Genomic DNA, 120569 nt, shown 5'->3' with positions numbered 1-120569 from the left:
AGGAGATCGAAAGAACGTAGAGATGACAGGGAAAGACAGACACAATAAAACGGACAGAGGCAGAGCTGTTGAGAACCAGCAGAAAAGGAAGGCCTTCAGAATCATCTCTCATAGTTTAGTGTCTATCCTGATTTGTTATTTACCACAGGTAGTAGCTTATTTCATGTGCATAGTTGAAGTCAGCACACGCATATTTGTATGTGAAGTTGTTCCAATAATTCTGTCCATCACTATAATTGCTGTATTCACTTCACCACTAATCAGGATGTATAATGAAGGCCAGTTGAAGCACATACTGTGGTTTTCAAAGCTTAGAGTACAAATAAGAGGAAAGTGAAAATCAATTTATTATATTTTAGATCTCTTATGTTACATTATGGAATGTAATATCAATGTATGTGCTCTCAACATTTAAATACAATCTATCAACATTATACATTATTGGTATGTTGTGTCTTCTGTGCATTTTAATATAATAACTAATTTTGTTAAAAGATGTTTCCCTTGTTCATTGCAAATGTACGTTTTATCATTATGCAGTTGATTAATTTAAAGTGATCAACAAAGACAACTGTGAATAGTAATTTAAAGGGGTCATGAACTGCGTTTTTATTTATTTATTTTTTATTTCCTCAAAAATATCTTAATTTGTGTTCTGAAGATGAACGAAGGTCTTACGGGTGTAGAACAACAGGAGGTTGAGTAATAAATGACAGAATTTTCATTTTTTGGTGAACTAACCCTTTAACTTAAAATTGCAACAGCACCTACTGAACATTTTTCAAATCATTATATGGACATCTGTTATGGAAAATGTCTAATATACTATTGAAAAGTATCCAATATACTGTATATGGCGTATATGATATGAGCAATTGAAAATAAAAACAGCTTGAATTTGTGATTTAGAACAAAGACTGCCTTAAAGAAAGGACCCATCAAATACATTCTAAAAGTCAATAGCTGAAATTAATAACAAATTTTACTATCTATGCTGTTTTGCTTAAAAGGCCAAAAAAATATATCTATTTTTTCCATTAAATTATTGAGGCTGCTTTGCAAATCTTAGCATTTTCTTTTATGGAGACCATAGAAATGATGACGTTACTTTTATATGTTCATAAAAACATTTGTTGAAAACATGCAAAACTCTGAAGCTGCATTAAGATATGTCTGTCTACAATAACATTCAACAAGGTCAGCATTTTATATTCAAATACTACACAAAGATTGGTGTTTAGACAAGTTCATATACTGCTGAATACTCGAACACTCATTAACACCCAGCTAAAACAACAGACTCAGTCCTACGCAAACACAGTATGAGTGGGAGCATTTATAGTTTAAATCAAGCATATGAAACATGGAGGATGAGGTGCTTTCTGTTGCTTCAGTAACCTGATTTTTATTTTATGAGGGAAACAATAAATTCATAGCATTTGTCACAGAGAGATTAACTTCCAATTTAACATAATTTTTTATGTAACTAAATGAAAATAACATTAAATGCAACAGCATTTACTTAATTTGTTAAATTGGAATTCAAGTCTTAAAGTCAACACAAGGGGACATGTAAGAGTTTGATGGGTTTAGATAGGGTCTGGTGCTCAGGTAGTCAGGGAAAACATAAAAGCAAATGTGTTCAATTTTGGGCAAATGGTCAACCCATAGGGCAGACTTAAAAATATACTTTCACTTCAATTGAAAAGTCCCATAATGTACGCAAAATGCTTTGTGCCATTTTGATAAGATCTCAAAAGTGATGATAATTTAACCATTTCAAGGATATTGCCCTTATAGAGATTATTATCTGTAAAGCACATGCCTCCATTATAGTCTTAATAAACTTACAGTAACTATAAAATTGTGTCAAATTGTAAAAATTGTTCTTTTCCATGTTAAATATGCAAAACCTTGGAGCTGTATGAAAATTCTGCTTAGAATCACCATCAACAAAGTCAAAATACAGATTAGAATGACAGCAATTCAAGATTGGAATATTCCACAATATGCATATCTTTTGATATTTATAAGCACATGGCAGTGACGGAAGTTAAAAAACTGTGACAATATGCAAATAAAATTTGAGTGGGCAGGTACATTTATAGATGCCTAAATGGATAAAACATGAAGAGATGAGGCACTTTGGTACATTTTCACTACTGGAAACATTTCTTGAAACATTTCTGTATATTTTGCATCCATCAATCTAGGTATGAAATTTCTTTCAATCATTTCTTAATTCAATAAGTCATTCAGTTTGACTTTTACATGCTTTCTGTAGAGTTGTTCAGACTAATTTGTTCCTTTTCTTTCCCTAGATCTGTACAACCATGTGCACTTCATCCTTCCAAATCAATGATTCAATCTCTGTATTCGACCAGTCTGTATTATGGGTCTGCATTTGTAAGGGGCATTTTGGCTACACTGTCCTTTTTGTCACATTAGCACTGTTCTTCATTGTGGGAACGCCGACTCATTGCTGGTCCCTCTGGGTGTCTCTTCATGGGAACATCAAACCCAACTTGGTCATTCCATTGAATATCACTATAGGGGAGCTGGTTATTTGCATCCATTGTATTATAGACTTAATTATTACCAGCTATCCCACTGTGACAGGTGACCGTTTGCTTGTCTTTTTCATTGGTCTCTGCTGGACTGTCAGACCTCTTCTCCAGATCTGCATGTGCATTGACCATTACCTGGCAGTGATTCATCCAGTAACATTCCTGAGATATAAGGGCATCCAGTACAGGATTGCATCGGCAGCAGCAGCTTGGTTAATTGCAGTGGGAAACAGCGTGAGGCTCATGTTCATCGGACTAGAATATTTCCCAGATCATGTATTCTTTCTGTTTTTTTACATTGCAGTTATGATAATCTCATTTTGCTGTGCTTCTGTCCTTTATGCCCTGAAGCGTCCAGGACCAGGTGAAAAAACGAATGTAGAAATGACAAGGAAAGAGAGACACAATAAAACTGACAGAGGCAGAGCTGTTGAGAACCAGCAGAAAAGGAAGGCCTTCAGAATCATCTCTCATAGTTTAGCATTTATCATGATTTGTTATTTACCTCAATTAGTAGCTTATGTTATACGCATAGCTAAAATCAGTAAACATGTATATATTTGCAATGCTTTCCCGCTGATTCTGTCGTTTAGTATGATTGCTGTACTAATTTCACCACTGGTCAAGATGTATAATGAAGGTCAGATAAAACAAATAATGTGCTTTTCAAAGCTTAGAGAACAACTAAAAGGAAAATAAAAAAAACTGAAATAATATTTATTGAAGTTTTAATGTTTATTCCATTTTAGATTTCTTAAAATCAAGAGGCATGACATCGAGATAGACTATTTGAGTGTAAATCTTTACAATGAATATCTGCTTGCTGTTAGACATAAACAAAATGTAAATTGATCAATCACTACCTGACTAATGTGTATTTGTAAATCAAGATCAAGAACAAAGTGTTGTCCTTAATGAATTTTCATGTACAGTATAAGGATCAAATGAATATATTCAATGCATAGCATTTTTTTTGCCACATAATTTTGTCAGCATAATATTTGGCACAAAAATCTTTTCTGTGTGAAACAACACAAACAATGGATTTACTTCTGAGCATTATTAGATTTTAAATGGTATATATTAATAACATCTGGCAAAGGGACTACCAATGAAAACTAGCCTTTGGGCTAATTTGGGTGCATTCCCTTTTTGAAATAAATAAATAAATATACTGAAAACAATGATAAATAAAAAGAAAAAGGGACAAAAAGCTCTCAGATTTAAAAAATATATTAATTTGTGCTCCGAAGATGAACGAAAGTCTTACAGGTTTGGAACGACATGAGGGTGAGTAATTAATGACAGAATTTTCATTTTTGGGTGAACTAACCCTTTAACTTATACGCTTGGCCTTGGAAGACTTGACTCAGATTTATGACAAATAAGTGGCAACTTGAACACGTCTGCTAGTATATAATGTAAAGTGCTAGCATATAAGCACTAATATCTAATAAAAATGTACTAATATCTATTGCATTGGTTACTAGTAATGAAGTCGCTTTTGAAATACTTTTGAAATCTAAAAATACTGACTGCTAACAAACTAGATAGGGATAAATGTTTAAACAGCTTGCTGTTTACATTGCAGCCTACTCAGCAACAGTTTCTAATTTGGTAATCTGGTATCTATGTATTAATGGATACAGTCGATAAAACATTTTATAATGTTGTAGTGAGAGAAAACAAAATCCAGTTACCACAGTTGCTAATTTATTCCAATGAAAAGGAAGTGAAATTTCCAGAAGGATTTGGGTATGTTATAAAGACAAGTTGTGTGTCCGTCATAGATTATAGCTACACCTGCCTGACTATCACACAGTGAGTATAACTGATTTGTCTACAAGGCTTCAGTCAATTATTATATTTTGTTCTAGTAGTATACTAAAAACATGTAGTGAGATTGTTACACTCTTTTTTAATATGAAATCAAGGTGGACCAGCCAAGACTATAGACAAGAAATTTTAAATCATGATTATTTATAATGCAAATATTTCTGCCATTTTACACATTATCACATAATCTAAAATTTTGCTTTACCAAGCCATAAAAGTGTGAAACTGTGGGCTGTTTATCAGCTATGAAGATACTGAAATGAACAGAGCAAATCCAGTCCACTGTAGTAGCACATCTGTGGGTACACACAATCAAGCATTCACCGCCAGGATTCCAAAGTCTCGCATCAACCAGACTGAGTCTCAGGAATCAGGTAGGCTGCAAATACAGTAAATTAAAGGTGCAATGTGTAAATTGTAGTAGGGTCTATTGACAGAAATGCAATATAATATACATAACTAGTTTTCAGTGGTGTATAAATACCTTACATAATGAACTGTTATGTTTTTATTACCTTAGAATGAGCCATTTCTATCTACATACACCACGGGTCCTCTTATGTTAAGTGGCCATTTTGCGCCGGCATGTTTCTACAGTGGCCCTAAACGGACAAACTGCTGTACAGAACGCGTTTGCTTGACTAGCTTCTTTCTTCTGGCTGCATCCGAAATCCTAGGCAGCTGACTTGCTGCCTCGCTGCCTTATCAGGCAATGACTTGTAAGGCAGCATTTGTGCATGAAGGCACCTCACGAAACTGATTTCGGACAGACTCCTGAGGCAGTGTAACGGTTTAATGATCTACAACAAAATAGCATGAGCTTTGGTGAGAACTAAACAAATATTTAATTACTACAGTAGTAACTTCTCGCTAGAAATGACATCAAAAGTGGAAAATGTTGGTCAAAAACGTACATTTACACACAAACTGACCAGCAAACGCAACTTTCGGACGCCATCTTTATTTTTCTAGCTGAACTGTTACAGAATGGAAAGCACAGGATTAAGGGATATCAAAGGCAGCAAAGGATTCATCTATGCTGCCTTCAAAAATCGATCAGTTGAAGGTATCTCAGGAAACAGGAAGTGAAGCTAACATTGGATTTGGACGTGCCTTGATGCCTTTCTACCTTAAAATGAAGAGTATAGAACCCAGAGGCGAAACTCTGATGATTTTTGGGTATCAGCCACAAGGAGGCGCTTCGGTAGCGCGGCAGCCATTTTGGGGTGAAAATGCCAACTGGACAATAGAATCCATCACATCTTACGCACCCAAAATCGGCGAATCTCACAGCCAAATCAGGAATGCAATAGAACATTTCTCAAATTCAGTAAATTTTATGACACCTACAGTAAATGTTGTATTGTCTTAACCTATATATGTTTTTTGTGGAAACCAACCATTACACATCTGAGGTAATATAGTTAGCCTACTATTTCCATTTTATGCAACTTTACATATTTACTATAGTAAAATAGTAAATTAATAAATTAATAATTAATAAAGTTAAGATCATCATGTTTGTAGCGCGATCCAGGGGATTCAATCGTATATAGCCAGACCTAGTGGAATAATATAGTAATAGTAAATTACTCCACTAGGTCTGAAATACGTTTTAATCCCCTGGATCATGCTACAAACATAATGATCTTATAGTATAGAACATGATGCACTGTGTCTGTTATCCCATAATTGGCACTTTTGGACACAGTGGCTGTGTTTTTCTGTTTACATAGTCTTGCCTTAATGGACATTAATATAAGACAACACTGCAAAAACAGTTTCTGTCAAGCTGTTATATTCTGATATTCATTGTCCAACATTCCCAATTTTTCTGATGCATGTCCTTAATTTAATTTTAAATGTTGGTATTAATTCTGTGTTTATAATGCTAATACTTGAACTTCAAAGAATTTTAACCCAAACTGACTGGGTTTCTAGAGAGCAAAGGTTTTGTGAAAAAAGTGGAAGACTTAAACACAAAGTCTGTAAAATAAACTGTTAAAAGGAGTTGATGATCACTAGCGATAGTATTTTATTCTGTGTTGTCATCGTTCATATTGGATTTTAGCTTTAATGTACGTTTTTTTTTTTTTTTTTTTAACAAAGCAGCTGATATTGCCATAGAAACTAGTGGACTGCCAACTCGCTTTCACCCCAATATGGCGGAAACGCAGGGCTGCTGCTGGGCGGCGGTGTTGCAATGAACGTTCTATTGAGTTTCGCTTCTTGTTAGTGTATATTCTTTGCTTAAAATGTGTCCTTCGAAGAAGGCAACATTTTCCAGTTTTCGGACGCAGCCTGTGTCTCAGACGACGACATACTTGTCCTGTGTTGGCCACCGCAGCTTCTCTATATTGCAATTCGCAAACTCACCGCTAGATGCTGCTAAAATTTACACACAGCACCTTTAACTAAATAGGGTAGGCTACTATAAATGTAGAGTACTGTATATCCTATTATGATTCCTTTTTTTATTTAGGGTCACCAAAGTTCTACAAAGTGGTCATTGTGTGTCTGGTGTTGCTGTTTGGCATTCTGCTGGCTGGTCTTATAGCTCTAACTTCAAATATAGAACAGACACTGTCTATTTAAAGACCGACTATGACCAGTGTATTGATGACCAGGACTATCTGAACAGACGTTACTACAATCTGACTATAGAGAGAGACCAGCTGCAGGCTAGTGAAAAAGTCCAAATTATAAAAGTACAGACTTTAGAAAAGCTTCTTCTAACTGGTAGATATTAATTTAATACATTTATCCTCATTTAAGATTAATATTGCAGATTTTCCAGATCAGTTTTTTCTGTGATTTTGTCATGTATATATGCTCTGTGACACAGTACTTCAATTTAACACAGATATACTCTTTTAAGGTTGTATCACAGGGTATAGCAACTTTTCCTCTCATCTTTATTGTGCCTCTGCTGTGATGCTGACGTGGAATGAGAGCAGACATAGTTGTGCTGAGAGAGGAGCTTATCTTGTGATCATAAATAGTTCAGAGGAGCAGGTGAGTGATCTCAGATACCGTATCTGCTGTAACACTTTACAATAAGGTCTCATTTGTTAACATCATTTAATGAACTAACATTGAGCAATACATATGTTACAGTATTTATTATTCTTTGTTAATATAAACACAGTCATTCATAGTTTGTTCATGTTAGTTCACACTGCATTAATGCTATCAAATACAACTTTTGATTTTAATACCAATTTTAATAAAACATTGTTCATTCTTAGTTCATGTTAACTGTTAACTAATGAAACCTTATTGTAAAGTGTTACTGTATCTGCAAACATGTATACATCATTTTGGCACTAACCTTTTTTTTCTTCTTTTTTTTTTACATCTGGGTTGACTGCTGTTTTTGCAACAGGAATTTGTGTCTAATTTCCAAATTAATGTATGGATTGGCCTTAGTGAAAATGCTGAGGGAGTGTGGAAATGGGTGGACAACACTGAACTCATCCAAGGGTGATATTTGACTTAAATTTTATTTTTATTTTTTTTAAAAGTGCAAATATTTGGCACATAAAAATGTAAAGGAAAAAAAAAAGAAAATCAAATCTGAATATTAAAATTGTTAGAAATGTATTGAAATGTCTCCTAATTAAAAACTGTTATGTTCAGGTACTGGACATAACATAATTTCTATTGAAATGTCTCCTAATTAAAAACTGTTATGTTCAGGTACTGGATCACAGGAGAACCTAATCATTTGATGGATGAAGATTGTGTGGAGATTCGACCTGACTGGTCATGTCAAGGAAACTGGAATGATTTTCCATGTGAAGAAAAAAAACATTACATATGTGAATATGAATATGAAATGCTTAATTTTTAAGTTATGGAAGCATTATACAGTATGATTATTCTGATGTCTTATTCTCTTATGATATGCTTCATTAGGCTACTTATGCCTCATTTTAATCTGATAATTAACTGAGACAACATGAATCATTTATTTAAAATTATATGAACATTTTTGTATGTGATATTGTTTTATATATGAATACAAATTATTCACATGAAATCATACCATCTTACCTGCTATAATGTAATTACATTAAAGATTAACACTATTAGATTTAAAGGTGCGGTGTGTAAATTTTAGCGGCATCTAGCGGTGAGGTTGCAAATTGCAATATAGAGAAGCTACGGTGGCCAACACAGGACAAACATGTCATCTGAGACAGCAGAGAGTAGCCAGTCAAACAAATGCGCTTTGTGGAACAGTTTGTCCATTTAGAGCTACTGTAGAAACATGCCGGCGCAAAATGGTGACTTAACTTGTAAGGGGACCCGCGGTGTATGTAGATAGAAATGGCTCATTCTAAGGTAATAAAAACATAACAGTTCATTATGTAATCTCTTTATACACCACTGAAAACATAGTTATGTATATTATAATGAATTTCTGTCAGTAGATCCTCCTAAAATTTACACATTGCATCTTTAAGTCAGACTCATTAGTCTGCATTAGTCTAGCTTCTCCTATGGACCTTTTGCAAATCTGTGTTCTACACTGTTTTGATTCACATTCAAACAATAAAAATTCTTTGATTTTGCTTTTGAAACTTTTTAGTAAGAAAATAAAGAAAAAAACTCATATAAAGTAAGTTCATTTTACAGTTTTTTTTTACACACTTTTAGAAGTTATTTATTAACATTATGCACCACTATAAAGCGTGCAGCAGTAATAGAAGGCAATGACATGTAGGCTAGTTTTTGCAGAAAAACAGATCACAGTCACAAGTTAAAATACATTAATTTATTGATCTGGCTTAAGTAAAATGCATGTCACTCAAACTCCTTATAGATATACAACATCACAGATTTTATTATGAAGAAGAGGACTTTAATTTTGAAAGGAGTTTTATTACCCGGAAATACAGCAGAACCGTTGCTCCCATAACACTGCTTTAAGATGGCTTTCAGAATTGGACATGTTATCAACTACCTTCTGAACATTTTGTTTGAATACAGGTCATAATCGGATGGTGTGTGGAAATTAAACCGAATTCAAGGGGGTTTTGGCCACTGGAAACAGTGTCCGATCTCGACGACACCTTCAGTTTCCCTTCGGTGTTCTGCACAGCGCTCGCTATCAGTGCTGCTACACTGGCTGTGGTGTTGAGTTTGTAAATACTATCAGCTCTCCAATTAGACTCCATTTAGATCAGTGCTTTTGTTAAAATGGCCACCATGGAGAAGCTAATGAAAGCGTTTGAGTCGCTTAAATCATTCCAGCAGCAGCAAGGCCCGCTGTCGGCCGAGGAGCTCGTCCAGAAACAGTGAGTGCTGAACTGATGTTAATGCAGTTTAACGCTTTGATGTTGTTGTAGCCCTCAGCTTCATCATCATCATCAGGGTGCTGACATCACCTGACACGGTCGCCATACTAATGTTATTATCACATGCATGAGGGCTGTGTGTTTTCTCTTGGAAGACTGATTGTTGTTGTTGTCTTGGGTTTGAAAATCACATGATGCTCAACACGTAGAAGTGTCACACAGCCTTTTAATAGATTCTGCACCGATTTCGAGATAAACAGTGCGCCCTCCTTTTAAAAAACGCAGGAAAAATGCTTTTGTATATAAAGAAACCGTGAAATAGCTCCATAATTCTTGAATACTGGAAAATGTTAATAAATGAATTATCTTGTATGAAGCTGTCAATCTGTGATTGAATGCAGCCTCTTGATTTTTCCATCTTCTTGTCTGTCACTCATTATGAGTCAGCTCCCCAAAAACGACACATATTTATTATACACATTGACAAATCTAACATTTACATCAGTTTTCATCAAATTACAATATTTTGTGCATAACGCGTGTATTAAATGCAAGAGCCATTTTAATTTTCTGGTGTTGTTAGCGCTTAAGTTGAATATACAGTCAAACCAAAAATTATTCAGACATTTTTGATATGTTTTTACTAGTGGGTGCAGGACACTATAGTTCATTTTTGTAAGTGAGGATAGCACAATAAAGTAAACTGTGAAATATTATACCCAAAAATTCTTCATACAGTGGACTACCAGTAAAACTGATAAAAATTTGGAACCAAAAATTATTCAGACACTTTGACCTGACCATGTTTTGCTTAACTGTTATCTGACATAATTAAGATGAATTTTTTCTGACAAAGTTTAACTCTGAGATCTTGTCATATTTTATTACCATTTTTTTAAACTATAGTGAATAAACTGTAATAATGAATTGAAATGTTCAAGGTGTCTGGATAAATTTTGGTTTGACTGTATATATTTTAATTCTTGTGAAGTGTTGAATTATATGGTGTTAGTACAGTTGATTTTGAAGTATTGAGTATTAATATGATGTTGTAATTCTGATAAAGAGAAAATCAAATGAAGAACATTTTAGTGATCATCTCTGGTTCATTTCAAAGTGGAAATGCAATTTTAATTTTTTATACTATATTTCAAAGCATATTAAACACACTGTAAATAACTAACTTTGAAAATTCATTGGATGGCAATTATTTCTAAATAAATGGAGTGATTTCCTCATTTAGGACACCTGCAGCCTTTGGATGGTTCACTTTGCTTTGCCCTGAGCATTTGTTAATTAATGAGAATTTAAATTATTGTTCTATTAATGAGACAGATTTACATTATTCTGGATAAAACATCTCAAGATAAACTGTTACTATTTTGGATGTTAAGAGCAGCCAAGTGATCACACGTCAACCACTATAATAGATGACCTATTATATCATTTTTCAAGGTTGAACGCTCATCTAGTTGAACGTGAGTCATTTGTTTGTGTTTAAATAAATTCAGATTTGTTGTAGATCACCACCAGTGAACAGTGATGTTATATGTGCTGCTATGTTAGCAAGAATACATTAACCTAATGGATTAAGAAAAAAAAACAAAAAACTATTTGGCTGACTACTGTGGCCCAACATAATATACTTGCTTACAGATTAATGTCCCATTTTCAGGCCAATTGACTCTGTTTATGTTGAGTTGCATATTATATCTGTGTTGAAGACGTTGTGTTTACATTGAAATTTCACAGATATTTAATGAATAATACTAAATTACTTACTGTTCTTCTATCCAAAATGAGACAAATTGTAGACAAATAGTGTGATCACATTATTCGTGAAATGCTCTTATTCGTTTTATTTTGTTTTTATGACTTCCACAGTAACACTGTTTTTTCTTACAGAAAAAAAGACCTTGCTACAACCAAAAAGGACAGAGTGACTCATTGCCTGACGATATGTGAAAACATCGTGGCGCAGTCGCTGAGGTATGCAACAGTCAATGGACGGGCACGTCAGATTAAGGATAATCAGATTTGGTCACATCTTATGAGTCATTTGCAAAAGCCTATTGATGCTGAGGCTAGGTCAGCATTTTTCACCTTTAGAATGCAAATTCAGGGAAGGTATTCAAGATGAATTATCCTCATTTATTACAGGTCACCTAGCAAAGTTTGATGTGAATGCCAGCAGTTTTCAAAGTCCAGTTCTTTCAGCTTGAATACACTTAAAGAATAAATCTTATTGGTAAAAACAGCAAAAAGTATTAGATTATTTTATACTTTTAAAAAGCCAAAACAGAAATCTTAAACAACGAATACATCTCTTTTACATGGCACTTTAGATGTTATGCATTAGATCTTCTCAGAAAGCTTGATCACAATTTTATTTATTCTTTGAAAATTAGACTTCCATTAACTTTTTTGGCTTTACTGGCCGTGCTACGCTCTGTACTCAAAACAAGAGCTTGATCTGGAGCATCCTCAACAGTACGTCATATGTGCAGAATGCAGGGAGCCGTATAAAGTCCATTATTCACGTTGCTGCATCAGACTCAAGGGGTTTCTATCTTTGCTTAACTCTTCAGACACATTCTATCCTTGTTTTTCATCTAGCGTTTCCCTTTTTTTGCCTGGCAGTATTGCACAACCGCTTTTCTCTTGGTGCTTTCAGTTTATTTGAGGGTAATTGGGGTGATAGTAACAGCTGTTGTGGATATACAGAGGAATAGATCACACTCAGATGTGTATTCTCTTCCTCCTCTCTCCTGTTATGAACTCAATAAAATGGCCAAGACAAATAGCCTTTGTCAGGAACTAATGTACATTATGGCCATATTTTATCCAGGCCATTGCTAATTTCAGAGCTTTAGCCTATAATTCTTATCACACTAGTATTTGTTAGCTGTTTGTGTAATGTATGTTATTGCTCTGACTTTGTTATTAGGACATCTCCAGAGTTCCAGAAACTGCTTGGAATTGCTATGGAAATGTTCTTGCTGTGCAGCGACGACAAAGAGTCTGACGTCAGGATGGTGGCAGATGAGTGCCTAAACAAAATCATCAAAGTATGTCATGTATAGTTTGTATGTCATATGTATTCATTTGGATGATGATTATAGTGAAGTTTGTGTTTAATTATAATGTATTTATGTATTTATTATGTATTTATTTTTCTTTACAGGCATTGATGGATTCCAACTTGCCTAGACTGCAGCTTGAACTGTACAAAGAGATTAAGAAGGTGAATCAGATTGCATTCTCTTTATGGGATTTGGATGTATTTTCACCAGGAACAAAAGTTTGTCTGGCTTTTTTTAGGGATGCACCGAAATGTTGGCCGCAAAAAATCATTGGTGGAAAATGGCATTTTCGTTTTTTCATGGCTGAAAATATGAGCGGAAAATATATGCCACCCAATTTCTGTCCAATTTTATTGTGTTACTTTCAATAAAAGTGTGTTTTTTAAAATTCAGTATCATTAAAATGATTAAATTTAATTTCAAGTCTAATATAAAATAAAATTATACAAAAAAGGCTAATTTAAAATAAGAAATATAATATTTTTAAAAAGCATTTTTGGTTTCGGCCCAGATTTTTTTTATTTTGGTACATCCCTACTTTTTTTTTTCTTTTCTTTTTTTTTCTTCTTTTTTTTTTTTTTTTTTAAACATTTTTTATGTATATATTTTATTTAGATTTTATTTTTTTTATTTTTTATTTTTTTTAATATATATGTTAGCCAAAAAAATTATTTTTGACCAATGGAATAAGACCTTGTGGGATTGTTTGTATGAAACTGGCATTCCAGGACATTTTCCCGATACTCGATTGTCTGAGCACAAGGAATACATTGTATGATTGATTATATTTTCTGTAGCAGTTATATGAGTTCAGTTTTTGTTGTGCTCTTGGTGTGAACAGAAAATTTGTCTGTGATTTATTGTGCTGTTTTGTTTTGCTCTTGGTACAGATTGCTGTTTTATTGCTGTTTTTGGGAAGTGTTTTTGGAAATGTTACAAACTGGCGGTCTAAAGTTTGGAATGTTTTTGAAAGAAGTCTCATGCTCACTAGGGCTGCATTTATTTTATGAAAAAACAATGAAAACAGTAATATTTTTAAATATTACAATTAAAAATATCTGATTTCTATTTGAATATATTTGGAAGTATAATTTATTCATGTGATGGCACAACTGAATTTTCTGCATCAACAGTAAAGACATTTATAATGATTTTCTATTTCTTTTGACCTTTCTATTCATCAAATAATCCTGAAAAAACTGTTTTCAACATTGACAATAATAAGAGCCAATGAACCATTATTAATAATTGAGCACTAAATCAGCATATGAAAATTATTTATGAAGCATCATGTGACACTGGAGTAATGATGCTGAAAATTCAGCTTTGCCATCACAGGAATAAATTACATTTTTAAATATATCCAAATAGAAAACATTTCTTTTAAATTGTAATCTTTTTCACAACATTCCTGTTTTTACTGTGTTTTTGATCAAATAAATTCAGCCTTGTTGAGCAGAAGAGACTTCATTCAAAAACATTAAAATCTTAATATTCCAAACTTTTGATTATCAGAGTAGACTTCATAGACACAGGGGTCTTTTTCTCCATAATGACATGTAGAGATCACTAACAGAGCATTACTCTGTCTGTCTGCTGTCACAGAATGCTGCCTCTCGGAGTCTGCGGGCAGCCCTGTGGAGGTTTGCTGAGCTTGCTCACCTGGTGCGTCCACAAAAATGCAGGTATGCTTATTGACTCAGTTAATTACTTCCATTGGTCTTTTCAGAAACTGATCCTGGGTCAGTGATTACAAAGTGAAATTCAGACTTAGAATACGCTGTGACATGCTTCTAATTGTATCGATCAACAAACATACAGGAATGAATCCTCAGCCTCTCTTATCTTTCTCTTCTTTTCTCAGGCCGTACCTTGTGAATCTCCTACCATGTCTGACACGGATCACAAAACGTCAGGAGGAGACTGTGCAGGAAACTCTTTCTTCTTCAATTCCTAAAATCATGTCTGCCCTCGGACACTTCGCCAATGATGGAGAGATCAAGGTATTTACTGCAGTCCATGAGTTCAGTGCTAAAGAAATATTGTGCTAGATTTTAAACCCCCCGCAAGGAAACCACTGTAACCTAAGCCAATAATGTGTTTTTGGTTTATTTGAAAGTTTGTCAAAGTAAAAAGTTTCCAAAGAACACATCACCTGATTTTTCAGGTGGAAATGTACCTTGACTTAAAAGTCACGCCACAGCAATATAAACCATTCAGGATGCCCTCATAAATTTGACATGTCAGTTAGATTCCCCTGGCCTGAATTCTGTGATTTGGCACTTCAGTGCGGGATTTCTCTCACCGTTATCTTCTCTCGCTGTCTGAAGCCGTGAATGCGCAGTGGTGACATCATCCTCTCAATATGGAATGTGACTCAGACTGGATTTAATTATCCATGAGCCTTCTCTCCCTCACATCAGTAGGAGACGGAAAGAGTCTGTTCCCTTGCCAAGAACACATTCACATTTAAAGACTAGACATTTGTCATTTTAGTGCTGTTTTCTGATGTTTAATTCCACCTACAGTCATAAATACAGTCATTTCACATACAAGGACAAGTGAAGGTCCTTGGGAAGACCGGAAACAAAGACAAATCAATTTGTGTAGCTATGCAAACACTTTAAGAGTGCTTAAACGGTTAACTACAGTTTAAAAATGATACAGAATACACAACCATTCAAAAGTTTGGGGTCAGTAAGATTTTTAAATGTTTTTGAAAAAGTTGATCAAATATACAGTAAAACAGTAATATTGTTAAGTATTATTTAAATGTATTATTATTGTTCATTATAATAAATAAATAAACAAACAATGTTTTCTATTTTTTTTTTTTTTTTTTTTTAAATGTAATTTATTTCTTTGATGCAATTCTGGATTTTCAGCATCATTACTCCAGTCTTCAGTGTCACATGATCCTTTAGAAATAATTCTAATATGCTGATTTGTATTATAATTAATAAAGCAACTTAATATGATTTCAGAAATGTAAAATCTCACTTTCTGTTTAAAATACTCTTATTCATATGAGGTAATTTTTAATGTGTCTCTCATGATTTCCCCCTGTGAATGTGTATTTAGATGCTGCTGAAGGCCTTTGTTGCCAATCTGAAGTCTAGTTCTCCTACTATTCGCCGAACAGCGGCCAGCTCGGCTGTCAGCGTGTGTCAGCACTCACGCAGAACACACTACTTCTACACCTGGCTCCTCAACGTGCTGCTCGGTAGGACTCCCACACACTGGACAAACAGACTTTGGCAAAACGGTGTGCTTCAAATGTCTTTATTTAGCTGCCTTTCTCTCTCTCAGGTTTGGTGGTGCCGGTGGATGAGGAGCATTCCAGTCACCTGATTCTGGGTGTATTACTGACGTTGCGCTACCTGATGCCTCTTCTTCAGCAGCAGGCTCCTAACACTAGCCTGAAGGGCAGCTTTGGGCTTGTTCGTAAAGAGGCCGATGTCACCCCTGCACCTGAGCAACTCATTCAGGTACCGGAGCTGATAAAGTTCATTGTATCTTTGCGATTTAACATACTGATATCATGGAAAACATAATTTTCCTGTTTAAAGGTTTGGGGCCTGTGAGATTTTTTTAAAAATGTTTCTGGAAGAAGTCTTTTATGCTCACCAAGCCTGTATTTATTTGATCTAAAAATACAGTAGAAATGGTAGCACTTTACAATAATGTTTCATTTTAGTTAACTACTTCAGATAACATGAACAAAGAATTAACAATACTTCTAAGTAAGTTTTATTTGAATATTTTTAAAAAAGTAATTTATTCCTGTGATGACAAAGCTAAATTTTCATCAGCTATTACTCCAGTCTTCAGTGTCACATGATCCTTCAGAAATCAATCTAGTATGCTGATTTGTTGCTCAAGAAACATTTCCTATTATTATCAATTTATAAAACCTATTATTATATAAAAACAGTTGCGCTGCTTATATTTTTTTTGAAAGCATGATACATATTTTTTTCAGGATTCTTTGCTGAATAGAAATAGAAATCTTTTGTAACAGCGTAAAAGTCTTACTTTTGGATCAATTTAATGCATGCTTGCTGAATAAAAGTATAAATAATAAAAAAAAAAATCTTACTGACCCCAAACTTTTGGTAGTGTATTTAAAAACGTGTTCTTCAGAAATTATTGTAATAATGTCATAACTGTTAACACATGACCACCCATATTTATATATCATGCCCGTTTAGTAACTTAGCAGTGGTGCTGTTACTTTTTTCACATGCAAAATGGTTAGTCAATCATGACATTTACATATAGAAATCATTTACATTTTAACATTTTTAATGGTACAATAGCCAAAGCACACAAAGAGGGTGAAAATGATTATGTAACTATTTTCCAACTGTTTTTGATGCACAAAACCTAACATTATAAATGGAAAAATGTTATGATCTCAGATCATTTTGGAGTTTAGATTTTGTTGTTTTATTATGTTGGTCTATGTGTGTTGGAGTGATTCATTGTGTGTGGCTCGTGCTCGTGTATTTGTGCACATCTAAAGCCTGTTCTTGGGTTCTTAGGTCTATGAACTGACCCTGCACTACACGCAGCACTGGGATCATAATGTGGTGACGGCATCTCTGGAGCTTCTTCAGCAGATGTTTCGCACTCCTCCCCCTGAGCTCCTGAATGCGCTCATCACATGTGGCAAAATCACACACACCAGTGTCTTCAGAGAAGAGACAGAGTGCCGCGCACGCAGTGGCAGCATCCTCGAGCTTATTGGTAAATATTGCTATCATTTAGCCCTTTAGTTGATCCTATTAGTGGTCATGCCACAATAGTTTGGTCAGTCGTCTTTGTTACACTGTTAGTGGAAAAGCATCTTGTGAGAAAATAAGGTTTGTGTTGGGTATATAAGGGACTTTAATAAGTAGACGTCAACCAATATGAAATTTTGTTTATACTGATAACTAAAATTGGAAAACATGGCCGATAACCAATTAATCGGCCAGTAGCCTTTAAAATCAGTAATATGAAAGAAATCATTCCCCTTCATGTAAAATGTTACTTAATTTTATTATAAAATAAACAATGATGACTTAACCATGAGAATTTTTGTAATTATTATAATAAAATAGCTCAGCTGACTACTGACACATTGACAATTGTTTTGTTTTTATTTTGTTGTCATATGATTTCTATAAATAATGTACAAGAAAGAGAGAGAAGAAAAAAGGGATAGAAAAATAAAATCAACTCAGTGTCTTTTTAAATGTTTTCATATGAAATTTTACATATTGTATATCCTTGTGACCTCACATGAATGTTATACCGTGTTCACATTTTATATGTATATGTTTTACCTTGCTCGCATAACCACTACAAAGAGGACGCGGAGCAATTAAAAACTATTACTGTTGCATCAATTTTTACTGATAACCGATAGTTCAGTGCAGATTAATTGGTAAAAACCATATAAACGATTTATCTGAAGTTGTTGAATTGTTAAAGTATTCTTTTTTTCAGTTGAATTGATATTTTAGCTGGTCAAGTTATTTGTCACTCACTGATAACAACTCTTAAAATCCAGCTCTTAACATTTCCCACAATGCTTATTAATATTTTCTATTCTGTTTGATAACTAATCATTAATCTGTATCTTTCAAATCTGTATTTTTCACCATGCATGTGCTTTTCATTCTCTGCTTATTCCTTCCTCTAACCCTCAAATTGAATTTTTGGGCTTTTTCTGCTCTCTTCGCTTCCTGTTTCCTGCATACAGCCGGTGGGTCAACATGCAGTCCTCTCCTCCTCAGGAAGCAGAAAGGTGACTTCTTGTCTGCCCTTCTTTTGCGTCTAACCTACTGACATATTTCTGGGCTGTCTGTGGCACGTTAGTAGAACTTCAGTAGTTTTAATAATAAATGTGTGGTTAGAGTTTTAGGATGTTTAAGAAAATTAGAATAATGTTTGGAATAGAAAAATGTTTATTGTATTGTAATGATATGCCTTGTATGTTGTGCTTGTCTTAGGTAAGCTGTTGTTGGGTGAAGAAGAGGGTTTGGAGGATGACCCTGAGAGGGCAGAGGTCACCACTGGATCCTTCACTGGTACGTTGAGGAGAGGTGTGCTGTTATGTTTCAGGCTTTCTCCTGTCGGATGAAAAAGTCGTTGTTAAAATCCCATAAACTAACCTAAAGGATGGACCAGAACCATATTTAGGAACCTGAATATCATATATACTAAGTTTGGGGTCAGTAAGATTACCTTTTTTTTTATTATATATTTCTTTTAGCAAGGATGCATTAAACGGATCAAAAGTGACAGTAAAAGCATTCATAATGTTACAAAAGATATAGTTTCAAATAAATGATGTTGTTTTGAATGTTCTATTCATCAAAGAATACAGAATAAATGTATGCTGAAAATTCAGCTTTGCCATCAAAAGAATACAATATATTTTAAAATGTAATAAAACAGAAAGCAGTTATTTTATATTGTGATAATATAATATTGTGATAATAATGCATTGTTTCACTTTTTCACATTTCTCTAAGCCTCGGTCGGTGGCGATAGCTCCAGTGAAGCTCCCTCCTCATCAGGCGTTTCTTCTCTTGGCACATCTGACATCATCACAGAGCAGCCACGGTCCTCCCAGCATGCCTTGCAGCCGGGGGACTCAGTGGACCTGAGTGCATCAGAGCAGGGTGTAGGGCCTGATACTCCAGATGAGGAAGATGAGGAGGACATGCTAAGCCGCAGCTCAAGCGGGGGCGCTGGGGTCGTCAGTACGTCTGGCGACTTAATAACCGATGGTAACCAGATGTCAGTGGGAGCTGCGTCATCGTCGCCCCCTAGTGACAGTTCCCAGACGACTACGGAGGGGCCGGACTCCGCCGTGACGCCTTCAGACTGCGCCGAGCTCGTAAGTGTCACCAGCACCAGCAGGCGCTATCGGAACTATTCACCACCTTCCCCAACTCCCACAGAAGGGCCGGACACACACTCCGAAAGCGAGTCGTCTATCTACAGGCCATCCTCTTCCTCCTCCTCTACCTCGTCTTCTTCCTCCACCTTTTCTGCCATCTCTTCCTCTAGCAGTAGTGACCAGGTCAGCAGAGGACAGGGGGTGAGGTTATTGTTGCACTTCCCGGCCCCTGATAGAACCCCGCCCCTTATTTGCCCTGCCACCACATGCACGACCTCTCCTGAGGTGTTCAAATGCATTTTATTTACCTCATTCTGGACCAATGATTAAAAACCAAGTCCCAACAACAGTGATACTGATGTCAGATCAGTTTTAAGGGCTTAATTTTTAGTTATTGTTAACTAAAATGGTAATTAAAATAAAGCTGAAATAGAATAAAATATGAATATTAGATTAATAAAGAAACTTAAATGGAAATTAGATATGTTGCTTTGGCTACTTACTGAAGTAAATTAGTTTAAGTTGAAGTATTACAATTAACTACAACTGATATAGAAATAAATTAAATAGAAATATTTAAAGAAAACAACTAATAAAAATAACAAAAACACGTTAAATTACTAAAGCTTTATCTAAAGTGAAGATAAAAATGCAAAATATAAAAATAAAAGGTTAATTAAAATATTAATAAATACTAAAATAGTTTAGAAATGATTCCCTGCCACAGGCCACAAGCTCCTTTCAGCCAAATTAGAAGACTGAAACTTTAAAACCACTTTATAAATAAATAACTAATGAGTCAGTCATTAAATCCACAATATTTTCTGGTATTGCAACTGACAGTAGAGTAACACAGTATTTTTGGTTTTTGTGAGACCCAAAATTGTCTTGACATGCATATGATTATGCTTTGATCAACGATGTTTTTTTCTAAAAGTTCCTCAAAGTGATACCGCATGTTCGACTGTTTATTTGTGTACCTTTGCATGAATTAGTTGCTGTGAATGTTTATGCTTTTTTGTGAGTTTATATATATATATATATATATATATATATATATATATATATTATATGAGTTTAGTTTATATATATATATATATATATATATATATAAAGTATACCTGTACTGTATATTTGTGTGATATGTAGGTGCTGGACGGCAGTGAGAGTCAGTACTCAGGGATGCAGATCGGCACACTGCAGGATGAAGAAGAGGAGGGAGCAGCTCCACAACCTGACAAACCTCCAGAGCTTTTCTCTCAGTCGGCACTGGGTACATATACTCACTTGTACACTTGTTCAGCAACACACCCTGCTCTGATAGTCTTAACTTGGGTGGGAAGTGCACATGTTTATTAGTCATCCTTTTGGCTCACGGTTCTGTTTCCTTTTGTCGCCAGCTTTAAGTAAGCCCCATCTTCTGGAGGGAAAAGGTCACAACAGGCAATCATCTGACAGCAGTGTGGATCGATTCATACCAAAGGAAGAGGTTCTGGAACCTGCAGAACTTGACAACAAGGTGAACACGCACATAGTTTTTATAAAGGCCAAAAAAAAATAATGTTGTCCTCACAAGTTCTTACAGAGATCTAATTGTACAATCTGAGAATATTTTGTATATGTTCTGTGTGTTTAGCCATCTAGGATTAAAGGAGATATTGGTCACTATACTCACCCAAAGGAAGAGCCTCTGGTGCACTGTGTCCGGCTGTTGGCTGCCTCCTTCCTGCTCACCGGCCAAAGAAATGGTGAGAAACAAGACTACAGCTGCTTCACATGAGTTCTCATGTGTTGTTTGACTCTGTATTGTCACAATAGCACACAGGGCTCTTGGGTGTTGGTGTTTGCTACTTGAACATTAAAGTGTGTTTCTTGATTAAATATTAAATATGTATATATGTCATAGGGCTGGTTCCTGATAATGAGGTGCGTGTGAGCGTTAAGGCGTTAGCCGTTAGCTGTGTGGGGGCAGCAGCAGCTCTTCTACCTGAAGCCTTCTTCAACCAACTCTACCTGCAGCCACTAGATGGACAACAACCAGATGGTGAGAAATACACTGACCATGATCCTGTTCATTCATCACTCTCCTGCTCTCTTGTTTTTTGTTTTGTATTGACATCTATTTATTCTAATTTTTGTTTTTGTTTGACATCTGTGTTTTGTTTTCTTTTGTTTTGACATCTATTTATTTTTTTGGTCTGTTTTGTTTTGACATCTCTCTTTTGTTGTTTTGACATATTTCTTTTGTTTTGTCTTGTCATCTGTTTTGTTTTTCCTTTGTTTTGACATCTATTTTGTTTTGTTTTGATATGTATTTTTTGTTTTGTTTAATTAAACATTTTTGTTGTGTTTTGACATCTATTTTTTGTTTCTTTGTTTTGACATCCATTTAGTTTTTTGGCATCTACAGGTATCTTTTGTTTTGTCTTGACATCTCTTTAGTTTTTTTGACATCTATTTTCTTTTGTTTTGTCTTGACATCTGTGTTTTGTTTTCTACATCTATTTTTTGTTGTTTTGTTTTGACATCTATTTAGTTTGTTTGACATCTCTTTTGTTTTGACATCTGTATTTTGTTTTCTTTTGTTTTGACATCTATTTTTTGCTTTTGTTTTATTTTTGTTTTCTTGTCTTTTTTTTTTTTTAAATATATTAAAAGTTAAATAAACCAAGCTATGTGCATAAGTTGCTGTGTTTGTGTTAACAGAGCAACAGTACATCAGTGATATACTGCAATACATTGAACATGGGGATCCTCAGATCAGAGGAGCCACCGCCATCCTGTGTGGGGCTTTAATCCAAGCTATCCAGCTCAAGACACGCTACAACACGGAGACGTGGCTGTCCCAAATCCACTGCGTCACAGGTGAGAACTACAGCTACAGCTCGATCATATGACTCGCACAGTCTAAGGCCTGTCTTCACATTCTCTGCCTTTGTGTTTTCTCAGGTAACTCTGTGACAATCGAAAATTTTGTTCCTCTGCTGCAGCGAAGTCTAAAAGATGAATCTTCAGTCACGTGTAAAATGGCCTGTGCTGCTGTTAGGGTGAGAATGTACATTTACCATGTCGCTCGGATCATTTTTAAATGTAAAGAATGCTAGTTTATGCTTGTCTGTTAGTTTTGGAAGATTATAGTAATATTGAGTGTGTTTACTCAACCACAGCACTGTATCATGGCGTTGTGCAATGGCAGTCTCAGTGAACTTGGCCTGCAGCTGCTCATTGATCTGATGACCCTGAAGGACTGCTCTTATTGGCTGGTTCGCACTGAGCTCTTGGAGACGCTTGCTGAGATAGATTTCCGGTGAGAGGAAACAAACTTTACTTTTATTTGAATGGATATCAAAGCACATTTTGATAAAATCTTTTATTAGGCTCATGCGTAATGATTGTATAACTGCTGAACTTTGTGAAAAATCACGGACATCTAAATGTTAAGTTTCTGTGTTTGTCAGGTTAATAAGTTTTTTGGAGAGAAAAACTGAGAAGTTGCACAAAGGAGAGCATCACTACACTGGGGTATATCATTTTCTCAATTTAAGATGAAGGATTCATTTGTCATGTTTTATTAATCTAGTACTAAATAATGATAATAATAATTGTCATCATTTACTCACTTTATGCTATTCTCATATGACTTTCTTTTGTGGAGCACACAAGGATTCATTTTTGAAGAATATACTGGTCAAAACACACTTTACCACCATATAAAAATGCTAAATTCATAGCACTTCTTTTTCTAACAATTTACATGATAATATATATTGGCAATTCAGCATAAATATGACTTTACCTGAGATGTAAAATTAATTCTGAGATGTAAAATTAACTTCCTGAACATGTTTTTTGTAATGAATAATATTTGATTTATATTTTATAACATATATTGGTAACACTTTACAATAAGGTTCGTTAATTAACATTAGTTAACTACATTAGTGAACATGAACTAATAATGAACTGCACTTCTACAGCATTTATTAATCTTTGTTAATGTTAATTTCAGCATTTACTAATACATTATTAAAATTTTGTTAACAGTAGTTAATGGCCTGTGAACTAACATCAACAAACAATGAACAACTGTATTTTCATTAACTAACATTAACGAAGATTAGTAAATACAGTAACTAATGTATTGCTCATGATTAGTTCATGTTAGTTAATACATTAACTAATGTTTAACTAATGAACCTTATTGTAAAGTGTTACCTATATATTTATAATATATTTTACAGCATGAGAAATATAATTAATATTTAATTAATATAAAATTGTAATTTTTATATTATCAGTTGTTGAGGCTGCAGGACAGAGTTCTGAATGATGTTGTGCTTTATCTACTGGGCGATGATGACCCACGTGTGAGACATGTGGCAGCAAACACCATCGGCAGGTATTCACATGTTTAATCCTTGACTAATCATCTCCTGACTACACATCAGAAATCTCACACTCTGATTTTGATGGATCTCTCCCCTCAGGTTGGTGCCCAGGTTGTTCTATGACTGTGACCAGGCTCAGACAGACCCGGTTGTGGCAATAGCACGAGATCAGAGCAGCGTGTACCTGCAGCTGCTGATGCACGAGACCCAGCCTCCATCACAGTTTACTGTCAGCACGATCACACGGTACTATAGCCATACACCATTTACACAATGCCATTGTGGTGTTTAATTAGTGTTTAACTGGCAGCTTTCATTTGTTTTTGTTTTTGTTTTTTAATGAAATTAATACTGTTATTCAGCAAGGGCACATTAAATTAATCAAAAGTGACAATAAAGAAATTTATAATGTTATAAAAGATTTCTATTTCAAATAAATGTGGTTCTTTTGTGGTATACTTGGCTTTAATCTTCTTCTTTATATGATCTGTTTTGCTGCAGAACATACCGTGGCTACAATCTGTGTCAAAACGCACCGGATGTTACCATAGAGAACAACCTATCTCGGGTCATCACTGCCATCTCCCATGCCCTGACCTCCTCCACTTCCAGAGCCATGACTGTGAGTGCCTCAACCTTTTGACCTTTTAAGTAAAATTAATTTAAAGGGTTAGTTCACCTAAAAATGAAAATAATGTCATTTATTACTCACCCTCATGTCGTTCTACACCCGTAAGACCTTCGTTCATCTTCAGAACACAAATGAAGATATTTTTGATGAAATCCGTTGGCTCAGTGAGGCCTCTATGCCAGCAAGTTAATTTACACTTTCAGTGCCCGGAAAGGTACTAAAAACATATTTAAAACAGTTCATGGGAGTACAGTGGTTCAACTTTAATATTATAAAGCGATGAGAATACTTTTTGTGTGCCAAAATAACGACTTTTCAACAATATCTAGTGATGGGCGATTTCAAAACACTGCTTCGAATCTTTTGTTTCGAATCAGTGATTCGGAGCGCCAAAGTCACATGATTTCACGTGACTTGCTGGCATAGAGGCCTCACTAAGCCATTGGATTTCATCAAAAATATCTTAATTTGTGTTCCAAAGATGAACGAAGATCTTACGGGTGTAGAACGACATGAGGGCGAGTAATTTTTGGGTGAACTAACCCTTTGTTTCGTATTACTTTTTTGAAGCATCTCTAAATACCAAGACTCAACAGAGGTCAAAGAAGTTGTTTTTTAGAGGATCATAACTTATTTTTCTTGTTTGTAATTTTGTCTTGAGGTATAGCAACATACTGTAACAAAACAAGGCAGAAAAAAAATGTAATAATGACAGGGCTCTGTGGGTTCCTTGGTTGGAAATTTGGTGTTGCAGAAGTAACTTTATGTATTATGAGTGGTCTTATTTGAACCCAATGTCTAATCTCATGATTTAATGTCATCTCTCCAGTTTGGCTGTTGTGAGGCTCTGTACCTTTTGTCCAGCACCTTCCCAGTGTGCACCTGGAGCACAGGCTGGCACTGTGGCTTTGTGAGCTCTTCTGTCTTTCATCTCAACCGCTCCAGCCAGTACCGCAGCCGAGGACGCTCCTTTAGGTACACACTCACAAAATAATCTTAAGCTTAGAGCAATAATATCGTCCTTCAGGACCAAGAATCAAGCCTGTGTGAAGATTTGATGTCTTGATCATATAGTTTGTACAAAGACTATAAAGTCAAGCTCCATTTGCAATGTAAGCGCAATGTTTGACTTTGCAAAGGTTTAAATGTGCTCTTTTCTTTAGTCTGTCTCAGTCTGGCAGTAGTGAGGAGGTGCGCAGGTCTCTGACGGTTGGTGTGGCCGGTATGGTTTTGTCTCTCCTCTCCTCTGCTTGGTTCCCTCTTGATCTCTCCGCCCATCAGGCTGCTCTTCTACTGTCTGGAAACCTTCTTGCTGGTACAAACTCATTTAGATTAGATTAGCCACAGTTTAACCCGCCTTAGCTGTTTTAAAATAGTCACACTTTGGCTGTTGACAGTCATTTTTGAGAAGAGTGTAACTTTTTTTTGTTTAATGAAAAAATCTTCTCTGAAGTAGTAACAATAAAATTATGTTTGTTAAAATTATGCTGGATTGTATGCAAATTTTAAGGGGATTTTAGGTTATTTAGACCTTGTCTGTTGGGGGCCTTTTTTTGACATGAAACAGTAAACATGTCATTTTGTTTTTTAAATAAAACTAATTTTCCTTAAATAGTAATAATAGCAATATGCGTATATAACTAATATGGTCTAATTTGCATGTAAATTTTTACGCAAATAAGCAAACATTTGTAACTTTACTACAGTAAAAATCTAAACTTCTGTAAGTGAATTTTTTGAACTCTGGATGTTTTATAGTCTTGCTCCTTTATTTCTGTCTGTGTTTGTTCAGCATTGTGGCTGATATGTAGATTTTATTCAACACGTATGTCATATTTAAAAAAAAAAAGTTCTCTGCATTATTGTCTTTCCCATTAATTTCCTATTGTCGTTCAATTTTGACAGTGACCAGCGAAGATGCGACTTTTATTATGTCTACTCATTAAAGTCCATTTATTTTTTTAGTTAATACTGAAAAAAGTAATCAAGTTTTGAACCACACTGATTAAGAAAACTTCAACAAAAAATTAAATCTTTCAAAAATGAGCGAACAGCCTAGGAGGGTTAAGTGTGATTTTTATTCCATTCATCCAACGCTAATAGACGTATCACCTGTTGAGCTAATTACATATTTTTTCTAGGCCCGTTTAAATTTAAAATGATGTTTTTTGCCTGTTTTTGAAGCTATTGCACCAAAGTGCATGAAGAGCCCATGGGCCGGTGAGGAGGAGTCTAACCCCGCCCCCTCTAAGGTGGAGGAGCCGTGGCCTGCTCTTAACGACCGTTCTCTGGTTGTTATGGTGGAGCAACTGTTCTCGCACCTGCTGAAGATCCTAAACATCTGCGCTCATGTGCTGGATGACACACTCCCAGGCCCTGCAGTCAAGGTAAAAAATGCATTCAGTAGATTTTGATTATAATAATTCTCATGTAAACGTAATACTTTCTCACTATATTTAAAAGCTTCATTATTTCTGTTAATCCTTCCTGCCAGGCTACTTTACCCTCATTGGCCAACACTCCCTCTCTCAGTCCAATCAGACGGAAGGGTAAAGAGAAGGAGATGACGGAGCCAAGCAACACCCCCATGAGCCCAAAGAAAGGAGGAGAGACCAACACAGGTACAATCACACCTACAGAGCCACCTGTTGACCATACAGATGAGTAGTACTGCTTTGAGTAAACAAGGAAAATAGGTCTCGTTGTCTTGTTCATTATTTATTAATTGAATATTTATGGGTGTCTTTTACTGTTTTCTTACAGGCAGAGCAGCAGACAGCGCAGCAACGGCAGCGGTTAACAAGTCCACCACTCTGGGCAGCTTTTATCACCTCCCTCCTTATCTGAAGCTTTATGATGCACTGAGAGCTACACACGCTAACTACAAAGTAAGTCCACAGTCATTAGCATTTTGATTTTTGTCTTTTATATATACTAATGCTCAAAAGTTTGGGGTCAGTAAGATTTGTTTTTTCTTTTTGTAAGAATTGAAGACTTTTATTTAGCAAGGATGCATTGATTTATCAAAAGTGACAGTGAAGACATTTTATAATGTTACAAAAGATTTCTAAGCTCAGCAAAAAAAGAAACGTCCTTTTTTCAGGGTACTGTATTTTGAAGATAATTTTGTAAAGTCCAAATAAACTTTACAGATCTGTATTGGAAAGTATTTAAACAATGTTTTTCATGCTTGAACCATAAACAATGATTGCACATGGATCTGTGAAACAGTCCTTAAGACACTAACAGTTTACAGGCGGTAGACAATTAAGGCCACAGTTCCAGTAACTCAGGACATTAAAGAGACTTTTCTACTGACTCCAAAAGAACGCAAGGAGAAAGATGCCCAGGGTCTCTGATCACCTGTGTGAACATGCCATAGTCCTGCTGCAGGAGGCACAAGGACTACAGATGTGACCAGAGCAATAAACTGCAATGTCTGTAATGTAAGATGCCTAAGGCAGTCCTACCAGGTGACTGGAAGGACGGCTGATCATCCTTGCTGTGCCAAACCACGTGTAACCATGTGACCCCCCCCCTTTGTTCAGGCACTCATTATTCCATTTCTGTTCATCAAGTGTCTGTGAAATTTCTTCATTTTATGTCTCAGTTGTTGAATCTTTTTCTGTTCATACAAATATTTACACATAATAAGAAATTTGCTGGAAAAAAAGCAGTTGAAAGTGGAAGAATGTTTCTTTTTTTTGCTGAGTATATTTAAAATAAATGCTGTTCTATTGATCTTTCTATTTATCTTGGAAAAAAGTTTATCATGGTTTCCACATAAATATTATGAAGCACAACTGTTTTCAACATTGATAATAATGAGAAATGTTTCTTGAGCAGCAAATCAGCATATTAGACTGATTTCTGAAGGATCATGTGACACAAGACTGGAGTAATTATGCTAAAAATTTACCTTTGCATCACAGGAATAAATTACATTTTAAAATATATTAAAATGAAAAACCGTTATTTTAAATTATAATAAATTGTTTTTTTACTGCATTTTTGATCAAATAAAGCTTGGTGAGCATATGAGACTTTTGACCGACCCCAACTTTTTGAACGGAAGCATATGTTTTAACTTAGCACTAACTGGGGCCTGTAATATGAAGCCAGATTAGCTGGTTAACCAGGTAAGTTTCAGATTAGTTTGCGCCAATCCTGGGTTTTAGGTACCATGAAAGTGACTTGGCTTTTAGCGGTGTTCATCAACATAGTAACTTGCGCTCCACAGCTAACCTGCTCCGGGGCAGGTTTTGTTAAGAGATCTCAAACCGAAATTGGACCAATGAGATGTGAGCAAAGTGACAGTGACACATCCAACGCAATAAAGGCACTCCCCCAGGTTCTCTTCATCCAAATTAAAGGTCACTATATAGTAAAAACAAATATTTAACAATGAAATTGTCTGGCTTTAATGATAATTACAATTATTTTATGATTTATATATGATTTATATAATTATTATATGATCTATATTATTAATAATCCATTACACACAAGCAATTTTAGTTTAACAGTTATTATTAAGCATTTAGTTTAAATTAATAATATTATATACAGATCATATGTAATAAGCTGTAGAATCAATAGATAACTCTTTAAAAATGACTACATGTGACGTGTCTGAGTCTCTATCGCTAAATATTATCAACAATATAAACTAACTTCACAAGTTTCACTTGCATTGATAGAGCATTGATAATTTATTTCATGGACAAGTATTTTCTTTAGTGTAAATGCGTTTAAATTCTTTATTTTCTTCAAACTCTTAACCTTTAGCAAAAGAGTTTTGAATCGCGCTGACTTTCTGTCGATAAGTGAATCACAGTTTCTCTGTTGCAAGGCATGAGTAGACAGAGAAAGCTGATGATCAGCATCATGGTACCAACAAAGCCGAATTGGAGTGGTTTTGTTTTGTCAATTTGAAACTAATCCTGTAATCCTGAGTTTGAAACTACCGTCATGGTACAGGCCCCAGGTTAAGAGAAGCTCTTTTGACTATCTTAGGAAGAGATATCACAATTACGTGCTTCGCTTTTTTTATCTCATTCCGAGTACTCAATTCAAAATGCCCATCCTTACTGTATTCATCTGGCTTATAATTTTTGTTTTCTTTTTCCAAGGTCACATTAGACCTTCACAACACCAATGAGAAGTTTGGGGGTTTCCTGAGGTCAGCGCTTGATGTCCTTTCGCAGCTGCTTGAGTTGGCCACCCTGCATGATATTGGCAAAGTATGACGTCAAAGCCCAATTCCATCTTGTCGATAAACAAAGTATGATATCTGAGCAAAATCCATATTAAGAACAGACTTTCCCTCTGTATTTATCTGTCTAGTGTGTTGAAGAGATCCTGGGCTACCTTAAGTCCTGTTTCTCACGCGAACCTACTATGGCCACCGTGTGTGTTCAGCAGGTTAGACGTGCACATTTCTAACTCCTCTGTTTTAAACCATGACATTACAAACTCCTGGGCTTCACAGTTTGCTCTCTGCTTACAGCTTTTGAAGGCGTTGTTTGGGACCAATCTTGCCTCTCAGTATGAGGGGGCCTCATCTCACCCGTGTCGGTCCCAGGGCAAGGCCCTCCGGCTCGGCTCGACCAGTGTTAGACCTGGCCTCTACCATTACTGCTTCATGGCCCCTTACACTCATTTTACCCAGGCACTCGCAGACGCCAGCCTCAGAAACATGGTGCAAGCTGAACAAGAACAGGACGCCTCTGGGTGAGTGTTTTGTGTACAACATTTCTTCATAGAGATCTATCTATTAAAATAATAAACAAAATCAAGAGACCCATTATGACTACACATGCCATCTCTGTGATCCTATAGGTGGTTTGATGTCATGCAAAAAGTCTCCAATCAGCTGAGGTCAAACATCACCAATGTCACTCGCCATCGAGGAGACAAGGTAAATTGCCCCGTGATATGTGACTATAATTACAATTTTGGGATATTTTTTCATTTTTTTTTTTAAAGTTGTTGACTGAAATAATTATATGTTTATTCTGGTAGATGAGGAGTATATTAAAATGGATAGATTTTGGGAGATGTGTATTTGTTCAAAGGTTTTTATTTAGTTATTTGATGGGTCTGTTTGTTTTATAAGGTTTAGTTTATATACAGTAGTATATAATATTATTATTATTATTATTATTATTACAAACCTGATTCCAAAAAAGTTGGGACACTGTACAAATTGTGAATAAAAAAGGAATGCAATAATTTACAAATCTCATAAACTTATATTTTATTCACAATAGAATATAGATAACATATCAAATGTTGAAAGTGAGACATTTTGAAATGTCATGCCAAATATTGGCTCATTTTGGATTTCATGAGAGCTACACATTCCAAAAAAGTTGGGACAGGTAGCAATAAGAGGCCGGAAAAGTTAAATGTACATATAAGGAACAGCTGGAGGACCAATTTGCAACTTATTAGGTCAATTGGCAACATGATTGGGTATAAAAAGAGCCTCTCAGAGTGGCAGTGTCTCTCAGAAGTCAAGATGGGCAGAGGATCACCAATTCCCCCAGTGCTGCGGCGAAAAATAGTGGAGCAATATCAGAAAGGAGTTTCTCAGAGAAAAATTGCAAAGAGTTTGAAGTTATCATCATCTACAGTGCATAATATCATCCAAAGATTCTGGAACAATCTCTGTGCGTAAGGGTCAAGGCTGGAAAACCATACTGGATGCCCGTGATCTTCGGGCCCTTAGACGGCACTGCGTCACATACAGGAATGCTACTGTAATGGAAATCACAACATGGGCTCAGGAATACTTCCAGAAAACATTGTCGGTGAACACAATCCACCGTGCCATTCGCCGTTGCCGGCTAAAACTCTATAGGTCAAAAAAGAAGCCATGTCTAAACATGATCCAGAAGCGCAGGTGTCTTCTCTGGGCCAAGGCTCATTTAAAATGGACTGTGGCAAAGTGGAAAACTGTTCTGTGGTCAGACGAATCAAAATTTGAAGTTCTTTTTGGAAAACTGGGACACCATGTCATCCGGCCTAAAGAGGACAAGGACAGCCCAAGTTGTTATCAGCGCTTAGTTCAGAAAGCCTGCATCTCTGATGGTATGGGGTTGCATGAGTGCGTGTGGCATGGGCAGCTTACACATCTGGAAAGGCACCATCAATGCTGAAATGTATATATCCAAGTTCTAGAACAACATATGCTCCCATTCAGACGTCGTCTCTTTCAGGGAAGACCTTGCATTTTCCAACATGACAATGCCAGACCAAATACTGCATCAATTACAACATCATGGCTGCGTAGAAGAAGGATCCGGGCACTGAAATGGCCAGCCTGCAGTCCAGATCTTTCACCCATAGAAAACATTTGGCGCATCATAAAGAGGAAGATGCGACAAAGAAGACCTAAGACAGTTGAGCAACTAGAAGCCTGTATTAGACAAGAATGGGACAACATTCCTATTCCTAAACTTGAGCAACTTGTCTCCTCAGTCCCCAGACGTTTGCAGACTGTTATAAAAAGAAGAGGGGATGCCACACAGTGGTAAACATGGCCTTGTCCCAACTTTTTTGAGATGTGTTGATGCCATGAAATTTAAAATCAACTTATTTTTCCCTTAAAATTATACATTTTCTCAGTTTAAACATTTGTTATGTCATCTATGTTGTATTCTGAATAAAATATTGAAATTTGAAACTTCCACATCATTGCATTCCTTTTTTATTCACAATTTGTACAGTGTCCCAACTTTTTTGGAATCGGGATTGTATTATTGTTAGTTGCTGTGTATGGTATTATTGGTAACACTTTACAATAAGGTTCATTAGTTAACATTAATTAACTACTTTAGTTAACATGAGCTAAGAATGAACAATACATCTACAGCATTTATTAATCTAAATTAATGTTAATTTCAACATTTACTAATACATTATTAAAATCAAAAGTTGTATTAGCATTAGTTAATACACTGTGAACTGACACGAACAAACAATGCATGACTGTATTTTTAACGATCATTAAAGATGAATAAATACTGTAACAAATGTTTTGTTCATTATTAGTTCATGTTAGTTAATACATTAACTAATGTTAACTAATGAAACCTTATTGTAAAGTGTTAATGTATTATTATTTGATGCTGTTATTTATTTCATGATTTTGACAATGTTTTGTGTAGGTGTATACCACCAGTCTAATGTCTCGTCTGGTACAGTAAAATATATTTAAATCAATACCTTGCAGTGTTATTTCAACTTTTACCTTGCAGTGTTATTTTATAATGACTTGTGTACTATTATAGTAATTATTCATATTTTGAATTGGTTTTTGTTTTTATATTTTCATTTTTAATTTGAGTCATTTTGTCATTTTTATTAGTTTTTGTATATTTCTATTTCGCTTTAATTTTAAAATGAAAAACTTAATCGTAAACTTGTTTACTTCAGTTAGTTGCCAATGCATCATTTCTAATTTCTCATTTTCATAACTTTTCCAAGTTTTCAAGTTGAAGTTTTTCACCTAATTTTTGTTTTATTTAAATTTCGGCTTTATTTTAATTACCAAAATTATTTGGTGTAAAACCATTATCACTGAAGCAAATTTTGATGGACTGTGATAGATTGAACTCTGTTAGAATTCTTTATTTTACAGTTGACTCTTATAAAAAAATGTTTAATGAAGTAAGACCAGATCTAGTGTTTTGTAGAGTTTCTATCTAAGATAAAATTTAAAAATATATTTGAATCATTCCTTTTTAATCTCTTTCTTGCCATGAATATAGCCGGGGTAGCTGGCACGGCGTTAAACTATAAACAAACAAAAAACAAAATTATTTTTAATAATTTTAGTTTTAGTTAACAATAACAACACTGATACCACTCCGTACAGTAAAAGTGGCTAATAGTTGACTCCTTGTGTGTGTTTCAGAATGCCATTCATAATCACATCCGTTTGTTTGAGCCGCTGGTGATTAAAGCTCTGAAGCAGTACACCACCAGCACCTCAGTGGCCCTGCAAAGACAGGTGCTGGACCTACTCGCCCAGCTTGTGCAGCTCCGGGTCAACTACTGTTTGCTTGATTCAGACCAGGTGAGTCATTTTGACCTGTGGATCAAACTCATACTGAGTCCACATGCAGTGTACCATTTTGCGCCACTAATTGAGAATCAAAACAAATCTTGGTATTGTTTTATTTTTATATTAGACTTACACAATGAAAATATTTTACTACTATGTGTTTGTTTCAGGTATTCATTGGTTTCGTGCTGAAGCAGTTTGAGTATATTGAAGTGGGGCAGTTCAGGTAAGACCTTATGACATTCACATCACCATACATTGCCATTCAAAAGTTTGGGGTCGATAAGATTTATACTCCCGGTTTCACAGACAAGGCTTAAGCTAGTCCTGGACTAAAATGCATGTTTGAGCTGTTTCCACTGAAAGCTACTTGCACTGACATATCTTAAAATATGTCACTGCCATTGTTTTGTCTCAAGATGCACACCAGTAATGTGTTTTTCTAGGGTACATTTATAAAAGCAACTTAAATGCCCTAATTGAACTAAGGCCTAATCCTGGCTTAGGCTAAGCCCTAGGCTAAACCGGGCCTTAATGTTTTTGAAAGAAATCTATTATAAAGGTTGCATTTATTTGATCAAAAATACAGTAAAAACAATTTAAAATAACTGTTTTCTGTTTTAATATATTTTAAAATGTAATTTATTCCTGTGATGGTGAATTTTCAGCATCATTACTCATTACAAAAATCATTCTAATATGCTGATTTGCTAAAGGAACAATTATTATTATTATCAATGATGAAAATGCATGTGCTGCTTAATGTATTTATGGAAACATTATACATATTTTCAGGACTCTTTTATGACATTTTTTGTAACATTATAAATGTCTTTTACTGTATTTTTTGATCAAATCAATGTGTCCTTGCACAATAAAACTATTAATTTCTTTCAAAAAAAAAAAATAAAAATCTTACTGACCCCAAACTTTTGAATGGTAGTGTAACATTCAATTACACATGCTCAGGTTTGCTAATATTTATTAGTTTGCACTAAACGGATTTATTTTTTCTGTGTAGGGACTCTGAAGAGATTGTGCCCAACATTTTCTTCTTCCTGGTTCTGCTGTCCTATGAGCGCTACCACTCCAAACAGATCATCAGCATCCCAAAGATCATTCAGCTGTGTGACGGCATCATGGCCAGTGGCAGGAAGGCAGTAACGCATGGTGTGTAGAGTCACAACACGCATATATATTCACATTCTCAAGCAGAAAATGTAACAACTGTAAATCAAAACCCATTTTAGACTAAAAATAAATGTTTCCATATTTCCTTATTTACTAATAATGAACAGACAGTCCTATTATGCTTTTTTACATTTTCAACTTTCTTAAGTGTGTAATGTTGCTGTTTGAGTATGAAAAAGGTCTGCAAAGTTACAAAGCACAAAGTCACTCCAATATCTATATATCTCTATATCAGTAAGCACTGTTTCTGAACTTCCTGAAACGCCTTGATTGTGGTCTTGAGTTTTATTCCAGGAATGTGCAATATTCCTCATTTAAATTATTCTCACCCCAAAACATATGCAAAATAAAGGGAGGCCTGGTTGAGTTGCATTAGTAGTGTGTTGTCGCCATGTCCAGAGACGCTGTTGTTTCCACCCTGTATCTAACTCGATTATGGTAAGGGGAATGACATTTCTGAAACACTCAAAGAGGTTGACCAACCACAACTCACTTATCCAGTCAACCAATCAGAGCACATTGCACTTTTCAGAAGGAGGGGCTTTATAGTTAAAGGAACTAAAAAGAGCATTACTGACAGACTAGGAAGAGAGGTGCTGCAACTATGTAAAATATGTGAAAAATGTGTTTTTTGAACATTCAAGCATGAATGCCTATACTAGTAGACCCCAAAAACAAAAACTTTGTAAATGGGCATAATAGGTCTTCTTTAAACAAACTACATATTTTTATTCAGAAATGGTTGAATATCATGTAGAATAAGCATTAATCTGGTCAATTGAAAAAGTGTTTATTTTTATACTCCTCTTCATTTCTCAGCAATCCCTGCACTGCAGCCCATAGTGCACGACCTCTTTGTGCTGAGAGGCTCCAATAAAGCAGATGCAGGAAAAGAGCTGGAAACTCAAAAGGAAGTAGTGGTGTCCATGCTTCTACGCCTCGTCCAACACCATCAGGTAACAATCCCATTCTGGTGTGTGTGTGTGTGTGTGTGTGTGTGTGTGTGTGTGTGTGTGTGTGTGTGTTCGTTTTGGAAAAACGTACTCTTTCCATTCATGGATTTATGTGTAAAATCATGCATGTTTGTGTCTGTAGGTGCTGGAGATGTTTATTCTGATCCTACAGCAGTGCCATAAAGAGAATGAAGATAAGTGGAAGAGGCTTTCACGACAGATTGCGGACATCATCCTGCCAATGATTGGCAAACAGCAAGTGAGGCTCTGTTTCGAATTTGCGTCTTGATATCAATACGTTTTCAACCACCAGATTCATCTAAGATTCTGAATTCAAGCTAACAGTTAGTAAATGCACTTTACATATTTGCTTCTGTGTGCTTGGCAGATGCACCTGGACTCCCATGAGGCATTGGGTGTGTTAAACACACTGTTTGAGACAGTGGCTCCCTCCTCTCTGCGGCCTGTAGACATGCTACTGAAGAGCATGTTCATCACACCATCTACCCTTGTGAGAATCAGTCACATGTTGCTTAGATTACTTTCCTGATGCTACAGATAATATTATCAGTTTAAATAGGATGAACAGTGGCTGTAAAAAAGCAAGTAAATGTGCAGTCAAATTAGATATATTTTGTGGGAAAAAGGGTCCATTGTCTATTGTCAATTGTGTAGTAATGCATGAAGTACATCTCACACAGGATTCTTATTGAAATTACTGGATTTTGCCCACAAAAATTAGCTGGACAGTGGTAATTCTGACTGCATCTTAACCCTATAAAGTGGCTCACTGTGTCCCTGTTCTTTTCTGTAGGCATCAGTGGGTACGGGGCAGTTGTGGGTGTCTGGGATTCTTGCCATCCTGCGTGTCCTAATCTCGCAGTCCACAGAGGACATCATTCTGTCTCGTATTCAGGAACTTTCACTGTCACCATACCTCCTCTCCTGTCCCACTATCCGGCGATTGTGTGACGATGACTCCTCCCCTCCTGAAGCTCCGCCTGCTACCATGGAAGATGCCAATGGGGAGCCGCAGCGTTTCCCTCCTGAGGAAACATTTGCTAGGTAATTGCTGGTCGCTGTCCATTAAAGTCAGTCTATGATTGTGGCAAAACAAATGCTTACTATGGCACAACTAAATATGAAATATTTATTTATTTATTTATTTAGTTAGTTAGGTGCTTTCTGACCTGAGTAAATCCGAGAAAAAATTGTAAGGCTTTCGAATACTTTTTAAATATATATTTTTTTCATGCCTGGATAGCTTCCAACAGCTTGTCACAAGACATAAAAATACAGAAAGCTAATGTTCACGGCATTTACCTGTCACATTTGTCTGCGGCATTGTGTTCTTTTCTCAGCCTGGATGATGTAGCACCACTAGTTGTCGGAGGAGATTTCTTCTCTTATCCCTCTTTTTTGCTCTTTCCATTGCATAATTTATACATCTACATTCCATCTCCGTTTTCACGAATCCCACGACACATAACAAAAACACAGATCTGATCACGGCGCCCTCCATTCTCCAGTTGTTGACGTTGTTGAATGCCACATTTAAATGACATCGCTGTCGGCCGGCTTACGTCACTTCAGAGTTCCTACTTGTGGTGCGAATGCAACCAGGAAAATGGCCCTAGAGGAACATTTAGTTCTCGGGGGACCACACTGGTGACTAGTTCCTATAACTAAGTTCCTTATAACTACCCGGTGCTAAAGCCCCTAGTGTTATTGGTCGGTAACGTTTTTATGAATTTGAACAGTGTGTTGGTGAAAATGTTACATGACTTATTGCATTTATCTAATCGCAAAATCTGCAGTTTCAAAATATAAATGACAGCCCTGCATTTTGAAAAAGAATTCTGCTGATTTGCAAAAAAGGCCTAATATTACCCAATTTGATGATGCTGAGTTCAAAAGTATCAGTGTCAATATTCAAAATGTATTATTTAACTTACAATCTGCAAATGAGGGGAAAAATATTTTCCATTTAATGTCAAAGAACTTTAAATATATAAACCTTATTCACAAAATCTGTAATTTTCTGATGCTGTTTGGATGTAGTAAAAACACCCACAAATATATCAGAAATGATATAGGTCATGTTTGCATTTTCTTCTGTCACTGGCCATAATTCTGAAATCAGGATTAGGCATAAAATAATGTTGTACAAATGAAAATTGCCTTGGCTCAGGGGACGATAGGTATTATGTCTTTACTGGTGATTAAGGTTTAAAACAAGATTTCAAATGGTTGTCGAAAGCAAAACTTCTATGAAATGCACATATTTTGTGAGAAAGTATGACGTGCTTGAGCAAAACAGGCACTAATTTTGGAATCACCACCCCAAAATTCGTAAGAAGGAAGTATTGGACTTAATACTCGTTTTTATTTTACAGTACCATAGTAATATATTTCTTCATTGATTTCTAATTTTTATAATCTAAATGATAATAAAATAATATATTGAATAATAGTAGTAATAATACTAATTGTTGTTGTTGTATAGTCATATCCTCCTTTTTTGTCTTTAGTTGATCACAGTCCTGTTAAAGATTAGCTGAATGCTGCTAGAACATTTTTTATGTATTACAATATTACACAGAAAACAATCAGCATAACAAGACAAACACGGCAGCATTAATTATTACAGTTATGAATCTCTTTTTCTTTGTCAGGTTCTTATTGCAGTTGGTGGGGGTGTTGCTGGATGATATCGCCACAAAGCAGGTGAAAGTTGACATGAGTGAGCAGCAGCACACATTCTACTGTCAGCAGCTGGGCACACTGCTCATGTGTTTGATCCACATATTTAAATCAGGTACGCACACCCACACAGTCTCAACTCATACGCAGGACCCTTTACCAGCTTAGCATACTTCATGATCTCAGTAAAGGGCAACATTATTCCTTGTTTTTAATTATTACATTATTTCCCTTAAACCTGCCAGGAATGTTCCGGCGGATCACGGCAGCGGGCAGCAGGCTGCTGAAAGCGGAGGGAGGGGAAGGGGGTCATTTTTATACCCTGGAGGGTCTGAACAGCCTGGTGCTCCAGCTCATCACCACACACCCATCTCTGGTCCTGCTCTGGTGTCAGGTCCTTCTCATCATCAACTACACCAACTACACCTGGTGGTCCGAGGTGCATCAGACCCCCAGGTTAGACTACATACCAGCAGCCAAATAGGAAAGCCTGTTTAATTGATCCAACAGATACAACCAGCATGAGCAAAATTTTTGGTAGTTTTAGGAAGTCAAATGCTGTTTGTAATGGCAAATAACAAATTAGCCTTTCCCTGATTGCAAGTGATTACATTTATATGCGCTTTGTAACTGCGATAACATTCCATCGACAAGCAAATTGTCTGTCCACACCAGACGTGACACGGCTACGAAGAGCATGTGGGTGGGCTCTCTCTGCAAGCACACCGCACTTCAGTGGATATGTACATAATCAAATTCATAAATATTACACCATTTTAATGTTAAGAAAAAATACATATTGTGTGACTGAAACAGTCTTTGTCATAAATACACTTGTTTGTTTACAATTCACAGTTTGAAAGTTCTTGTTTCCCTTAAAGGGTTAGTTCACCCAAAAAAAGTTCTGCCATTAATTACTCACCCTCATGTCGTTTTAAACCTGTAAGACCTTCATTCATCTTCGTTCATCTTCAGAACACAAATTAAGATATACCTCCGAGAGGTTTTTTTTTTTATCTCCCATAGAAAGCAAAATAATTACCACATTCAAGGTCCAGAAAAGTAGTAAAAACATTGTTAAAATAGTCGACGTGACTACTGTGGTTCAACCCTAATGTTATGACGGATGAGAATAAAAAAATAAACAAAAATAACAACTTTATTCAACAATTTGCGGATCTTGCGGGTTTTGAAAGGACATGAGGGTGAGTAATTAATGACAGAAATTTCATTTTTGGGTGAACTAATCCGTTATTTTATTTTTAATATCTGAGGTGAATTATTTATTGTTGCTTTCCGTATGACTATAAAGGTCACATTACTCACATTAAATTTAATAAATCACATAATCAGTACCTGAGATTGTTGTTCAAGCCAGAAATAGAAGCCGTTTTTAAAATAGAATCACTTGTTGCTTGTAGCCTTTCTTGTTAGGACTCTGATTAACATGGAAAAGATACCTTTTATCACGCTGCGGTGTTGTGTTGCATCTGGTTAGGACATGGTGTAGGAGGCAAAGCCTGCAGTAAATCTTTTTTCATCACAAATCATGTTTTCATGACTCCATTAGGAGGCACAGTCTGTCCAGCACTAAGCTGCTGAGCCCGCACTCATCTGGAGAGGAGGAGAGGCCCGAGGGGAAGCTGGCTATGTGTAACAGAGAGATTGTCCGACGAGGAGCCCTTATCCTCTTCTGTGACTATGTGGTGAGATTTCTCAAGCTTTTTTAAAGCTGTGTCCAAAATCCTGAAGAGCTCTAGCATGAGTTTTATTTTACTTAGCCTAACTGCTCCATCACTACTCTTACTGAGCCACTAATACTGATAAACCTGTTTATAACCTGTTCATAAAACAGAATGTTAATTGGCACTACACTTTTAAAGTCTTTATTAGAACTAATCTGTTCACTCTAAAGCCACCTTGGTAGCGCCCCCAACCACCTACACTACTGTTATTATCATAATTTTTTGGAAAATTAATACTTTTATTCAGCAAGGAGGGATGCATTAAATTGATCAAAAGTGACAATTAAGACATTTATAATGTTACAAAAGATTTCTATTTCAACTGAATGCTGTTTTTTCCTAACTTCTGTTCATAAAGGAATCCTGGAAAAAAACAGTAATCTCAGTTTTTTCAAAATATTAAGCAAAACTGTTTTCAACATTGATAATAAAAAAAATGTTTTTGTTACCACCATATCAGCATATTAGAATGATTTCTGAAGGATCATGTGACACTGAATACTGGAGTAATGATGCTGAAAATTCAGCAATGCTATCAAAGGAATAAATTACATTTTAAAATATATTAAAAAAGAAAACATTTATTTTAAATTCTAATAATATTTCACAGTATTACTGTATTTTTCTAATTTGGTGAGCATAAGAAACTTCTTTCAAAAAACATTGAAAGTAATTTACTGACCACAAACTTTTGAACAAATAAATTAAAAAGTAAAAACTAAAACACTAAAGTCATTCATTTTAAAAGGTACAAGTGAATTTAGACACTAACCTTTTAACATACAGTATGAAAAATTAATTCTGAGATTTTCTATATAAAGTTTATATATAATTTATATTTAAGTGTTTATAAATTCTTTAAAATAAAGATTAACTTTGAGTGTACTGGCCAATATATATCCAGTAACATTGACTGATACTGATAATTAAAAAAAAATGTGGTAGCATATATCATACATCTCTATTTGCCAAGCTTACCATTCAGTATCATATTTCAAAAAACAAAAAACAAAAAAAACATTCGTAGCACAAAAATTTTCATATTTGTTTTTTGTCCTCCTCTCTCAGTGTCAGAACCTGCACGACTCTGAGCATCTGACGTGGCTGACTGTAAATCATGTGAGCGATCTGATTAGTCTTTCCCATGAGCCTCCAGTGCAGGATCTCATCAGTGCTGTGCACCGAAATTCGGCAGCCAGTGGACTCTTCATACAGGCCATACAATCACGCTGCGACAACCTTTCTACTGTAAGTACATGTACATGCATGACATCTTCTTTTACTTCATGCTGTCCTTATCTTCAGTCACTTATGTATTAAATGTGCAGCCGGTGATGCTGAAGAAGACCCTGCAGTGTCTGGAGGGCATTCATCTAAGTCAGTCTGGGGCTCTGCTCATGCTATACGTAGACAAACTACTCAACACGCCGTTCCGTGTGCTGGCTCGCATGGTGGATACACTCGCCTGCAGACGTGTGGAGATGCTGCTTGCCGAGACCCTGCAGGTAAAACACTTCTGTGCCATTCATTGTAATAGACTGTAAATAAATAAATAAACAAACCTAAAATAATTGTAACTAAAACACAAAAATAAAATAAAAGAGTTTGATGCATCTCCCCATGGATCTTCTACCACTGTAATAGATTGTGAGGATGGACAACTGAACAACCATCTATATTGAGCAATTTTGTACTATGGTATCTAAAGTTATTTGGCTCCTAAATAATTGTTTATAGGATCCAGTTTCTTCCCAGTAATTTTTTTTAGTTAGAATTAAGATATATTGTTATGTCTGATTTTGTCAAATACCACTAAATTAGCCAAACAAGTGTTAAATATACATGAAATTTATATTTGTAAAAAGCGCTATATAAATAAAGGTGACTAGACTAAATTAGCCATTCTCAAGCTTTCTGACTCTGAGGCTCCTCAGAAATTGCAAGCACAATAAACCTCAGAAGAATCGAAAATGGGCTACTTTCCCATAGACTGGAGTGAGACCATATGCTGCGTTCCAGGCAGGTTTTTGAGCCCGTAAGTCATGACTTCAAAACACGACTCACAACTTTGTAGCGTTCCAGGCAAGTCACGCCAAACTGCCTGAGTGTAAACAAACCAGCATGGCGGACCGTACGGGGCTTATGCTCATTTACAATTATTTCTATCGCCAAAGGTGCTTACTCCTTGCTTATTTGAGGTAAACGGAGGAGGAAAAACGGCGCATAAGGCAAGAGAAGCTGTTATACCTTTTATTTTACGTTATTTTACCGTGCTCTTGCATAAACACCGCATCCATAGGGGCTGCCATTGTTGTTTCGCGGGCTATGTGACGTCAGAGCGCGGAACTGGGAGTACATCGATCTAGTACGAGTTCACGGGTGGGAAGTCACGGGTTTGACTGCCGTTCCAGTGCACTTTTACGGGTAGAAGGTTGGAAAAACACGGGTTACGGGTTGCTTGGAACGCAGCAATAGACATCTCTTGAGCAGTAAAAAAGTAAAATAAGAAATGCAATGCCAGCTTATATCGTAGCATTTTTTGCTTTTTTTAATGCTTGTTTTTTCTCAATTTGAACCATATTAAGCCATCATGTGCCCCCTTTGGAGTGTGCTGAGGCCCCCTAGTGGGCCCTTGGTTGAGAACCACTGCACTAAATGATTATTGTGAATCATGTTTTCTCCTCCTACTGTAGAATAGTGTTGCTCAGCTACCACTGGAGGAGCTGGACAGGATTCAGCAGTACCTACAGACCAGTGGCCTTGCGCAAAGGTAAGGCGGCTTGCAGTTTCCTGTCTCATGAGTCTACTTCTAATCTGTTTTTGTTGCTGTTGATATGAAAATCTCACAACTTTGCTTTTTAAAATGATCATCTCTCTCTTATATCAGGCATCAGCGGTTCTACTCCCTGCTGGACAGGTTCAGATCCACTGTTGCTGAAGATACCGCAAGCCCTACTGCACCCATTACCACACACCCACTAGATGGGGACCCACCCCCTCCCCCTGAAAATGTGGAACCCAATAAGGTATGACTTACAACGGTGGTTGTCAACTGAAAACGTCTTAGCGAAAACATAACATTATTACTGTTGTGTGTGTGTGTGTATTTCAGGAGTGGTATGTTGCTCTGGTGAAATCTCAGTGTTGTTTGAGAGGTGAAGGAGCTCTGTATGAAAATACTGAGCTCTTGACAAAACTTCCCCAATCTGACCTAAACACAATCATGACCTGCAAGGTAAAGACCAAAAACATGCATATCTCTTATTTTCTAACATAAACAGACACTGATGTTGTGTTGTATTTGCAGGACTTCAACCTGTGTCTGCTGGCATCATGTCTGAGTGTTGGGGTACAGAGGGTATGTAAGGATCATGGGGCGGTTTTATTTGACACTGCTCAACAGGTGGCCTTCGATAGATTGGCTGGTGTCATAGAGCTCCTCCCCACACCTCATCAGCCCCTCCTCTCGTCCGCTAAGACGTGTACGGACTACTGGCAGAAGCTTAATCAAGTATATGGTGAGTCACAATCAGAATTAAGCTTGTTTTTTTTTTTGTTTTTTTTTTTACAAATAAATGCCTGTTCACACACACAAAATATATTAGTTTGGCTAAATCAGGGGTTTTCTGAACTTTATTTTACTTGAAATGAATATTTGAATAATTTAATGACACGCATTCACATGTTCATGGTTTTCTGATCAGTTAATGTTTACATGGATATTTTAGAAATGTAATCAAATTGAATATAACAACAATGACAATTATTATTATTAATTATATTAATTATATTATTATTAATAATTTTAACTATTAAATATGACTGTTGTTCATTACAATTTTACTGTAAAATAAAAAATAATTATTTAATGAACTAATAATTTTATTTTAAAAGTTAAAACACTAATATTTATGAATTAAATTCTTCACTTTCAAACATTCAGACCCTCAAGTTTTTAACATTTCAGTGTCTCAAGCTTTTATTTTGGTGAAATGCTATAAATTTCTGTCCACAAATGTACTGGCAATTATGTAAATGTGTAAATAAAGCCAAGCACCAAATGCACGTTAAACTCACAGAAAACACAGAATCATAAGGTTCTTGCGTATAAATGAACACAGCACTGCACTAATCTATATCACAATTTCATATTTTAATTTTGATTAATTGTGCTCTCCATTATTTGTTTTAATTTTACATTCACTATAATTAAATAACAGCTGTTCATCAATTAACAAACCCCCTGCTATTCCCTCATGAATCCCTGTTTGGGAAGCCCTCGGCTAAATGACAACCAAATCCCCTCCTGTACATTAGGTGGCGCTGATCAACATACAAATGTAATCAAGACACACTTTGTTTAGCATTGCTGTGGTCACTGCAAAATTCCCATTCTTCTATTTGTGTTATTTCATGGTTTTGATGACTTTATTATTATTATTCCAACATGGTAAAAATAGTAATAATAAATAACGAGTAGGTGTGTCTAAACATTTGTTGGTGTAAGTACATGGGAATTATCCTTTGTGGCAAATGCTGTAAATTATAGTGAAGTTGTAATGAACCGGCTGTCATTGCATGTGTTTATGTGTGTTGCAGGTGAGCCTGGGTTTTATCAGACTGTGTTGAGTCTGTGTGGCGTGTTGAGTCAGTACCTGCTGTCTCTGTCCAAATTGCCGTCCTCACTCCACATTCCCAAAGACAGAGAGACACTCATTACCACCTTCAGCACCCTCGCCATAGAGGTAAGACTGATGCGTCCTTCCCAAATAAGATGATTATATAGGGAACATTCTAGAAGTCGACTGATATGGATCGTTTGATGGCCGATGCCAATATCTTGGAGAGCATTGGGTGGTCCATGGCCAATATAAAGCTGAAACAGGCCTTTATGATCAGTGCTGGGGGTGACGCATTACAAGTAACTTGAGTTACGTTATCAGATTACTTTTTCAAGTAACTAGTAAAGTAATGCATTACTTTTTAAATTTACAACAAAATATCTAAGTTATTTTTTCAATTAAGTAACGCAAGTTACTTTTTCACATTTATTGACTGACAGCTCTCATGTGTCCCCATGTTGAGAGAAATAAAGTTCAGGGGTGTTGTGTGCGCTGTGTAAACATGATGGATATTGTAGTTCAAGACTAAATGTGAACATGCATTTACTCATCTCACTTGCACGAAAACATTCAGTATTCCTCAAAATGAATAAAAACAGTGAAATGCAATCTGTGAATTTTATGCAAACCTGTAATAATTAACTATATTAAATTACACAGATATACTTTATTTATTTAATCTCACTTTATTAACCAATGTCTTTGCTGCTGACCTTCAATGATTTAATTCAACCATACTAATAAGCAGAAATTATTTTACATTGAACTTCTTTCTGTGTCCTGTTCTTCTTTAACCAGCACAGCTGAAATGTTTGTTTGAGCTGTGCCCTCTACTGTACAGGTGAAAATATGCATTTCCTTCAGCCTGTGGCTTATTCATTTCACTTTTGGTGTGAATTGTACATTTGTGGGGTACATTTACAAAAAATAGAACTTTTTTTGTTTTTATTAAAAAAACAAACAAACAAGCAAGCCCAGCCCAGGTGAGAAAAAAGTAATGCAAAAGTAATGTAACATATTACTTTTCATAAAAAGTACTTTTCATAACGCAATTAGTTACTTTTTTAGGGGGTAACACAATATTGTAATGCATTACTTTTAAAAGTAACTTTCCCCAACACTGTTTATGATATCAAACTACTTAGAGCAAATAACACATGCTGTTATGTCATTTATATGTTTACTGAACTAAAACTAAATCATTTGAAAATGAATGGAACTTCATAATTAAAAATAAACCTACAAAATAAACAGATTTAAACTTGGATATCTGGTCAGTAATCTGGTCAGTTTGTGTGCTCTAGGAATAGAAAGAGACAGTAAACTAATGAAGAGGGAGAATGAATCTAGCAAAGTTTTTTTTTTTTTTTTAATATATTTTAATTTTTTTAAAATGTAATGTACATTTATTACACTATACTTTGTTTTATATTGCCTTGGCATTAAATGACAGAAAACTAGTTAACTCTGCTGCGTGAGTGTTTCTAATATAACAGCTGAGAATGTGATGGCAAATTTGATATCTTTCTCTCTCCTGACCAACATAATTTATCAATATTTTTTTCCTCTTTTGTAAAGTCAGAGAGTCTATCATAGATTTTTTTTCTTTTGCTATTGGAGCAAATGTGAATGCAAAAATGATGTTTTCTGTTGTCTCCCATTCACCACTATAGACGTTTTCCTAACTATGACGACTTCTGTTTCTGAGAACCCCTGAAATTTGTAAAGGGTCTATGGGATCTCTGGTGTGACTGCGCTCAGGCAGTGCTGTTCTCAGTGCTGTTAAAATAAAAGTTTGACATTTATTGGCCAAAAAGAAAAACTTGTTGGCTGATGCTAAGTAAAAAATGCCAAACACCAGCTGATATATCGACCTTTGTGATATGTTGATATTGATAGAAAGATGATAGAGTGGTAATATTAGATAGTAAATAAATACCACTCAGCCTCTCAGCTCATGTTTCTCTTTCTGTCTCTGTAGGTGGTGGTTTGGCGTTTGCTGCAGGATCAGCTGCCTCTGAGTGTGGACATGCAGATGAGTCTGTCGTGTCTGTGTCTGGCTCTCCAGCAGCCGGCGGTGTGGACACACTTCGCCTCTCACTCCTACCTCACACACACCTGCTCCATCATCCACTGTATACAGCTCCTCATCCACGCAGGTTTGTGATACAAAGCTCCTGGGAACGCAGCCAAGGCTTTCAATATACAGAGATGGTACACTCATATTACTTATGAATAGGAGAAAGTGCAATGCGCAATATGCCGGAATAAGTCCTGCCTTCTAAATAAAAGCCAGTCGCCAATTGGCAAAGTCATTGCTTCACTGCAGCTGCCATTTGAAGCTCGGGTTGCTTTAGAAATAATCAGTCTTTAGTCGTGCTTAGAACTGCATATGCACATTGACTGGTCCAGCCTGAAATATATGGTTTTTTTTTTATTTTTTAATCGCTATATGAGCATAAGAAACAACATTTATGGGAGAGTTTGTGTCAGATTTTGTTGGTCACGTGATTTTTTTTTCTTAAACCAGTTCAGTGCAAATCTCGCTCTGCAACCAGTTTCATTGGTTGAGGTTATGGTTGTAGGGTAGGGTTAGCGGTTAGTATTTGTTTTAGCATTGTATAGGCAATCAGCACTGTAATTGACATGACCAAGGAAATATTTATAATCAGCTGTGGGGTGGAGTTTGTGCTGAACTGGTTTGGGGGGAAAAATCATGTGATTTGATCTTGGATGCCTGAAATAGCTGCCTAGAGGCGTTGCAAATATGGCCGCCAAGTGATACAGTGTACTTAAACCTTATAAAAATGCGATTAAAGTTGATGCTCATTTTGTGATTATGATTATGTGTGTTACGTAGTCGCGGTTGGTCCTGGCGACCAGCTTTTGAGGCCGGAGAGGAAAACATCACAAACAGAGCAGTCAGAAGACCAGTTGGACTCTGCAGACAGTGAGTTAATGCACACGTTACGCATTGATCAATGATGACCACAGCAACAAGCGTTAATGTTTCTGTAATCTTCAGACCAGCGTGAATGGCGGTGTTGTGTGATCATGGCTGAGCTGGTTGAAGGTCTACAGAGTGTGCTGGCTCTGGGTCACCATAGAAACAAGAACATCCCGGCATTCCTTACGCCCACCCTACAGAACGTCATCATCAGCCTGGCCAGGCTTCCCCTTGTGAACAGCTACACCCGAGTCCCACCACTGGTGAGAGAGTGATTGAGGGTTTATTCATGCATTGTGTGTAAGTGTGTTTAAAACTGTATAAAAAATGCATGTGTTTGATTTAACAGGTCTGGAAGCTGGGCTGGTCCCCCAGGCCGAGTGGAGATTTCGGCACAGCATTACCAGAGATCCCTGTAGAGTTCCTGCAGGAGAAAGATGTCTTCAGAGAGTTCCTTTATCGCATTAACACTCTGGGTATGACATAAGAGACTCATTTCAGAGTTGTTTGTTTTTAAAAGTAGTCATATATATATATATATATATATATATATATATATATATATACAGTCCAAAAATTATTCAGACATTTTTTATATGTTTTTACTAGTGGTATATTTCATTAGATATAGTTCATTTATGTAAGTGAGGATAGCAAAATGAAGTAAACTGTGACATATTATACCCAAACTTTGACCTGACCATGTTTTACTTAAGTGTTACCTGACATAATTAAGATACATTTTTTCTGACAGAGTTAAACTCTGAGATCTTGTCATATCTTGTCTAACCTCATGCATAGTACAGCCTTTTGTGTAGTACATGATTATTGAACAGCTTGTTCATGTGGTCTCCTTGCAGGCTGGAGTAGTCGGACACAGTTTGAGGAGACGTGGGCCACTCTGTTGGGGGTGCTGGTCACTCAGCCAATCACGATGGACCAAGAGGAAGAAACCCAGCAAGAGGTAAATCATTTAACTCTTGCCAAAAAGACAAGCATAGGTTTTGGATACTGCGTGTGACAGATGAGATGTGTCTGTTTGTGGCACAGGAGGATCTGGAGAGGACTCAGATAAATGTACTGGCGGTTCAGGCCATCACCTCTCTGGTGCTGAGTGCAATGACTCTGCCGACAGCAGGAAATCCAGCTATCAGCTGCCCTGAACAGCAACCCCGCAACAAAATCCTTAAAGCTCTCGACACCAGGTATGCACACACTTATTTTATTCACGTGTTGTTTCTCTAGGGTTAGAAGTGGATAAGAAGTTTGTGCGTTTTTCAGGTTTGGTCGTAAGCTGAGTGTGATTAGAGGTATGGTTGAGCGTGAGATTCAGGCCATGGTGTCAAAGAGAGACAACATTGCCACACACTTCCCCTATCAAGCCTGGGACCCTGTGCCCTCTTTATCTTCCTCAACAGCAGGTAAGTGGTCAGCCAAAAGATCTTGTTGAGATGCAAAAGATGTAGTTTTTTTTTTTGTCATATTCATGACCTTTTCGTGTGCGTGTATATCTGCATATTCAGGCACCCTCATCAGTCATGAGAAACTCCTGCTGCAGATTAATACAGAGAGGGAGATGGGCAACATGGACTACAAACTGGGCCAAGTTAGTAAACTGATTACTTTAGAACACTTCACTTCATCACTCTATTAACAGTTATTGAAAGGATAGTTCACCCAAAAATGAAAATAAAATCTCTGATTTATTTTGTCCACACAACCAAAATCTCATCAAGACATCATGGCAAGTAAAGTTGAGCTGCTGTTTACCATATTTGATGAGCTCTATGTCTCTTCTGCTCACCAAGGCTGCATTTATTTGATCAAAAATACAGTAAAAACAGTAATATTGTGAAATATTATTACAATATTTAATTACAATTACAAGACTTCTTTCAAAAACATTAAAAAAATATTTGAGGACCTATTATGCTTTTTTACATTTTCAATACTTGAGTTTTCTTCCAGAAATGTACACGTCACAATGTTCCTCATTTAGATAATTCCCGCCCCAAAGCATATGCAAAATAAAGGGGTGAGGCCCGGTTGAGTTGCGTCAGTAGTGTTTTGAAACCCGGGGTTATGGTAAGGGCCGTGACATTTCAGAAACATGCTCGAAGTGGTTGAACAATCACAACACACTGGTCCAGCCGACCAATCAGAGAACATTGAGGTCTTTGGAAAGAGGGGCTTCATAGAGACAGGAACTAAACAGAGTATTACTAACAGACTGGGAAGAGAGGTGCTGCAAAATGTAAATTATGTGAAAAATAAGGTGTTTTTTTTTTTTAACCTTTAAGTATAAAGACCTATTCTAGTAGACCCCAAAAACAAAATTAAGGATTAGTAAAAGTACATAATATGGCCTCTTTAATTGTTCCAAACTTTTGTATATGTATATGTGGATAATAGCCTAAATTAAATCTGTTCATCATATAAAGTGATAGTGTCTATTTAGAAGACGTAGTTTGAATTGCTTAATTACTTTACAATGTCTTTATGATCTTTTTGAAGTGTCAAAGTTTTGGTTGTGTGGACTTTCAATGGATGGACAAAAATGATGAGAGAATATTGAAAAATATCTTAATTTGGGTTTTAAAAGATGAAAGTCTTATAGGTTCAGAAGAGCATGAGAGTGAGTAAATGATCACAGAATTTTTTGGGTGAACTATCCCTTTAAAGTTTATATCTTCTGCATGTTATTAACAATGTACACTCTGCAGGTGTCGATTCACTCAGTATGGTTGGGAAATAACATCACCCCTCTGAGGGAGGAGGAGTGGGGTGAGGATGAGGAAGATGAAGCAGATGCTCCAGCACCTGCATCACCACCATTATCACCAATCAACTCCAGGTCAGACTTACAGAGTTACTAGCAGTAAAGCTCCTTTAAACCAGCATCCTCCAGTCTTCACACCCTGCATTGTCTTTCTGCTTGCCCTGTCCAGGAAGCACCGTGCGGGGGTTGACATCCACTCCTGCTCTCAGTTCCTCCTGGAGCTCTACAGCCAGTGGATCCTCCCTGGCAGCCCAAGCAGCAAGAAGACTCCTGTTGTGCTAATCAGTGAGGTTGTCAGATCGGTGAGTGCATGCTTACAGGTTCTTTCATAGCAATTCATCAGCTTCTTTGTGGTATCTTTGACTCGAAGGCCCCCCATTGTCCAACACTATTCGAAGCCCCCCTATATAGGCTAAGATATTTCCTATGGTATTTCTGCCGTAATTGTAACAACACTGCTTGCTTTTAAACTTTTTATTAACAGAAACCAGAAAGGTTGATATAGTAAATTAATTAAACAATTTATATTGTGATTCCATAAGACTAAAGATTCTGATTCAGTTTGTTTTTCAGTAAAAGTAATATTACTGTTACACGTTGTTGTTTTTTTGTGTGTGTGTTTGTGTGTGGGTATTTAGTTTTTTAATAATTAAGTTTTAATTATATATAATATATATATATATATATATATATATATATAATATATAGATTTTTTTTTTTTTTTTAGAATTAAATAATTTCAAGTCATCCTGTGGGCCCCTTGCAGGGCTCCAGACTAACATTTGAGAGCAGTAGTGCCAGTGCCAATTTCTACAGATGGTGGCACCATTTTATTTTTAAATAAAAGTGTTTGTTTGCCACCAAGAGTTAATTTTCCTACATCTTGAAACTTTTAGCTTTACAAATGGGGACAATTTTTGAAGGATGAACAAACAATTTTCAATAAAATTTAAGTTGGATAATATTTAGAGCTTTGAAGAACTGAAAAAAAGTTGTGTGAAGCACTTGAAAGTCTTTGAAAAGTGCTTGAATTTCACTCTCAGTTGGACGAACCATGAAATGAATAATGTAAAGACATTCAACTATTTCTGCCACAATACCATGGTTAAAGTTAGCTCTACTAAATCCAGGGTGAATGTTGGTGATTTGTGGACTGGAAAGCCTTCTATAACTTGTTCATTCATGACTCAATGTTTCTCCTGTTTTATAACAGAGAATTCTGCGCCGAATTTGAATTTTTCTCACTAGATCTCGCTGCGATGTTATTAATTTTGTGGTGAATTCAAGCGGTGTGTAGTAACGGTGTCGTGTGATAAAAGATTGGACCATGAGTACCTGTTCTGAGCTTGTGTTGTGCTGTATAATATTGGTCTGAGCTGATAAATGGTCCGCACTGCGCAGTTCAAGTGCGGTTTGTTCCACTTTCATTTCGTTTGCTGTTTGATGTTTCTCATATGCAACAGAAATGGCAGCTCTCATCAGTTGGGGAAGGTGGTGGTCACACCAGTGCGACCTCCGGCAAAAATTAGTCGCAACCGCTATCTTAGGATCAGTGTACAAGTTCAAATTCACTTACCTCTACTTTTCCTATACAATTCACATATATCCTTTTTTTGTCTCTCTGTGTCTCTTTAAGCTGCTGGCAGTGTCTGATCTGTTCACCGAGAGGAATCAGTTTGATATGATGTTCTCCACTCTGACTGAGCTGCAGAAAGTCCATCCACCAGAAGATGAGATCCTCAGCCAGTACCTTGTGCCAGCTATCTGCAAAGCAGCTGCAGTGCTTGGCATGGTGAGAGTGTATATGCACTTCTGATGCACTAGCTTTATAAATAAACACAGCTACAGCTATTTAACAGTGTGTATCTATCTCAGGATAAAGCCATTGCAGAGCCTGTGTGCCGTCTTCTGGAGAGCACCTTGCGCAGCACTCATCTGCCCAGTCGGATCGGTGCTCTTCATGGAGTTCTGTACGTGCTGGAGTGCGATCTGCTGGACGATACAGCACGGCAGCTTATCCCTACTGTCAGTGAATACCTGCTCTCCAACCTTAAAGCTATAGCACAGTGAGTAAAACTAAAACATGACCACACACCCACACACACACACTTTACAGTCTGTCTAAACTTAAACCTTCACCCAAAGAGTGGCAGTAGTATGTAGAATCTAGATGTTTACATTTTCTGAAGAAAAAATGAATGGTGTTTGCCTGTGCAAAAGTTGCTACCACAATGTTAGGGTGTTGTAGATTGTTGCCAGGGAGTTGCTATGTGGTTGCTACATGGTTTCTTACTGGTCCAAGTTAAAGGTACTGTAAGTATTATTTGAACAACACTGTTGGACATTGTTGATATTTGAAATCAACCCAAACAAACCCACCCCTCTCTTCATTGCTCCGCCTCCAAAATGCTCACTCCAATCCTAACCACCCTGCTCCGAGTCGGTCTCTAACCCCGGCCTGATCGCCGCTAACATGCCAGGCGAGTGCACTAACAATGACGCTAAACACCGCATTCTCTAGCGGTCGTCAGTGTGCAGTAGTTTAACATCAAAACTCTCACTATCTGGCCTCTGTTTCACATGCAATGAGAGTGGATGTCTATCACAGCTGACTCGCAACAAAATGCTTCACGAAAAATTAAGTGCAGTTTATGAACGAATGACAAGGAAGCACAAAAAAATGAACGTACAGTACACAAGAGTAAATACAAAGTGTTCGTTGTTAGTCACAAACAGCACAGCAGCTCCAGACAATCAAAACCCAGTGTTACTCACATGAGAAGCGGGATCAAAGCAGTTTTCAGGCCTTCCCTCCTAGCTCTCTCCAGTGCTGGAAAGCTTTTCTAATATAAACGCGGGTCCTAAAGTGCTTGCCCAGTCATAAACCTTCATTCCAGTGATATTCTTTTGAGCTCTTTTGTATTGTGTCCCATCTCTCGTTATGCAGGTTTTTTTTCTCTTATTTTCAAATCTCCCTCTTGCTCGTTCTTTCTCCTCGACCGTCATACGCCCCCTAATGCTGATTGGTTACATTAAAACTTTGACTCTTCACAAAGTTCATAAATGGATCAGAAGATATCCATATGAATTGAGCAGTTTAATCCAAGTCACATGCAAGTACAAACCTTGTTGGTTCTTGTGTCAAGCAAGGATGTTTGAACTTCTGTTTAGCATGTTTGACGTGCTCTATGTATGTGCATTGATTGAAGTTTATTAGTAAATAAAAAATTTAATCTGTTCGTCAAAGCCATTGTGTCTCTTCAGAAGACTTGGATTAAAACGTTCGATTCATGGATTTCTTTTTCACAGGTTTTATGAACTTTATCAAGTGTCAAATTAGTGGTGAAATGGACATTCAATGGAGAGAAAGAAATCTTTCAAGGTTTATTTAAAATATTATCATTTGTGTTTCGAACTAACTGTTTAACACATTTTAACATTTTAAATAAATTATGCATAATTCCACCAGTTAATATATATTATATACATAATTTTGCAAGTGCAGAAAATATTGAAAAAGCCTAGGCCTACTAATAAGTAGTTACTTTAGCAGATATTTTCATCCCTGCTCAATCCCAAATGGTGAAGACTCCTAGCTTGCTCTTTGTGAGGACTGAATCAACCTTCCTATTACCTGCGTTGAACTTTAACCCCTCCACCACACCTCTCCCAGCGGCAGGCAAAGGCTGTCCAATCATTAGTCTTACACTAACTCTTAGTGTTTGCCGTTTCATTTAAGAGAATATGGGATGAGAGGTTAACGGTTTACGTCCTGCATCGGATGAAAGACTTCACACTGTTAGTGCTTCTCTTAAGAGGTTATGCCCCATGCAGTCAAAGCTAATGCCAAAGTCTCTGTGGCATGCTGGGAGACTCAATAATGGGTTCACACAGGCAATCACAACACACGCCCGCACACTGCATGGTCATCAGCTCCTCATTAGCTGTAATGTATGGTGTCTTACTGAGATCTGAGATCCCTCATTAAAGACCAGGGCTAGAATTAGCATCAGATAGCCTCACTGAAAATAGAGGAACGTGTTTAGGCCTAAAACTGTTTGTGTGTCTCTCTCAGCTGTGTGAATCTACACAACCAGCAGCATGTGTTGGTGATGTGTGCCGTGGCATTCTACATGATGGAGAACTACCCCCTGGATGTAGGGCCTGAGTTCAATGCCGGGATCATTCAGGTGGGAAGAGGCCATAAATAGGAGAAAAAATGATCAGTGTTATAATATTCTTTGACCACACTTGATTCTGGACTTCAACCTGAATGTAAAGAGACATTTATAAGAACTTGATGTGTTTCAAGCTATATTTTTAAAGTATTTTTCTTTATCATGGACTTTCTTATATGTCATTGAGCCTTCACTCTCTACTATTGTTCCTCCTTTACATTTCCAGCTGTGCTGTATGATGCTGTCTGCTACCGAGGAGGCCACACCATCCATCATCTACCACTGCGTCCTGCGAGGGATGGAGCGGTTGCTTCTGTCCGAGCAGCTGTCACGCATGGACGCGGAGACGCTGGTCAAGCTGAGCGTTGACCGTGTAAACATGCCCAGCCCACACCGTGCCATGGCTGCCCTGGGTCTCATGCTCACCTGCATGTACACAGGTGTGGCTGGAGAGGAAGGCAGGACACATTTCAGCTTCATCTTTAATACTGACCCACCTACTAACAGCAACCCATAAGAACAGACTCACCTTAGATGCTTACCCTACTAACAAAGCACATAGCAGCTGAGTCCTCAGTATGAATTGGTTAAGAAGTGTCTTACTTGAGAGGTTTAATTTTGTTCTAGTAAAATTAAGTGAAAATACTATATAAGAAGATTAACATTCATAATGTTTATTTTATACTCTGAGATTTTCCTTAGTCGGGATGTATAGAAACCTAGTTTTATCTGAATGGATCCATTATGGAACTGTTCTTCTTACTGGTGGCCATAAATTTACCCTATAGGGAAGGAGAAGGGAAGTCCTGGGCGCCCTGCTGATGCAGACCCCACAGCTCCTGATAGCGAGTCGGTCATTGTCGCAATGGAGCGGGTATCCGTTCTGTTTGACAGGTACATATGTTTGTTTTTGAAGAAACTTAATGCAAAATGCATTTTTTCCAGCTGTATGTAAAAAAAAAAAAAAATCTATTCCACTAATTTGTCTGTGGAAATTTCTTGCCACAGGATTCGTAAAGGCTTTCCGAGTGAGGCACGAGTGGTAGCGCGGATCCTTCCTCAGTTCCTGGATGACTTTTTCCCACTGCAAGACGTCATGAACAAAGTCATTGGGGAGTTCCTGTCCAATCAGCAGCCTTACCCACAATTCATGGCTACAGTGGTCTACAAGGCAAGTGCCACTTTTTGGGCACAGACTTTTTTTGATATCTTAATGCTTTGGGTACTCGTTTTTTACGAACAGCCGAACGCACAGCCTTGCAAAGTATACTTCACTTGACTTGTGCGCGTACACAGGTGTTCGACGCATGCGCAGTTTTGAGCAATCTCTCGCCACAAGTTACAACCCATGTAAATATCTTTGTATTCTTTCATGCTAGAGTTGTACGAATGAGGGTGCTTTGTAACCTCTTTGCACAATCTCTCGTCTATGTAGGCCTCCATTGTCGCTGTAGCTTGCATGCACTCTGATCTGTTCTGTTTATGCAGGTTTTCTTCGACTACCTTGTGAATTGATGCTCCCAGGGCACGGTTGCCACCTTGTGGATAAACTAATTACTGCAAAAAAAATTAAATGCGCATGTGTGACCTGTGCATACAAAGTATGCGTGGTTACAAAAATCTGGTGGTGCGCGTACTCCGGTGGTGCGAAATTCCTGTCACGTGCACTGTACGCTGACCCTCACTTACGTGTAAAAAGTGAAGTATACTTTGGGCTTAAGCTGCTTTCTGTTGGTCAACATGGCAAACCTATTGCAAAATCTGCTTGGGAAAATTTTTTGCCTTCACGCAGAATTCCAGATTGCATGCATTCCTATAGAAATGACTGGATTTTGCCTGTGAAAATTTGCTGAACAATGGTAAATGTGTCTGCACCTTTAGTCTTACAATTCTGTCATATTTTACTCACTTTCGTGTTGATCCAAACCTGTATGACTTTCTTTCTTCTGTGGAACATAATTTATTAAGAACATATTTGTTTTGAAACATTTTTTGTACATACAATAAAATCAGTCGGGGTCAAAATCAATTGATTTGGACCCCATTGACTTTCATTGTATGTTCAAAAACAGTTATATTCTTTGTAAACTATCCTTACTTTATAACTAGGTAATATAGTTATTTAATGCATGTATTTCTTGCAACAGGTGTTTCAAACACTTCATGCAACTGGGCAGTCCTCCATGGTCCGTGATTGGGTGCTACTCTCGCTGTCGAACTTCACACAGAGAACACCTGTCGCCATGGCAATGTGGAGCCTGTCCTGTTTCTTTGTCAGTGCCTCGACCAGCCAATGGATCTCTGCCCTGTATCCTTAAACACATTTCAATTGGTGCAATACTTGAACCCCTTGTACTGGTAACGGCACACTTCCTGTTCCCTGCTTTCCTTTTATTTTCCTTTTCATCCTTGTTTTCCTTAACTTCTCCCTTCCCCTTTAGCCTGCCTCATGTCATCAGTCGCATGGGGAAGTCTGACACAGTGGACATTAGCCTCTTTTGTCTGGTTGCTATGGATTTCTACCGACACCAGATCGATGAGGAGTTAGACCGTAGGGCCTTCCAGTCTGTCTTTGAGATGGTGGCTTCACCTGGTAGTCCGTATTACCAACTACTGTGCTGTTTGCAGAGCATTCACCAAGACACGTCACTATAAAACAGACCATATGAGACAGAACAATAATAATGATAATATGAATATATATATGAATAACAATAATGTATCTACAAGGCAAATTAGACATAAAAAATGGCAATATAATACCAGAGCAGAAGACATCACACTTATCAGAACGTTACACACCAGGATGCATGGCAAAAATGTATGGAGTGGGATGTATGGAATGGGATCGGCTGCTATGATAGTGTCTGTGATATACCAGAGGACATTGATCCAAAGAGTTCATTGTTATTAGAGACAGTGGGACCAATCCAAGCAAGACTGCACATCCACTGAAGTATGTGGCCATAATGCACCAGAACATCAGTAATCTGTAATTTAAAAAAATAATAGTAGTACTACCATCAGAATATTTGACTGGTGTCACAGCATTTCACTTAACATCTCAAAAGTCTATATGGATGCTTGTCTTCTCCATATTTTGTATGCATAATCTGGTTTCAGAGAATGCTACCGTGGCAAAACTGTAAGGCTGGTCACAAAGTTTTATTGGTAGTACAGACAAAACTGGCGATGTGTCTCCATCATTAGAAACGCAATGTTCTAAGAGAATTTCCAGCTATAAACAAACTGACTGAAGAACATATTATAGTGAATGTTCTTACAAATATCTTGCAAACACTGTTAAAAAATCTCCTGCACTTCCGGAATTCAGCCGATCCAAGATTAGATCTTTTAGTCCGCAGACCTGGAGTTCAGGTACTCCGAGATATGTATCGTCCAATCTGGCTAAAATCAGTACATCCGGGTGTTTTATACGATGCCCTCCTCTCTACCGGTCCATACTCTCCTGCTCTCTTAGAAATGAAAGACACTGTCTTTCATAAACCCACAACCCCCTCAGTTTAAAATCATTCCTTTTGCATGGGCAATGCATTGCTTTGCTCTGTGTTTGCTGGCACTTGAAGCGAAAATGGATTGTAAATTGAATTTGTATATCCCCTCTAATGTGGAAGAGGTTGCATAAGACTATTGATATAAGATTTTTGTGCATTTAAATGTAAAATGTGTTTGACTTACTGAGTAAGAGGGGTGAATTGCCTGAAACAAAGTTTATTTTTCTTCTTAAAATTCAGTTGTCTATATTTGTTGTTTTTAAGTTGACACATTTTTTAAGATGGAGAAAAACAGATCACAAATGTGAATCACTGAAGTCCTTTTGTATGGAGAGGGCTTGGAATAGCTATAGCAGTTACTGTAGGTTTTTAGATGAGGGTTTCTACATATAAAAATTACCGCTCAAATCTACATACTGTGTCCCTTGCAACACATCTGCAGTTATTTGTTAAATTTCTTTTAAAAGCTCAGGACGTAAGATATGATTATTGATCTAGTGTAATGACTGGAAGTATGTATTTTAATCTATAGAGTGTTTACATCAATGTACAATTTGTGTAAAAGAAATAATATTTGTGATTTAAATGAATAAACTGTGGTGCATGACAACACCCATCGGTGGCAATGAGATGGTGTAAAGAGAAAGGTCATTGTAACCGAATATGCGCAATAACCCATTCTTTTTGTTCACTTTTTTGAGAGTCTCGGGTGGCATAGAAGCCTTCACTGTAAATATAAGCCTAGTTGACAAGCTGAACATCTCTTGTATATTAACTTAAAGCATGCTTTAGTCTGCTCAATATTGATTCAATATTTTATGTGATGTCGCAACAACGTTTGAAACGGGGTGACTTGTGATTGTTAGTCGATTCAGTCTACATGGACATCACATAATCGCATCCAACGACACAAGAATTGGGCAAATTCACACAACTTATGGCATATTTGCTACCATGGAGACAATTAGTTGTTCATGTCCATTAGATATCTGCCTACATATTTTCTTGCAGTTTTACAGATTGTAGAACCATTCAAAATGATGGATTTACATAATAAAATAGGTTTTTCGATAGCAGCATTGAAGATCTTTAAATTTAAATCTTGTTGGGCTGCTTTAGTGACTAAATAGGAAGGTACTGTTATGGGTCACAGACAGCTTGAATAACTTGAATGCCTTTCACAAAGACCACCAATGTGGTTGGACCAAATATGACAATACTGCAGAATTGTAATGTTAATAGTGCGCCACTGACAATTTCACAAATATCAGATAGTTAATACATTCTATTCTCTTTAGTTTGTGTGCTTAGGAAGCTTCACTAGAGAAAGACAGGATAATCCTGGTTGGTTTAATGCATCTTAGGTGGGAATGATTTTTAAGCCATTTCTCCCCTTGCATTATATTGTTAATTTCTAGCAAATTCAGATTTTTTTTATTTTTATTTTTTTTATACACCTTCCCCTATTTATTTAAATTTCCCCTCTTTACAAAAGTAGTGATCCTGTTAGATCTCAGATCAGTGTTTACTTTTTATTTTTATCTTTTATCTGAGATATACATAAAGTTAAAACTTAGCTGGAGATGAGTGGATAGCAGCATTATATCCCACAAGAATCACAGTAATGCCATAATGGTCTTACACCGAAGCCTTCTTTAAAAAAAAAAAAGAAAAGAAAATAAACCTATTCCCTTTTTGTTATTTATTTAGCGCACTTCTGCAAACTATGGCTGGTAAAAAATAACAAAAATTGATGTATTTATTTTATGGATTGTTTTAACGTCATAAACTATGAAAATACTATAATATAGAAATGAATAAAAGATGTAAAATAGTCCATTTGGTTTTACTGTATTTTTTTTATTTTTTTTGGCGCACATTGCATGGCTCATCAACTAGTGACTCGCAAAATCCAGCCTGTTTTTGACTTGTATTTCACACTGAATGGGAGTTTTAATAGCAAGATAGCTTTAAAAGTGTTAGATCCCACCCTCCCATTAGTACGCTACCAAAATCCACGCCTCCTCCAAAACACATGAACGCGCTAATCTGCAAAACGTCACGAGAGACTGCATTAAAATACGTCATGTCTCAAAGTACATAACATTACAATAAAAATGAACATAAACAACTTGCTGAGCTCTGCTGCAGATTAATTTCGGCGTTGATAGTGTTGACACAGAAACACATAAATCCTGAGGACGTGAACAGCTCCAGGTAGAACACAACGGGTTGCCATCTTGTAATTACGGTTACGACATGGTGTGAATGCAGCATAAGCTTGTTGTTTTGGTTCAGGAGGAACTGTAAAGTGGGGCTGCTGTTTGTTTGCGGTGCTCGGTGACTGTCTGTCTACAATGTACATAACCTCATGAAAGTCGTTGATAAAGTGTTATGTCTGCGCAAGCAGGGTGCGCGGAGGAAATACATACGCTGACAGGCAGGTAGAACATCCCATCATTGCATTTTTTTTAAATATTTAAACCACTTCTATTATTGATTGCTATCAGGATGTGAAGAGAGTTTCAATGGGTATAACAAAAAGTGTTAATAAAAAACAATGCCTATACATTAAGGGGGAAGTGGGGAGAAATTGTAATTTGTTTTTCATTTTATTCTTTTTGTAAAATGACAGTTGGGTATTTGACGCTTATGTTAGTTTTCAAATTAAAGTGCTAAAATTTGATAATTATTTCCTCAATCCTGGTCCTAATGAAAGTAGTTGAAGAGCTTTGAAATGTTGGGATATAGGCTACTTCATTTTTTTATTATGCTTTTTTTTTTTTTTTTTTGTAAAGGTTTACTCCAAGATCAAGGCTTTGCACATTTTCTACTCCAAGGTGAGAAATTTTATGATGTGCTTGATAATGGATTTTAGGAGCTTATGCTGTTAATCCTCTGAAAAGTGCAGGTTATTAACTTTGAGCAGAACGAATGGGGGAATTCTAAGCCCAGGGCTGTGTGTGTGTGTGTGTGTGTGTGTCAGTAATGTAACTATGAACTTGTCATTTTAAGAGATATCAATGTAATCTTCAAAAAAGAGTTAAATTTAACATCATTTATGTAATTACTAAATGTAATTATTACATAATTACTAGTAATGAACTTGAAATTAACAATTTCTTTTTTGATAATTCCATGTTTTATGTGTTAAGGAAAAGGCTTACAAAAATCTCATTATTCAAAAGAACAACTTCAAGAATTAAAACAGAATTTTTCAATTACCTTAAAGGGTTCTTCTAGCATGAACTTGGCAGGATATTTTCTCACTATGCCACTCAAATATCTCTTTAACACTACTTTTACATAACACTGTTAGGATAAACCTGATTATACATCTAAATTCATGGTCATGTGAAGAAAAAACCCTACACCGGTGCTGTCCTTAAGAAGAGAAGAAAAAACTGAGATGTAGATTCCTCCTCCTCCTGCTGCTTCTGCTGTCCACACACCAGCTGCCCTCTCCTTTTGTTTACTCCTTATACAGCACTAAGGTTACCATGTCATTAAACTTCACATCAGGTTGGGACACATCCGTCACAAGTAAGAACACTAAACTACTGAATATATAACTATGATTTATAACTGATTATTATTCTCTGTGCTGTAATGGTGGGAATATGTTATTTATTCCTCACAGGAAAGTTTTTGGGAAGTGGCGGCTAATGTTAGCAATGTAGCCACTGGAAATTCTTGTGCTTTCTGCGGATATTAAAACTTCCAGACCTTTTAGGTAAACAATACTATTATTTAACTGTATGCCTATCTATATTAGGTTATCGTTTTATAGCTTTTTACAAGTTGTTGTGTCTCAATAGATGTTACTCTTGTCAGTATCTGGCTACTGATGCCGATAATTCAATACCGTTAGATGTTACTCACTGGCCAGCTGTTCCTCGCGAAAACCAATACCGAGGCAGCTCGGCTCTCTACCCCTGTTAAATATTAAATTAATCTGAAACTTAATAAGTATTAAGATGTGTACGGTGTTTAACTTTTTTTATTTGTCGTTTTTCGGTCGTGTTGTTTTGGACACCTGTAGCATAACTTTTGTGGTCAGTTGGCGAGTCTCTGTAGAACAGGGTTTGGGTCGTTGTGGAGATGATTGACAACCATGGAAACCAATGAGCTATAAGAAATATCTAGAGACAGTTCCATTGTCATGGTTACATATGTTGACGCGTGGGCATTCCAACCAGATTCCAACAATGGGGAAAAGAAGGCGGGACCGTTAGCAAGAGTGGATGAGTCTACTTCGCATCTTAGGAAAGTCTTGCGAACAATAAGGAAAGTTATTATCGATGATAAACAACATTAAGTTTGTGAGTTTATGTGTCCTATCAGTTTCTAAGCGCGTTCTTCCAAACGCATGTTTGTTATTATAATATGCTAACTTCGCCACTTTTCTAGCACCTAACCCAACTGTTAATTATGTAAATATTCAATAAGGATTGTATTTTTTATTTAGTTTAGGATATTGAAAGTTCTATATTGTTATATTTGACATACATTATATATAACAGTAAATTATGTGGGTCATTTCCAAATGAGCATGAAAGAAGATATTTTGAAAACACGTTCATGGTTCTTAGAAATCTTTGTAGTTATGTTGGTTTCATAGATTTATTTGTATACTTAGGCTATACAGACATTTAATGACATTTAATGACTGACTTGAAGCCACACTAAAAATATGAAAAATGATTTTAAAAACAATTGAAAACATGTTAATCATGGTACATGTGAAATCATATGGGGGTGAATTCTGAATTCCCCCCTACTTTTGATAGGAAAGACCAGCTTTTTATGTATTTTTTTAATAGATCTGGACAAAATAGTCTTGTTATTGACCCATGCACATTACACAGATGTGTTCTGAAAAGTTTGTTTTTATTTATAAATTTGGAATATAGCATGATCGCTGTCTGGTGTGCTCTTATTGCTCTTATTGGTGTGCCCTACTCCTGTTGCCTAGCAACAACAGCTACCTTGCCTCTCACCTGCAACAAGGTGAGCTCACTGCTACAATATTCCTTGTAGTTGGCAGGTGAGTGAGGGGATGGCTAAAAACGGTTCTAGACTGACACTGTAATCATGACTAAGAATTACAAAAATGTGTAATGCAATTCTCAATGTTTTAATGAATCTCTAATATTTTAATCAACTTCAAATGCATATTTTACATTGAACAACACCTGTTCACATTTTCCATATAAATTTCTCTTAATATGTTGATTCATATGTCAATGCACTGAACTTTTCCCTCTCTCCTTTGTAAAGGTATTCTGTGAATATTTAAGCATGTACCACATTAGTGCCTTAGACTGGGGCTCTGGAGTTGGATATCACAAAACACTCTGCATTTGTGAAGCCCTTGTCAGAAGAGAGTGAAACGCGGACTAAAAGAAGAATGTTCAGACAATCAGAGCAAGGGAGGAGGCGTGCAAATGCCCAGCTGTCTGCGCGCATAAGAGGGGTGGAGGTTGCAAGGGGAAGAACCGGCTATGGCTTCACACTATCCGGTCAGTCTCCATGTGTGCTGAATTGCATCCTGAAGGGTAGTCCGGCTGACTATGTGGGCCTTCGCTCTGGAGATCAGATCCTGAGTGTGAACGACATCAATGTGTCAAAAGCATCTCACGAGGACGTTGTCAAACTGATTGGTCGCTGCACAGGTGTCCTACACTTGGTCATTGCCGAAGGCAGTCATAACAACGCACACCTAGATTCATGTTCAAGCGATGAAGAATTGGGGTTCCATGACCACAAGAGCCACTGGTTGAGGCCAAAGATAGACTCAAAGACTCTAGGCATAAACCGCGCAGAACGCGTTGTAGCGGAAATGCAGTCTGGTGGAATCTTTAACATGATCTTTGAAAATTCTAGCCACTCATCCAGCAGCTCAGAGAAAGCAGTAGCTTGTGCCTCTACTGCTAAACCAAGGGCTCTCTCAGAGCCGGACTTTCCTTACTGTAACAATGGCACCCGACGGAGTGATCCCAACTTGCTCACTGAAGAGGAGATGGCCAAAGTGCTCAATGATGACTCTGTGTTCATCGATATGTTTGAACAGCAAGATGAATTTTCCCTGTTGCAAACTGCAGACTCTGCGGGAATACTCAATGTTGGGATGATTGTAGGTTACCTGGGATCCATTGAATTAGCTTCTACAAGTGCTAATCTGGAAAGCGACAGCCTGCAGGCAATTCGTGGCTGTATGCGACGTCTGCGCGCCGAACAAAAAGTGCACTCATTGGTCCTGCTCAAAGTCATGCACGATTGTGTACAGCTATGCAACGACCGAGGCGCTGTTCTAGCCACTTACCCTGCAGAGAAGTTAGCGTTCAGTGCTGTGTGTCCAGACGACCGCCGCTTCTTTGGCCTTGTCACCATGCAGGCCACAAACGACCATGGCATACATAGACATGGTGAGGAGGAGCAAGGGCTGCGTACGTCTTGTCACGTCTTTATTGTAGACCCGGAGCTCTGTCATCATAAGATCCACCAAGGTGTTGCTCGACGCTTTGGCTTCGATTGCACTCCAGACCCAGACACCAGTGGTTGCTTGGAGTTCCCGCCGACTTCCCAGCCCCTTCTACAGTTTGTGTCCGTGCTGTACCGCGATATGGGAGAATCTATAGAGGGCATGCGAGCTCGAGCTTTCCTCGACGGAGACCTAGATGCTCAGCAGAACAACAGCACAAGCAGCAACAGTGACAGTGGCATTGGGAACTTCTTGCCGGAGGAGAAAAGCAACCGAGTCCTCTTGGTTGACTTGGGTGCAAACCCTGGTCGGCATGTTCCTACGGGACTATGGGAAAACCCTCCAGGATCTCGTTGCCAAAGTGTCCTAGGGGGTCTTTCACCACCACCGCCACCACCAATCTCTCATCGTAATGGCTACCGCCCTGACCAGTTCGTAGATCACCCTCAGCCCCATCCACATTCCCACGCAGACCCACCTCTGCTTTCTGGCAGGCATCTGAACTCCTCCTCACGGCTGGATGTATCAGGCCTTCCTTCACGCTCCCACTATTCCGCACATGGCAAGAAGGCGACGGGGGCATCAGGCCAACGTTGGCTGCCAGTTCACGTCCTGAGAGATTGGCGTCAAGGACACAGCAGTGATCAGGAGTCTTATGCAGAGTCCACAGACGGATGGTCCAGTGCTAACTGTAGCACCTTGCCACCACCCATGAGTAAGATTCCAGCCGACCGGTACCGTGCTGCAGGTGAGATCGCCTCACAGCCTCACCGGCTCCATGCACAGAAGGACGAGTGGGCTAAGAAGCTGTTTGGGGAGAAGAACCTACGAGAGCAACTGAATGATGGCAGAAGAACGAAAGATTCAGAGAAAAAGGTAAGAGATTTTTTTAAACATCAGAAGTCTTCAATTTAAGTTTGTGTTTTAATTCTGTGAACAACTTCGGGATCACAGTCAGTAAGACTGCTTAATTCCAGAAGAGTTAACTGCAAATTGAAGTGCATTCAAAATTACAACAGTATTTGATACTGAGTATTAGGAAGAATTAGTAAGTAATGATTTTAAATTTGATACCAGTGCAGTACAGTGGTTAATGAGCCAGGGAATGTGTTATTCAAACCAATGTTGTTTGTGAAAAAAGTCCTTCCAGACATAAACTAATGTGCCTGGAATGGATAGCACGTTTTCCCTTGTCCTTATTATCAGGCACGGCATGATCCTTGATTTTGCTGTTTTCAATTGCTCTAGGAATTTTAATCCTTTCCACCACAGAAAAATTAATCACAACATTTCACTCCAACTTATATTCTCAAATATTTTATATTTGAAATGTGTTGTTGCAGTTATAGTTTTGCATTGTCACTCAGTAAAACTGCACAAACACTTTACTGTCAAAAAGAATTCTGTCAGATAGGTGACATACGTAGCCAGGCTGAAAATACCTCATTCCCATTTGCTGCTTCAGCTGTGGCTTCTCGCTTGGAGGGAACATGTTAAAACTGACCCCGAGATGAGAAGATTGAGATACAAAGCTGGGTTCGTATCATTCTCCCAGTGGAAAATTTTCAGTTCAAATGGCTGTGAGCTCTGCTCTGACTGCCACTGATGGGCCTCAAGCAGCTGACAGCAGATCACTCATATTGATGTCTTGAATCTGGGTGGTAGATGTCGAACCACTGAAACTAATCTGAATGAGATATTTTCAGAAATAGTTTACCCAAATAGGGAAATTCTGTCAGCATCAATTCATGTTCCAAAACCCGTATGATGTTCTTTCCTCTGTGGAACGTAAATGGAGAAGTTTAGTAGAATGTTCACACACCCTTTTCTATAAAACGAAAGCAGATAAGGAGGACCAAGGGCTGTTAAGCTCCAGTGTTCTACAGATGAAATGAAAGTCATACAGGTTTCGATTGACATGAGGATGAAATCAGTATTCTTCAGGTAGCAGACTATTGGCCGGACTATTCGTGCACTACTAAACAACATAGTTTCTTGGTGCTATTATTGTTATACTTGTGATGTGGACTCATTCATTTACAATTTTTAGAGCTATATCTTTATCGTTATGGCTATCGTGCTTGGTGTAACTGTCTATTTTTGGTCATGGTTCAGAAGAAAGTGTGGTCTTTGACAACTTTTCTGTACCATCTCTCCTCAAGACTTGACACGACTTAAGTGGAATTCACCATACATAAGTCTCACAGTTGTTCTGCAAAAATCCTAAATCAAATATGAATAATATCTATGTTCTACACTGTTTAAATCAGGCTACATGTACAGTTGCCTGCATTATTCATTTAAAAACACCTTCACATTTGTAGGAATTGAGTAAAGGCCAGAATCGCTCCACAGGAGCCAACAATGCTGTTCACAGGCCCAAAGCAACAAAACAGACAGCATTGATTGGATTTCCCAGAATAGTATTGTAGCTGTTATATGCATCATCATCTGTGCTTTGACAATAGCTGCAGGGTCTACTAAATACAGTAAGACATGTCAGGCATCAGTGGTCTGTGTTCCTTGCTTTAAGGAAATTGATTTTCAGTTAATTCTCTGCTTGTTTCATTCAAGCACCACTTAATGTATCTATCAACATAATGTGGATATCAAAATTTTGGTAAGACATTAGTATAGGGAACATGAAATTTTATTCACTATTAACTATGACTTTTCCCTCAATAAACTCCTAATTTACTGCTTATTAATAGTTAGTAAGTTAGTTGTTAAGTTTAGGTATTGGGTAGGATTAAGAATGTAGAATAAGGTCATGCAGAATAAGGCATAAATATGTGCTTAATAATTACTAATAAACAACCAATATTTTAGTAATATGCATGCTAATAAGCAACTAGTTAAAAGACCCTAAAATAAAGTGTTACCAAAAGTTTATGTTCAAAGTTATATATTACTGTATGTATAATGGAAAGTGGTATTGAATGCTGTAGCATTTCTTTAAGTTTTTTTTTCACAAATTTTAATCACCTTTTTGCCTATACTAATTTAAATTTCATTTTAAACTTCAAATATTCCTTGTAGTCTTTCAATTAATGAGTTAATAAAAACTGCATGCGTAATCATGATAAAAATTGCTTAATTATTAAAACATGTAGCTGCTAAGGTGATTACAGGATCTGTTAGGTTATATATTAATCTGGGAACATTCTAGGTGGGGGCTGTTGACATAGCGGCCATGTTGAAGAGGTGTGAGGTATCATGGCAGCATGAGTTTTAATAGTGTACAGTCAAACCTAATACTACTACTAAGACTACTAAGTTATGTTAATTAATGTTAGCAAAAACAGCTTTTGTAATTTTCTTTATTAAGAAAAAAAATCAGTAGAAAAACAGAAAATGTACTGGTAATTTTCTGCCAGAACATTATCCATTAAGTTTACAGTATTTCCTTTAAAACACAACACAAGGAAATGTGTAATTGAAAATACAGGTAAAACACTGAAAAATCAATACTGAAAATTCCTTCATATTAACAACAGCACATTGGCCTTATTTTTACAGACTTTTCTTACGGTGTAGGGATCTATTCACTGTGGTTCCTTTCATTATTTCAGCTTAAACTTTCTTTTTGGTTTTGTGACATCATGAAAAAGAGAGACAAAACTTAACACTTGCTTGACATCCACATGGGGTCATGAGTTGATCTCCTACTTACCAACAGGCGGCACTGTTCCACTGTCTGGGCCATTACAGGTCAAATACCTTTTTTGCAGCATAAGATGATTCTTTTCCTTAATCTGTTTTGACTCCCAAATGCATATTCATTTTCTAATGATTATTCAGTGGTTTAAAGGTGGTATACAACTGATCTGTAGATTATAAAACAAAATAACAAAGTATCTAAGTTGGCTTTTATTTTAATGTTTTTTTGTTTTTGTTTTTTTTTTTCCCCCATTTATTTTATTTTATTCATTATTTACTTTTATTGGTTTCATATTATTATACAATAGATATATTGTTCAAAGTAATGAAAAAATGGTTGAGACACCTTCTTGTCTATAGTTATTTTAATGAATACAACTGACTTCATACATATATTAAAAATCACGATGACACCATTGGCTAAAATTCATTACAAAGATAGGCCCGCTGTATGTACTGTATATAAGAATTGTTCACTATCTCATGTTCATATTATTTGTAAACTACCTACAGTGAGTACTGAGCATGTGCAGAACAACTGTGAGACTTATGTATGTTGAATTCCACCTAAGTCATGTCAAGACTTGAGGAGAGCGGTACAGAAAAGGTGCCAAAGACCACACTTTCTTCTGAATCATGACCAAAATATGATAATTATAACGATAAAGATATAGTTCTAAAAAATGCTCTAAATGTAAAAGAATAGTAGAGTCCATACAACAACTATAACGATAACGGCACGGAGAAACAATATAGTTGGAATCACTCACAGAATACTTTTTTTTTACAGCTGATGAATGATAAAAACATTGACAGCCAATCAGAATCAATTCTGCTTTAAGACCTATAAACCATTAAAATGGCAGACAGCAAAGCTGCAGCGCTTACTTATAATAATCCGAACATACAGTATATCGTCTACTAATATAGTTATAGTTGTCTTTCTTGGTATGAACGGGCCTTAATACTTAAACATCCTTGTGAAGTGTTGTTTTATCATAAAAGATTGAGATGTTTATGGTTTTGATTATATGAGTACTTCTTTGCAGTGTCTGTCGGATTGTAATCTTACTGTGAAAGCTTTGCTTCACAGTCTTACATAGAGTGAGATAGTTTTTTGATGGTTATGAAACAGATAAACAGATAGATGTTTTTTAGTAACATTTTTTGGTATGTTTTGTCATCCCCTCCTCATGGATGAAGTAAACAGGAAAGATAGCTCCTCAGAGCTCCTCAAAGATAGCTCCTCCCTGATAAGTCTAAAAGGTCTACGCAGCGCACAGTACGGCCCTGCTCCCCACAGGAATCCATGATGTTATCTCAATCCTGAGACTGACACAACTGCACCTTAAGAGGGGAGAGAGATAGAGAAAGAAAGTGTAAAGTACAAATAGTAAGTTATAGAATGAATAAATCAATAGGTAAAATTGTAATATGAAATGAAATCAAAAGAGGACAGAATGTGATACTTTGAGACTTTTCAGTATCATTCACTCTTTTTGAGCTTTAGGCTGTGCTGAAGTAAGCATAGTCATATGAGCCTCGTGTTTCTATGTTTTTTTTTCTCTTCATTAGTCTTTTGAAGTATATAAATATAAAACTTAAAAAAAACAAATTTTCCTCCTAAGAGTCAACTCCCAAGTACTACACACACAAAAAGCAGCTCTCGCTAACATCTGGAACATTTAGTGTTGTGTTCCAAAACCCATGTTGACAGCTTTATGCTTCTTTTCAGCAACCGCCTGAAAGATTCATCCAAGGAACGTAGTTTAGTCCACAATATTTCCTTTAGATTAGTTCACAACTCCATGTTGCTTAATTGCCATGGAAACCGTCGGTCTCTGAAGAGACGATCACTCATGTTACATGACTGCTGGTTTTTTTAATGATACCCAATATGGGTGTCTAGTATCCAGGTACTCAGAAAAGGATGCAGAATGTAAGAACATTTGCTGGAATACTAGAGCAGCCTTTTTGTTTTCTTTGAATTTTTGGTTGATTCTTTAGTTTTTCCTCTTCTTTAAAGGGACACTCCACTTTTTTTGAAAATAGGCTCATTTTCCAACTCCTCTAGAGTTACACAGTTGAGTTTTACCATTTTCGAATCCATTCAGCCGATCTCCAGGTCTGGCGGTACCACTTTTAGCATAGTTCATTGAATCTGATTAGACCGTTAGCATCTTGCTCAAAAATGACCCATGGTACTGCAGCAAAGTTCCTTGATTATTACGCCGGAATGAGAGTATAGTTCCTAGCCATATCGGCCTAAAAAATCGCAACTTTTCATTTTCCGTCAGTCTTAGTACACAATGTAACTACAGAAGAGTCAAGTTTTAAATAGGAAAAATATCGAAACTCTTTGGTCATTTTTGAGCGAGATGCTAACGGTCTAATCAGATTCAATGAACTATGCTAAGCTATGCTAAAAGTGGTACCGCCAGACCCGGAGATTGGCTGAATGGATTCGAAAACTGTAAAACTCAACTGTTTTAACTTTAGGGGAGTTGGAAAATGAGCCTATTTTCAAAAAAAGTGGAGTGTTCCTTTAAAGTCGGCGTGAAATGGAAGTTGCAATGGGCTTTTCTTCCACATTGTGACATGTATCTGAGTGAAAAGGCTTCCCAAACAAGAAAAATGTATGGCAGGATTTGATTTTGTCCATGGGGAATCCATTGGATCATTGGATGCCATTGCTGTGATGTCATATGAGTGACAGGTGGTCCCGCCCTCGCTCCAGTAAACACTTCACCAGAGAAAGGATGTCGTTGCAAGAGGGAGGGGAAGTTATTTTGATTAAAAATTATGAGGGCACATTCATTTAAAAAATGAAGTGCACAGATAAATAATTTATAATACATACTTCAATGTAAAAAAAAAAAAAAAGAATGGCCAATTTTGTCATAATGACTAAGTTCGTACAGTAACATCCTTCACATTATAGTTCTTAACTGTCATATATTTTATTAAAGGGCCCTGTGTTCATGTGTTTCCATAGCACTGATCATTTGTCCTTTCCTGATTCTCTAAGGTTTCCTTTTATGGTATGTGCGTCATACGTGCGTGTGTGTGTGTGTCTGTCTTTGCATGCTTGTGATTGAGAGAGATATTATGTAAATGTCTTTTTTGTCAGCCTTAGAGGGATAGTTCGCCAAAAATTTAAATTCAGTCATTGTGTGCTCACCATTGTTCTATACCTGTATGACTTTCTTTCTTCTGGGGAACATAAAAGAAAATATTTTCCAAAAATGGAAGTCAATGGTCACCAAAACTGTTTGTTTACAAACAAGTCTTGGTTTCCAGGTTTGGAACAACATGGGTGAATAAATTATGACAGAATTTTCATTTTTGGGTGAACTATCCCTTTAAATGTGGAAACATATATGTGTATAGCTAAAGTATGTTACTGCCCTGACCCCCATGTGCATGTAGTCACTTGTGTTGGCATATTTGTGTGTGTGCATATGTTTGTTAGCACTTGATGTGTCATAATAATGAGCCTGAACACACAGAGTTCTCAGTGTTTCTAGGCAACACAGGAGACCATTTGATTATGCTGCTCTTGTCATCGGCACAATCAGTCTCTAAACTTTAGCCTATGAAAATTATCCCTCTATCAGTCTGTGTCTCTGTCTCTGTCTGACTGCCTGACAAATAGTTTGCCCATCTTTGTACATTCGTCTTTCTGTTACTCAGGCCAACAGCAACACCAGACATTCTCTGAACACAAAACATGACATGGTGTTATGTCATTAAGTATTTACAGAATTGATTCGGGTTAATGCTGATGTGTGTATTTTTATGTTAAAATACTTTCTTTTATACCAATTAAATGTGTTGAGAAGGTGTAAATATTTTCCTATCCAGGCTTTGCACCTGGTACATGATAAAATGGGCAAAAAAACTCAGACTTAAAGGGTTAGTTCACCCAAAAAAGAAAATTCTGTCATCATTTACTCACCCTCATGTTGTTCCAAACCTGTATGACTTACTTTCTGTCTCAGTATTTTTATGTCTGTACATTGGCAGTCAGTAGTCACAATAACTGTTTGAATACCAAGATTTTTCAAAATATCCTCTTTTGTGTTTCACAGAAGAAAGTAAGGCATGCAGGTTTGGATTGACATGAGAGAGAGTAAATTATAATAGAATTGTAATTTTAGGGTGGAGGATGCCTTTACGGTGCAATCACATTTTCTGCTGTTTGGCGCATTTTCGTTGGAGAAATTAAGTAATTTCAGTAGGAATCCATGCTATCAAATATTAAAGGAACACTCCACTTTTTTTGAAAATAGGCTCATTTTCCAACTCCCCTTTTTAAGTGAGATGCTAACGGTCTAATCAGATTCAATGAACTATGCTAAGCTATGCTAAAAGTGGTATTGCCAGACCCGGAGATCGGCTGAATGGATTCGAAAACGGTAAAACTCAACTGTTTAACTCTATGGAGTTGGAAAATGAGCAAAAAAAAAAGTGGAGTGTTCCTTTAAGAGGTCACGTTAGCCACACAAATTCACTGCGTTGACCAAAAGAAAGTCCAATAATGTCACTATATTATTGAAAAATAGACAAAGGAAGTTTTACACATGCAAGCATTACTTAAATTTTCTTTAAAAATATAGAAATCTTGTTTTGTTTTTTTTAGCAATGCTGTGTGATGATGCTAGTGGCACAAACATCACATTTAAATTAAAAACCTCAACAGGAAATCCTCATAAAAATCACTTTGGTGACAAAAAAAACATTAGAATGGTAACCATCACACAGGTTTTTTTTTTTTTTTTTTTGCGCACACATAAAAAGCACACTCATTTCCCTAAGGGACTGAGCAAGCTCTGTGTCTGTTCATGTGATCCTGTGCTATCACCACAATGAAATGAAACAGTGCGAGGACAGTTGTTTACTGGTTCCTCTGTGTATTTTACACATGGAGTAGATGAGGAAAGTTGCTGTCCTTTTCAAAAATAGGGAGAGGGAGACAAAGCACTCCTCACTTAACATTTCTCAAGAGACAGTTTTGGTAGATGGACACTGATATGATTATGAGCTGGGATTCAGCCTGACCACCAGACTCTCTCTTGTGTGTGTGCAGAATTGTGGATGAAGGATGCAGATTGTGTAGAGGTCTGATGAACGATCTTGAGTGAACTATATCATTATATGTAATCCTTCAGAAATCATTCTAATATGCTGATTTGGTGCTAAAGAAACATTTATTATTATTAACAACTATTGTGCTGCTTAATTATTTTGTGGAAACCCTCATAATTTTTTTTCAGAACAATTGATGAATAGAATTTTTTTTTTGTTGTAATAATAGACTTGTCACTTTTGATCAATTTAAAGTGCCCCTGTTAGGCTATTTTAAAGGTTCCTAATTTTGTTTTGGAGGTCTCCTACAATAGGTTCACATGCATCAAAGGTCAATAAACACTTTCATTTTCTCATAATATATATTGCACATCAACACATTTTTCAATGATTCTCAAAAGACTCGCCTCTCTAAACCCCTCCTTCCCCCTCCCGAACCTCCATCACAAGGACGGCTAGAGCAGGATGTTTCCGCTGCTCAGTTTGACGTATAATATGAGATGTTACAACTGTAATTCCTCACCATCAGCATTAACAAGTGTATGTCCATCAACAAACCTATGTGTATATGTCATAAGTCGCACGGGTATATTTGTAACAATAGCCAACAATACATTGTATGGGTCAAAATTTTCCACTTTTCTTTTATGCCAAAAATCATTGATTATTAAGTAAAGAGCATGTTCCATGAAGATATTTTGTAAATTTCCTACTGTAAATATTTAAAAAATATTAGTAATATGCATTGCTAAGGACTTCATTTGGACAACTTTAAAGGCAATTTTCTCAATATTTTGATTTTTTTTTTTTTACACCCTCAGATTCCAGATTTTTAAATAGTTGTATCTCGGCCAAATATTATCCTATCCTAACAAATCATACATCAATGGAAAGTTTATTTATTCAGCTTTCAGATGATGTATAAATCTCAATTTACAAAAATTGACCCTTATGACTGGTTTTGTGGTCCAGGGTCACATATTTTTAGTTTATTGCTGTGCACATGTGGGAACTGTATTATTACCAGTATCAATAACAAGTGCATACATTAGCCGAGCGCTAACGTGAATGACTAATGTAACATTAAAGTTTGTAAAACAAATCTGGCTCCATCCTTTATCATTACTCAAAGTAGACAACAGACAATCTGCATTAATGGCACAGTTTTAGTTAATAGTGGGCCGACAGATGATTAGAAGAACTATTTTATTTGGTATGGTCAAGTATCAAATAAATTGTACACTTACATTGATAAAGTAGCCTAATTGTTTAAAAATTACCATGGTAAAAGTTCCAAGTTAAGTTTAATTGTCATCTACCAAACTGTATCCACTTTTGATACCTAAAATCAAACTAATGAAATGATCTGCAGCACATACCTACATTAATGTTTGCTACATAATTTTGCTGGAAATTCAGTTGCATTCAAATTATAATATCATGATGCATTGTAACATAGTAAATCTTGACATATACATCACAACATGTGTTGTATAATGAGGAAAACTGCATTAAAAAATATTTGGTCTAACACCAGTAGAAAAGTTGGAAATTGTTGTGTCTATGTTACTAATGTCTTTCTCTCCGTTTCTCACAGGGTGGAAGGTTCAAAGGCATCACGATGGGCTTTCCTCAGCGTTCCTCTGGAAGACGATCTTTTGGCCGTTCCAAGCGTCTCAGTATGGCTCGCTCACTCGATGACCTTGAGGTGAGGTTCCTCAAATGCTTCTCTTTTTCTCCAGACGTAGACCTCCACCTTTCTCTGTCTTTCTCTCTCATTCTCACTTATAAAACTTCCCAACATTCCGATCCTATCACTCGGAGGGTTGGGAATGATTACATAAGCAATGAGTGACCTACGCAGTACTTCAGAGACAAGAGACATGCATGCAAACTGAAAAAAACAAACACAATCAACCCTCTGGAGGTTAGGACTCTAGGGGCCTTATTTACGAAACAACGGCTGTCCGCCTGTAGAACAGATTTGACACCACAGCGAGGGTATTCCAGTGTATTAATGGCTCTGGTCACACTCGCACACGTGAGTTTAATTTTAGAACCAGCAGTCAAAGAGATAGAGTGCATCCGCGTGTCATGTGACGTGCACACAAGTGTAGTGACGGCAGATTTCCATGGCAACGGAGGAGACGGTGAAACGTGGATGGTGTAATTTTCAGATGGAATCGCTCGGGGGCATGAAAAACTGGCAGCACGTCACATCTCAGTCTGGCCTGATAGCCAGCATGCCAGTGGTTATTATGGTTTTTTATATATTTTTTTGTGTAATTAGAGGCTTAATTTGGAACACTAAAGCTGAAGTGTGTTTTTTTTTTTTTTTGACATATTTTCTTCTATTTCAGCTTGATTTGCAGAGACAACTATAAGTAAGCCATTTGTACACTGATTTGCCTGAAAATTGTAAACACTGTTGATATGTGGTGCTATGAAATATTGCTTGTTTTGTTTTGAGCATGCCAACCTGCTTGATTTGGGGGGAACTGTTGTTTTTGCTTGACCAAGTGACGATTTTTCACTTAAATGTTCGAAATTATGTTCAATTACGTTCAGTAATGCTATTGGCAGAGAAATTGCACACTTCAGCTTTAATCTGTGGTTAACATTCACAAATTATTTATTATCAGAAGCACAGCAATGATTAGTGGTGCTTGTCAAGGCAAATATCACTATTAACATTTCTCCATTGTCAAGTGGGACAGCCATGAGCATTGTCCTAGATGATGAGGGGCTTACTAAAGTCCTCCTTGGTATAGCATAATGACTGAGTAAAATTAGGTGGTTCCTACCCATAAAATCTTTGTTCTGGGCCCATGAATGTAACCTCTAAGTATTTAAAGGTGCAATGTGTAAAATTTGGAGGATATATATGCAATATAATATACATAACTATGTTTTCAGTGGTACATAAAGACCTTACATAATGAACTGTTATGTTTTTATTACCTTTGAATGAACCATTTCTATCACACACACCGAGGGTCCCCCCTCCATGTCAAGTCGCCATTATGCGCCGGCATGTTTCTACAGCAGCCCTAAATGGACAATCACTCTACAGAGTGTGTTTTGTCACTATGTTGTTGTTCATCTAAATCGTTCGTGTTTTTAGAGGCAGCTTGCATCTTCACTACATTGAATATGCACAAAGTAGTAGTAGTCGTTGTCTAGTTTATTAGAAGCAGAGACCGTTCTTTGTTAGAAGAAAGAAGAAACCTCATTGCTTCACACAGGCTACTCTCTGCTCTCTCAGACGATGACATGTCGACCAGACAGCCACCGTAGCTTCTCCGAAAGGGAGGGGTGCGAGGGGTGTGCGCTGTTAGTTGCAGTTCGCAACCTCACTGCTAGATGCAGCTAAAATTTACACACTGCACCTTTAACATTGGTACATAACTCATTCCGCACAATTGTGTTGTAAGTGGTAGCCTAAATCATGGAGCTTGTTGAGTTGAAGTGGCCAACAATAAAACAATCAAAACAGAACCTAAAGACATTTCAAGGGTTACCTTCAAAAACTTCATAAAGAGATCGGAAAACTAATCCATATGAATCAAGCTGTTTAGTCTAAATTTTCTGAGGAGAATCGATCGCTTGTTATGATGAAAAGATTTAATTTAGGCTTTTACTCGCATGTAAACATTGATCAGCAAACATAAGTAGAAGCTCAGCCTAACTTGAATAACGCACAAGAACAAACCTCTTCCGGAAGCCCAAACGTGCTGTGTAACCAATGAGGCTCATTCTCGTGTGTTATACAGCACGTTTGAGCTTCTGGAAGAGGTTTGTTCTTGTGCGTTATTTAAGGAAATCTGACAGCATTCTGTCATCAAAAAGATCTTCATTTGTGTTCAGAAGATGAACGAAGGTCTTAAGGGTTTGGAACGACATGAGGGTGAGTAATTAATGACAGAATTTTCATTTTGGGGTGAACTAAACCTTTAAGAATGGATCAACGCCAAAGTCATGGGTTCAGTCTCCTGGGAATGACACATTTACATTTATGCAATTGCCGGACTTTGTCGAAAACAACTTACATTTCATTCAAGATATATTTTATTAGATCATGCATTCCCTGGATACCCGTGACTTTGTCATTGCTACGGCCTATTCCTTATGTAATTTATTCCTGTGATGGCAAAGCTGAATTTTTAGCATCATTACTCCAGTCTTCAGTGTCACATGATCCTTCAGAAATCATTCTAATATGCTGATTTGCTGCTAAAAAAAAAATCTTATTATTATCAATTTTGAAAACAGTTGTGCTGCTTAATATTTTTTTGTGGAAACCATGTTACATATTTTCAGGATTTTTTCAGAAGTAAGTACAAAAGTAAAGTTCAGAAGTAAATTCTATTTATTTGAAATAGAAATCTTACATGTCTTAGTCATTGCCGAATAAAAGTTTTTTTTCTTACCAACCCTAAACCTGTCATATATATTAAATATTACTGTTATTATTAAATATCCTGTATATTCAATTTTATTCAATTAAATAATTATTGTTAAAGAAATAACTACACTTTAAAAAAAAAAAAAAACTCTTATTTTCCAAGGGTTATCAGTGGGTAATTATTATTATACCTTTGTCCACTATTATAAGTGATTTGTCAATAATGAGTAACTGATCCCAGAAAACATTTACCCTTTTTACTTGTTTAGTCTCATGATCAAATCTTTTCTCTTTTAAAGAGCAGAAATCCCTCTTTACCAGTCACATAGCGTGAAAGTGAGTTTCCGTGCCACTCTGACGGGGACAGTCACATTGTTGATCGGGCATGATAAGATAAAAGAATGAAACGCTTCCTCTAGTTAGTGGCTGGAACAAACATTGGCCTGACTGCATAAAGCGGGTTGTATTGGGTGAAGAAGAGAGAAAACATCAGTCTGAAGAGCAGGAAGATTTTCATCTATGCTGTTCAAATGCTAACAAACGCATTGATATTTAAGACAGAAACTGTAATAATGCTGTGTATGGAAATGAAGGTTGAATGTTTTATATTTTTTCTCTCTTGCTACTATTATTTTCCTGAAGTCTCTCTCTTTTCTATTTCCTCTTATCTCTTTGTCATGTCTTCCGGTGGCTTCGTCTCTTTTCTCAGAGTTGTACATATGCAGGGTGGCGGCACTTGTGTGTGAACAGAGCTCGCTTTGTGAAGCAGCACCGTAATTAGTGTGAGAGAGAGTGTGTGTGTGTGTGTGTGTGTGTGTGTGCGCTAATGAGCACTGAGCAGCATTCTTCTCGTTAGCAGGGACTCTGCTACGAACTCACACACTTTCTGCAGCGAGGCATGAACTTGCATATACACTCTTAAATTACATGCTAATTGAATACTGTCCTTAAATGCTGTGACACACACTCTCAAGCTCTGAGATGAACATAAACAACATCAGGAAAGGCACTAATTATCGGCTTCTGCAGTACACACACACACACATTTCCTCTGGCTGGCCTATCATGTAAGAGAAAGCGAGCTATGCAGTTATCTTGTCAGCGAGTGTTTACCCGGTGAGATGGCATTTCTCTTCATGCCCACAAACACTGTGTGACATCATGCCAGCCTTTCAAGCCTTTAGTTTGCTCACTGAGCCAACAAATTCCCCCTCCCCCTGATTCAAATCTGATCGTGACTAACATTGAGAGTCACGAATACAATTTATTTTTAAATACAAACTCATTTTACAAGGATAATTTAAACCGAATGGCACTCCTGAGACTGACTTCTTCATAAACCGACCACGGAAGTGAACTTGAAATACATGTATCTGGTCTTATGGTGAAGGATTTTAAAGAAAATTGTTATCTTAATCTTTCATCAGAGATGAAGGATGAATTTTTGGCTAATGTCATCAAACTTTTTTTTTTTCACAACAATATTTGAAGGCCTGACAACTCCTAGTTTCTGTAAATTACATTTCAGGATTGTAGAAGTGTTAAGCACTGAATGTTTTTTCAAGTTTTTCTAGTCCTTTGTGATTTAAAGGCACAGTATGTAAGTTTCGCCATTAGAGGTCGCTTTTTCAAGACAATAACAAAGGCGTAGCTCGATGACGCTGTGAATGAGTGTGGAATCATGGGAGTTGTCATCTTCACTTCCACAGCCAATAGAAAGCAGTCCAACGGGACTCAGGCAGAAATCATGTTCATGGATGAGCTAATGTATTCAAGTTTTATTAACGTTACTTTGGTAAGAAGCAGTGCGGGTCTTGAGCCCAGGACATTTTCCGTTGGGGTTTTTATTATGCTTATATGCCACAGTCGGCCGCTGCCGCTCCTTTCATTTTGTTGTTTATGCATATTTTATAATTAAAGTTACGATTAAAGTTGTTTAACGTCCACCTCCTTTGTCCCTGAACTTATAGTTACGTTTAATCACTTAAATTCACTTTATTTTATTTAATTCTAATGAAATAGCCGCGAGTGCTGAATTACTACTCATTCAGGTCACTTTACCTGACAAATTAAAATTGTAGGGTAACGCAGCGCTGTTTTAATTTGTCAAAACAATCATACTAAAATTGAGTGTGTTGAAAGTTGTTATAACGTTCGCTCGGTGGCTGGTATGAGACACTTGTTGCACATTTCAGCAAGCTAGATCGGTATTAGAATATCATATTAATAAAAGCTGGATAACTTGTGTTGCTAAATGGAATGCAATTAATTTTAAAATATATTGTATGCTGGAAAAAAATGTTGTATTACTGTTACTGCAAATAAAGCTCTTTCTGATTATGCTAAAAAATAGCATTGTCTCTGAGGCATGGTACAAACATCGCTGTAAATCAAGAAAACAAGAGATTCAAACGATAAGATTATCCGTGTTGAACTATATAACAATGATTAGTTTTCTGTCAATAAAAGTATCCAAACAGTTGCTCACCTGTCTAATAAAATGCATAACATATTAAAGCATCTTTGGTGTTTCTATGGTTACTACGGAGATCAAGGGTAGCGTGGATATGACGTCATTGACAGGCGACGTAACGACACGGATCGTTAAACTGGCTAAATTAGCTGATTTCTCTTGATTTAAACATTATTGACATTTGGGATAATGTAAGTACACAAGTCAACAAAATATATAACATTGTTCTAATGGCCTTCGGATATTTTAATCCAAAAATCTTGCATATTGTGCCTTTTAAAAGTATTTTTAAAAATATTTTTACTCATAGTTTTTACCTGATGAAATTTTTTAAAGCTTATAATGTAAGAGTGCCTATGTAGTTTTAAGATTTTATTTGTTTACATGACTTCCAGGTCTAGAAATAACACCTTTTATATTAGGCTATACTCCAGCTTTACTCCAAGAGATTGAAAACCCTGGTTCTTTAACAAAGTTTCTGCTGGGGTGAATTAAAATAAGAGAAATCTTGTTGTTTTTTTTTTTTGTTATTTTATCTTATTTTAATGCTTATTTCATCTTATTTTAAATCATTACGCTATCTTGAGGCCCCCTTAGACGTTTACTGATGCCCCCTGGTTGAGAACCACTTAGAGACAACTTTTTTACGCTTCAAAGTATTTCCGATGTGCTTCAGTACATTTCTTGTTGAATATTTGGTTGAACTCATTACACTGCAGAAGTAAAAGGGTTGTAAATGCATTTCATGTAGTCTCAGACTAAGGTTTTCTGAAGAAATTGATCACTTTACTGATTTGAACATGTGAGTCTAAATAATCTTGACTGCATAAATAATACTGTTTTTATGTTGCATGATGGACATGAAATTGCACAATCAGATATGCTGTATGCAGGCTTTGCTCAACCAGTTTAGTGACAGGAAAGTTGGATGACATTCATGTATGAGTAGTTGGATACGTGCTGTGTGTTTGAGGCAATGGGCCTGAATGATTGCAAAAAATTGAATTGAGGAGATGCATGTGTGAAAACACCCGTGAACAAAAAGTCTCTTGATGGTTAAATCACCATAAGATTACACACTGTTCATAGAACATTACAATTGTGGATACAAAAATGTAAATAATTGGAACCTAAATACAGTTTTGTTGTGCACCGCAACTCTTAAAATAAATATTAATGACACATCACTGGATTTCCTGTAGTTTAAAAGCTCGATTAGAAAACAAGGTAGAATCCTAATAATTATGCAACCCAGAAAGAACCTTCTCTACTCTCCCGGTCTTGTGACTGCCTGATTTAAAAGAGTTTTTCAGAATCATTCTGTTTGTGCATGTTTGTTTCTGGCTGTATTTCTATATGTGAGTGTATTTTCTCACATATAATGTTTGTATAATATCTATGCATCTAGAAGGTTGTATAATCTCATGTTAGGGCATTGTACAGTCAATAGCATGAGGAATATGGTGCATTTTTAACTCTCTGAGGCCGAGTCAAATACGCTCAGCTGCATGTACCGTCACATCAGTCACAAATTCTGACTGATTTATCACAGTGATGATACTACTTTGCTCCAGGGTCCCAAAAAAACAGACCCCTCAGATTCTTAAACACCGCTTACAGAGATAACAGGGTTGGGACTTGTTGAAGAATGTAGCTCTTCATACCAGTTTCATGTTTTAATAGTGCCTGTCAAACAAGACAAATCCACACAAACACAATGAGACTAACAATTCAATGTTCCGGATACTTTTTGTTGTGCACATTGACTGCAATTATACAGACACTGAAATAAACACATGCCAGGAAGCTGAACCCCCTTAATTGTTCAACAACACACACACACACACACACACACACTCACGCACACACACTGATTCTTTCACGCTCCCTTCTTTAAGCAGATGCTATGCTCAAGGCATACTAAGTAGGTGACACAACACATTGTGTAAATAACATGAAGAATCCCACTGTGAAGCACTTACATTTCTGTGCGTGTATGTGTGTGTGACTGTTTCTCACGCCTCTGTGAAGTATAGGAGTGTGAACGCACACACACTCACTCCCACTTGCGAGCGTGTCTCTGCATCTCTGTCTGTGAGCCCTGGGCTCTGTGGGCGGAATAGGAATTACAGCGGAGTGGGTGGAAAGACAGAGAGAGAGAGAGAGAGAGGGAGAGAGAATCAAACGACACAAGACGCAGAGATAGTGACAGGGACAGACTGTGAACACGGACTCACTGCACACTTGTGTGTGCTCACACATGCCGTATTGGACACAGCCAGTGGATGGATGTGTTTACAGAGCGTGGAGTCATTTAACGCCCAACTGTGGAGTCTAACGCTGCCATACATGGAGCCAACTTTGAGCGTCAATCCTGATGGAGTGAGTACCTGTACATGCACATTTGTAGAGATTAGTGTGCTTGTTTGATCTGTCAAGTCATGTTGTATTTAGAGGTGGAGGGTTATGGATGCACTCTGACAGTTTTCAATCGCAATCTGTGTTTGCTGTTAATATTTAAGAGTAAGGTTGTGATCAGGAGGCGCTCTTTGGATTTTAACACCACTTGCACAAGTACTTGTGCGATCTTGCTTTGGAATGCAGGTCCTTGTCTGTTGAAACCTCAAATTAGTTTAAAAACTGTGCTGAGGGACAGGTTATCAAGTGAATTTGCATATCGAATGCTCGTTTGATGCCATTCATTGACATGTTTTGTGCTTTTATATATTTTTTTTAATGATGTAATTGTATGCTAAAATTAGCAAGACGAAAGATATTTGTATATGTAATTATATAATTTACCTTTTATGGTTTGATCACGAATCATCTTGCTTATGATAATCATGTGACTTGATTTGTCCAATCAGGTGTCATCAAATTCTTATGAGCTCCTGATGAAAGATTTCTCTATTTGCCATATGTTTTTGGAAATTTCCTTTTAGCATTATTTGAGTTTTTTTTTGTGGTTATTCAGGTGTCATTTATGAATTTTAAAGCAACTTTGTCTTCACTCTCACGCATCTCAATTGTGTGTTGAGTGCTTTATTGTTGAAATTGTACAGGCTCAGACAAAACAAACGTTTCATATGAAGCTGCCCTCCCCTTTGAGAAAGAAGAACAGTAAGTGTCAAATCATTTAATCAGATCTCATAGAGGAAGTTGAGTGAAACATTAATACTTTGTAAGTGAATCATTTGGTATTGCAATGCAGTGGTTTGATCATACTGATTAGTAGTTGTTTGGGGAAAATTACTTTTTTCTTTTTCTTTGGAAGAGAAGCATTTCACCCAAAACTAGAACAGAAGTTCATTAGATTTTTTTTGGTTTGTTTTCTCTTTACTATTTCCAAGTAAAATTTAACTTCTAATTTCACTACATATCATTTAGATTTATCTTGGAGTCCTTGTAAAGCGTATGCAAGCATTATGTAATATATTATTATTATTATTATTATTTTATTTTATTTTTTTAATTCATAGTATTTGATAATTTTGAGTATGAGTGAGTGACTGAGTGAGTGTGTCTGAGTTGCAAGATACAGCAGAGGGCAGTATTGAGACAAGGTGGTCTTTTAATGAAGAAATCAGCTGTAAACTTTACTTTGTGTAAATAACAAGTTTGAACGTGTCATTGTCATCAATGATATTGTTTTTGCTATTTATCTCTCTTCTAGCCAATTGTAGTTTTGCAGTGTCGATCAGGCTTGTCATCCATGTTTATGTATAAAGGAATTATTTTAGATGAATGAAAAGAAAATCATTTTAATATAAATATTGACAAATCTAGCATTCACTACAATACATTGATTAATTAGGGTGTATTCGAGCTTATTTTTAGCTCAATGTATTGAATTGTCACCGCAGTTGACATGGTTGTGTATATAACACTTAAAAAATATTTGAACTCACCAGAGCATGTGTGGGGCAGTGCTGTGAATCCTTAATAATAATACAATTATTTAAGTATCATATATATTATAATTATTAATATTATATAAAAGGTTTTCTTAATGGCCACTTACATTCCCAGATGAGATGGCTTTCTATATAGATTTCTGTCTGTTTGCCAGCCCGCTTAGCTCACATAAGCTCCATTGGTTCGAGAGGGAAGAGAGAACCTCTGTTAATGCCTTCATGCCTACTGGGAACAGCCAGAGAGGACTGTCATGAGAACCAAGAGGAATGTGGGTCTGCATTCAAATGACTTGAGATTTGACTCCGTATTATGTATTGGTTTTCTCTTGAGAGCACCAGGACATCCCCTGATTCAGAGAGCTAATCCTCATCTGAAATGTGTGCCACAGTACTAGAGTGAAGATCTGGGCCAAGCAATGCGTTTGAATATGAACTTGCAGTGCTGTCAGCTGTGATCTGAAGCATTGTCAATTATCTGTTCATAACAAACATCTCTCAGAACCTTGTATTTCACTAATGTGAAACTCGAGTGCACTACACGTCTTTTAAAATCTTAACTGATTTTAAAACTTTAAACATCATATACTTGTATACTTTGTAAATGGTTACAGAGAAAAACTGAATATCATACACTAAATACCTGAGAATTACACACTAGCAGACTTTCAAGTTCTTCCGAGAGCAAAAACTTAAACAGAAACACACACCTCATTGCTAGGAGGTACCTCATTGACAGCAAATATGTAAACAATATGTGTTCTAAAATCGGCTATTTGCCCCAGCATACCCAGTCGTGAACTTAAAATTGTATTAAAATGTATTAACAATGTATTAACTAACATGAACTAACCATGAGCATTTGCTACTGTATTTACTAATCTTCGTTAATGTTAGTTAATGAAAATACAGTTGTTCACTGTTTGTTCATGTTAGTTCACAGTACATTAACTAATGTTAACAAGATTTTAATAATGTATTAGTAAATGTTGAAATTAACATTAGCAAAGATTAATAAACACTGTAGAAGTGCAGTTCATTATTAGTTCATGCGTAAAACATTTTCAGCTGGTTAAACTTAGAAATGAAAGTTCACCTGCTGCCTTAAAAATGTGAGTTAACTCAACTTGAAGATAACCTTTGTTTCAACTTACAAATAGTCAAGACAATGCATTACTTTAAGTTTAATTTTACTGTTGTTGACTATTTTTGAGTTGAAACAAAGGTTATCTTCAAGTTGAGTTAACTCACATTTTTAAGGCAGCAGGTGAACTTTCATTTCTAAGTTTAACCAGCTGAAAATGTTTTACAGTGATGTAGTTAACTAATGTTAACTAATGAACCTTCTTGTAAAGTGTTACCTATATTTTAAATATTTTAAAATTATATTTGTATTCATTTATATGAATTGTTATATTTTTATTTATTAGAATTCATTGACATATTCCATATATATATTTTTAATATTTAATTTATGAGACCTATTTGATTTCTATAGGTGCGAATAGATAAAACATGTTTGAGAAGCAGCTTTAATTAAAAAATTTTTTAGTTTTTTGTTTTTTAGATTTACAAAGAGCATTATATAAGTGTTCCATATTTACAGTAATAAACGTATAGATCATATAAAGATCATTTTAATGGAGCCAAACTGTTTTTTGGCTTTTATGATGGAAGATAAAAAACAGCCCACCCAAAATACTAAAAATAAAGCTCACAAACCGCGCTTAATGATCTTTCACCAGCAGCCAAACAGCATAATTTTAATGGTCTTCTAATATTTTTTTTTGTTCTCTGAAGTATATCTGCCAAGTATTTTTAAGATCTTACTTTTTCACCCTTCTACTCAGGAAATTGCCAATTTCACCGCTCATATTTTTGAATCGAGCTCATGAGTTTTGTATCAAACACTGCCTTTGTACCTTCAGCTCTGGGATATTTTTATTACTTTCTCTCTCTGTTCTGATATGACCCGCTCCAGAACCTGCCTTTCATTAACGTCCACTCTCACGGCATGGTCATTCACCTTACGTCATTCTCCAACTACTCCGCGCCTCACTTTCCTCCAAAAATACGCCTTTCAGCAGGACGTTCCAGAGGCCTGTCCATCCTCTTGGATTCCACATTTTTTACAGCAGTAAGAAACCCAGCAGAGCTTTGCTGCCGAGTTCCCCGGCAGTGTTTTTATACGTTGGGAAATTAAGACGGATGATTATTTGAAGTGGCAGCGCAGTGCTGTGCCGTTGGAGGCCCGGAGTGAGTGCTTTCTTTTGTCTTGAATGGAGGATTTATTTGAATTGTGGCAGAGCCAGGGATGGTGAAACGGTTGAGTAAGCATTTCTTGATTCCTCTAAGGGAGAGAAAGAGAGAGGAGCTAGTCGGCGTTGAAAAAGATCACCAAGTCTGACATCTGTTTTTTTAGTTACTACACAGGTCAAGCAAAGAGAGCAAGAGAGGAACGAGAGAATCCCGTCGTATTCTTCCCCATCTGAATTTCTCGCTCGCAACCCAGGCGCTTTCTGCAGGGTCGAGGTTGTCATAGTAACAGCACAGAATCAGAATGGAACTTCCTCGTCAGTAAGACTGAGTGTCTGTCTTGCGCTCGGAAAGCATGTCGGCTCTTGCTGTAGTGGAATGAAATGAGTGCAGTCTAAGGCGTAAGAGAGGAATGGATTCATTAGTCAATGCATTGGGTCTCTACACGTTGGGAGCTGCGCTATATGATCAGACACACATCGCGAAAAGACCATGAGTCTGAAAAAGAGGCTGTCGTTTAAAAGGGTCTGCTACTTTTATACGGTGAGTGGCAAAAAGTTGTATTCTTTCTCTGCTATATTCCATGTTTCTTGGTGTCTCTGTTTCTGTCTACTGTCTTTTGTGTGTTTAGACTGTGACTTGTCTCTCCATTAGTCATTGTAAGATGTTAGAGACATCTTTTTTGTTTGTCCCCATTCAATGGCTCTGTAAACATCCTCCAGACCTGCTATCTGAAAGGGGGGAGAGACAGAACACACCTGGGCTACACTAGATCAAAAACTACATCCTTATGACAAATGTGTGCAGATTAATTAGACGTTGGTATTTTGTCAGTTACTACCTCTCGTATGTCTGTCCTAAAGAGTTTGTCCGGTAAGTGAGCTTGAGCATTCGCAAAGCCAAAGCAAATAGGCAATTATTGGATACTCTCCTCAATTTGTAGACACACACAATTCACTCTTTCTATCCGGGGGAATTTAGCACTCAATGCGAGGCACTATTCATTTCAGATTCAAATGTAAACACTGGAATCTGTTTGTCCGTTAGCTGTTAGTCCCTCAGTTTCCTGCTTCCTCTCAAACCACAGTGTGTTCGGCTTGGATAAACCTTGTCTGTTACTTTTCAAACACCTTATTGGAATGTGTGTTTGTGGGAGGGAGAGTGGTCATCAAACATGTTTTTTGACCAACATTGCAGAGAACTGTCATTCCTCATTTCCCTTCAGTTTTTCCTTCTGTCTCTGAGCGTACACTTATTTTATCCCTTTTTCTCCTATGCAGTTACGTACATATATATAATTTTTTCCCACGTCGTGTGTGGCTCCGTAAAAAACAGTTGTGCTGTTTAATATTATTGTGGAAAATTGAAACCATGATACATTTTTTCCATTATTATTGGATGAAGTTCAGATGTATAGCAAGTTCAAAATAACATCATTTATTTGAAATTGACATCTTGAAAGTATTAATTTCTTTCAAAAAAAAAAAAAAAAAAAAAAAATCAGTAACAGTTGCATGTGCTGTGCGAAGTGTGTGGCTGCAACTCCCCCCACCTCTTGTTGAATCTTGTTGAATGCTGATTTACTCAGAAATACGTCACATTATAGAAATATTGTGAAATAGCCTTTCATGACAGGCCTGCCTTTGTGAGGTTATATGTATACAAACATCATGCCTTTGTGAGCGTGTGCTAGCTGTTCTTTCACACTCCATCATAAAGTCGTCCATGTGTCAGCTAGTGCATGTTTGAATATTTCCCCCTTGCAAACATAGCATTGAGGTGTTGTGCGTGTGATGCCCACAGTCTTGTGTAAACAAACACACTTTGGACATACAACAAGTGATGTTTTGTATATGCATGTTTAGTTCCGCACATAAAACTCTCAAATCCCATTCACAATTGTGGATATTCAAGTAAATGTTGCACTTGGTTTGAGCAAACAACTTCATTGTTTGCGAATGAGTTTTGCAAGCAAGTGATTTAAGTGATGATAGTTTTTATTTTTGATGAACCATCCCTATCCATCCTAAAACTGACCAGACCTGTGATAACATAGAATTGAATACTACTTATCATTTTTGTGTGATTATGTTTACAATATAACATGTTAAATATGCAATCCCATTTCCAGAAAAGTTGGGACATTTTGTAAAATGCAATAAAATTAAGAATCTGTGGTTTGTTTGTAATTTTTAACCTTTATTTAGGTGACAAATGTACAAAGAAAAGATTTTCAGTGTTTTTACTGACCAACTTAAGTGTATTTTGTTAATATAAACAAATTTTGATTTTGATGGCTGCAGCACACTCCAAAAAAGTTGGGACAGAGGCATGTTTACCAGTGTCACATCACCTTTCCTTTTGAATACACCTTTTAATCATTTGGGAATTGATGATACTAATTGTTGAAGTTTTGCAAGTGGAATTTTTGCTCAATCTTGCCTGTTAAATGTCAGCTGCTCAACTGTCTGTGGTCATTGTTGTCTGATTCTCCTTTTCATGATGTGCCATACATTTTCAATAAGAGACTGATCTGTGATCCAATGATTCCTTCACACATATGCAAGTCACCCATGCTGTTTGCACTGATACACCTCCATACAATGACAGATGTTTGCTTTTGCACCTGTTGCTGATAAAATTTTGGATGATTCCTTTCGTCTTTGGGACTGAAAACTCCCAAGCTGAAACATTGACTCATCTGACCACAGCACACATTTTCACTGTCTTTTGGACCATCTGAGATGAGGTCAGGCCCAGAGAACTCGGTTGCATTTCTTGATGAACACCAGACTGTTAAGTGACAACGGTTTTCCAAAGTACTCCCAAGTCCATGTGTCTATATTTAACATAGTAACATGATGGTTTCTCATGTAATGCTGTCTGAGGGCTCAAATGTCACGCACATTCAGCGGAGGTCTCCTTCAACGTAGAGAAATCTCTGAGACTAGGATATCTCTGGATTCCCTGAATCTTTCCACAATATTATGTATGCTTGATGCTAAATTCTTTGCAATCTTGCATTGAGAAATGTGATTTTTATGAATTGTTTGACAATTCTCACATGATATTTGGCATAAAGTGGTGAGCCAATACCCATCTTTGCTGGCAAAGACTGAAATGCTCTTTTTATTGCCAATCAAGACACCCTCAACTATTACCAGTTCACCTACTTATTCTAGACTGTTTTAAAACAGTTTAACTTGGATGTTCTATAACCTTTTCACTTTTATTTTGCCTCTATCCTAACTTTTTTGGAGTGTGCTGTAGCCATCAAAATCAAAATTTGTTTTATATTTAAAAAATACAATTAATTTGATCTGTAGAAACATCGGAAATATTTTCATTGTACTTTTGTCAGTTAAAGGGGACCTATTATGCAAAATTCACTTTTTTAAGTGTGTTGTGTTTGAACACATGTGTGTCCACAGTGTGTAAACAACCAGCCTATAATGGTAAAAATCCACCCAATACTTTTTTCATAATCCCCATTTATAATTTTCAATCTCTCAGAACATGCTGTTTGATATTTCCCCCTACTCCTACGTAAGAGTAGGGAAACCCTGCCCATGACTGGTGACATTCTGCCCTGTATATTTGTTTACTGTTAGTTGTAACGAGTGTTTTTGTGTAATTCGCTGTGTATGTTAATGATAATGCAAGGGAGAGTTTATAGATAAAAGAATTTAATGCGCACTTCTTGTACTGTGTTTTATTCAGCTCTTATGGTGATTTTCTGGAGTGATAATGTACGTGTCATCTTTTTTGTGTGATGTACAATAAACTTCTTAAACTCATCAGAAAAGATCTGGCCATCATTCGGACTGGTTTGCTACAACAGGCTCGTACTAATAGCGGATAAAAGCAAGATGACAACATAAGATATAAATGCAATTAAACTAAACTATACCAGTTCTGTCTCCATGCAGCATATATTCTCTGGCTCTGTAGGGATCATTTTCAGACTCCGATTCGAACTAAACACAGCTACAGAGAGTTTCTGACATTAGTGCGTGAGATTGTTCTGTCACCGAAACTCGGAGCATCAGCTCTTGAAGCTCCACCCTCTTAGGTCATGAGCAGCAGCTCATTTGCATTTAAAGGGACCCACACTAAAACTTTGCTTTTTGCTCAACCCCAAAAAGTGGCAAGTTTAACATAAGAAATAAAAATTCTCTGTGGGGTATTTTGAGCTAAAACTTCACATACACACTCTGGGGACATCACAGACTTATTTTACATCTCTTAAAAAGGGGCATAATTGGTCCCCTTTAAATAAAGGTTAAAGAGAATGAACAAATTACAGATTCTTGATTTTATTGCATTTTACAAAATGTCCCAACTTTTCTGGAGATGAGGTTGTACAACCTCCTCTCAGATTTTGTTGTCGCAGCAACCATCGCTGTCAACCAAGCTGTCATAAAGAAATGGTAAAAGGAATGGTATAGTAACCATGGTATAGTAACCCGTCTATGTAACTTCTGTCAGTGAACTGAGAAGCCCTTCTTTTTTGTGTGTGTGTGTAATAAATATATATATATATATATATATATAAAGCTTAATGTGAGTGTATATTTAGATTGAGTCTCTGTGTGTAGAGATCCTACAGGTTTTGACTCAGCAGGAACATCAGGAATGTGCCTCATACAGCAAGAAACACATACATCCACACATCTGTTTGTGTGTAAGTGATCACAGGCCATCCAGCTGCATAGAGTTGAAAGTATATGTAAACCCTGAGGTATTTATGGATCTCTCCACGGTCTTTGCTCTGTTAGTGCATGCACAGCGGAGGGGAAGAGAAGGAAAATAAATTAAGTCACACCAGGGTCATCAGACTAAGAGAGATGCTGAGATGAAAGCAAGATGGGGCTGAACTTATGCGACTGTAACTCATCTAAAATAATTTATTTTTCTTAAAATATATGATTTCTAACTGGGCTGTTGGCCTGTAATCTGTATAGCTCAGTGCAGTGGTTCTCCACCACTTTTTTTGCCTCAGGACCCAGATTTGACATTGGACATCAAGTGATGACCTAACTTGATTTATTTATCAATATTTCCAAGAAGATTCAAAAAGATCTTTAAATATGCAAAATATTAAAGTCAGCATGAAAGCTTGTGATGATAAATAGATGTATAGGTTTTATTCTGCTAAAAATATAGATTTTATTTTAGATCAACCTCATCAACAGTGAACAAAGAGCACCTTTAGCCCTGTCAGCAGCTTCTGTGAGCCACGCTCTTCTATGTTACATTAAGAAGGCAGAAAGAGATTTGGGGTAGAAAGAGTCAGGAATGTGAGGGGTGGAGAGGTTGGAATATGGGGGCTTGGAAAAGGCCACTTATATTTCAATATGTGGTTACAAGCAGCTCCACTGCCAAAAAATGAAGGGAACCCACTGGAATGAGAAGAGGAGGGAGGGAAACAGAAAGGGTTAGAGGGTGCAGGATGAAGAGAGAACATAAGAGAGGAGTGTATCTAGGCAAGATGCATACCACTTTGCTTTCTCTGTAATGTCTTCGAGGCATTTCATTTGGACAGGTTCTGAAGAATGATCAATACATTGTTTAACATCACTCTGACTTCATATGCAGTAGCAGTCTTCCCATTGCTAGACTTGGTGCCTGATTTTCTGGTTTCAGATGCTGTTTTCAGAATGCATTATTACTTTTAGCAGATTAGTATAAGAGCAGCCCTTTCCCAAAGTGGCTCATTCTACAGTTGCGGTGGAGTGAAACGTATAAATCCTGCATTAAACCTACTGTTTAATTTGTTTTATCTTCTTTCTCATTTCATTCAAGGTCACACCAAGTAACTGTAGAGTTAAGAAAAAGAATATATCATTGGCTGCCATGATTTTTCATCTGTGGTGTTACCAAGCGGCAACCTCCCCCAGTTTCTCTTGAAGCCAATACAGAAGTGACTTAAACTGCGATTCATCGACTGGCCGCTAGGGACAGGCTGCAAAAGAGAGCAGAATCTCTTTGAGCCCCACGTTAAAATGGCCAACTTTACAGCAGAAAAAAATATGTTTACAGCCTGGATCAAATTGTGGTTTTGGTCTATACAGCTAATTTTGCCCTTCATGACAACTCTGAGGGGGGTGAATTTTTTTTATAACTCATCCGTTTAAATTATATTAAGCCTTAAAGTTCTGCATAATTAAGAGCGTGGTCACTTGAGTGACAGGTTTGCTCCTGCTGTCTGTGAGCTGTCATGTTACCTCAGCAGCTAACTTCAGCCGCTGAATTTGGCATCTCTGCCGTGTTTGTGCTTTTTTTCGGGATTATTTTATACAATTGTAAAATATTTATATATGCAATTATAAAATAATATGGTTTGCTGCATCAGTGGTTGAGACTCGAGACAGATGTGCATCTGTGTAGATGTGCACGTATGCGAAAGATAAACAGAACACACGTTTCTGGATCGTGGCATTGGCTAAAAGTTTTGTTCCTGAGATTTACTACAATGACAATGGCGGGAGGATATAAAACTCCGACAGGACTGCTTGGATAATAATATAATTTATTTAGTATAATTTTTCAAAATGCAGCAGTTTTAGTTATAAAACTAAAACTGCTGCATTTTGAAAAATTATACTTTGGACGCGGGCTCATTTGTTTGTGAGATATATACGATCATATACAGTTTTACAACATAAACGCTGCTCAGGTTGCATAATTTCTTGAAGAACGATGATGGAGAGCAGATCATTCAGAAGAAATGTGATGCAAACAATGGATAATTTATCAATATTTCATGGATTTAACGCTTTTGTGGACAAAAAATACCGTTTTTTGTTTTTCAGTGGACACTTATGGACATTTTACCCAAGTGCTACGGATTGTATTCATCTCGCGATCGCTATTTCATTATAAAGCTATGAAGTCCCGTTTGATTTTTCATGTTGTTATTTGCACACCCCACACAAATTACTGTTGCTGGAGCATCTATATCGCTAAAAAGACACCGTAGATAGACAGTAAACATTTAGAACTTTCAAATGATATAAGTTATCTTTATGAATATTTTAGATAGTATCTAAGATAGATAGATAGCTTTGCCTGCTAACATGATCAAGTCGAGCTAGGCGGGTGTGGTTTCAGTACCTCAGTTCCAACCACATCCCGCCTCTTTGCCCATTTTCAGTTATTCGGGAGTGACTGAGGTGACGCGCTGCTAAGATGGCAGCGGCCTCATTTTCGCTTCAAAAATGCTCTTCAGAAATCTACGGGTGACGTCACGGACCATTTTTTTTTTGCAGTCTATGGGTGTTACTCCTAATTAGAGCTAATCATTTGGAACTAGTATTACCACTAACAGTAACATCACTGACAGATTTTGAAGTTATTACAAAATCAGAAATACTAGCTTTGATTTTAATAACATTGTGTTATTAGTAGTTTTAATATATATATATTTAGTGGCTCCTCCTCACAACACAACACTTTTTGCCTAAATAAATGTTTCATATGGTCCTTTTCATAAAGGATTTTATATTGCAGTAACACCACTGACATGATTTTTATTCATTTATCTTTTTATTTAAAAATCCTGTTTTTTTACAATTAATAGTTTTTGCTATTTTTAGTACTTTTAAAATTGTGACTCATACAGTTGTAAAAGCCTCATGTGACAACATGCTAAAAATAGCTAAACCGTTAACAGGCTCTTAAAGTTTTACAGTGAATTTAAATACATTTAAACTGGATGAGAGATATATGACCTCATTGTGTAAGAGAGTCCATGTTTCTATTACACCAATGTAAATGAAGGATATGTGATAAACTGTATAGTGTGAAAACAAACATTTAACACTATTGTGTTTATATAGTAAAGGTATCTAGCTTTCAGCAAGGCTCAGCAGTCAATGATTTACACCTCATGGTCATCCATGATGGTAATATAGTTGATGTAAGACAGTGTAGAATGTTCCCCTGATGTCACTGAACCAATATAATGAAGTTATAGGCTGTGCGGATGTCATCTCAAATATGTTGACCAAGAACAGAGTCTGCTTTTGATCCAAACTGTCATTTATACAAAGTCTTCCACATTCTCTGGGAATTATTTTTCAAATTGTAGTTTGAAAATCCCACTGCTTTTTCAAATGCAGTATTAAATAAAACCAGTATCAATTATGGCCGAATTACAAGGTCATGTTGGGAAAGGAATTGTTGTAGTTCCAGCACATTTGTTTGTATAGACTGTTGGATGGAAACAATCTATCTTTCTGTTTATCCGTTCTGGTACCAGCTGCCTGACGTGGTTATTTTTTATTCCTCTTCCCCATGACTGTTTCTGGATTGTACATGATCAGGCTCCCCTTTGACTGTCCTTTAGTAGCTTTTAATAACTATTTAGGCCTGTGTATAATTAATCAAATTTCTTGTCGTAAGAATAGAGCATTTAGTTTGAGAAAGCTTAGATCAATTTTAAATGAGTAAACAGTTCTTTCAGAGATCAATTGCTGGTTTTTTTTTTTTTTTTTTTTTTTTTGAGATTTCAGATGGTAACTTTAATATAGTCAGCATTCTTCTGAATTCCCTGTCAAAGTGTCTTTGTTTGTTTGTTTAGAACCATTTTATAAAAGTTTACGTTCAATGTTGTTTGAATAAAAGGTGAAGTTGGAATATTTATTGCTAGTTTTATAATGATTTCAGCTCTCAACAGTATACTCTCATCCATTCAGCATAATTCTGCAGATTTTCCTTCATTTTCACAGATGATGTAGAAAAACATTCACACATTCATTGTAATCTTTGATACTTTTATTCTTTTATAGATTTCCTGTAGTTCATTACATGTTGTGCTGTTTGATCTTCAGTTTAATATATTTTTATATATTAAAAACTAATAATTAATTTAAAAAATACACTACCATTCAAAAGTTTGAGGCTGCATTTATTTGATCAAAAATACGGTAATATTGTGAAATATTATTACAATTTTCAGCATCATTACTCCCGTCATCAGTATCATGTGATCCTTCAGAAATCATTCTAATATACTGATTTGCTGCTCAAGAAACATTTCTTATTATCATCACAGTTGAAAATAGTTATGCTGCTTAAAGGAACACTCCACTTTTTTTGAAAATAGGCTCATTTTACAACTGCCCTAGAGTTAAACAGTTGAGCTTTACCGTTTTCGAATCCATTCAGCCGATCTCTGGGTCTGGCGGTACCACTTTTAGCATAGCTTAGCATAGTTCATTGAATCTGATTAGACCGTTAGCATCTCGCTCAAAAATTACCAAAGAGTTTCGATATTTTTCCTATTTAAACCTTGACTCTTCTGTAGTTACATCGTGTACTAAGACCGACGGAAAATGAAAAGTTGCGATTTTCTAGGCCAATATGGCTAGGAACTATACTCTCATTCCGGCATAATAATCAAGGAACTTTGCTGTCGTACCATGGGTGCAGCAGGCGCATTGATATTGCGCAGCGTCTCTCACAAATGTCTCCATGGTTGCAAGGCATGCTCCCTGTGCAAGCAGGGGGTCACAGGCGCTGCGTAATATTACTGCATCCATGGTACGGCAGCAAAGTTCCTTGATCATTACGCCGGAATGAGAGTATAGTTCCTAGCCATATCGGCCTAGAAAATCGCAACTTTTCATTGTCCGTCGGTCTTAGTACACGATGTAACTACAGAAGAGTCAAGTTTTAAATAGGAAAAATATTGAAACTCTTTGCGAGATGCTAACGGCCTAATCAGATTCAATGAACTATGCTAAGCTATGCTAAAAGTGGTACCGCCAGACCCAGAGATCGGCTGAATGGATTCGAAAACGGTAAAACTCAACTGTTTAACTCTAGGGGAGTTGGAAAATGAGCCTATTTTCAAAAAAAGTGGAGTGTTCCTTTAATATTTTTTTGGAAACTGTGATACAGGATTCTTTGACGATGGAAATCTTTTGTAACATTCTAAATATTTCCCTTGATTCTTTGAATCAATTTTAATGCATCCTTGCTGAATAAAAGTATAATTTTTGTCCAAAAAAAAAAAAAAATCTTATTGACCCCAAACGTTTGAACGGTAGTGTATAGTAATAAAATAAAAAGTCTTAATCAAAAGCAAATTATTTGTTTCCAGTTTTATAAGTGAAAGTGCTATTTGTAGATAAACTGCTACTATTTAAGCACACACCCTGGGAATTTTATCACTTATTGAACTCTGAGACACATTTAAAGGAAATCACTCATTTGGCCCCCATCCCATACAAACACTTTACACATGCCACTGTTTTGACTGTATCATGCATCATTTGACCATGCAATAAATCGGTCATCACTGTGACTAAATCACTAATGCAATGCTTTACTGAAATAAAGGTTTGATGCTGTTAACCAAGTATCTACTTTGACTATTTTTCACTGTGAAAAAATTCTCTGACTCAATATTTGTAATTTAAAGAAAGTTTCAGCCTCTTGCTTAATCTCTTACAAAACCACAAAGTGACATGCTCAGGCAAATCAAACTGGGCGGTACATATGTGTCACAGTGGGCGGGTCTGGAATGTACCTGATGCATCTCATTATCTGAATGAGTTAGGAGGAGTGTGTGTGAAAGACTGCACCAGTAAAACAGGAAGAGCTGGTGTGTGTATCATGCCACCAGAGTACCCTGCTATGTTGCAGACTTCAGTGTGTGTTTGTGTTGGTGAAGAGAGTCACTCACACATGTCTTTCTGTGTTCTCTTGCAGTCTGCGGCTGTCTCCGATGGTGGTGAGTAATCAATCAATATTTTGATATTAAAACCTCAAATGACCGATCTGATCTTCTTGATCAATTGTCTGTTTTTTGGTATTCCATTTTATTCCACTTTTCTATCACAGTTTCTTTTCTTTTAACCCCATCATATTGTCATATTGTCACCTCTCAGTCTCTTTGGGATCTAATTACTTATACATTCTTCATATATCCATTACTTTCACCATCCTGTACTCTTTTCCTAAACTACTCACATTTCCTCAATTACTCACAGCTCTTTTCTGATATCCTGTATCAGGCTCACTGTTGTTTTCTATGCTGTGTTTTCAATGTTAATGTAGTTTGTATATGTAGATCTGAAACAGAGAGCTCTACCCAAATGAAGGAGAAAGCAAACACCATTTTGGCTGTCTTTTAGTTGCCTGATCTCTTGATAAGATTGGCTCCCTCTTCCCTCTGCCATCCATCCCCCCAGTTTTGCTATATAAGTACTTATCGGATGCATTATTTTATAAGTCTCTGTGCCATTTTATCGTAAACAATGTAATTGAAGTTCTTTATTTGTGATCAGTGGTCCTCTGAAATCACCACAAATGTATTGTATACTGTATCATAACAGTATAATGTGACAAAGCAAATTTGGATGTTTCATTACGTGCCTCTTTAAACCTTCTGCCGAACTTCCTCTTTTTATACAAAACAATTCATGCGGAACAGCACCAAGGGTTGTGCCCTAAGTATGTAGTTTGTGATTCATCAGGCCAAAGTGAGTTACTGTTTGGCCTAAATCTCTGTGTTTCAAATCCAACTGCACTAGGAGTGAACAAGCCCTAACTACCTCCCTTCTCCCCCTTCAATGTCCCAATTAGCATGTGTGAATGTGCCAGGGTTTCTGTGAATGTTTGCTTAACGCTGCCAGTCAGAGCCATAGATCTTTCAGCCTTATGCATAACAAAAGGCACGGAGAGACAAATGTATAAATGCAAAAATGTGAGGAATTTACTTCTCTGGGCTATTACTTTTACAATCATGTAGTATCGTTTTTAATGTCTGTGTTGCTGATGGGTACAGAATAGTTGGTGGTGTTAACAATTTGCCTTTCAAACACAACAACTGTGTGAGGATCTGAATTGAGATCAGCTCGTAGTTAACCAGGACAGGCAGGCTGGATCAGTGTTCAGATGCCAGAGCCAGTTTTATCCCTTAGAAACTGCTCCAGGATCAATTATCGGCATGGCAGGATATCATAAATCTGCCTGTGAAAGCGGAGAGAGAGTGAGTTAAGGACCACTTGTAATGTCAGTAACACCCATCCATCTTGAGATCAAAGTGCAAATCTCAGCAACCTTTCATTTTCTTCATTATTCTGCCGTCTTTAGACTTGTTGAGCTGTGTTCTTGTAGATGCCTCGGTGTGAGTTTTACAGTCTGGAGCTCTCCTTCTGCAAGAGTAGTTAGTTTACTGGAATCTGCATCTAGGGGTCAATGACATGATGCTGATTTTTTTGGTCCGGATCTATTAATTTATTCAAAAAGCAGTTCATAAATACAATGACTTGAATAAACCTCTTCGATTATGAACATGTTTTTAATATCTGAATTAAAATTCATTTTGATATTTTGCATAAAAATGCATAAAAATATGAGGGTGATACATTTATACAGTCAAACCAAAATTTATTCAGACACCTTGAACATTTCATTAATTAATTCAGTTTATTCACTATAGTTTAAAAAAATGGTAATAAAATATGACAAGATCTCAGTTAAACTGTGTCAGAAAAAAATGATCTTAATTATGTCAGATAACACTTGAGCAAAACATGGTCAGGTCAAAGTGTCTGAATAATTTTTGGTTCCAAATTTTTATCAATTTTACTGGTAGTCCACTGTATGAAGAATTTTTGGGTATAAAATGTCTTTACTTTATTTTGCTATCCTCACTTACATAAATGAACTATAGTGTCCTGCACCCACTAGTAAAAATATACCAAAAATGTCTGAATAATTTTTGGTTTGACTATTACAATAAAAAAATAAAATTCTTGAAAAGAAAACTGTAGTTTGGCATAATTATTTTTGTAGGGAAAATAAAAATAACAAAACTAACAAAAATCACTGCATATTAATAGTCAAAAAACTTTTGCCCACCAAATAAGTCATGTGGTTCGGCCAATGATAATGCAAAAAAAAAAAAAAACAACATAAAACAGGAAATTATATCATAGAAATGACTGTGTCAAGGTCAGTAAAGTGTCTTAAAATATCAAACAATTTGACCTTTTTATGACAAGACAAGGGTGTCATGTGGTATGACTCCTCAAAAACTGTATTTTGAATTAATTTATACTAATAAATAATATGTTTGTATATTCATGAATTAATAAATCATAATATTTGGGCAAAAAAAAAAAAAATTTTTTTACTTTTTTTGATAATGATTAAGGTGCATATACTCTATTTGTGTGCACTGTTATTTGTCTTTGACCCCTATTACAACAGGACCAATTGGCATTTCCTGCAGTGCAGTCAAAATGAAATCATCCCATCTGTTTGTGTGTGCATGTTTGTCTTCGGTTATGGTGCTACCGGTTGGCTGTGCTGGTCCAGCATTAATATTGCAGGTTCTTGTTACCTCTACTTACTAAGTTTCCCTCCTCTCTCTGCTTTCAATAATTTATCATCTACCCGTTCAGAGCTTTGTGCGCAGGCCACTATCTGTTTACCTCTATACATGCCTGTAGGCTCGTCGCTGTGTTTCTGTTGTTTATATAGTTCCTAGTTGCTTATAATGTTAGCTGCCAGCGTATATGTTAGCTCAATGAACAGTTTAATGGCTGTTCACCCTCTGCTCCGTGGCAGTGTGTGTGTGTAGTGGGGTGATGGATGTCAAAGCCTGGCGTCCAATTGGCATGAAATACCTGGTGAAGTGGCATCACTCAGGCTCGTACCAGCTTTACCCAGGTAAGAGGTTGTGCTGATAGAAACCCATGATCTGCTGAGGTTCTTTCAGAGGGGGTCCATCTGAAAATTAACCTTTAGATTTCCTCTGAGTGTGGTTTTTATATTCAGCTTTTCTAAAGCTGTTTTTGTCTTGCTTAGCCTTTACAGTATGACTATTTTTTGTTGACTATGTTGCTTATTGCTGTTCCTTTCAGTGTTTTTGAGGTTTATTTAAAGCATAGTACACTCATGTCATTATTCCTCATCCTTTTGCACACAACAGTTTCCTAGTGACATGGAATATAGCCATATGGATGACTTTTGTGTTACTTTTTGTTCTTTATGCAGCTTGACAGCTCCTGTTCACTATGAACTGTTTGATTTTTCATGGAAAAAAACTGAGTTCTACAGATAAAATTACAATATATGAGTTTGGAACAACATGTGGGCGAGTAAATAAGGAATTTTTAGTGAGCTGTGCCTTTAAAGAAGTATGTGCTTTGTAACTTTAATCGATAGTATTTGATTACAAGAGCTCACCAACCACATCAGGATTACCCAGAAACTAAAAAGAGAGCGTCTAACAGTAGCAGCAGCAGAAGTGTCAGGTGATTTAAGAAATCAGGTTAAGAAATCACTGATGAAGGCACTTCGATAAGTGGTGAAACATCTCGAATTTGTCAATTAGTTTGAGTATAATTTAATATCTCACACCTACCTCTGACATTTTTGTTGTTTATTTTTAAATGTGGGTCTATTTTAAGAATATGGTCTTAATTTAGAACAGCCTGACTCTTATTCAGGCAGTCATAGTTGCATAATTCAGCCTTTCCGTATTTGAAGGAGTTGATGTTTTTTGGGGAGTTTTGTGTATGAATGCAAAATGTAAAATAGAATGAAGAAAAAGCTTCATGTTAATATAAACCACTTCTTTAACAAACATAATTGTGCCTCTGTGTTTGGAGTGAATAATAGTAACATTGTTATCTCATTGTTTGTGCCTAGAGCTGAACAGTGTGGACCTGAAAGGCTGTGGCAGTGATAACAGTCTGAACAGCAATGCCAGCCTACCTAGCGTGCAGTGCCATAGACGCCACACTGAACGGCGCGTTGCATCATGGGCTGTCTGCTTCGAGCGCCTGCTACAGGATCCTGTCGGTGTCCGATATTTCTCAGTACGTCGGATCAGTCCAAGTCATCCTTTTGCAAAGCAGCCGCACTGTGTTAAAGAATCCTCTAGCAATATTGGCTGAGAATACAAGTCAGCTTTATGCATTTTAATTGAAACTGTCCTCAGATACTTTCTTTTCAAAACTGGCTTAAGTTGTAAAGGCTTTCTCAGCAAAGTTGCATAAGAAACAAAACCACAAAGAAATGTTTGGAAAGGATTTTGCTTGTCTTTAAAACAAGGCATGCCTAGAGAATTTAGTGTGGTGATTAGATAGCAAGACAGTTTTTATGTAGTTGAAAGGTTTTCAATGAAAGACAACACATTTTTAAACAATTTGGTGTTGTTTTGCAGTTTAATTACTTAATTTCTTTTTCTCTTCATCCTGCAGGAGTTTCTGAAGAAAGAATTCAGCGAGGAAAATATTTTATTTTGGCAAGCGTGTGAATATTTCAGCCATGTACCTGAAACGGACAAGAAACAGGTATAAAGTCCTCATTTTTAACAGTTGAATTTAAATAATTTAATTAATTTTTTTAGATACTTGATCACAAAACATGTGCTGTAATTAATTTTTGAATGCTGTTTATTAGATTTTTTTTTTGTCCATAGCAGTCTGTTTAGGATACTGAATACACCCTTATTTTGGAGAGGATGAAATGTTTTTTATTTGCCGTTTGTTTGTGACCTTGTCATAACTTTTGGCCTCCAGCTGTCCCAGAGGGCTAGAGAGATCTACAACAGCTTCCTGTCGAGTAAGGCCACCACACCCGTCAACATTGATAGTCAGGCTCAGCTTGCTGACGACATACTCAACGCACCAAGGCCAGACATGTTTAAAGAACAACAGCTACAGGTGAGACAGGAAGTGTTCAAATCAGGATGTGTACTGAAAGCCCGTATAGAGTATAACTGTATTTCTAAATAAAAAACATTAGAAAAGTATTAACAGAGCTTGAAAATTTCCCCATCCACCTCATAAAGTTTATGTCAGACTGTGTGGGCGTCAGGCCCATCCTGAAGATTATGAAATTGTGGAAAATCTCTTCACAAGCCTTAACCTGTCTTTTTAATGCGTTTCTACTTGATATCTTTCTCAGAACAATTAATGTAGAATAATCAAATGATTTCAGTTACTCTGTTTTTCATGACATCATAAAAAAATTCCCAGAAGGATCCAACAATTGCTATTTTTAAATTACTGTGTACCCTCCACTGCATGTCTGTAAGGCTTTACCATCTCAACCCCGTCTTTGAGGGCTGTTGGCAAGACTAATAATAAAATATTTTCGGCACTGTGATGTCATAAGTACATGAATGTAGCATCCTGTACACTTCAACCCCATGATAACCATGAGCAAACCTACGGGCAACCTTTGTGCTGAATGTGTTCTTATGAAATGTCTTTTAAGGCAAAGAATCACGTAGCAGCATTTAGAGGCTCCTGTCTGGCTGTCGCCTCTTTATCCAAGATCTTTGTAAAAAAAAAAACATTATATTGGCCACATTTTACGATGTCAGATATACTGTAGCTGTTCACCCCCCCATTTACCCCATTTTTACCCCATCTGTCATTTAAAAACTGTAAATCTTGTGCATCTTGTCCAGTAATATTTTTGAAAGAAGTCTCTTATGCTCACCAATACAGTAAAACAGTAATATTATGAAATATTATTACGGTTTTCTATTTGAATGCATTTCACAGCTGAACTTTTAGCAGTCATTACTCTAGTGCTGATTTGGTGCTTAAGTTCCATTTATTATTATTTATTATCAATGGTGAAGTTGTGCTGCTTAATATTGTTGTGGAAACCTTTTTTTTAGGATTCTTTGATGAATAATTTAAAAGAACAGCATTTATTTGAAATTGAAATCTTTTTTACACTGTATTTGTATGTTTTTACAGTAACTTTTGATCAATTTAATGCATCTTTGCTAAATAAAAGTATTAATTTCTTTAAAAAAAAAAAAATACTACTGACCTCGATCTTTTGAATGGAAGTGCATGTCATCCCAGCTAAGAAGACCCACATTGCTGGTCATTAGCATTTGTTTTTAAGGATGCTGGTCCCAGCATGAGATGCTGGTGCCCCCACCAATTTGCATAAGCAGCTTAACCAGCAAGACTAGAAAAACTATGCTAGTTGACAAACGTTAAAAATATGGCTATGTTGAACCAGTAAAGATATTCAGTATGCTGATTTTACAGTGCCACTCTTCTTTCTTCCCTCAATAGATCTTCAACCTGATGAAGTTTGACAGTTACACACGCTTCCTGAAGTCCTACCTGTATCAAGAATGTATGCTTGCAGAGGTGGAGGGGCGTCCTCTTCCAGACCCCTATCAGGTCCCCAGTAGCCCCACTTCTAAACATAGCACAAGCTCTGACCGCTCTAACCTCTCTACACCTAAAAAGGTAACACACACACACACACACACACACACACACACACACACAGTGTTTATTCTATGTCTTACGCCCTTCATTAGAATGATGATGATCTGTTTGCAGTTGACACAGTGGCTTCCTTAGAACATAATCACAAAATCAAACAATTTGTAAAGCACATCAAATAACAATACCCCCTAATTATCTCTCAGTGAAAGGTTTAGTTATACCTTCAGTAGTTTATATGCCACCAGAGAGTTTTTTTTTTTTATTATTATCTACATCTTGGATTTTTGTGGAACGCCTTTATTTTTGAGTATGGAAAATAATTTACCATTTTTTGAAGGTGCAGGATGACAAGAAAAGTAAATCGGGAAGGTCACTGAATGAAGACAGCAGAGATGAACATAGCGATAAAAAGAAGAGCATTTTCTTCTCCTGGTCCAGAAATAGAAGTTTTGGAAAGGGATCTAAGAAGAAGGACCTTGGAGACTACAGTGAGTGGAGCACATCAGTGACAATTGTGTTAAATTACTTTTCTTCTTTATTTTATTACATTTACAGTACACTTAGGATGCTCATAAACTTGCCAGTTTGCCATTTTTCAGTTATGAATGTTATTTGTCTTTCACCACAGGCTTTACAGGTAGTAACGGACGGAGAGAATCACAGGGCTCTTTGTCGTCTGGTGCAAGTTTGGAACTTGCCACATCTGGTTCTGGAAAAAATGAGGTGGGTCAAATGCATCTGACTCAAGCTGATGTTGGTCTATCTATGATTATTAGTATTTTGTTAAAATGACCAAATATCATTTATTGTATATTAAAACAACCCAATCGATTAATAATAATGATAATTATGATGTTATTATTAGGATTAAAGTAGTTATATTATGTAGTTTTCTTTTATATTTATTTATTTCAAGAATGTAACCTCCAATTATGAATATTATCTCCACTTTAATATAACGGAATTAAATTTTTTGTGTGTTTATTTCATTTATTTGCGTTGTTCATTCCTTTGTGTTCCTCCATCTGACAGGGCGAGGTGTCGCGTAACTCCATGTCGCTGTCTGAGCGTGCGGTGCGTCACTGTAACATTAATCTTCCGGATGGCTCATGCTGCTCAGTACCCATCAGGCCTGGTGTCTCCATCAGAGAGGTGCTCTCAGGCTTGTGCGAGAAGCTCAATATTAATCTGGCTGCTGTGGATCTGTTCCTAGTGGGAGGAGAAAAGGTAACATGCTTATCAAACTCTAGTTTAGATCACCATTGCAGGGTGCTAATTGTGTTTTGTGGTAAAACTATTCTATAATGATCAATAATTAAGGTACCTTCAGCTTTTGTCTTGTCTACCTTCAAAGGTTACAAGGTGGTTTCAGTAGTGTGTTTTTGTGCTGCATTTATGTGTGTGTGGGTGTGTGCATCTGCATCATTTGATACTGCAATGCTGTAAAAGACTATAATAGCATGTATTGTCCTTGTAAAGCCTTTAGTGTTGGACCAGGACTGCATGACACTGTGCTCCAGAGATCTGCGGCTGGAGAAACGTACGCTATTCCGGTACACACCTGTTTATCTGTTTTTATCTCTGTCTATCAATTCGTTCATCCCTTTATCTATAATTTCTGTCTCTTTATGTATTCATTAGGCCTCTTTTCATTTTCTTTTTTTACATTTCAAACCTAACTGAAGTCATTCATTATCAAAATGTCATCAGGATTCAGCTTATTAAAGTTTATTTTCTTTAACTTCTCTTTCTCTCCATCTCTCCCTCACAGACTGGATCTGGTGCCAATAAATCGTTCTGTTGGGCTGAAAGCGAAACCCACTAAGCCGGTTACAGAAGTGCTGAGACCGGTGGTGGCCAAATATGGCCTGAACTTAGGAGACCTGGTGGCCAGGATAGTGAGTTAAACATTTGCTTATTGTTTATATGGGGAAAATATAGTTTAATGGATGTATCCTTCTTTATTATGTGGGCATGTATCAATATTGTGCATAAAACAATTTATATTTATGTTCCTGGGAGAACCCTTCTCATCAAAGTAACTTTTTTTTATAATTTACACAAGATGCTCACTGATTAGGGAATTGGACTGCTGCATCATAACATATGAAATATGTGTTTTGTGATTTAATGAAATGGATATTAATTGTTCTTGTTTGGGCAGAGTGGAGAGAAAGAGCCACTGGATCTTGGGCTTCCTATATCTAATCTAGATGGACTAAGGGTGGTTCTGGAAGTAGGAGACCACGTTGCAGGAAAAGGCAAGATGCACACACACATATAGGATGAACATCATTCCCACCATCCAATTTGATTCTTTGATTTCACCCTCTGTAAAACAATATAATGGACCCCAAAGAAAAAAAAGAAAGTAAAATGGGTTGTCAGTACTTTACCATGTTGTCTTTAACATAGTTTGCTTGCTGTTAACATGAACAGAATGAGTTGACGCTTTCCCTCTCTAAACAGACAAACAAAAGCTGGTCTCATCTAAAAGTCACGGCCCACCTCTGTCTACGCGAAGCCAGTCTGCCACAGTAAGACCTCAATCTTCAAGATCATACACTTCCATCTTCTCCTCTCTCTTTCTTTGTGTTTTTTTTGGCCTGTGTGTGGGGAGTCTGTGCATGGCTGGCTCCCCTATTCTTTCCTCTGGTCTGAAGGCTGTGTGTATCTGTGCATTTCTGGGCCTTTGGATGATCTAACCCATCTTCTCGAATCACAGCAACCCACCTCTTACCACTTCCTTTCCTTCAACACACCACACCTTTGTGAGGGGATAGCAGCCTCTGTCTGACAAGAGTTCCTTGGTTCAAGGGTTCCTCCCTTGTACAGATTCTCTAGTCTTTATAGTTACTGATAGCTGTGTGATATGTTGAGAAAAATGGTGGAAAGACAAGAGAAAGTGAAGCGTGGATGTTCACCAATGTTGGGTGTTGTGGTGGCATGCTGTGCTGGTGGTGGTTTTTCTGCAGTGAGATGCTGTGCTGTATGGAGATTGACGTTAGTATGCTTGCAAAAGTAGAGTGAGTATGTACACTCGTTTTAGTGATAGTTACTAGAGTCCCTCCCAGTGCCCCTACGATGCCCCTGTAGTTTTAGCCCTGCTCCCCTGAGAAAGCCTTGTAGAAGAGGCGGTTCTCATCCACGCACCCTTAATGTGCCCCATTCTCATTGTCGCTACCCAGGGGGAGGACAAAGCGGCAGGAAAGGCTTCGGCTGTGAAAACCAGGGCCCAAGTGGAAAAGCGAAAACAGAAAAAGCTTAATATAGATGAAGCTGAAGGTAAAAAACTATTCCCCTTTCACTCTCTTGAATAATCTCTCTTTCTTTGACCTAGTTAAGCGCTGATGTTGATCCTGGCTACATCTTATTCTAACAAAGTCTCTGTAGCAACACTGGCTGATGTAGCTAATGCTAACACAAGCACACTTTGAACTGGCAGCTGCAGTTGATCTGTTGCCAAGGTCTTGCGAGAATGCTTTCTATCTCACTCTTGCTTTAATGTCAAATGTGTCGCTTGTCACATTTCAACAAATAAAATGGTTTAAAATTTTGTGTGTTGTCCAACCAGAATTCTTCGAGCTCATATCCAAAGCACAGAGCAACAGAGCTGACGACCAGCGGGGCTTGCTGAACAAATCCGACCTTGTCCTGCCTGACTTCTTGCGCCTTGACGCGGAAGCAGACGCCAACAACCTCAGCTCCACCCCCGTCTCCCACAAGAACCGGCCCAGATCCAAGGAGAATGGCTCCGCCCTCAGCGCCAGCCACCAATCGCAGAGCTTAGATTCAACGGTGGAGGGCAAAGCACCTAGACGAGCCCTAATGCCTCCCAATAGTGCTCTCAGAAACGCCACAGACCGAAATCCACCACCATTCAGTTCCTCACTATCCCCGATTCCGCACTCGCAAAAAGGGGGCTCGTCCGGGATCAACGACTGGAGGAGCGACGGAGAGGTCCAGGCACTGGAGGAAGAGGAGAGCGGCACGGACCTGACATTTGTCGCAGAAGGCGACATCACAAGCCCTAACAGCTCTCTCCTTCACCGGTCCCCCTATCCTCTCCCTGCTTCCCCAGAACGACCGTACCTCCTGAGGGAGGGCACTTACCAGGAAAGCTGGGCTCGATCAGGTACCTCTCCTGTGTGAACAAACTACGCTCGCATGTGTTATCCTCACCTCTTTCTGGTCCCTCCTGAAGATGTGTGTGGTTTCTGAGTGCTGTGGATTTGCTGTGCTTTTCATCGTAAGCCCTGTGCCAAACCCTGGCAAAACCACCTCCTTCCCATGTACATTTGACACCCTTTAAGCACTTTAATGAAGAATCGAAAAAGAGACTTCTACCTACAATGCATTCGATGGTTTATTTCCTTCCCTGAAAGTATTTTAAAACAAGTAGCCACACACAATCCTGACAATCATTAACTTCCATGGCTTTTTTTTCCTCTGAGAGAAACAATATAATTATTGTAGCCAGTCGGACTTATCTGAGGTCAGTAGTGAACTGAAGCGATCTTGCTCGTCTTCTGCATATCTCTGCCCTGTGGCTGATCACATGAAGGCCTTAACAGGAGCAACAACTGACTGAACTAAACATGTGATAATTCTTCTATGACACTAAATATAAACTACATACCGGACGTGGAGTGTTTGAGGTGTCAAGCACCCTCGTTTACGCATGAATATATTTATCTGTTGTTCAAAAAGTTGTTCAAATGATGTGAATACACAAATGGTTAAAAAAACATAAACAAGCACAATCAGTTTTAGTACGACAGAGGCCTCGCCTTACCTCTCTGTGGTGACCAGTAGCGTGCCTTCCATGAACCTGTCCATGAAACCTAAATATTGACAAAGAGTCTTCAGTAACTCCTCATGACCTCACATTTCTATATTTCAATCTTAAATGGAGACCTCAGAGCTTATTTTTGTTTTCTTTATTTCATCGTATTCTTACAAAAATGCAATTCAACAATGTGTAGCTACGCAGATCACTTCTTTTTATCACCATTACTTCCATGTTTTTTAAGCTACGGTATCATACGTTATGTATTTAATCGTATAATATAATCCTAAGAAAGGATTAATTTATCCCAGATGAAACTTAAGTATATCTTCCTGAATGACAAAATACTAAATGTGTACATAGTTTCTGTTACAGCTGTGTGATTTATTGCTATGTTGAGTTGCCAACATTGTTGAATTGCCCTCCATTCTGTTCATTCTGACACTGAAATCATTTTCAGTTTTCTGTAGCAGTCTTTTTTTGTAGACGACCAATATCTCTGCTCGGATTGATAATTCTGCAAACTTGTAAATAGATTTAAATAAATGTTAGGGGTGAGATCTCTCTCCCTTCCTCTCGTTGTTTATTTCTTGTTCCAATCTCTTTTCAGTAACTGTCTTACATTTTTACAATCTCTTAGGCCCGACACATACTCTAAGTACGTAAACACACGTGCTTTCATTTAAGTTTGATATTATTCATTATTGTATTTCTAATTGTGTCAGCACAATTCAAAACACAGTGCCAAGTGCATGCTACATTCTCAATCTTATCACTAGGAGTGCTATAAAAGGCATTAATTTAACTGTATGCTTCTAGTCAGATTTTTCCTTCAGGTCAACTACTGCATTAGTTTAAGGGCAATCTTACTGAGAAAGTTTAATCATACTCTATAAATGTTTTTAATTCCACAAAAATGTACTTTACTGTCCTGATGTATGTACAGTAAAGAGAACTCTGCAATTACAATTTGACGGCTAAGCATTGATGTTTGAGTACTTCCGTAGAGTATGTTTCTGGACTTAGGGTCATCATTATGTCACATACACACTTCGGTGAAACAGACTGAAGTATGGATTAGTGCATAATACTTTCTGGCATGTGTTGGTGGTGTTATATAAAATCACACCTCAAGAACATGGAGAACTGATTTGGGGAGGCTAAATCTCCAGGACTTCCCCAAGGAAACCAAGTTTATCACTTTCCCTTGAAAAAGTCATCCTGACAGAGTTCTTTGAAACCAAGAGTTGTCAAACCAATTACTCTATAGTTCAATTTTGTGGTCAGTAAGATTTTTATTTTTCTGCAAAGGCCACATTAAATTGATCAAAACAAAAGTCATAGTAAAGACTGTTACAATTTTTTTTTTTTTTTCTCCAAATAAATGCTTTTCTTTTTTTCTTTTTTTGTATCACGGTTTCCACAAAAACACTAAGCATTATAATACTATATTACTGTTTGATAATAATAATAAGAAATGTTTCTTGAGCACTAAATCAGAATGATTTTTGAAGGATCATGTGACACTAAAGACTGGAGTAATGATGCTGAAAATTCAGCTTTGCCATCTCAGGGAAGAAAAAAAAAAACATTTTAAAATGTATTAAAATAGAAAATCTATTTTAAATTGTAATAATATTTCACAATATTACTGTTTTTACTTTATTTTTGATCAAATAAATGCAGCCTTTGTGAGCTTCTTTCAAAGGCATTAAAAAAAAAAAGTTAATTTGTGTTTAGTATTATACGAGTGAAAACAGTACCACATCCTTCAGAGTTCAAGGAAAGACAGAAGTCCAAATAAATCTCAGATAAGATAGTTTATCATTTCCTTTTCCTGTTGTTGAATGAAGAATGATTAAGAGCTCTACACACAATGTAGTCATAAAGCATGAACGGCACAGCTGATCACATGATGAAACTCTATGCTCTCAGAAGCGTTCTTTAATAACTCCTTTACATTCCCCTCACCCCACTTCCCCCAACGTCTATTTTGTGCTGTTTGAGTGAGGCCGTTCTCAGTGCATTAGCTATGCACAGAGGCCTAGTTAAAGTGAATGGCTGGTTAGGCAGGCTTTGTGTTGTTTGGATGCCGGTACTGGGCTCAGACAAAACCAGCCTCTGTTTCCCTTCAGTGCTCCCTCTCTCATCCTCCACCAGAGGAAGTGTCCTAATTCTGCATTGTCTCCCTTGGTACTTTTTCACGCTCCAAAAGAAGGGAAACCCTCTATAGACAGAAATCATAATGCTGTCGTAATTTGACCATGAAGCCAAATTGTTGCACGATTCCTCCTCCTGGTGCTCTCTTTTTATATATATATTTAAATATCTTTACACATTTTATCGCGTTAGAACTGCTTTGTACTCTCTTCTTTGGTTTATTGCATTAATGTCAGCAAGGACTGTTTGCTCTGCTATGAGAAATACTAAAGAAAGACTGGTTTGTTAGGCAAATTTTCAACTCTGAAGTCTGGGCTTGAATAAAGTGTTGTGATTAAGAGAAGAAATAGACATGTTCTGAGTGATGGAACACTTTTTTTCTGAAGATGTATTCACAGGTCCTGATGACTCATGTTTGGCCAGACAGCCTGAAAATAAAAGGAGCTACTAATAGACCAATAAAACATGAGTTTCATTATGTAGGCCTATGTGACAAAAAAAGGCGTTTTAAGCTAATTATGAGTAAGGCATTCATTGTAAGAACATGTCCTCCAATTAAAATAAAACCACAATATATTCCATCATGCTTCCAATATCCCAGCGTTTTGAAATGAGGTAATAAGTGGGGTTATTTGTAGGCTAGTTAAACGTATGTTCTAGGAACTTTCTTTTTAGGTTTTACAGCCATGCAGGGTGGTTATTTTTAAATAACCAATAAAGTTCCCTAATGGTTATTTTTAGGCAATTTTTTTTTATAACCAACTAAACTTCCAATTAAATATTGCAGACGTTTTTGAGCTCTGAAATGAAACTCCCACAATCTTTAGATTAGAACATCTGCTGCTGTAGCCTACACATTAAAAGGTAATTCACACAAAAATGAAATTTCATGCCGGCATTCGGACGTAAACACGGAAGCATTGAACTGCGTCAACTGCGTATGAGACTGACAGGGTAAAGGAGAAATTGTTAAATAAAGTTGTTGTTTTTGTTTTGTTTTTGCGCACAAAAAGTATTCTCGTCGCTTCATAACATTACGGTTGAACCACTGTAGTCACGTTGACTATTTTAACAGTGTCTTTACTACTTTTCTGGACCTTGAATGACGGTAATTACATTGCTTTCTATAGGGGATGAAAAATTAAAAAAAAACTCGGATTTCATCAAAAATATCTTAATTTGTGTTCTGAAGATGAACGAAGGTCTTACGGGTTTGGAACAACACAAGGGTGAGTAGACTACTTAATGACAGAAATTTCATTTTTGGGTGAACTAACCCTTTAGGCTTGTTACTGGAAAAGCTACACTATTTATAATACCAACTGAACTACTGTAATGTTTCTGAAAAATATTATAGCGTCGCTACTTATTTTAGTAATACACCTGATTCACCGATGCAAGTTCAAAATTAGAAATTTAGTAAAGTCCAATGTATTGATTATTAGGAAGACTGACTACACTTCGAAAACAAATTCTAGTACATTTTGGGTATGTTTTAAAGTAATTAATCAGATTATACCATCCTTTGTAAGTTGTAACTTACTGAAATTGATGAAACAAAACTCGGCTTGAACGTGGTAAGTTTTCTTTCAATTTTAACTGAAAAGAAACATTTGCTATTTTTGTTGACCAAAGAACCCCATCTGGATACTAATCTCTACCAATAAATCCACAGGTCATGTTCAAGTGTTTGTGGTAAGACTTTTGCACCCGACAAGTTTTAAACATCTGTTTGAACTTCAATAACAGAAAGACTTTGTTTTCGCATGAAGAGTCAGAAAGAGAATCCTCTCGAAGTCACTGCTGACGCAAACACTTTCTAATATCCCCAGTAATACTCACTATTACAGCGTCCTTTCGAACTCGTGGTGATGAGCAAATGCTTTACAATGTTTGTAAATTGCACAAATAGGCCAAGACAGAAGTCACCAGCAGTTCAGCACTCGCATCAATACTGGGAGGGCAACTTGAGTGAAGAACATGAGTGAGATGCTGAAAAGAGATGGTGCTCCATCTAGTGGCTGAGGCAGATAAATTATTATTGAATTACTGCCTGTAAAAAGCATGACAGTAGCGTACTAATAGTACGACAGTTTTTAGACAGAGTTTAGACTTGGATTGGTTAGTTTGAATATAAGTGCAAATGATCAAATCAGTGTTATTGTAATATGAAGAACTTTTTTCACTTCCTTGAAGATATAATCTTAATGCTTATAAGGAAGACTAATGACCAAATAGGCTACAGCGTTTGGAAACAGATTGTTGAAGCAAGTTTTACTTAGTGCCACAAGGGGGCAGTGTGTAACTCTAATCACTCAATAATACAAAGTAGCTCAAATTCAACACACCATGATGTCCACGCTGCACAACCAAACTCAGTTCTGCCTTCACCAGCCACACTTTTTTCTCTAACGCTTATCTTTAACACTTAGCGGTGTGAATTGACAATGATAGCTTTTCTAATTTACCTTATCTTCCTTTATCTATATGACTGTCACTCACAATCTGGTGAAAGTCCAGAGAGACTAATGATATCCATTGGACACACTTGTAAGGATAGTGTTGAGCATGTTTAATGAGTTTGCATTTGGTCTGAAGGAGTCTTCTTAGTGGACATTAGTTAGTCTAGTCTAACTCAATTGCATGTCACTAAGCTATGCATGTGTTAGTGTTTTGTATCTATTCTGCTGAACAAAAACAAGCTTGCTGTTTTTTAAGTGTTTAGACACTTTAACAAGAGACACTTTTACAAGTTTAGACAACAGAAAAACATATGGAGAGCAGCAGCTTTCGTGTCTGCTCTGATATCCGCAAGACCACGCCGAATGCTGTGAGTGCGCTTTAGAAATCTGGAATGGTGGGAGAATATTGTGCTTGGTATGTTTCAACCAGATCTTCAGCTGACAACGTTTAAATCCCATCTCGCTAGTGCGCTTCTAGTAGTAATGTTTACGCATTAGGTCAGTAGGCGCCATAAAAGATGAGTACCTCTAAAATGGCAGTTAGGACAATCAACAGAACATGATGAACAATTAAGTTTGTCCTTATGTCTCATAAGGGCTATCAGCTGCACTGACCTCTACAAAACAAGGTTGTTTAGATCCAAACCAAGCCTGTTTTTCTGCGTGAGTGTATGTAAAATTTATTTAGATGGACAAAATAAATGTTTGTCCACATATAACATTGATAAAAAATCAAAAAGGTAGATTTTGACCAGTAAGGTCTTCATGAGGCACAATATAAATATAAATATATAAATAAATAAGTCGAGCAAAAACTCTATGCATATTATATACTGCATTAGAAACATGAGATAAAAATGTACTAGAGAAGTGAACCTTTGTTATCCTTATTGTTTTGAACTTGGTGCTTTAAGGGTTAGTTCACCCAAAAATGAAATTTCTGTCATTAATAACTCACCCTCATGTCATTCCACACCCGTGAGACCTTCATTCATCTTCAGAACACAAATTAAGATATTTTTGATGAAATCCAAGGGATTTTTTTAAATTTCCCATAGAAAGCAACTAAATTATCACATTCAAGGTCCAGAAAAGTAGTAAAGACATTGTTAAAATAGTCAAAGTGACTACAGTGGTTCAACCTTAATGTTATGAAGTGACAAAAATACTTTTTGTGCGCAAAAACAAAACAAAAATAATGACTTTATTCAACAACTTCCTCTCTACCCGGGCCTGTAACCGTGTAGTAGCTCAGTAGCTCGATTTGTCAGCAGAAGACATGGCTCATTCTTCATTTTGTAAGACAAAATCGTCTAAATCAAGATTGCAGCTTTAGTAATCATGGCACAAGTGCAGTGACAGATGTGTTGGAGTAAAGGAGGACACCAGAATAATTGTGGCAAGGTGTGTGGAAGAGGGTCGAGGCCAGACATTTTAAAATGAGTGGACCCTGGTGAAATAGGCTGGACCTACTTTTATAAATCGTGTGATAAAAATAATTTGACAATTAAGATTACTTAAATGTGATTTATTGTCAGCCAACAGTTTCATGAAAACAACAAAATCCATTCATAAATAAACAATTAACAGAATAAGAACAATAAACAAAGATTAAGGTAGAGCGTGTGCTGGACAAGGCAGACTTGAGACTAGCATGGAATTGTCTCAGTCAAACCACTGCCTGCTGCTGCTTCTGATTGCTTTTTAGAAAGAAAAGCTGCCCATAACTGCTGATCTATGATCATTTTTATCCATAATATTAGCAATTTGGCAAACAATCCCATCTGTATCTGTGTTTGCGCTCTGGAGAGTGTCAGAAGTTTCCATTTCAATGAGTTTTTGCAGCGTTGAACAGTGTAGCCAATCACTGACATGTCCGTTGATTTCTTGAATGCAATGGTCAATCATAGGTGTTTAAGTTCAGTGCTGAGTTCTGCACGCTTTCAAATCCTCTTATTAACAAAGTGTAGACACGATGTAAATGAGATTCATTGTACAGTGTAGACAGCTTCACTGATTATAATGGAACTTGGTGAGATGAGTGATAGAGCAGTCCCTTTATAATCACTAAAAGCTGTGTGTGCTTTCTATGAGCTAGGCCTATATTATCAATTCAGAATTTGAATAAAACTTTTGTTTTTCACGTTAGACCAGTGGCCACATATAGGCTGCAAAATTTCCGGGAGTGACATCCGCTAAATTCATGTATTTGAGCAGTTATTATTGTCATGTATGCCTGATATTTTCCTCCTTTCACACACACATACACACAATATGTATATTGAAACAGCTTCTTGAACAAGGAATGTAGCGTGGGACTTGATTTTGTCCATGGGAAATTGATTGGATCGTTGGATGGTTGTGGTTTGCTATTGCTGTGATCTCATGTGATTGACAGGTGGCCCCGCCCTCGCTCCAGTAAACGTCATTAGAGAAGAGAAGAGATGTCGCTGTAAGAGGGAGGGGAAGTTATTTTGATTAAAGATTACAAGGGCAAAAAATAATAATAATAATAATGATATGCATGGATAAATAATTTATAATAATGAGTTTCTTTCTTCTGTTGAACACAAAAGAAGATATTTTGAAGAATGTCTGTAACCAAACAGTTGATGGACCCCATTGACTTCCATAGTATTTTTTTTTTTTTCATACTATGGAAGTCAATGGGGTCCATCAACTGTTTGGTTACAGACATTCTTCAAAATATCTTCTTTTGTGTTCAACAGAAGAAAAAAATTCATACAGGTTTGGAACAACTTGAGGGTGAGTAAATGATGACAGAATTGTCGCTGAACTATCATTTTAAGTCAAGTCTATAGAATATGCCATTGCTTTTTCTTATATATTTTCATGCACTACTGTTTATTTATTAACATTCCTACAAAAACCATCTATTAACAATTTTAATATGTGCTCCTCTCCCCTTTTGACTGTCATTCCTTAGTGAAAAACGAAAGACGTCAGAGAGAAAGGACCAGTGTTTCCAAATATTCCCACAGGAGGGCGCCCTCTGCCCCACCTCCTGCGCCTCCACCTCCTGCTCCTCCACCTCCCCCACCTCCTGCTCCTCCACCTCCCCCACCCAGGGACCGGGTCAGAAGGGGAGGTAAGCGGTCTCCTCTCCGTGTTCGAGGTGCTCTTGATGTGGATGGGATCAGGTGTGATGACCTTGGTGGTCAGAATGGAGGCTTGGAGAGAGTGGTTGGTGATCTGAAAACCTGCAAAGGAAGAATGAGAACAGGAGTTTACCAGACCTCAGACCAAGGAGAACTGCTGCCGGCGAAAAAGCGGATTGATCCATCCACAAAAACAGCAAATAAACCTTCAGTGAAAACTTCAAGAAAGAAGAATAACCACATCAAGAACAATGCCACTTTTGTCTGATATGACAATAAAGAGGCTGAGCTTGGTAACAATTAACAGTCTGTTGCTAATTACCTACCTTGATAGCTTTCCCAAAACAGCAGAAAACATTTTATAATAAGGTCCCATTAGTTTTAACTATATGTATAACTATAACAAACATTACTAAAAGTTGTAACAAATGTATTGCTCATTGTTAGTTAATGTTAGATCAAACATTAACAATGAGCAATACATTTGTTAGTTTTTAGTTATGTTTGTTATAGTTATACAACAGTTTCATGTCAGCTCAAGTCCATTAATTACCAGGTCCAAATTTTGATTTTAATAATGTATTAGAAAATGATGAAATTAACATGAACTAAAATTAATAAATACTTTAGAAGTATTTTAAACTGTTAGTTTATTAAACTAATTTAGTTAACTCATGTTAACAAATGTAACCCTATTGGCTAACACTCTACAAAAAGGCATTAGTTAATATATGTAAATGCATTAACAATGAGCAATTTGTTACAGTATTTATTAATATTTGTTAACATTAGTTGTTAATAATACCCTTTATCGTTAGTTCATGGTAGCTCAGGTCCATTAAATAATATAACAGACACAACTTTTGATTTTAATAATGTATTAATTTTGAAATTAACATTATGCTTTTAGTATTTAGCATTATGCATTAAGTATTTTTCATGGTTAGTTCATGTTTATGTAGTTAACTAATGTTACAAGTATTGCCCATAAAATAGATAATGCTCAAGCTTGTGCTGGTTTACATTCAGTTTGAGATGATTCTGCAACATTTTTAAATAAACAACTTCTAATATGGAGCTTGTAGTGGATTTTCAGGTTTGTTTTGCTATTATACAGCACATTACCATTTAAATGTGTCCTGTGAGGAGGTGTTGGGGACCATGAGCTGGACTGGCAGTGTGGATTGCTAGAGGACTTCATCTGTTTTACTTATGAACACATTAATGTCAGGTCTAATGTGGCAGCGCTCATAATAAATGTAGTAACTCTCAAAAATCAGGTGTCATACTTTAATTGTACTAATATGTGTTTGTTGCATGATGTTTCCTCCTCGTTATACTACCGTAGGAGTCTTATATGCTACTTTATCATTGGACGAGGTTGCGTTGTCTTGCATCTCTAAAGTTTACACATGGAATTTTAATGGCTAACGTTCAGCGTTGGAAACGTCTCATTGACCCGAGAATGTGAAGGCACTGCTTTCTGCCAAGATGTATTTCAGGGATAATTGTGAAGAGGAAAGAGAGATTGAAAGGGAAAGACAGATCAATACAAAATGCCGCAAGTATTTTAAGGACATGCAGTGTTTTCATTTGCTAAACCACAAGCTAATGCATTGATGATTTCTGTACTCTGACACAGCAACATGCAACATCAATAAATATAAATTAATTTTTGGTCCCTGGTCAGTGATTTGAATCTCTTAATATATGTTGCCCTCATTAGTATCAGTGTGCATTGAAAAATGTAAATATCATTCCTAAAACCGTTATAAATAAGAAAAAAGGTGCTGAGTGGCAACTTCTGACTGGCATTGGTTTTCCTTTGTTTGTGGCCACTGTGTCCTTGAGCAAAATCTAATGAAACCCAAGTTTCCCCAGGGGTGCTAAACATCGCACTTCTGTTATTAACTTACACCCCACTGGTGGTTAGATTTAGGGCTGGACCTTCATGCATTTTTTTTTCCCACCCTAAAATTTTCATTCAAATCAAATCATACAAATTCATACAGAATTGACACTGTAAAATTGTTACGTTTTCTCATAAAATCTGTTCACTTATTGTTACTCAATTACCTTGTTATTTATTGACCTGTTGTATAAAAGCAATATCACAAAGAAAGTTACTTACATTATAGACATGTCTGTTTGGTCTGCCAATGAAATAATTCCAAACAAAGCCACAGTAGAATTAACTGCTGTTTCTCTGAGAAATATACAGCAGTGACGTTCTCGAATGTCCTGTGTGTTTGAACTAATCAGTTCTATGAATGATTCAATGACTCATTCATATAGTCATTTTCTGTGTCCGAATATGCCTATCCCTACTAGATAGAAAAAAACACTATGTGAAAATCAGTGGTGTGCGGTGGTGTTTCAAAATGAGGAGGCAAAGTCCTCATTTATGTCCCTGTTACACAATTTTAAGTTAACATTACATAAAAAGAGAGACCAAATACAATTCTATTTTGTTATTTTTACACTATGTAATGTTCTGTTTATTAAAACCAAGTATAAATTTCATCAAGTTAGTGTTTTTACACATTTTTACATTTATTCCAAAATAATAACTAAAGGCAGTAACAATTTAAACAATATATATTATTTTTATACTAATATTAAGCTTTTATTTTTAATAGTCAATTTATTTTCAGCAGTCATCAAGCTTGTACACACTGGTCACTCACTCACAGACACAAAGATGTACCTTTAATTTCACCACGCTGATTGCTCACTAAAAACCCCCTCAGTCATCATGTTTAGCAGGCCGTTTCGAGTTTGATTTTGACATGAAACAAAGCGGTGATATCTAAGTGACAGTTGTTTACTTACTTTTTAATTAGTCTTCCCATTAACGCCATCACTGTCTTCATTCAGGCCGATTCGACGAGAACGCGCACGAAAACAAGAGGCGGGATTTATCGCACGAACCAGTCATGTCCAATCAACCGATCATATCCAATCATAGCGCAATTGACTTTCCCCCATTCATTCTCAATTACCCCCCACTAAACCCACCGCATGCTTAGGGTCTCTGCTTTGTTTCTATGAGCTGAAGGGATGCACAGAGACGCGGACTCCCCGTTGTAACTTTACCTGCGGTTGTCGCTGTTTGACAGTGTTTCTTTAGAAAAACGAGTGACTTTTACACTTTTTAATGTCAAATTTAGTAACATTTGCGTTGTTTTATTTTTGTAATATCGATTATTTTCTCATGCAGTTTTTTTAAGGAGGCACTGCCTCCCTTGCCTCCTCAGAGGAAATGCCCCTGGTGAAAATGTATATTGTCTGAATTCATATACTGAATTTGCCGTGTAATAAGCGGGATAATGTACATCCAGCCGGTTGTTATCGCAGAATAAACCCCGACAGAGTGATCAGCCTGAAGGGGTTTATTCTGCGATAACAACCGGCTGGATGTACATTATCCCGCTTATTACACGTCTACTTGCCACTTAAGTAAATAATCAGACATAAAATATTGATCTAAGCCTAAATATTTTATTAGCTCTTTAAACGCAAAGCTTCCACGGAGAGAGCAGTTGCTAGCAAGTTGCTAGATGGACATTTAAGAGATAAAGTCGTACCACATATTACACGGCATTTTGCCACATAAATAACAATAGGAATAAGAAATATTGATCTGAGATGAAACTGATTTAAAATCGTACCTGTTTGTTATCTTATAATCCATTACAGTGTACAAAACAATAGTCGCAAAATGGCAGCAGCTGCGTTTGTATGAAACGAGAGAGCAAGTCCGCGATACCAGATGACATAATTAAATAACTGTACACAAAATATTGACTGCGTTTTATTATTTTATTAGCTCACCAAACGCAAAACTTCCACGAAGAAAAAACGTTCCTATAGCAAGCGTATAGCGCTGCAGACTTCAGTTACCCAGATGAGCCTGTGTTATCTGTTTTTAACGGTTGTTATCTGGGAATAACATACCGCCGGATCGCGCGATTGACCAATCAGAATCAAGTATTCCACAGAGCCGTGTAATAATTCATGATAGCTAATGCATTAACTATGGACGAATGGAACCTATTGTAAAGAGCCACCGATATACAAAATGCTGCAGTGTTGTTTATCACAATAGTATCCCATAGG

General features: G+C 36.9%; 2 protein-coding genes and 1 long non-coding RNA gene across 14 annotated transcripts; all 3 read left to right on the top strand.

Moving 5' to 3' along the window:
- The first annotated feature begins 4604 nt into the window (after window positions 1-4604).
- LOC127520791 (uncharacterized) lies at window positions 4605-8088 on the top strand. The gene is made up of 4 exons (XR_007932209.1): window positions 4605-4777; window positions 6886-7142; window positions 7282-7418; window positions 7789-8088. It is a non-coding gene; the product is annotated as an uncharacterized LOC127520791 (long non-coding RNA).
- Window positions 8089-9287: 1199 nt separating this feature from the next.
- On the top strand, window positions 9288-59038 carry htt (huntingtin). 4 transcript variants are annotated; one of them, XM_051908357.1, is made up of 67 exons: window positions 9288-9706; window positions 11612-11695; window positions 12654-12774; window positions 12891-12950; window positions 14395-14474; window positions 14654-14792; window positions 15871-16012; window positions 16099-16277; window positions 17334-17538; window positions 18539-18583; window positions 18789-18866; window positions 19314-19681; window positions 20834-20957; window positions 21085-21203; window positions 21321-21432; window positions 21591-21728; window positions 22391-22549; window positions 22634-22731; window positions 22852-22991; window positions 23143-23206; window positions 23983-24083; window positions 24172-24318; window positions 24574-24694; window positions 25533-25678; window positions 25867-26018; window positions 26888-27090; window positions 27198-27324; window positions 27467-27591; window positions 29836-29946; window positions 30050-30127; window positions 30213-30436; window positions 30545-30623; window positions 33627-33788; window positions 33947-34002; window positions 34798-34946; window positions 35787-35923; window positions 36063-36179; window positions 36309-36431; window positions 36735-36985; window positions 38596-38738; window positions 38869-39079; window positions 40194-40329; window positions 41437-41616; window positions 41697-41873; window positions 43062-43138; window positions 43256-43394; window positions 43481-43603; window positions 43676-43886; window positions 44968-45113; window positions 46972-47149; window positions 47851-47940; window positions 48016-48200; window positions 48287-48413; window positions 48798-48901; window positions 48988-49142; window positions 49219-49358; window positions 49461-49543; window positions 50661-50791; window positions 50886-51018; window positions 52353-52508; window positions 52592-52782; window positions 54792-54906; window positions 55121-55352; window positions 55683-55788; window positions 55903-56065; window positions 57042-57202; window positions 57336-59038. In XM_051908357.1, the coding sequence occupies exons 1-67, from the start codon at window positions 9609-9611 to the stop codon at window positions 57547-57549; spliced, it is 9369 nt and encodes a 3122-aa protein (XP_051764317.1). In that variant the 5' UTR covers window positions 9288-9608; the 3' UTR covers window positions 57550-59038. The 4 variants fall into 4 exon arrangements, with proteins under 4 accessions (XP_051764317.1, XP_051764254.1, XP_051764177.1 ...); XM_051908294.1 differs by having other exon boundaries at window positions 19314-19867; window positions 55121-55334; XM_051908217.1 differs by having other exon boundaries at window positions 19314-19867.
- Window positions 59039-61624: 2586 nt separating this feature from the next.
- Window positions 61625-116418, top strand: rgs12b (regulator of G protein signaling 12b). 9 transcript variants are annotated; one of them, XM_051908653.1, is made up of 18 exons: window positions 61650-61952; window positions 62050-62142; window positions 63690-65769; window positions 75239-75349; window positions 97406-97427; window positions 101360-101529; window positions 101914-102006; window positions 102235-102378; window positions 103759-103938; window positions 104258-104408; window positions 104549-104643; window positions 104953-105147; window positions 105400-105473; window positions 105692-105818; window positions 106085-106181; window positions 106390-106457; window positions 107109-107205; window positions 107495-109295. In XM_051908653.1, exons 3-18 carry the CDS (start codon window positions 63820-63822, stop codon window positions 108070-108072), a joined length of 4152 nt encoding a protein of 1383 aa, XP_051764613.1. In that variant the 5' UTR covers window positions 61650-61952; window positions 62050-62142; window positions 63690-63819; the 3' UTR covers window positions 108073-109295. The 9 variants fall into 9 exon arrangements, with proteins under 9 accessions (XP_051764963.1, XP_051764872.1, XP_051764792.1 ...); XM_051908832.1 differs by lacking the exon at window positions 62050-62142 and having other exon boundaries at window positions 61634-61952; window positions 104264-104408; XM_051908568.1 differs by lacking the exon at window positions 62050-62142.
- The last annotated feature ends 4151 nt before the right edge of the window (window positions 116419-120569 follow it).

The sequence above is a fragment of the Ctenopharyngodon idella genome, chromosome 1 (genome assembly GCF_019924925.1).
Source record: "Ctenopharyngodon idella isolate HZGC_01 chromosome 1, HZGC01, whole genome shotgun sequence".
NCBI lineage: Eukaryota > Metazoa > Chordata > Actinopteri > Cypriniformes > Xenocyprididae > Ctenopharyngodon > Ctenopharyngodon idella.
Note: the sequence above shows the minus strand (reverse complement) of the source record. Positions and strands in the feature narration are given on the sequence as shown.

Bases quoted from the DNA above. Each gene is read 5' to 3' on its own strand.
- rgs12b (XM_051908568.1), top strand. From the start codon at position 63,820: ATGTTCAGACAATCAGAGCAAGGGAGGAGGCGTGCAAATGCCCAGCTG. The intron at 65,770-75,238 runs GTAAGAGATTTT...CGTTTCTCACAG, and splicing joins CGAAAGATTCAGAGAAAAAG to GGTGGAAGGTTCAAAGGCAT. The intron at 102,379-103,758 runs GTGAGACAGGAA...TTCCCTCAATAG, and splicing joins TTAAAGAACAACAGCTACAG to ATCTTCAACCTGATGAAGTT.
- htt (XM_051908217.1), top strand. From the start codon at position 9,609: ATGGCCACCATGGAGAAGCTAATGAAAGCGTTTGAGTCGCTTAAATCA. The intron at 16,278-17,333 runs GTACCGGAGCTG...TTGGGTTCTTAG, and splicing joins CACCTGAGCAACTCATTCAG to GTCTATGAACTGACCCTGCA. The intron at 18,867-19,313 runs GTACGTTGAGGA...CATTTCTCTAAG, and splicing joins CACCACTGGATCCTTCACTG to CCTCGGTCGGTGGCGATAGC.